General features: G+C 40.2%; 4 protein-coding genes across 10 annotated transcripts; 1 reads left to right on the top strand and 3 right to left on the bottom strand.

Annotated features, from left to right (window-relative positions):
* The first annotated feature begins 13,281 nt into the window (after positions 1–13,281).
* Positions 13,282–38,925, top strand: hs3st4 (heparan sulfate (glucosamine) 3-O-sulfotransferase 4). Its single transcript, XM_012826458.3, has 2 exons — positions 13,282–14,790; positions 36,820–38,925. The coding sequence occupies exons 1-2, from the start codon at positions 14,183–14,185 to the stop codon at positions 37,472–37,474; spliced, it is 1,263 nt and encodes a 420-aa protein (XP_012681912.1). The 5' UTR covers positions 13,282–14,182; the 3' UTR covers positions 37,475–38,925.
* Positions 38,926–49,855: 10,930 nt separating this feature from the next.
* gpr146 (G protein-coupled receptor 146) lies at positions 49,856–57,014 on the bottom strand. 3 transcript variants are annotated; one of them, XM_012826455.3, is made up of 3 exons: positions 56,658–57,014; positions 52,367–52,478; positions 49,856–51,953 (listed from the first exon to the last, which is right to left on the bottom strand). In XM_012826455.3, the coding sequence occupies exon 3, from the start codon at positions 51,906–51,908 to the stop codon at positions 50,910–50,912; it is 999 nt and encodes a 332-aa protein (XP_012681909.1). In that variant the 5' UTR covers positions 51,909–51,953; positions 52,367–52,478; positions 56,658–57,014; the 3' UTR covers positions 49,856–50,909. The 3 variants fall into 3 exon arrangements, with proteins under 3 accessions (XP_012681909.1, XP_031429252.1, XP_012681910.1); XM_031573392.2 differs by having other exon boundaries at positions 49,856–51,950; positions 56,658–57,013; XM_012826456.3 differs by having other exon boundaries at positions 49,856–51,950; positions 52,367–52,474; positions 56,658–57,013.
* A 7,853-nt stretch (positions 57,015–64,867) lies between these two features.
* igfals (insulin-like growth factor binding protein, acid labile subunit) lies at positions 64,868–71,891 on the bottom strand. 4 transcript variants are annotated; one of them, XM_012826449.3, is made up of 2 exons: positions 71,052–71,891; positions 64,868–67,108 (listed from the first exon to the last, which is right to left on the bottom strand). In XM_012826449.3, exons 1-2 carry the CDS (start codon positions 71,101–71,103, stop codon positions 65,307–65,309), a joined length of 1,854 nt encoding a protein of 617 aa, XP_012681903.1. In that variant the 5' UTR covers positions 71,104–71,891; the 3' UTR covers positions 64,868–65,306. The 4 variants fall into 4 exon arrangements, with proteins under 4 accessions (XP_012681903.1, XP_042564338.1, XP_031429241.1 ...); XM_042708404.1 differs by having other exon boundaries at positions 70,977–71,888; XM_031573381.2 differs by lacking the exon at positions 71,052–71,891 and adding an exon at positions 70,541–70,789.
* A 9,643-nt stretch (positions 71,892–81,534) lies between these two features.
* usp31 (ubiquitin specific peptidase 31) lies at positions 81,535–135,938 on the bottom strand. 2 transcript variants are annotated; one of them, XM_031573362.2, is made up of 16 exons: positions 134,006–135,938; positions 123,582–123,716; positions 119,517–119,611; positions 117,592–117,684; positions 113,566–113,701; positions 112,570–112,717; positions 111,373–111,547; positions 109,931–110,042; positions 109,741–109,835; positions 107,641–107,718; positions 107,138–107,267; positions 100,730–100,849; positions 95,692–95,911; positions 92,665–92,823; positions 89,518–89,670; positions 81,535–89,344 (listed from the first exon to the last, which is right to left on the bottom strand). In XM_031573362.2, exons 1-16 carry the CDS (start codon positions 134,552–134,554, stop codon positions 88,002–88,004), a joined length of 3,741 nt encoding a protein of 1,246 aa, XP_031429222.1. In that variant the 5' UTR covers positions 134,555–135,938; the 3' UTR covers positions 81,535–88,001. The 2 variants fall into 2 exon arrangements, with proteins under 2 accessions (XP_031429222.1, XP_012681898.1); XM_012826444.3 differs by having other exon boundaries at positions 81,535–89,347; positions 134,006–135,825.
* Between the last annotated feature and the right edge of the window lie 8,241 nt (positions 135,939–144,179).

The raw sequence follows: 144,179 nt of genomic DNA, 5'->3' as shown, positions 1-144,179 counted from the left end.
CGGGAGAGGACGTTCATTTACATGCAGCTCCTTGAAGAGCCTTCGTTTGCGTTTGAACTTTGGACATTATTTGTCTGTGAGTAGATATTTCGTGTTAGTACATTTAATGCTGTTTAGAGAATTTGAAAATGACGTAGAATTTCTGTTTGTAAATGTTATAAGAGAATTCGGTATTTAGCAGTTAAGTTATGCTAGCTCTCGTGACAGCAATTTTTTGAAGCCTTCCGCCATACCCACTGCCATAACCAGAATGAACCTGGCAAATTACGCCCGATAAACCAAATAAGACGCCCCTTTACAGTCGGACTGATGCACACAGACATGGGAAACAACAATCAACAAGTTGCCGGTAACTTTTTATACTACAGAAAACATAACTTTGTGCTACATTTGTGCACCAACGCATGTGCAAAATAAATGTTTACACAGCAAAATAGTCTTGTCTTCTTTTATCTGTCAGTGTTTGTATGTATGTGTGTGTAACAGTTCGTAATGGGGGCAAATTTGTGCCGGCAGGGCACCGATCCTGTGCAGTCACACCCAGACCGGGAATACTTCAGGGGTTTGTTTACTTTAGGTTTATGCAACCGTCACTGATCTTGCTAATGTTGGTCTATTAACAAAGTGACAGGGGGCTTTCATTTCATTGACGGGCAACATGTCTGTAAAGCTACTTAAATTACTTGGCAAAATCATTTTGCTAATTTCATACCATGAGCAAGAACATATGAGTAAACATGGGTGGGTCAGCGCTTGGGTGTGACTCCGTCAAATTCCTCTCAACTGCATATATATTTTAAGGTGCAAGGGGTACTGAAACTTCTGTGTGCGTAATGAGAGGCTGTGTTGTTGCAGTGTGAATGTTAAAAAGAATGTTAATGTGTAATGTGCAACACAACTGATTAGCTGCAATTCAAACATGTACGAGCATCAACACACAAGTGGCCCAACCAAACGTGGACTGCAACAACAACGCACAAATGGGTCACACAGTAGTCATCACTACAAACAAAATGTTGCCAGTTTACACCTAAGCTGCAACCAAACAGTGACCCAACAAATGTGGAGTGCAGTATCCACAACTCAAAGGTCACGCAGCACAAGTCACTGCTCTCAATACTACTTCAAATGTACAGCTTCACAAGACAAAAATGACCAAACAACAAGTAGAAAGTCACTGAAAGATCAACCCGTTGCTGTGCAAAGTGCAAATGACTGGACTAGACCTGTAGAGGCACCCCAACCTGCCTAACAAGATGGCTAACTAGCCTAGATAGTCTTCAGTGGCGCCCCGGGAGGCTCCTTTAAACGTTGAGCTCTGTAAGCAGGCAGCAGGCCCAATACAAAGCCTACTACCACACTCAGAAAACGTACCCACATCCAGGTATACCACCAAAAATAACAAAGTGGCAAGACTCTATTGTCTGCCCGACGGCTATCTACCGTATTTTCCGGACTATAAGCCGCTACTTTTTTCCCATGCTTTGAACCTCGCGGCTTAAACAACGATGCGGCTAATTTATGGATTATGATACCTGTGACTGTATACGGTGGCTTTGTGTTTACGGTGGCTTTGTGGAGCTAGGATGCTAGCATGGATGCAGCCGCATGGATGCTTAGCTCCACGCGATTTCTCAGTATCTCTCAATAACTTAACTAATGTCAAAATAACCACAGTCTACCAGCGTAGACAGAACACAACTCAAAACACTTTAGAAAATAAAATAAAAGTTTACAACCATACAAATCCAGTCTTCAAGTTCTTTAGCTCACTGGTTTCAAACTAGCGTCTGTCTTCAATCTAACGTTCTAGCTTCTGATTGACTCTTGCGACTGTGCGCTCTTAAAGCAACAGTGCACTTATCTAACTGGCAAAACTAACTATTGTATTAGTTTTGATATTCATTTTAGCCTGTGTAAAGTTAATTTGTTTCAATGTTGCGGTAGGCACCTGCGGCTTATAGACATGTGCGGCTTATTTATGTTAAAAATAATTATTTTTAAAAAATTTAGTGCGTGAGGCTTATATTCAGGTGCGCTCAATAGTCCGGAAATTACGGTATTTAGGATGCTCTCAAAACTCCAGGTCACTCAGGTAACTACCAGTCACAAGCACTAAACAACATAAATGATCTAACAAAAAGATGACCACTACTCACCACAAAGGCCATTAGCTACTCCCAAAACTTTACAAACATTTACCTCATGGATGTTCAATCCCGGACGAGCCCCCAATTGTTACGCCCCAACTTTACTACAACAACTACAAGACAAACATAGCTGTACAACAAAATCCCAGGCTAAAAGGCCGCAAGACCTGGGGGGTATTCGTCGTAGCTCGCTAAACGGTTTAGCGAGCTAATTTTCAGGCTAAGATAAAAAACAGCCCTCTTTTTGGTTCGTGGAAGCAACTTTTGATAAATCACCATAGTTACATATCGATTAGCACTAACCTGCTCCAGGGCAGGCTAACTTAAGTGTAGCTGGATAAGCTTGCCACACCCCCGGAAAAAGGAGGGATCCCATTGACCAAGGACTGATATTAGAGTTAGATTAGCGGAGGGAGAGAGTTCTTTGCGATCGCCAAGATCCATTATTCTTGTATGAGCGCTACCGATTCAGCCGACAAGGAATCATTAATTTACAAGACCTTCTCTAGTCATTTATTGCAAACACCACATTGACTGTCTTGCACTTTTTTGCGAGTTGTACATTTTTGTAGTGTCGGTGATGCGGAGAACAAAGCACTCATAATTATATGAGTGTTATTAGTACACCATAGCATATCATTATTGTAGAAAATGATTACGGTGGACTCATGATAAGAATAGAGAGAAATACAGACAATTTATTTTCACTGCTTCAATTTATTGCATTTGTTATTAATATATTTAGTCATTTAACAGACGCTTTTATTCAAAGCAACTTCCAAGGAAATGTAAAACTACATTGAGGAAGGAGGTGAGGGGATTTGAACTAGCAACCATGCAGATTTAAACCGGTAGAGGAAACCTCTGTACCAGCTGACTCTTGCCGTCAGGTAGCCTATTTATACATAGATATCACCCTATAAACATCCCAACACACCTTGCTCTCACAGCGGTGGTGGTGTTGAATTTTGCCATGATTATGGTCTTGTATTCTTCATAAGCGTTCATGTTCATCTCCTACTCGCCAGCGGAGAAAAAAAGAGCCCTTTTCTTTGAGTTTAGAACCATAATACCGTTAGAAAATCATGGTTTTAGTGATCGACCTTTCCTGCCTTTTGAAGTAGGACGTGTACGCGCAAATGCCATGATAACTTTAGCCTGGTTGAAATTAACCACATGATTAGGATGCGGATCAGCCGTTAACGAACCGATATTTGCTGTTCTCAATCAGCTCGCTAATCTTAACGGGCTTAAAGGCCAATTGATTAACTTAGCTTCAATCCTACGACGAACGTACCCCAGCAGTCCCCAAGCTAGAAGCCTCTCCCCTGCAGCAGGAAACTGGAGTCTAAGTGCTGTTTGATCACCTGGCCAGGTGCATCTCATCTAGCAATCAGGGGTAGCAGAACCTGGGCGGAGCTACAGAAAAGGGAAGGAAAGTTATAAACAAAGAACACAAGACATGTGGCCGTAACATGTGTATACGTGTTTGAATTGAATTGATATGATTGATGGTGTCTTCATTTTGTGCCTAATGTTAGCGTGTGTAACTGTTCTCATGCGTGTGTTATGTTGTGTTAGCTAGCATATCCATGCACTATCAGTTGTGTTGCTATGTAAAAGACCTTTTGGGGACCGTCAGCCAGGAGGCTCTCCACTGAGGGGGACTGCTGCTGTGCCACCGAAAGCCCAGGGGTCTTCCATGCCATGACTACCCCCATTCCCTCGCCATCAGCCACCTAAGCCCTCTGTGGCACTCTCAACGTCATTGACAGCTTCCTCTTGCGGGACTAAATGCTTGAGTGGTTGGGGATAACTAACCCGCTAGATGGGGGCTGTGTAATATGCAAGGGGTAGTGAAGCTTCTGTGTGTGTAATGAGAGAATGTGTTCTTCCCAGAATGCAGTGCGAATGTAAAAGTGTAATTTGTGTATAACTGTTCGAATTTGGAATGTTTGATTGTGTCTAACTTTTGTGTCTAATGTTAGTGTGTGTAACTGTTTTCATTCTCGTCCGTGTTTGATGTTGCAAATACTAAAGCGCAAAAGATCTAAGCACAGAAGATAATCAGTCCCCCCAGGATTTCGCGGGCCTTTTTTGTGATAGTTGCGGCCTAAAATTACTGATTTCGCGGGGGCTTTTCCAAAAATTTGCGGTGAAAGTTGCAGTGTTTTTTGCGATGAAATTCCGGGAGCACGTGAAAGTTGCGAATTTCCCTCTGAGTTATTTGTTGAAAAATAAACAATTAATAAACAAACATTCTTTAAAGAAAAAAAACATTGAGAAATGGTCCTCTAAATAACCTTACCAACGTGCCAAACAAAAGATTACCAGGACTACAAAAATGTAGCATAATAGGCTGTTCTGCCCTCTGCTTATTTAGGTCAGAAAATGTATATTGCTTGAATTGTTGTTATGGAAACGAACACAGTATAGTAAAGGACTTTTACATCATTCAAATGTTTGTCTCGTGGGAATGGCAACAGCTGTTAGACAGTTATCTAGAAACATAGCTAGTTATGCTAAACACGTAGAGGGAACAGTACATAGAATTTACTTATTCACAAAGAAGTGCACCTGTTGGTATTACAAAAGGACCACAAGTAAGACTGAATAAACTGTTATGAATATCTCAGCCTTCACATAAAACGGGAAAAAAAACAGCCTGTGTCACTGTGATCCGTTTCGTCACCTGACGTCCTGCCTGCGTTTCTGCCGTTCTCATTCTATGCTTATCAATCTGTTTTGCTATCCTTGTTGATTTATTTTATCCGTACCGGTGTTTATGTTGTTCAATTTCCTATATTAATTTAAAGTCGTCCAATTTCAAGTAATCCATTCTTCTACACTAGCTGCTACCTTATTTCCGCCCTTGGTGTAGCGGAAGGGAGAAAGTTGTGGGAGACGACAATGATTTGTCAAATTTGTGGGAAAGTTGCGGTGATGTGTTAAAATTGCAACGTTGCGCTGAATTCGCGGGGAATTGTTGAATTTGCGTGAATTGGTGCGATCGCAACATCGCAACTTCCTGGAGGGTCTGGATAATGTCCAAAATGGGAAAAAGCACAGAAGTTGTATATTTAAACTAAGGGAATAAACAAAAGATCATGTGAGGCCGGAGTGCTGCACGGACGTATAAGGTACAGGGGCGCGAGAGAGAACAGAACAGAAAACAAGATAACAAAACGACCTGGGAGTCGCGGAACTGAGGCTTTGGGGGATGTGGAAGTCACCGGTCTGAAGGTGGAGGGGTGCGAGAGGGAACGAAGGAACAGAGCGACCTGGGAGTCGCGGAAGAGCGGCTTTGGGTGATGTGGAAATCACCGGTCCGAAGCTGGAGGGAATAGAGCGACCTGGGAGTCGCGGAATGGAGGTTGGTTGATGTGGTAATCATCCGGTCGGGAGCTCAGGGAAGTGAGGAGTATATGTAGTGTGGGTGGCAGGTGCAGGTGCAGGAGAATTTGTTATCAGGAGATTGGAACGGTGACAGGTGAGTGTGATTAGTATTCGGGTGAATGTGAAAGTGACTGAGGCAGGTGTTCGGGTGAATGTGAAAGTGACTGAGGCAGGTGCAGGTGATTGGGAAGGAGATTGAGACGTGTGCAGAGTCAGGAGGGGGCGTGGCAGGAGCTGGGTTCGGCGCTGATGTGACACCGTGTTAGTTAGCGTATCTGTGCATCATCAGTGTTGTTGCGATGTCAGAGTTAGACCTCCTTCCTGTTTCTCCCAGTCTGTCTGAGTGTTTCCTGCCTAATGTACTGCGCAATAAAAGGCTGTTCATATATATATATATATATGTATATATATATATATATATATATGTGTGTGTGTATATACTGTACATGTCATGTCTATATATATGTTTGTATATAATGGGTTATTGACAAAGTCCTGATTAACTGAAGCGCAGATATAAAAAAGAATATTCCTAGTAAGCATTGCTATTAAGCCCAATTGGTTTAGATGAATAACATCGCCATATAGCACATTGCAAATACTCTGTCCCACCTTAACAAATATATAAAAATGGATATGTAGAAAATATTTTATTTTATTTTTAAACTTTTTAATTTATAAAAATTTTTTCCATGTGGGGTATTAATTACATCCATGTCCACAGGTCATGTAATACATTTTTGCAAGGCACATGATGCGTAGGTATAGGGAGCAGGTGGCCCAGTTGCAGCGATCATTCATGGACCTCACCTAGCAGGCATGCCCGAGATATCTCCATCTACCCCCAGAGGCTGTTCATTATATCATCTAACTGGTACCAACTTGGAGAAAGGCCACAGTAGGGGTGGGCGATATGGCCAAAATCTTCTATCACGGTTACGGTATATATCACGGTTTATTATACGTAGGGTGACCAGATTTGAGTTTGTGAAAAAGAGGACACTTCAGCGGTGGCGAAATGTGTCCACAGACATAGGCTATACAGTATGATAATTTATTCATCGACCCTTAAGAACACTAAGGTGCAGAAACAATACTGCCTCAATAGGCTATTGGCCTAAGCAATACTGGCCAGTATATGCCTACTTTGTACTGAACGTTTCCATTGAAACTTTAAATAGTAAGATTAAAACAAAGTGCATGTAGTGGCATTTAGTCCAGTGCTTATGTGGCTTTCAGTGGTTCTTTAATGTACTTTCAGAAGGTAAATCAAGTTTTAATTTTCTTTTCAATGTTTGTTCATATGTTAACGCAATAATGATGAGAAAAACATTTTCTTATATGGCCACATATTAAAATAAGAAAATGAAGAAGTTGGCAATTACACATAGACGCCCCATTGACCGCTTCAGCCCGTTGCTGCAACGTGCGAACGTCGCCGCAATATTGGTGAGGTGAAGCCTGTAAACAAACGCAAGTAAATGATGGAGCTGCGGTTTTTCTGCATAAAAAGCACTTTACCGTTTACATTTCTCAACCGATTTCACTGAGTCGTTTTTATATTCAAGGGTTTATGATCTAGGTGGAGTACCAAAAAGTTTTGTCTCCATGTTACTTAGAATCTCGACGGTTATAATCGCCTTACTCTACGTTTCCATTCAGGCGAATTATCGGCAGGCGGTATTCCGTCTAGGGGGCATTGTCAGAAAAATCAAGTTTCTCTGTTAAGTAGCAAGTTCGGTTGCAGTGCAGCGCTAATATAGCAGATTAGCTTGTGAAGTCATGGCAATATGATAGATGTTGCGGCTGTCACTCATGCTCTGATTCATTTACTTATCCATTAAATGTATTCCTTTATTCATTTGTTTTCTCTGATTCATTTATATCAGCCAGTTAAATCACGATATCACACATACCAGAGGCAAAACGCACCGATGAGGCTACAGGTTACAAACCAGCTAGCTTCTACATTGATCTTCAATTAAAGTGTTAGCAGCAAGCTAACAATAATGGTCGCGAGCTTCAGATAAGACCTACAATATTCTGTTTGCCCTGACAGTGTTCGTGTAGTATATAAACAACAAACCGAGTCGATGTAGACATATAAAAGTTGTGTAAACACCTGTATTCACCTTTATTCACATAAAATATTTCCCAGTAACAGAATCCCGAGACTCCGCCATCTTGCTTTGATTTTTTTGATTACTCCCGCCCATTTGCACAACTTCAGCTGCCAATTCTCACACACGTCAAACTGATTGGTTACCGCCTGGTCTGCATTTGCATAGAGTTAAAGAATCGTCAACTTTGGAAGGGAGGCGGAGACGTTTCGTTGCTCGACAGACGGGATATCGTCTCCATTCATTCCCAATGAGAGCGGGACGATTAACGTCCTAATGGAAACGTAGCATTAGACGTACACAGTATACATACATGTATATGTCTATGATAATCGCTGCTAGACGCTCACTGTTCTTGTGCTCCCACAGCTCCTTCACTATGAAATACTGAACATAAATCCAAACTATCGAAATAGTGCATCTTTAACTACTAATATTTTACCATCATTGAGAAAAATGGAACAGAATCTGCAAATAAATGGCTACACTAGACACTTTTCAGTACATATTTTTCAGTAGATCTTTCAGTTGAATCTTTCCCAACAGTTGAGGATTATTCAACAAGTAGGCATGACAGTCCTTGCAGGTCATGTGCTTAAAAATTGTATTAGGTATCGTAGTATACGGCTCTTCAGAATGTTCAAAAAAGTTCAGTTGATTTGAATGGGCCACCCCAACGTTTGCAGGTCTGTACTTTCTTTATATTCACTGCAGCGAATAAGTAATGACCATCATTGGCAACGGGTTTTGTGCTTTAATTCACGTCTTTCATATCATATCATTCCGCAAGTAGTCCGGTCATTTAACGTAACTTGAAGACAGCAAGTAATGGGTTGCTACGCAACACCTGAAACTTGAAAGTTGTATTTGCCTGAAGAACTATTTTTTCTAAACGGAAATCACAAAACGGCAACAAAACCGTTAAAGAGGTATTTTGGAGGAATGTCTTCTATCGTTTTAGCGAGTAACTGTATAATAAGCGGGATGATGTATACTTTGGTGGTCATTATCTAAAAATAAATCGATTGGATTTCAAAATAAGAGTATACCGCGGTTGAAACGGTATAGCCAAATCTCTCCCGGTAGACACATTTCTACCGTTGCACGGTATATACCGTCATACCGCCCAGCCCTAGGCCACAGTGGTGTGAGTCCCCTTCCCTTGCTCTGAACATATCAGCAGTCCAGCACTCCCTGGCCTCCACAGACAGGGTAACCCAGTCAACTTTAGGCCCAGTGATACATGCAGTCACCTCCCCCTTGTTTGCAGAGCCCTTCAGTTTATTGATTTTTCCGCAAGCCTGATACCTACAATACACCTTGTATTTTATCTTCAATGAACAGAGGCAAGACCAATCAGAGAAGGTTTACAGGAAAATCAGTAGAAATATGTGTCTTATTGGCTGACAGGTGTACATTTTTCCATTGATTTGATTATATCAGGTCACAGGTCAAATCATCAGTCAGTCAGTCTAAGTCAGGCCTTATACGATCAATTAATATTGATTTTTTTTACAAGTAAAGAGGAAAACAGGGCTGAAGCACTGCCTAGAATGATCCTCTAATGCTCTATATGACTAAATGTCTAAATGAGTTTCAAGCTACATGAACATGATATGAGCAGAGCATATATGTAGCTATGCTAAATTTGCACTGTACAGCTAAAACGTTAGGTAACGTTAGCGTTGTGCCTCTCTTTTGTTAGGGACACCAAAGCCTAGTCTCATGTTAGCTAGCCAAAAAGCTAGCCAACTTCTTTTCTAATCATATCATACATTAACAGCTACAACAGCTTCCATAAAACAAAACTTTAGGCTAAGTTACTAGCTGAGCAGATGGTTAGTTTAGAAAGTTGGCTCACTCACGTGTTGTCAGATTAAATTAGGAAACATTGAATCTAAACACATTACTGTAAGTCAGTGTCAGGTGTCAGTGATAGTGGTGTGCAAGTCATCGGAAAGTATCGACAGTTAAATAAATAGTCAAATAGTAAGAAGGACGTTAGATTACTTCAACTGCCCATCAGAATCAAATAAAATGCTTTGAAGCTCAACAAGAAAATTTGCCGTTTTTGCAATGTGTAGAAATGCATAGAAAATAGTGGAAACAGTCTATTTAGAAGTATGTTTTTCAATGTCTTTTGATGGAGAAGAATCTGGGCTCCAACCCTGATGATTAACAGAGCACAGAGAGGATCAGCTGGAGGGCAATGAAGACCGTAGAAAAACACAACATTTGGAAGGAGTTTGATTGAAGTAGTATGATCATGGATTGTTGATCATGCAGGCCTGTGTTGACCTGCTGTGTTGTTCGTCCATGGCATCATAAGAAGTCAGTATCCCATCACGACTTCGAGAGTGTTAAACCACTTCCCAAATTATGCTAAATCCCTCATCATAGTTGTATAAGCTTCAAAGTTGAGACGGTTTGCTCACAGTTTGGTCACTGGTGCTGTTTTGGTTTCAGTGCACTCGAATCACGTAGTTTTTCTTTGTGCAGATTTTGAGACTAATTAAACGCCACACAAACGTCAATAAAAGGCACAGGACAGGGTTGGACTGAGAGTTATCTTTGTATTGAGGGATATAGACTCATACTGTTAGGTCCACATGGCTCGATGTGGACATAACATGAAATGGGGAGACCACACAGAGTTAAGTTTAAAGAAAAAGATAATTTATTAACGGATCAAATGAAAATACTTACAAAAAATCAGTAAATGGGCGGCAAGAGAAAGTAAAGCTCAATGTAGTGCAGATCAGCATAGTGTATGTGTAGTGGTAAAATAACAAAAGAGGGAGCTGAGGAACAAAGGTCTTGCAGCCCTGTGCAAGCAGAGAAAAACCGAAAAGAGCCGACCTCTAGCTCACATCAGGAACTCCTTTTATATTGTCCCGCCAATCATCTGCCATCTAGCCACCTTTGCCAGACAAGACAGCTCCCCTGTAGGCCGGAGAGAGAGGGACAGCCCAAAGTCATAGTATAACCGGGTTTTTAGTGAGGCAGACCCAGCACGGCCAAGCCAGGCATGACAATACTAACATAAATATCACAAACTCACTCATTATACAACTGTTTTCAATGTTATATGACTGTTTGTAGCCAGCTAAACCTTATATCATGATGTCACCTTTACATAAGTTACACCTTAATTCACCCACATATGAATGTCCATACAATCATATTTTCCACAAGTAAGGTCGGATAGTTAGCTATTCTACACTAAAGATGTATAGATGGAGTCTTACAGTGAAGCTCTGTAAAGCTCCTTGAGACCATTGTATTGTTTTATGCTATATAAATAAAATCGAATTGTGCACAAATCTTTAAACACAACACATTTATTAAAAAAGTTATACTCATGATCTCAGAATTGCATGATGAGGCAAAACATTCTAATAGTAGTTGAATATATTACACAATTGAATTAGGCAGTTGTTCAAACTTGCTTTGTCAAATGCCTTATTGTGAAATGACATACATGTTAAAATCAAGTGGTGTGCTTATACATATGCCATAACTGTCAATTTCATAAATCCCTGCTAGAAATAGGTTATCTTGTATATTTATATATTTGACACTAGGCATTCAGAGCCACCTCATAAGCTCCCAGTGAAGCCATCCATTTGGGTGTGTCTCAAAATGACGAGTTCAAAGACTGTTCACCAATACAACATTGATCTTTCCTGCATTTAAATGAAGTGTACTTCGAGCTGCCATAGGGTCCCTTTGACACCTGCTGTCAGCGGTGTCCTATATGGGCTGTGCTTCCACTGCATATAATGATCAATTAAATAACAATGTTCTGCTGTTCCAAAGCAGATTAAGTTAAACCAACAAACAGTATGGCAGTCCTGACAGATATTGAACTCTATTCTAGGGGGCAAGGGGAAGCGGTCACGCCCATGCAGTCTTAAAGCAATCGCCACTGGAACACAGCCTTAATTTACACTGTTAATTCAATATATTTTGTTGCTAACACAGGCTACCGATGCTAACATACTGTATATGTTTTTTTCTGTCTGTGAGAGTTCACACATTTTGTTTGAATTGTAGCACCAAGTCATTGTAACAGTGATAGAGTCATGCAAGAATCACCTTCATCATACATACATAATGCATTCAGTGTTTACCTGATGTTAAATATCGCTCAGATTATGGGTGCTGTATTTCCTGTATCTCATAGACAAATCTATCTTATACACTGAAAAAAGGGAATTACACGTATAGTCTTTTTTCTCTTTCAAACATCATGGTATTACATTGAACTAAATAATTCATAGCATTTAGCATTTATCCAACTGAATAAAATGAGATACACATGATGCAGTAAAGTAAGATATCCGCCAGGAAGGAAAATGATGGGGTCTTTCCCAGAGCTTCTCAGAGCACTACTTAATTTGTAAGCTGTACCTTAAAATGTACCTTACTTCCACCTTAACTTAACCTGAACCTGTTTCATGGACTTCTTTGCTATGTTTTAAGTCACTCCATTTAAAGAACTGTTGTTGTGGGATCAATACTTTCTCTTGTTTTTCTGTTTGAGTTTTTCTGGGACTGTTTTGCCATTAAAACAAAGGGTATTTCATTATTTTTGCAAGAAAATACTTGACCTGAATATTTTTGCACAGAGAATGCACATTCTTTTTTCCACTGCATAAACAGTAACGGGAAAGCTGCCCATTACTACTAACCTCTTAAACTTACCTTTCCGATGTTCTACATATGAAATTCCCTAATATCTTGTGTAGCTTGCTCTCATGCATGTGTATCAGGACTCTATGTGTTAAATGGTGTAAAGGCCAAGGCAAGGATTATACTTTGGTGGCTTGAACTTTACTGGGCTATTCGACACGAATATATTTGATTATTTTACAGTGACAATTTAACGGTTGAAATATTTTCATAAAATGCATATTATCCCTGTTGAACTTGAGACTAGGAATGACAAATGCACATACAGTATCAGAATTTCCCTTAGTATGATTGACTCAGAAGACACAAATTCAACGACACACACATAAATGACTATTAATAACTGTCTCACAAAGGCTTTCCACTTTCTTTCATTTTCTTTAGTGTCCTATACGTGCATCAATGCAAATAACAATTCTACTCAACCCCTCTGCTGCCCTATTTGCATATGATCATGACGGCAAGAGCTCACTGCCCTTTTAAATTAGCATCCAAGATTTACAATGAAACATGTTTGTGTAGAACCCAGAAATAAAATTATTAGGAATCTGGAATAAAATTTGGTTTTGTTATTGTTATGCAAATATAGCTCAAGTAAGACATCATTGAAGTTTATTCTGTGAAACTATAACAAATTTGTTACCCCATAACATTTTAGTTTGTTCAGTAGATTATGACCAAAGATTAAGCCTACAAACCTTCAAAGGTATGGAGTAATTGGTCCTCCCAGTCAGCATATTCACAGGCCTTTGTGATGAAATTACTCTGATGTGCTGTGACTATTTTTAAGATGTCAGAGGCATATGAAGGCCTGTGTCATCACCTCTTGCCTACTCCACATATAACTATTTTCATTTGTAACATTGTCTTTATTATTAATTATTTGTGTACACCAAATGAACCTACAAGCACATGCATCTCCATGTCCAAAACAGGGCATATTGACTCTTAAAGGCGCATATCATGTTAAAGACATATAAGACAAAATACTATTAATAGAAATTCGACTGTAATATCTTACCAAGCCCTCTATCAGGTAGGACCCAACATTAGTAGAGAAAGGTGGGTGTATTCTTCAAACATTTGCGTTTCACTTAAGTAGTCGGCCTAAGCTACTCTGCGGTGTCGATGAGCTCATGTGCTGATGCGCACGAGTCCACCAATCAAGAAAAAGCGTTGAGACTGCATGGAACATTTTCAGCTGCCAAGGAGTTAACGACTTGAAATAGGCCTATACATTTTTTTCGTTCTTCAGGACAGAGATTAGTGTATAGGGAGAATAATGGCAGTTTAATGTAAAATAACACGATCTAACACGGATTACGTTACATTGTCACATTATTAATTGTAATTTTCGTCAGCAGCAGCGTGAAGGACAGCGAAGTCAGCTAGCCTACTGCTGCATTCAAACAGCTCACTGATGTAACAGTGGATGAAGACGTGCCTCCCAGACTACTTCAAAGGCTGTACCGTTGCTTTTTTCATAAATTGGCAAGACGGCGTCCATCACACCCTTCCTTTATTTGACAGAGCTTCTCATTTGGAATCACGCCAGACCGCAGCCTGCAAAATCAGGGAACTGATTGTGCTAAAGGATTTAAATAGGGTATTGAAATACGGAATCCATATTGAAGAAAGCAACGCGGTATTCCTTTAGAATTTTAACGACCCGTTAAAATGCGTATTGGCTATTGCTTTGAATGGAGTAGCTCCACGAAGCTGTAGCTGTGTTGGTTGTGAACGTTATTGTCGAGGGTCCATGCAAGACTTGCTGTGGAAACATGTGTGGCTACTTCTCTAAACGGATCACTGCTATCAGAGATGGCATTTTGGTCCAGTACAACGATTTTTACCTCTAAAGTGCCCCGGAAGATCTTATTCATGTTTACCCTATCCCTATCTGTCACCTACCTTTTCTACAGTTTGGTGAGCTGTTATACCTCGCTACAATTCTCTGCGCAAGAAAACTATGTATATCAAGGAAGGCCGGTGACAGAGGAAACGACTTTTATGACATTAAGGGGGAAACTTTATTCCACATCACTCCAGGGCGAATTTATAGAACGTACAGGCACCGAGCAACCTACTGTTTTTTCGACGAATCCAGAAAATGTTAAAATCGAAGGGAGGACAGCAGAATGGGTTAGAACAGATACGGCTCCCACTAACACCATCGCGATGGTTCATACGGCAGTTATGGACCAGCAGCACCAAGGATTCAGCACTACGGACAGCGTTTTCAGAACCACGATGAACAGCACCCCGGAGTATGGGGAGAAAAAGCTGCCACAAGCCATTATAATCGGGGTGAAGAAAGGAGGTACCCGAGCTTTACTTGAGGCTCTAAGGGTTCATCCCGACGTTCGAGCTGTGGGCAACGAGCCCCATTTCTTTGATCGGAATTACGAGAAAGGGCTGGACTGGTACAGGTATGTGTCTTTTATATGTCTGGCACTGTCAGGTCTCTGAAACCTTGTTTAAACCAAAATAGTTCCCTGCTAGAGTGTGCATAATGACAGTAAATGAATGTAAAGGCGAAACTGCAGAGCATACCCTAGAGTCTTCAGTGCATGACATGTCTACTGTTGTAAACACATATCTAACTGATTTACCTCATTTTGAGGGAAAGGAATAAATATCTCAATATTAAACTATTTCTCATATGATTCACAAAAATATGACAATAAACTATATAGCTATGCACAAATTCATGTCTGCATGACACGGTACAACACTTCAGTGTTTAATTCAAAGAGATGCTCTGCCTTAAGCATGAAAACAATGACCATTTGGGGAAAAAAAGATGACATGACTTAGTGTATAACACCCTCTCAAGTTTTCAGTGGTCTACTATACCTCATGATAACCACACTCACTCCAGGTGGTTTGCCATCGCTCTGACAGGCATCACTAAAAGCAGCACATTTTTTTGTTTATTCTCAATGCTTATCCAGTTACGAATGATGCCCAACTATAAGGTTTAGCCAACTGCACTGTACGATATACAAGCTGGGGAGAGTGAAGACTGGGAGAGTGAGACTCCATTTCAAATTGTTGTGTGGATTTTGGAGCCTCGTAACTGGAGCTGTTCTTTTGCTCACGAGGGCTGTGAGTGCAGAACCAGGGGAGCAATAATATCTGCTGGTTCTGACTGGAGTCATATTAGTTGGACTGGAGTCAATGTGAACTGTTTCATTGCTCTTGCAGTGTCATTAGGCAGGTAGAGACTCACAGACACATTATATAATTATGTTGATCCAAAAAGGTGTGAATACAAATCAACAATTGAAACCAGAAAACACATTTCTATTCCTTTTTGTCATGTAGCTCCATGCCCATGAGGCAGGTTTGATTATTGTCTAATATAACAGTCTGACCCCTGGCAGTGGTTCCAAAAGTGTGGGTCGGGACCCGCAAGAGGGGTGCGGGCTAGGGGTGAAAAGACAGAACAAGAAACCTGTACAACTAATTACAGGTCAAATTTTGTATGGAAGTGCTCTTTATATGGCAGCATAGTAACTTATAACTAGCCTGTTTGCTGATGGGTTTATAACCTACTTTGTACTCATTTGATATACTAACATTGTATGGATTGATCACCCATTGAGAGTTTCTGTAACTCTAGAAATGTTAAAATGCTTAAACACAAGAGCTCTGGTCAGGTAAAATGCATATATAAAAAAAATATTTAAATTTAATTGATAAAATGAAATTGAAAATGTTCAAATGCAGAAGCAATTTTTAAGAAAAGCTATGCAACAGCTAATGGACATCTGTTTTTATTTGAATTAGAAGTGAAATTGCAGGTAATATGTGAGTGTCTCAAGGGTGGTGCACTTTTCAGACCAATGACGGAACTGTAATAACAGTACAGAACAGTCTGTAATTACAGTACAGAACAGTCTGTAATCGCAGTATTGCTGTCTGTAATGCAATACTAGATATTGTCTTGATTAGGATACTTCACATATCCAGGATTTTGTTGGCACTTGTAGGTCAAGTCACCAAATAAAAAGACTTTGATTATGACATTAGACCTGATTGTCAAAGGTCTTACATTTCTGCTTCATTGAACGCCATCTTGTGTAACCTCCTTTACATCAAATCACAGTTTTTGTGCTGATATATTTTCCCATATGATGCACATACATTCCATCCTCATGTGGAGCATCTTCAGCACGGAGCAGAAATCAGGATCTCAAGAAAATAATATTAAGTTGGTGTTGAGTGCATGAATAGGTCTTAGTTAACTTCTCTCACAAAATACAAAGTTGGTTATTACATTTTACATATTACATCTAAGGTTATTACATTTTGAGCTAGCCCTCAGAAAAATTAATGAGGAAAACATCAATGACTTCTCCTTTTTGTTGAACAGTAAACCTGGTTTCAACTGTGCTCAGCTGGGAAGCTCATGCAGTGCTCACATCTTGGTCAAGGACACATAATGGAATATTCTTGTCATAGTATCTGGTGTAGTACTAAGAAACTCCCATGAGGTTCTTAAGCTAGCTATTTTGTTAAACTAAATTGACATAATTTAAGGAATGTCCTTGCTCCCTGGTCATATCTGTCCCTCTAGGCCTTTTGGGAGTTTGTGTTTACCACCAGAGAACCTTTGGCCGCATTGTAAATGGTAAATGGACTGCATTTATATAGCGCTTTTCAACTCAAAACGCTTTACACATTAATGCCCATCTACCTATTCATACACTGAGGCTACTATCTAAGTTGCCAACCCACGCATCAGGAGTGGTTGGGGGTTCGGTGTCTTGCTCAAGGACACATGACTACTCTGAAGGAGTTACAAGCTTCAGCAGCTGAGATGGGAGAGACTCTGCATACAACAACTGTTGCCCGGGTTCTTCACCAATCAAAGTTTTATGGAAGAGAAAAAAAGCTCCACTTTGGTCTCATCAGACCACAGAACCTTCTTCCACTTGACCATGGAGTCTCCCACATGCCTTTTGGCGAACTCTAGTCGATATTTGATATGAGTTTTTTTCAACAGTGGCTCTTTTCTTCTAAAGCTTTGATTGGTGATGAACCCGAGCAACAGTTGTTGTATGCAGAGTCCCTCCCATCTCAGCTGCTGAAGCTTGTAACTCCTTCAGAGTAGTCATAGGTGTCTTGGTGGCCTCTATCACGAGTCTCCTTCTTGCACGGTCACTCAATTTGTACTATAGTCAATACTTCTTCATTAGTTTTCACCAACCCCTAACATTTTTATAGATGTTACCATCTTTGTTACCGCTTTGGCTTATATTTCAAATAATTGATCTAGAACTAGTGAACATAAAAGATGAAGATATTTTGAGCCAGAAATGTACTATTGCTTGGGCTCTGTAAAGACCTTGAGACAATGTAAATTGTTAATGGTAATATGTAAGGAACCCAACTGATCTGAATTGAATTGAACCGATCTGAATTGAACTGGCTTGCATTCACCTTCAAATCCTTTAAAAATCAATTTTTTGGGGATGCAAAAATGTCAGTCAGACCTCTCAGGTTTCCAGTGCCCCCCTTGACACTAATATGCCTTTATTTCTGAGTGATGTGGTTTCACAACACATTCACAAAATGCCAAGACATATGAACCCATAGTAGGCATCATGGATAACTTTACCTAAGGAAGGTTTCAAAATCATGGGAAATCTTATTTTGATACCAATTTCAACAGAAAAAACTCACAAACTGTGTTTCTATAAATGCTAGTTGTGTACCCTCTGGAAAATGACATCCTTATGCTTTGTCCTAAGAAAATCTTAAATCTGTAGAATTTACAGTCCAATTACACTAAAGACTGCGGAAGGATAATTACATTTAATCTAAGTATGACCACAGTGAAAGGCCTCAAGGGAATACTTTGCCATTCTGCAATAAGTCTTGACATGCTTCTCATATGACTGATGCCATAAGAATATGACAGGCCCATTCAATGATAGGGATGAACTCAGAGCTGTGAGCCAAGTCCTCTGTTTACACCCCTGTGTCACTGTCACACACACAGAAAAACACATTCATCAGCCTCCTGAAGCTTGTTTGCTGATTGTTCAATTGGCTTTGAAGTTTCTTTATATTGCTTATTTATTCATGGACTCAAAACACCATGAGGTATTCTCCTGGAATAATTTTAGCACAGTGTGAAAAGATGTAGGAGTGGAGCATCCAATGTGTTAACTGAGAAAGGAGGAGACTGAAGATGCAAAAAACATGTGCTTTTAGCTCTATATAATGAGTTAAATCCGTGGACCACAGATGTGACACCAGAAGTAATGTCATTTCTTTAATGTAAAGATTGCCGTTTTCCATTTAAAGGAGGAGTCTGCATTTCTATCAATACATTTTTCTGGTCAAATTCAGGCTCCTCATGGTTCTCTGTCTGTCTGTCTGTTCTGTGTGTGCGGTAAAACAACAGCAGTGTTCAAGCACAGTCCTGACTCTGAAATTAGAAACCAAGTCTCTCAGAGAGGGGGTTAGATTCATAGATGTTTGTTTTGTTGTCAGCCGTACAGTCATACATGCCTTCTGTCCTGGACACTTGGGAGTAGAGACCAGTCTCCCACAAAAATATTTCGGTCCGCATCTTTCACGTTTTGTTTTGCTCCCACCCGCAAAATCCTGTGGGTGGATGTTTACGCAGGAAGGATTTTTCAGTCCCACTCCTGCCCACTCCCAAGAAAATGTGCCATTCATAAAAACAACCAACCTTTCACCTGTTTATGTAAGACATGGATTATTTCTTGTTGGTCTTGAGCAAACACGAATAACATTCCACATTTTACGAACATAAAGTACCATCCCGAACATAATAGCTTGTTTGTAGAGGTCCTGCACATACATCAGTTTTTTCCTACCCGCACCCACACTCCACAATCAACATTAGTCTCGCACCGCACTCTTTTGCACTGGGTCCCGTGGTACTGCCAGTACTCTTAGAAAGTGTATAGTGTAGACTATTTAATTCCCTTAATGGTAGAGGCGCTTATGTATCAACTGAGCAAATATTTCTTAGTTGATGTTAAATCCCATCTATAGTGAATACCCTTTATAGTTCAGGCTATTTACAATAAAGGTGGTAAATTGAAAGTCGGAAAAAAAAAGGTCAATATTGTTATATATTGTAGCCTATACTGTATTGTGTGGTGACAAGGCTGTTATGAGGAGTGAGTAAGCTGTGAGCTTTAACGGACAGAGGGAGAGATAGAGCACAAGTGTGTCTGTCAGGGTAGTGATTGAAACAAATTGTAATGACAGTAGCTAATCATTTTTGACTCCAGAAACAAAGGCCTAAATTTATGTGCAAAACTAAATGAAATGCTCACTGTCATGTAGCCTTCACGCTTTCCTCCTGTTTATTTGAACAATTTTACCCCCAAATGATCACATCTTACACACTTTCTTATATCAAGAGTTATCCCAACTGATTTTTTTTTTTTAATATTGTTTGTTGTTATATTTTTGGATAATTTATGCCAATATTCTGCTGTTTTTGGTCAATGATTGGGCTAGAATATTTTTTTTTTTTTTAAAGTTGGCTTATCACCTGATGGTTGCAATTTCTTAGACTTCACAGAGATTTTCCCGACACCTATTGCTTTTTGTGGGATGTCTGAGAAGGTCCCAATAGGAACACCGTATCTGGCCTGTTTTTTGGCCTGTATCTGGCCTTTATTTGAAGCATGAGTGCATAGCACATTCATAAACCTTACATAAATCCTTCATAATACATTTTGAAATGCTTCATAAAGCATGAATCATCATTCATACACTAAGGGCCTCATTTACTAACATTGCGACCGCAGCTTAATCTGCGCCTTTGCCAACTCACATATAGCGCACGGTATTTTGCATCGTATTTATCAAACAAGAACCTCATCTGAATGTGTCGACGCCTTACTACGCGTAATCAGCGCCTAACCCCACCCATTAGTGTTATTTAGCGCGCAGCTAAAATAGGGAAGAAAGAGCCTGCGTGTTCCTTCCACCATGGATGATGAGTTAAAATTAGAATTAGAGCTTTTGGTATACGAGGTTACAGCAAACTAACCCGGGTAAATATAGAAACTCATAAATATTTCTCCATTTAGCCCTTCCATCCACACTAAAAGTTGTGATCACTTTGAATTCAAGACTGTCTTTTATTGGTGAGCTGATTTTGGGAAATTAAACTTTTCAGCGAACATTGAGTTTCTGGGTTACTATGGTTACCCCTCAGGGTGCCTGTGCAGCTTCATATTAACGAGTTTATGTTCACGAGTTCATATTCACACATATTAACATGAGTTAATCACACACAGGCAACTGCAAACTGTTAAGATGGTTCCCTAAGCTAGAGATAGCTAGGATAGTTAATAGCCAGGTTAACTGCCCCATAGCATCCTGTTAAATAGTCTGGTAGGAATACACGACACCCCTTACTTTAAAACGGCGTATTCCAACACTGAAAACCATGCTTTTCAAAAACATGGTTCATGTATCCTAGGCGGATACATTTGAAAACTGGAGTTGTAGCGTGGACAGGGGAAACTGACATTTTCAGTCGTTCGGTTGCCATGGCATTAGGGGTAGCTTGCGCTTGAGAGGCTATAACGTCAAAATAAACATGGAAGGTGAAATGAATATGCTGCTCTGTCTCTACAATTTACTTACCGGTAGTTTAGTTAGTGTACTTCGAGTACAAGTACTTTTCTTGAATAGATACGCGTTACTCCTACGCAGAAGGTGTGCACTGTACTCGGTGTGCTTGAACTATGAGTGAAAATACGGTTTAAACTATACAATGAGCTGCGATTCTGTGTAAGACGTGGCCAAACTTTTCCCGAACAGCTAGCTGGTGGGACAGTTTGTAATTATATTTGTTTGTATGCCTATTAAATGATATATCAAATATAAACATAAAAAAACACAACATTTCTGATGTTCGTATTTTTCAAATTTCTCGCAGGCACATAGTTTTCATTTAGCAGCTGATATGTCATGCTAAAACACCTCTTGTTTCGTTACTAATACATAATTAGGCGCACTTTACGCATCTCCTCCCATCTCTTTGCGACTAACACCCACCTTTCCCACACCCACTTCCCAGCAGCGGTAATCTGCGCTTTTACTCAGGTGCGCCTCCTTTGGAAATACGGTTTTATGTCTTTACCCGCTATTTTACGCCTGAAATGGGCGCAATCCTGTTAGTAAATGAGGCCCTAAGTTACATAACTATGGAATACAAAATTAGGATTTCTCCCCCTTCCACAGTCCAAGTCCCCTTGTGTTTCCCACACAACTGAAAATATTAGCTTTGTAAAAATGGCTCGGCTCCTTCATTGTAATGTAAGCCTCTGTTGTCCGGGTCATCAGCTATGTCAAAGTCAATATATTATCAAAATAATCAAGATGAAGAAGGTACCTTTCAATCCAATATTTCAAACAAAATCACTGCCCGTATAGTAAATTGACATGCAAAGCAGCATTCATAAGAAAGGTTGAGATTTTTCATTGTCATGGTATACCAAGTTTGGGAACCACTGGGTTATGTGGACCTGACCATGTCAACATTATTAACTAAATGGAACCTTAGGAACACATGGATGTTGGATGTCAATGGCGTTTGTGGACACACTGCACAGGCAGGCGGCCAAATACTTTCTTACTTTGTGGGCACGTTCAAGTAAGTTGTGTGCATGCATTCTATCATCAGCTAGATGAAGTTAAATGTGCCAATGACTTATTAAATAAGGGCACGGAAATCTTAAATCGTCTAGGCTACACAACATTGACTTGTCTTATCTTCTGACAACAGAATTATAGTGAGCAATTATGCTACAGCATTTCAGTTAAGCTAGCAGACAACCTCAGTTTCACTACCTATTTTTTTTTTCATGTTAGTCTTTGTTTTTTCTTTGAAATCTATTTTCCATTTTACAGCATTTGAAGTAAAGGGTAGATAATGAAAATGCCCTCTGAGTTCAGAATGATCAAAAGTATAATTTAGGTAATTTTGTTGGAAATGTTGCAATGAAGGGCACTGCTCCTTGAGTCAATCTTGATCTCGCTCAACTATTTCTCTTTGGTATATAAATAGCTGATTACACAGATAACAGAAGTCATTAAAGAGGATGGGCCATGCCTAGTCGTTTTGACAGAGACAATATTTATAGTTGTCTTGAAAATATGATTGCAAACGGGGACTTTTATTTTGAAAAACATTATCTATCAGTATTCATAGTAATGTATAGAAGGTTGTTGATTCATGCATTCCTGAATGTATTATGAAGCATTTATGTAAGGTTTTATGAATGTACGATGCACTCACCCTTCAAATAAAGGGTTACCAATTTAAACACATTTCACTTGCTTCTAAGTGGTTTAACGTGTAACCCCCCCACCCCACCCATCAATTAGTTAACCTTTATAATATTTTAGCAGTCTGACTATTTTTATTTAATTTAATCAGAGCTCCTGATCAAAACATTCACTGGGTGATCAAGTACGTTCCATCGTTTATCTTTTCCACATGTATGACATGAATTGTGGTGCTGAGATGAACCAATAAAAAGCATCAGATGAAGAAGTCTCTATTACACACCTGAGTGTCATACCATAATGATGCGATGAACGAGACTGGAGGGTAGACATGAGATCATTTGTCAGACACATATTTTATTTTTGTTGGTTCGTGACAAATTTGCCAATTTCAGCAAGCCAGCAGTAAGAATTACAGTTAAAATATTTGGAATTAAAAGAATGCAATTGCATAATAGAGGCCAATCATCTGCATTTACCCTACTTCATATTTTTCTCATTATTATTATTAGTATTATTGTTATTATTATTATTATTATTATTATTATTATTATTGTGCATTGGTCTTGCTTGTGCAAGACTCCTAATGTGATCCATATGCAAAGTGTGTAAGGCCCTATAGAGGCGTGAAGAGCAGACAGGGGTGAATGTTAATCTATCCACACAGCAAGTCTGACCTTTATGTTTGCAGAGTCAGCTTCTGATGGCAAGAGATGTCCAATCCTCCATCACTGTCAGCTTGGCTTAATGAATGCCCTAGAGCAGATTGGAGAATGAATAAAGCTGATTTGCCTACTGATAAGTCATGACTTAAAGACCCCACCATGCAGAACTGAACTGTGAAGAGTTTTCTAGCTTCTCCATACTCTCAAAGGAGTATAATTTATACTTCTGTATGCTATTCATTTATAATTATGTTTTTTTTTCCTTTCATGTGCACATGAGACAAGTGTGATAGCTGCTGAACTTACGGTCTGATTGTAGGACATTTGTCTAGTTCAAGTGGAGTACTTGAGTACAGCTTCTCACGTGATCTTAAACACATGTAATTTTCATTACGTTCTACTTCTAAAGAGAATTAGTATTTATTCAATATCTAAATTATTATATTGGCCAAGGATGACAATTCTCCATCTCCAGTTTGCGTTCTCACAAGACACTGAAAAAGAAACAGATTCTAAGGATGTTACTACAATTATGAAGTAGAACCCTTGCACATATGTTTACACTGGGTAATTTTGCTTGGATATAAATAAACTCAACAAAAAAGTACTTGTACTAATAAGAAAAAGCTTCATTGTTTTTAGGGCCATTCATTTCTCTTTCCATTATATAATTATGTGCCATTAATAATTATCCCTATAACACTATACTCCCTATAACAGGGAAATATGCATGTGGACACAAACATGCAATAATGTTTTCAAATTATATGTCAGTTTTATCTGCATTAGATTCTATGTTTAATCTATGGCTACTTTTCAAAATGCTGTTTTGTCAAGCCAGTACAAATTGTCCAGTGAGTGAACCCATTAGGTTCTGTTTGTGATACAAAACAAAGAAATGTTCCTGTGCCTTTTAATAATAAAAGGGTGATGTGCATAGCAAATGTAAAGGAATCTACACAACACATACATGCTCTGGGCTTGAACGTCCTTATACCCAATGATGGCAACCTAAAGTGAACTTATTTGCCTTTTAAAAATGGGACCCTTGAGAACCCCTCACATGTCCCAGCGTCCTGGGATGCTTCCAGACTACATCCCAGTGAACACTTACATAAATCATAGACATGGCCAGATAGGTTGTGTCAAATATTATAGACATATTTTATAATATTAAAGACATATTTTCTGAGTAGACAGACTGCAGCGTCGCTGCTTCAGGGAGGTTTCTGCTCCGCCTAAATGTGTTTCCACGGTTACCCTCCTAAATGTGTTTCCACAGTCACCCTCCTAAAGGCAATCCCTGTGGTCCATCGCCCACTGTGGTCAAATATTATTGTTATTACTAGGTTTGCTAACATCATGGTTTTATTATTTGTATTAAATACTATAGCATGGCTATGATGGTTTAGTTCCCCTTCTTTGGTAACGTTTCTGTGGAGGTGCTGCAGTTTGTTGCAGTCATGTTTGTGTCACTACCACACCAGTAGGTAGATTTATTTTCATAAAAAACCTGCAGAAAAAATGAATGAGGCCACACAACCTGTATCAAAGGAAGTGTTACTGTATTCTTATTTTATCATTGATGTGGCTGCTGTCGAAATGAAATGATTTTCCATTTCATGGCTTAGTTTTTTCCCTCCTAAAGACAAAAGGATAACAGTTTCAAAGTGGTTTTATCATGTCGATGATGGATGAGAGAAACAAATAACCCCAGTTTTTGAAAGTTCTGGAAAGATTGTTTTAGTTCCATGAAATTGTATCAAGCTTTAACACGTCAAATAAGCAGTTTCTTATGAGTGAAAAAGACTGAGAGAAAAATTATTGTGTGCAGGCAAATTGGCTGCTAACAGAGAGAACATACGAGGAGTGACGCCTGTAAGAAGCATGTAAGAGGAGCAATAGTCAGTCATGGGCTTATGCTGTGGTCCACTCAGAGTCCAATAGTCAGTCATGGGCTTATGCTGTGGTCCACTCAGAGTCCAATAGTCAGTCATGGGCTTATGCTGTGGTCCACTTAGAGTCCAATAGTCAGTCATGGGCTTATGCTGTGGTCCACTTTAAGTCCAGGAATAGGTGAGGTCTTGGTTCTGTTTCCTGGAATTCATGAGTGAAGTCATTCATCACTGTTTGCAGTGACACAGTGATTATTATTATTATAAGTATTGTGCATATTATGAGTCACCATTACACGCAGATTAATTTTGTATCTAACAAATCTGTATCAGAGTATCTAACAGCATCTAAATGCATACTTGTTGTGAAAAAAGGGATTGAATTCAGACCCTCCAGATCGAGCATTTCAAAGAACAGGGTTGGGATTAGGAACTTTGTATACGTCTTCATGCAGTGGATATGCTCAGTTCCCTGTGTCACTTTTGCACATAGAATACGTAATGATGGTTTCAATCTACACATTTAATGAGATTCAGCTGCATATAGATTTCCAATCTCATAGAGTGGGAGTGATTTGTCATGGCCCAAAGTCATATAATGAAATGTGACATAGTCTACATCCTATGTTATGTACACAGCTATGGCCCGACGCACCAAGATGTCATTTCATTTCACCAAGATTGTCATATATGAGTCATTTCAGGTGCCTATATCAAATATTTTACTTCCAAAAGTATAGGACTAGGTCAGATAGACCAATGATCTAAAAGCCAGCTTTGAGAGCATTTGCAACTTTATAATATCAGAACAAAAAATGAAAAAATGCCTTTGATACTGACATTTAATGGAGGCTGTCCCCAAACAAGATCACTGACACAAAGCACAACTTGTATGTAATCACTGAAACATTTCAGCAGGAGGTACATACATTCTCCATGTTTCTCTTTTAATTGTTGTTTCATCACAATTCACTTGCATATTTCAACAAGTTCAGCTTTCTAGCAGTGCTTGAAGATATGCTTAAGAGGCAAGCTATCTCGAACAAGATGAAAACAAGATGGCTTTAGCGAGAGTTTACGAACAGGACAAGTAAATATTGCATAAAAGTGCAGACATAACATGAACCTAGACAAAACCAGAACATATTTGAACATTCCCTACTGTCTTTGTAGAGATATAAAATACAAAGTCTCAGTCTGAGACAGTCTGATCACTGATTCTCTGACACTGGCCTCTTTGGGAAGAACACCTCCAGCTGCCACTACAATCCATCAGTTTGGGCTACAAGCAGGAAAAGACCAGGCTGCTTCTTGAATTAAGAGAGTCCATCGGTCAGTCAGTGAGAAACGCAGGCGTCAAGGTCCGTACTGGCAGGAAGTGGGATGCCCAAACTGAAGTCGACCGAGCAGTTGGCAGGCTGCAACACCAAGAAATCGTGGGCAGGGTCCAGGCAGGAAGGGCAGGACTAGGCTGGGGAGAGGCACCACGTTTTTGGTCTAAGGCCAACCGGAAAGAGAGAAAGGAGATGGTGGTGTCAGAGGTGATAAGGACGGAGGAAGTGCGCTATGAGATCAAGGCTGTGTCCCAGAGCCGACAAGGAAGCTGGACAACCTGGGAGGGGGTTGTCGACCGGAAGATCAGTTGGTCAGACTTGTGGAAGATCCCTCAAGCGAGGCTCGGCTTCCTCATCAGGTCAACGTATGACACGCTTCCCTGTCCTCGGAACCTTCACCAGTGGTTCGGAAACGAGGAAGTCTGCCCACTCTGTAACACTCCCAACGCAAGCCTCCGGCACATCCTGTCAGGCTGTAAGATCGCGCTTTCGCAGGGACGCTACAGATGGCGCCATGACCAGGTCCTGACAAAGCTAGCAGAGGTGCTGGAAGGGCGCAGATGGGAAAGCAGGGAATGTCTCCCACCAACGGAACATGACATCAACTTTGTCAGGGAGGGCGGAGGAAGAAGAAGCACCAGGCCAAAATCAACACCAAAGCTCTTTTCATCCGACTAGGAGTAGAACATGCGAGTAGATCTTGGCAGGCAGTTCCAGTTCCCCAGCGAATTCACCACCACGTCTCTCCGACCTGACATAGTGGTGTGGTCCACCAAGGCAAAAACTGCACTCCTCATCGAGCTCACAGTACCATGGGAGGAGGGAATCGAGGCCGCTTTCAGACGAAAGAAGACCAAGTACTCGGAACTGGCTGCGGAGTGCAGGGAGGCTGGCTAGAAGACCACCATCTACCCAGTGGAGGTTGGATGCCGAGGCTTTGTGAGGCAGTCAACCACACACATACTAAGGGACGCAGGCGTGACAGGAGGAAAGCTTAAGAAAGCAACAAAAGAACTGGCGGAAGAGGCGGAGAAGGGCAGCTTTTGGCTGTGGCTAAGGAGGAGGGGAAAGGGCTGGGGAAAGAACACCCAACCCAGATACCAGCTGCAGGGGGTGACAGGGAGACGTCCCCGTCACTGCTCCTCCACCAGGAGACGTTCCAGGATTAAAGGAGCGAAACGTCTGTGAATGGTGGTTCCTGGCTGACGACCCTGCAGCTGATCCACGGGCACCGGAGTAGGTGCGTCAGGCAGCAATGCCCAGCAGGAAATTCAAGCTACCTGTTCAATTACTACAAAGTCTCAGCCTGAGACAGCCTGATCACTCAATTAAACTCTCACTCAAAAAAAGTAAAATAACACAAAAGTAAGTTTAGTTGTTTCAGCCATCAGGCCACAATACTTTAAAGTTAACAATCCTTATTAAAATTAAAATATAAAGACTTTCAAGTCACAATTAATGTCAATTTACAAAAGTCTGTGTTCTACCAGGAACTCCCTCTTTTTGCAACTCAACACATGGCACCATTTTTCCACAACCAACGTTCATCAAAAGAACAAAGTGGTCGGGGGAATAAATCTAAATTATAGAATTTGTATTCAGAGGTGCCGATCCAGTGTGGCATGGGCCTGCACAAGGAGTTGGGTCTCATCTTCTGAATATTATAGAGGGTGAACTGACAAGACCTTAAGATGGAAAACATGCTCAGAGTAACTAAGTTGGTCTTCAATCATAACGCCTTGCAGCTTTAGTGTGGGTCAATGATGATGAGCCAAGTTGAATGTTAATATTTTGTGGGATTGTCAGATTGGCCAAAAATACCAGGAGTTCAGTCTTCGAATGATTGAGCTGAATGTGACAGTTCCTCATCCAGTCTGAGATATCACTGAGGAATGCTGAAAAGCCAAAGTTGTGAAGTCATCTAAGGGAGAAGGACAGGCAGAGTGTCATTCAGCTGACTTTTTCTCCACATAACAGTGGTAGGAGAATCCATGAGAGTGGGCCATCTGACCTAATGAAGATAGAGAATAAGGGAGGTCCAAGTACCCACCCCTGAGGTCCCCTAGTGGAGAGGTGGTGAGATTTAGACACTTACTTGTCCTTGCCAAGACACATTGAATGAACATCCAGTGAGATACAATTCAAAGCAACTGTATGGTTTGCCTGAAATTCCCAGATTGGACAGTGTAGTGATGGGGATTTCATGGTTCACTATGACAAAGTTTGCTGACGTCTAGAAAGATCAGAACTGATGACTGAGCAGAAGCACAGAGGCACTTAATGCAGTCACAGACAAAAAAAAGCAATATCAGTAGAACTCTTAAATCCAGATTAAGATTCACAAAATTATTCTGACACAGGAAATCAGAAACTCGCTTAAAGACAACCTTTTCAAATATCTGGGATAAAAAGGGGAGAAGAGACAGGCATGTAATTCCTCACATCAGACAGGTTAAATGACACATTCATAAACAGTGGAGTAACCCAAGCCTGTTTGAATGCTTTAAGAAGGTTACAGAGTGAAGTATTTACTATGTGCATGATGGTAGGTACAATTTTAGGGGAGATAGATTGGAGGAGGGTGGTGGGAATAGGGTCCAGAGGACATGTCGTAGGATGCCTACTTTGAAGAAGCATTGATACCTCTTCCTCATTGAGAGGGGAGAATGAGTGAAACGATGCTCCAAGGTCCAGATGAGGCAAAATATGTGTAGGGAGATCTGAGAGTTGAGCACTCATGGCTGCCGTCATTAGCAGAGAAGGAGGTGACTGATGGGGAAAGTGGAGGGTTGACAAGACAGTTTTTTTTGGCAGCTGTGACTGTAGAAGAAAAGGCAGATAGCAGAGACTGGTAGTTACCAATATCATTGGCATACGCCATTTCCTCTCAGCAGCTCTAAGTTCCTTTCAAATCCCATAAATATTTTTACTAAACCAAGGGTGATGGATATCAGATAGAGGAGGTCAGGTGGCATAGAGGAGGGCATAAAGTTTCCTGACAAGAGCAGTGTGGAGTCTGTAGCATCAGTAACCTCTAGTGACAAAAATGCACTGGAAATAGGTAGCGTAGATGCAACCAAGGTGGAGAATTAATTGATTGACTTATTTATTGATTGATTGATTGATTGATTGATTGAAAGACTTTTCAGGTTGCACTTAAATTAAGCCACAGAAGGAGGAACAATAGGATGTTCCAGGAGACTACACCCAGAAAATCTAATGAAGTTATGATCAGATAGTGCAGTCGCATAAAAGACCGACATCCAGCTTCATGAATAGGAGGGCTGCAAACTCTTTTAAGATAAACAAGTTAAGTAGGGGAAAGAAGTTTGCTGAATTAGAATTGTCCACATGAATATTCATGTTACCAACATCAGTAATAGCCAATCAATCATCCATTGGAAGTGCATTGGACAGCAGAATGTCCAGCTCATCATTTCCAATCATTACAGACAAGAAAGCCTGTTCTACCTCCTCTACCAGATAAACGTGAGGTGTGAAAAAAAGCACAATTACAGTTAAATTAATCTAAAATACCCAGAGCAAACAACCGTGTTACAAGAGAATGATTAGCCTAACTGATAAAAAACCTAAATCTAACAACATAGATGCAACCCACAAAACTTAAAATTGCATTGCTGATGAGTCATGACCTAACCACTAACACAAGTGTAACAAGTTGGCTACTTCACTGGATTAAGGGTTTTTTGTGTAACAATAAAAACATCAATCCCTCGTAACATTCCTACAAAAAGGCCAGGCTGTGTGAAATTAAACAAGTGAAATGCTGATTGTCGTCTATGTTGGCTCTGATAAAAGTGTGCTAGAATGCTATCTGGTGTCTTTTTGTAGCATGCTAACTGGTGTCTTTTGGCAATACTTCACAATGTGCTGTGAAAGCTTTTCTTATATTTCCACTGGGAGTTCTGTCCGGGAATACAGAATTACAGTAATGACTACTGTGGCCAGTGGGAATGATGGTTTATTGGTCTTTTACATTGCCATATATTATTAAAGCAATTTGAAAATGATATCATAACAAGTTGCTATTACAAAAAAAAAAACTCAAAAGTGGTACATTTATGCATCATGTTCCTTCAATGAACTTTGATATTCTCATTCATACTGGCACATAGAAGCTATGTACCCAAATGAAATGAAGCGGCCATAAAATGGCGCTACAACTGGTGGAGAGAATGTGATGCTCTGGGAAAGGTTCTGTTGGACAACAAATTCCGACGTCACAATCTGACACTAAATGTTGCAGACCACCTGTACACCCCTTCCTGGGAATGGTATTGCCCAAAGGCAGTGGCCTCTTTCAGTAGTAAAATGTACCCTGCCACATTGCACACATTATTCAGGAATGGTTGGAGGAACATGATGAAGATTTGCTAGAATATCTTGAGGAACATGACTAAGGTGCTTTATAAAACAATTGGGTTCTATTGAATTATTTAGCTGTTTCTGATTGGACGAGAGACGTTCCATGAGTTGAAATATCCCAGGACATCCCAACTCGGACTTTTCACAGCTAATAATAAATCACTCCGCGATGAAACATTCTATAGCACGTTGATACAATTAAGCGATAACCGTTAATTCAAAGTTCTTATAATTCCAAAAGACGTTGACAATGGAACAATTTTTTTTTTGCGGAGAAACAATGGCGAAATAAACATTTTTTAATCAATAACTTCGTGTTTAAATGTTAATTGGTTTACTATAAAATTGTTTTATAAAAGCAATATAGTACGAGTGCGAGTGGGGTAGGTAAGGGATATTCCCATGGGTGTTGTTGCCTGCGCCACTCGGCCTCCGGCCTCGTGGCTACGGCCGAACACCACCCGTGGGAATATCCCTTACCTACCCCACTCGCACTCGTACTATATTGCTTAAATGACCAAGTAGCACAGAGTGGATGTTTGCCATGCCAGTACAAACAGTATAAAACAATGGCTGTAAAAATCATGTACACAATGGCATCATGCCCTTCCATTACACAGAAATGAAGCAAAAATTAAAGCCAAAATTCAAATTGGAGCCAGGGGACAGGGAAGTTACAACTAAGTACAACAAATGCAAGCTAAAGCAAAATTAGCTAACTACCTACAAAGTAGACAGTTTGCCAGCAAAGTTTAACAGTGTTCAGCAATTCATAGCGGTGGGATTGGTTATTGACCTGTCAATCGCTCTATAATGACTGCATTTATCGACTTATGGTCAATAGTCCATGTGCCAAGTCATGTGACTTCATAAGGCAAATTTGCATCCTTTAACTTTTTCAAATTGTTCCCTTTATTATTGTTATATTTCTTTTTTATAGTTTGATGTACATGTGAAGCAACCTTTTTTGAGGATATTTTTGGGGCTTTTTGGCTTTTCTTAGATTAGAAGTGAAGAGAGACAGGAAAGGCATGGGAGAGAGATCGGGAGTAGGTTCAGCACAGTTGCATTTAAACACCAGTCCCTGTGGGTATTTGGACCCATACTGATTTGAACACCAGTCCCTGTGGGTATTTGGACCCATACTGATTTGAACACCAGTCCCTGTGGGTATTTGGAACCATACTGATTTGAACACCAGTCCCTGTGGGATTTGGACCCATATGGATTTGAACACCAGTCCCTGTGGGTATTTGGACCCATACGTGGTTGGATGCTATTGCTTGCATCACAGCCCCCCATCTGAATCACCTTGGGTGTCATGAAAGGCACTTTTTAATTAAATGTACTACTATTATTATTATGCCATCAAAAATAATTGAGTGATTTTATAAACCGCATATGCCACAGTGGTACTGATGATGTGGTACTCATGTACATAAAGAATGACTTGAACAAAATTTGAAATGTTTTCCCCTCACAATTTAAACATTATCCCACGGTGCTCATTATAAAGGATTTAAAACATCACACTGGATCTGCGCACATTCATTTACACCCAAGGGTGTCGCAGCTTAGCTTGTGGTACATGCCAAGGCTAAGATCAGGGTTATTTTGCACTGCATACTAATTAATAATTAATTGTGGGACTTACACTTACATGTCTTGCAAAACAAGCACTTTGATTAATATTACTGCTGTTATCGGCTTCATGCATGACAGTAGTGCCATCTAAACTCAGGAGTGCATGTAGGTCGTGTCATCGGTTGTTTTTCTGACAGGCTATGAATATGAATGAATGTATTGAATACAAATCTGTTATTGTATTGGTGTAAGCAGACAGTCTACATAAACCAGATACAGGCAAAAAATCGGAACTGTCCATGAAGGCATGCAGCGTAAACATAGCCATAAAGTCCATGCCTTGGTGGGTCGGCTGTTTTGTCAGCACATAGAGGAGCATTTTGGATCACTGGTGTATTGTATATACAAACACATTTATTTTTTCATCAAAATGGATGTAGAGTTGGGGATTCATGGACAATTTCAGTGGTTACCACTTATTATTATATATGGACTATGTTCTAATAAATCTGACTGTGCCTTCTCTAAGGACATACAATAATGATGGTCATTACCTGTACACAAAACTGCTGGTCTCATTTAAATAAACAGCATCGTATCTAAATGCAATTTTACAAGAAGTGGATTGTGTTTAAGTAATTAATTAATCAACTACTAAGTTAATATTATCTTAATATAAATTAGAGACAACCAGTCTCAATGTTCAACACTGTAGTGTACAAAAAATGCATTTGAATGAAACTTAGATTTTGGAGAGTGATTTGTGAGTACTTTTGGGTAGCACTGGCTAGGAGAAGACCTAATAGAAAAGAGCAATCTTTCAGATTATAGCTATAAGAGAGACAACCCTCTGGAGATAAAGATATCTGGGATTTATTTCCTCTATGAATGTTGACATGTTTTTTTTTAAGCCTTCCCGTTGGTAGTGAGGATTACAAGAGTTAATCTTTAGATCTGTAAAACATTATCCTACATTGGCAATGTGTGTTTGTGTCAGATTCTCTCACAGTGTCAATCTAGCTCTGTTTAGGAGATTAAAGTTGTGCACAGAGGTTTGCAGGATGTGCTTAAACAAGCTGTTCATTTGCTCGCAGCCTCTGAGAGCTGTGCTGAGATTCTAGGATTATATCTACCTCGACACCTTGGTACGCAGCATATCTCAACACAATTTGTTTTGAGCAGAGACCTGACACGGGCATACAGTTTATGCTATCCATCAGCCTACAACAGGCACAGATCAAGCCAAGGAAGTGTGGTCAAGAAAATCTCTTTAGGATGTTCTGCCACTCCCTTCTGCAGGAACTTTAAACATTTGGAAAAACTACTAATTAAATGACCAACAATCTCAATTGAAAGCTACTTAAAACTCCAATGTATGTAATTCTTTACCACTAAACTCCATCTGACCTGCTCTGGTTGGTCTGTCAGTCTCCCTATACTTTCTATCTCTTTCTTTTTTTGTAGTTAAATTCATGTACGTTTAAAATAGACAGTGCAAAGTAACCATATCTTACCACAGATCTCTATTTAGATAGGCTTTTTGACTGTAAGAACTTACTAGTTAAGCTCATATGGTAATACTGATGTTTTGTGATGACATAGACAAATTGCAGTTTGGTGACGCCATCAAATAGCAGAGACTAAATAACTAGACACTAAATTATAGAAGATAGAGTCCTGACTCTTGTGTGTGGCACAGGAAACACAGGTCCCAACAGCAACAGTAGCCTTCCCATTGGTCCTAGTGCCTTTCCTGTATTATTTGAAACACAATGGTACCTCTTTTTTGGGTGGGGGAGAAAGGTTGAACTATAAGATGGCACCACCTCTAATGTTCTTGTCTTATTTCACTATTGAGAATCTGATATAGTATCATTGTCAGTGAAGTGTAATCAAAGTATCTCTGCTGCTATACACAGCTATGGCAGAGAGAGAGAGAGAGAGAGAGAGAGAGGGAGAGAAAGAGAGTTGATCTGAGTAATCTGTGTCAGTCAAGTAAAAGCACCATTTGGATTAGTAAAGGTTGCAATGATGGATAGGCTTAGCCCTTAATGGAGGAGATTAGACTCTCTAAACATGACATAGCATTCTTAGCTGCCTTTTTACGCCAGATGTTCACCAATAAACATCATGGAGTAATTATGATCCAAACCACCCGACCCCTACCTGTTTAGCTTGCTTTTACCCAAGGCAACTAAACTAGTGTTGATGGACGGACTGAAAACCGGTTCATTGAACTTGGTTAGTTCACTGAGCCGGTCGAATCGGGTGACAAGAGCAAATTTATTTGTCTTTGTCAAGTTTATATTGTTTTTCTTTCATCGTTTATCTCAGTATGGCATAAATACTTAGCCTGAGCTGTTTCCATAGCTAGCAAAGTCTTGGCAGGACTTGCCATTTGTTATATGGTGTTTTGGCAGGACTTGCCCTTTGTTCTATGGTGTTTTGGTGTCTCCTGCACCACTGCCCTAGTGGTATTGCTCTGCATACCGTGAGTAATGAAGGAAAAGTGTGCCACTTACAGGAAACTTGTCAGTGAACTTCTAATAATCATATGTGTATAAGGTGGGAGACAATGGGGTCTAAACTTAGCTGGCATTTGACCCTGTTGCACAACCCTCTCAGCCACTCTCATGGCCTGCTCCAAGCCTACCCTCCCTGGCATGCTGGGCATGCTATCACCTAACAACCCTTTTTAGCCTCCTGTATCTAAAAAAGTTTATAGAGGTCCCAAACCCACTATTCCAAAGTTAATTTATCCAGACTCCAGTTTGTGAGGCTTCACATAGCTTTAGAGAACCTGCTTCCATTTAATGCTACGAGTATCACATACTTGTGAAGGTTAGATGAAGCTAAGCTTATAGCTGATGTCTACCACTATGGCGGACCTCCACGATGAGAAACCCGGGAGGTCACTCAGGAGACGACCCTTAAATGCTTGTACATCCCCCATCATCCCATCAGCCCCAACAGGAAGAATTGCCTAGTCTTTATCTGCGCTCACCAATACTGAGCAGACTGTGAACTAATTCATGCTACCTGGCCCTACCCTTGGCGCCTCTTCACTGGGAATCTTGAGATTTTGTGAACATATTCCTGGAATTGGGAAACAGACTCCTTGGGGAACAAAAAATAAAGACTTATGGCCTATCAGGCACCAATCCTTAGGAATATTTATAGAGTCTTGGCTACTCAATATGATCCCTTGGGGTACCGAGCGAAGCTCATCATCCAGCAGCTGTGGGATAAGCAGCATGGTTGGGATGACCCCCTCTTACCCTCCAAACTCCTGCAAGCCTGGTCCAGCTGTGAGGCTAAGCTTGAGTCACCATTTGCGGTGATCAGCGCAGGCTTGTTCCAGCCTCTTGCCTGGGTACAGAACTGCAGGGTGTAGTCGGTGATGAAGGACTGGCCCTGGTTGATGGAGCCTCTCTTGGATGGAGGAATCCCCAACCGGCATCTCAAACACCTCTCAGAGATGGGTGGTAAAGGCATCGAGGCAAATCTTCATACCAAAACTTGACTATGGAATCAATTAGAAATGACTCGTCAGAAATTAGGGGAGAGAGGACTCAAATGCATAACACAGGAGGCAGGAGTAAAGCAAAAGCGTGATTTACTTACCTAAGGAACATTAACAGAAACAAAAACCAGGCAGGCAGAATACAGCGCAGACCAAAACAGAATCCAAAACAGGGGCATGGAACTAAAACACGAAAAGAAACAAAAACAAGCGAGCAGTAAGGCACAAAGGTCAAGGTCAAAGGTCAATCAGGAAAACAGATACGATTATGAAGAAAAAACACAGATTAAAAGTACAGACCAATTATGCACAACGAGAAACACAATGGGAAACAGGTGAGCACAAGAAATTAAGGGAAACTAAACAATGACAGGAAGTCACATGTGACAGGTGAGGGGCGGAGACAACACATGGAACAATAGAAGCAAAATATGTCAAAATGTTAACAGAAGCACCCAGCAGAACAGTTAACACAGAGCACAAAATAACAAAATGGCCACCAAGGTGGCCAACACAGAATCCCGGACTAAAACCCTGACATTACCATGCCTACATGTTCCATTTCGTATTGTGTCTTTTATCTGCCACAGGTTATGTTTAAGCTATGTTTCTTTGCAGGGTAATCTCAAACTATCGTGGTTATTACCCCTGATCATTTCAATAGTAATGTATTGTGTATATTGTAACATTGTTGCTAATATGTCATACTTGAGTTTTTAAATGATTTAAGCTACTATAGGTGTTTTCACCATCATTTACTTGTGTTTTACAGAGACTTAATGCCCTCTACGTTGGACGGCCAGCTTACAATGGAAAAGACACCAAGCTACTTTGTAACAAGTCATGCACCTAAGAGGATATACTCAATGGCTAAAGACATCAAACTAATCATTGTTGTACGTAATCCGGTTACCAGAGCCATTTCAGATTACACCCAGACCCTCTCCAAAAAACCAGAGATCCCAACATTTGAAGTTCTGGCGTTCAAGAACCGGACACTAGGACTTGTTGATGCCTCGTGGAGTGCCCTGCGGATTGGTATCTATGCATTACACCTAGAGAGTTGGATGCAGTATTTCCCCCTCTCTCAGATGCACTTTGTCAGTGGAGAGAGTCTTATTTTGGATCCAGCTGGTGAGATGGCAAAAGTGCAAGACTTCCTGGGATTGAAGCGCATTGTTACTGACAAACACTTCTATTTCAATAAAACCAAGGGATTTCCTTGCTTGAAGAAGCCAGAAGACAGCAGTGCCCCACGTTGTCTTGGAAAGTCAAAAGGCAGAATTCACCCCAGAATAGACCCTGATGTTATTCACAGACTGCACAAATTCTACAAGCCCTTTAACATGATGTTCTACCAGATGACAGGGCAGAACTTCCAGTGGGAATCAGAGGAGATTAATGACTCTCAGAGCTCCCAGGACTAGTTAAGTGCAGAGGTTCATAGCAATACCACCAGCCTTTCCATACCAGAGCCCCATCTTGTGTTATCCCTCAAATGATTGCTTGCACACATTAATCAGTCACAGCTGTCTTCTCAATGTGTCTGTATTCATATGAAAAGTGTACAATGTGATGCGCTAATTCACACCCCCTCTGTTCATATTGTTACTGATGGCAGAGCATCACTGTTTATCTCATGTATACAAAAGATACATGCACATACAAACACACACACACACACACACACATATACATATATATATATATATATATATATACATATATTTTTTTTATACGTTAAATTAAGATGACTATTGTTTGTTCACATTAAGTCATGTTCACTCTGATGCATGCGATGAGTAAAGTGTCCTTACGTCCATCTCCTCGACAGATTTTTGCCTGTTCCCTGCCCCCCTCGCTGATTCTTACATTTACTGTATTATGTACTCATGATGTCATGATGACATTTTTCTGTGTTATGTAGTGCTACAACTTTCATACCAACTCTACATGACATCATGGCCAATTTTAGATTCATAGTTAAATCGCAACCTCAGTGAATTAAAAAAAGCCAGGATGGTAAAAGGAAAATCATAAAGATACATTACATAACATTACTTTACATTGGCAGATATGGTACCCTTTAAACCACAAAATAAAACTGGGGATCACATACACTACCACGTAAATGTTTGGAATCACCCAGAAAATAACACGTTTTCCAGGAAAACCATATTTTTATCCACCAAAGAAGGTGCAAAAATGAATAGAAAGTATAGTCAAGGCATTACCATGGTTTGAAATAATGTTTTTCTGCTTGAAATAATATTTTTATGTTTGTATATTTTCATTAAAGTCTCCTCCATTTGCAGCAACTACAAACTTTGCAGCATTACAGCTCAAATGGTGCTTCGCTACCTAGGTCTGACATCATTTGGAGCGGTGGGTCTTTGCCCTGTGGTTGGACGAAACCTGCTCCAATCAAGCGTCGTCCACAGGGTGTGGCATAGTAATGTAAAATAGAGTGCCAGCCTTTTTTAAGACTCCTTTTTTTCTGTGCAAATTTCCCACTTTACCAGCACTGAAGCCCCCCCAGACAATCATATGTTCACCACCGTGCTTGAGGGACAGCACCAAGCACTCCTCTGGCATCAGTTCATTTGTTCTGGACCTCATAAAGTGATACAAGCCAGGCCAAGTAAACCAAGTTAGATTTGTCTGTCCATAACAGGAAGGTTTTTTTATCTGGTATTTTATCAAGGCAATTTAGTTTTCTCCCCCTTTTGATGCCTCACATTTAGACTGAATGTTCTGACTCCTCACTCATGCTCCTCCTCCTGACAGCATCTGGTAAATACAGCGCCAGTGTATTCTCCACTCCTGAAAATCATCACCATTTTCTCAATAATAAAAGATACTTACAAATGTTTTCTCATATTTTCTCAGTGTTTTTATTGCAAGCATTTATGTTCTAGTATATTTCCAAAGGCCAAATGACTTATTTGTCTGTTAACATTAAATTAAATTAATTCAAAAACTTAAATATACTACATGCATAAATATTTAACCCCCTGTGTATTTGACTTTGAGATGGGAAGTTAATCATAGATGATACAGAGGTGTCACGTATTTGACCATAATTGATTATAATTATTTACACCTACTCATGACATACTACTGTGGTTGAAGTAGAGTTGTTTTCTGGATATAAACATCACCAAGGGTCATTAACCAGGTTGTGGAAATGTAAGGTTGAGAAAATGAAGACTAAAGAGACAAGATGATTCAAATACTTAAGTGAAGGAACAGACTCAAAGAAAATATCCAAGTGTTTAGATGCCCAATTGTGTAGCATTAGATCTACAAAAGTGGAAGTTGCATCACATCAACCAGACGCTTTATAAAATAGGCTGTCCACCTATGTGCCAGCCTGCTTCAAATTCTCCACCATTATCTCTGTCCCCAAAAAGTTTAGGTGCACAGGACTTAATAACTATAGACCTGTCGCGCTGACTTCTGTGGTAATTAAGTAATTTGAGCCATCATTGACCCACCCCTGAACCCCCTGCTGTTTGCCTACAGAGCCAAGAGATCTGTTGACGATCCTCTAGTAGTATATGGACTCTGCAGGCAACTACACCAGGATCCTGTTTGTAGACTTCAGCTCTGCCTTCAACACTATCATCCTGGTCCTGCTACAGCTGAGTGTGCCTGGCGCCATCTACAGATGGATCAAACAGCTACACCTCCAGTCATCAGTCCGTCAAGTTCCTAACATTCCCAGACAACACTACCCTCATTAGACTCATCTCTGGTGGGAATTAGTCTGCCTACAGACGAGAGATTGACCATCTGGTGACCTGGTGCCAACAAAACAACTTGGATCTCAATGCTCTAAAAACAGTAGAGATGCTTGTGGACTTCAGGAAGAGCCATGCCGCACCTGCCCCCATCACCCTCTCTGGCTCCCCAGTTAGCACTGTGGAGTCTTTCTTTTTCATAAGCACCATAATCTCCCAGGATCTAAAAATGAATGACCCCCAGGACCTCACAAAGAAGGCTTAGCAGATGCATTTCCTGAGGCAGCCGAAGATATTTAACCTGCCAAAGGACATGATGGTGCACTTCTTCACTGCCGTCATTGAGTCCATCCTCACCTGCTCCATCACCATCTGGTACACTGCCTCCAGACCAGTAGACTGCAGTGTATCATTCGTTCTGCTGAGGGGATGATTAGATGCAGTTTGCCATCGCTTCAGGACCTGTGTGACTCTAGGACCTTGAAACAAGCAGGGAAGATTATGGCTCACACCATGGACAGAAACTTTTTTTAAAACTCCCCTTTGGCAAGAGGCTGCCGTCCATCAGAACCAAAACCTCACGCCAAGACAGCAGTCGGTCTCCTCAACAATGGCCACTTACTCCAGTGGCACCCCCACAGACTGCTATTCAGTGTGTCATATTGACACATCCTTTTAGATTTATATCCATCTTCAGCATAGTCAATGTACATTTGTAAGTTGGTATTCAGATTTCTTTTGTCTCTATATATTTGTTTGTTTTATGGAAAATGTCTTTGTCTTGTCCTCTTAGATGAGACCATAGTATATAACATATTTGTGCCACTCAACCCACTGAAGAAGCCACTGTTTAAGAAGATCCATATTGGAGCATGTGTGGATGTTGCTGAATGTGTGGGGAAAGATGGTCAGATGAGACCATAGTAGAGCTTTATGGCCAAAGCATTATATGGGGATTATATTATATTATATCTTACACTCAATGCCTCAATGCGCACTCAAGAAAATTCACCTAAAGAATGTGAGTGTCTGCATGTTTCTATCAGCTTTGTTATGCGAATTAAGGAGGAGTTGTGAATAGCTCTGGGTTCAAAGCTTGAGTCTGTCTAGGGCACTTTAATGGACACACGTAGTAAAATCACAACAAACTTCATGCCTCAACCTCAGTCATTTTAGCCTATCCGAATCAGGAGTTAATCCACCCCCTTCTAATGAATACATCGGCTTAGAGCCGGCCAGGTAGAGAGGTAGAGATACAAATATGTATATATATATATACAGTATATAGAATCAGAAACATGACAGATGAATTCATACACGTATCAGGATAAGCATGCTAGCATATATGTGGCAATACAAACATAAGATGGTATATGCAAACAAACTTTCCGCACCTTCAGTAATAATAAACATTGGTTTACGGCAAAGCTCAGACAGCTTCGAAAGGCCAAAGAGGAGGCCTACAAGAGTGGGGACAGGATCCTATACAACCAGGCCAGGAGCACACTGACAAAGGAGATCAGAGTAGCAAAGAGGAGCTACTCTGAAAAGCTTAAAAACAGGTTCTCATCCAACGATCCTGCGTCAGTGTGGAGAGGCCTTCAGGACATCACCAACTACAGGAAACCGTCCCCTCACACTGCAGAGAACCCTCAACTAGCCGACAATCTGAATGAGTTTTACTGCAGGTTTGATCACCCCACATCCACACCCCGCTCCAACTCAGACTTCACCCAACAAACTGCACCCCCTGCTATCACCTCTCCCCTCCCTCCTAACTCCCCCCCGGCACTGACGGTCTGTGAGGAAGATGTGTGTCAGCTCTTTCAGACAGAAGATCAGGAAGGCTCCAGGCCCAGACGGTGTGTCACCCTCCTGTCTGAAAGTCTGTGCTGACCAGCTGGCCCCCATCTTCACACGGATCTTCAACAGATCTGTGGAGCTGTGTGAAGTCCCGTCCTGCTTCAAACGCTCCACCATCATCCCGGTTCCCAAGAAACCCTCCATCACTGGACTGAATGACTACAGGCCCATCGCCCTGACGTCTGTGGTCATGAAGGCCTTCGAGAGACTGGTGTTGTCCCACCTGAAGGTCATCACAGGCCCCCTGCTCGACCCTCTGCAGTTTGTCTACCGGGCTAATAGGTCAGTGGATGATGCAGTAAACATGGGATTGCACTACATCCTGCAACACCTCGACTCCCCAGGGACGTATGCAAGGATGCTTTTTGTGGACTTCAGCCCTGCGTTCAACACCATCATCCCAGAAGTCCTCCTCACCAAACTCACCCAGCTCACTGTGCCTGCCTCCACCTGTCAGTGGATTACAAACTTCCTGACAGACAGGAAGCAGCAGGTGAGGCTGGGAGAAATTACATCCAGCACCCGGACAGTCAGCACTGGTGCCCCCCAGGGATGTGTGCTCTCCCCACTGCTCTTCTCTCTGTACACAAACGACTGCACCTCAGGAGACCCGTCTGTTCAGCTCCTGAAATTTGCAGACAACACAACAATCATCGGCCTCATCCAAGATGGAGATGAGTCTGCATACAGGAGGGAAGTTGAACAGCTGGCCCTGTGGTGCAGTCGCTACAACCTGGAGTTGAACTCGCTCAAAACTGTGGAGATGATAGTGGAAACAGAAAATGTAGATAGTGGCAATTATTTACATTAGGGGTAAACAGGCTAGCACAGAGTATGTAGATGTATCATGAGTGGAGTAGAATTAATGGATGACAGTGTGGTGGGGATTGGTAGGTGTAGGCACAGGGTTTCTGCAAGTAGATCAGGTGGACTACAGCAGCATCCCACAGAGCAGACAGTCTAGACAAGAAGGGGACGAAAAGAGACAAAGTGAGTGGGCAGAACTCGGCTGCCTAACATGTGTATAAGTACTTAATGGTTATGGTGATAAGGAAGAATGTTTTCACAGCCATTATTGGCATTGGTGGGCAAAGGGCAAAGAAAGAAAAATAATTTGGTTAGTAAACATCAATTTGATAAGCAGTTAAAGAGATACATTTAAGTAAACAATTAACAGTAATTTAGTAATATGGACAGAGGCTGCCCGGCATGGCGTGTGTGAATTTTTTAATGATTAGTTTTGTTGAGTAATGTTGAGTTATGGTTGGCTGACATGGTGCATGAGAGTTTTAGTTATACAAGGATAGCAAGGGTGGCAGGATACAACAACAATACACAACTGACTTGTGATCCATAAAAGCCCTCCTACACAGTACATCATGTGCTGTCTGTAGCCCACTGCTGCTAAACACAATAACATGGCATGACAAGAAGTATCTTGCGCCAGGTGCTTGGTTTTCAATTCAATTCAATTCAATTCAATTCAATCCAATTCAATTCAATTTTATTTATATAGCGCCAAAACAATCAAATTGTCTCAAGACGCTTTACAGAGCCCAGTGCCTGGACCCCTTTAGAGCAAGGACAATGGACAAGGTTAATTAGGAAGAAACCTTAAGCAGAACTGCGGCACATAAGGGGGGGCCCATCTGCTTGAAGCCGGTCGGGGAATGGGAATTTTGTTTATGTTTAGTTTTAATGAGTTATGTTTAGTTATAGTTGGCTGGCATAGTGCATGTGGATTTATGTTAGGAGAGCAAGGATGGCAGGATGCACAACAGTGCCCAATTGGCTGGCGACAGCTGCAACACGTGTTGCATGCTGTACCCGGGATGCGTAAAGGCCCTCCTTCACAGTACAACATGCGCTGTCTGTAGCCCAGTTTTATTGGTATTGGAAATATGTGTTTAGTTGTGATGAGTTATGTTTAGTTATGTTGGCTGGCTTGGTGCATAGGGATTTTTAGTTATACAAGCATAGTAAGGGTGGCAGGATACAATAGCAGTGCAAAACTGTCTGGCAACAGCCGCAACATGCGCCATATGCTGTACCCGGTATCCATAAAGGCACGCCTTCAAGGTACAACATACAACATGTACGTTGCCCAGTTTTATTGATTGACAGTTTTATCTGAGGAGCAGGAAGTGGTTAGTCATCCATGCTTTTATGTCTTTCAGGCAAGCTCCTATCTAATGGTAGTTGGACAATTTCATCAGGCTTTATGGATAGGTAAAGTTGGGTGTCATGAGCATAGCAATGGAAATGAATGCCATGCTTACTTATAACAGCACCGGGTAGAATGTACAAAGAGAAGAGCAAAGGGCCAAGCACAGAGCCTTGGGCAACTCCATGACTCTGGTGTGATTGGATGGCTCATTGTGGACATGAACAAACTGAAAACAGTCAGAAAGGTAAGACCTAAACCATGATAGGGCACAGTCTTTGATACCAACACGATGTTCAAATCTCTGTAGCAAAACTATGATGATATATAGAGTTGAAAGCAGCATTAAGGTCTAGAAGAAACAGTACTGAAATGCACCCATGATCAGATGAGATGTCATTCAGAACTTTGACAGAGGCCGTTTCAGTGGCCTTCTTTCTAGTTTTCGAGTAGTTTAAGTGTACGAGTCTGGTCAGTGTACCATGGGGCGATTATTTTTAGTTTTCTTATTCTCTTTCACAGGTGCAACAGTGTCAAGGGTTGAGCAAAGCACCCTTGTGACACCATCTGTTAGTAGGTTGATATGAGGTGGGAATGCAATCAACCTTCAGTGCCTGGAGTTCTAATTACATGTTGAATGTAATTGGGTGATGATCTGAAAGGGCAGTATTTTGAAGTAGAACTATAGGATGGTGAATTTCTAAGCCATATGTTCATAAAAGGTCACAGATGCAGAAAACAGGCTTAGGTTAAGAATAGCAAAAATATCAACAGGTTGACTAAACAGACATGCTTGGCAATGAAAGGCGAGACAATCAGACAAGGTGAGATGGTCCTGTCATGGCTTAAAAGCTGAGGCTGATGAAGTGAGTGGGAGCAGGTGTGCAGGGACAGGCGCTGGTGATTAGTCATTATGGGCTATTTTGTGTTTTGTATTTTGTGTTTGTGTTTGTGTTGTGTATTTTTAGACAAAAGAATATTTCTGTAACGTAATAAAACGTGGAGAAGGTGAAAGGGGTGTGCAGACTTTCCGGCTTGATTGTATGTCTTGTTTATCTGAATAGCACCCCAACCAGAAGGGGGTGCTAGTTGTAGCCAACTCTGCCAGGCCCTAACAGAAAACCCATATTTGAATTGTTCAGCAGGTCTGTCAAGTTTGCTGCTAATACTAAATCAAGGTTATTTATAGTATTAAATAGTTGATCAGCCAGGATCATAATTAGTTTAAAAAGCAGGAGCACTAAATGTATCCAAATATCAAAGCTCAGACAAGACAACAACCACAGAACCTGGCTAATTAAAATAATCCATCAATAGCTCCATCAGAATACAGAGAGCACCAGCAGTTCATTACAATTCAATTCTGGAAATCAGTAAAGAAAAGTAGTTTAAAGAGAAATAGATAGCAATAGTGCCCTATAAGACCATGGGGATATAGTGCCCTATAAGACCATGGGGATATAGCCCACTCATGAGATAGATGGGCAAATGATGGCGATTGGACAGGACCTAATCGATTCGGAAATGACAGAACTAAGAGGTTTCTGCTCCAAAGAGGATTAAACGAGCTGGAAATGCTATTGAAGTAAGTTTATTTCTGTGGTCTGATGTGTTTTGCATTACTGCCACACATTCCAGTGTGTTTGCATTTATTTACCTGCTCTATGCTTTATCGTGGTTAAATTTAGCCCTCAACGGATACTTTTTACAGGATGCCTTGCGTAGACTTATGCATAACACTGAAACAACACAAATAAATATGATCCACTGACAAGGTATGCTTGTAATGTGTTTTATAGGCATATCATCAACTTGAATTCTTAATCTAAATTAACTTCTAATAACTATTCCTTTAACACTGGGCTACTGAATGGCGTGTTGATGGCTTACACGCATGAGGATGCTGAAGTCATAAAAGGTGAGTTTCAGGTCTATCCTTGTTGGTGAATATGTCTAATGTCCTAAACTTAAACCATACATTTGTTCAATGTACTGTTCCAGGTTGCATAATAAATCAAATGTTTTTTCTCCCTGTCTCAAGACCTACTATGAAAGCATTTTGATATCTTCCCCAGTTATTCTTAGGCTTTTTCCAGATTGGATGTTTTCAGTGGTCTAATTTCTCTTTGCCCCATACTTTGCATATGCATAGGACCATAGCTTGAGTTCTACAATCAAAGGAAGAGGCTACCCTATGAAGGACCACAATAGCAGATCTGATGTTAAATGAGTACTCCATCTTGGATTGAAGGCCAATGTGGGTCGCCTGGCCTCCAGCCCATAGTAGAGAATCGTCTACACTCTACACTGTGTGGGGAGCTACAGAAAATACTGGATGCAGACCAGAAGCACCTTGTGAATCACCATGCATGTGTTTATGTGGATAGATTTGCAATGGATACCACAGCGTAAGGAGCTGGGTCCTTCTTGAGAATGCTCAAAAGTGATTCCTTTACGCTCACTAAAAGCCTTTTAGGCTTACCTGACCCAAAGGTGTGAAATGTTCCCTTGAAAGCACCCCCAGGAGATTATTCACCATGGCAACTAATGGCTCCAGGCAAGCCCCCAAATCTGCTACATATCTGGGAAGATCTGGGGTTGTGTGACAGGACAGCAAACTCCCCGACACACCCAGTTGTCTGTGGAGTATCTGGGTGTACACCCAGGAGTGAAGGAGTCCCGGATACACCTCTTTTCACAAACTTTTTGTGTGTCACAAACTTCACACAAATAATTTTCACCAGGGGGAGCTCCAGGGTATGGCTACTTATAGGCAGTCCCTCTGGCACCTTGCACTAGGCGCAGATTAGGACCCGTCACAACCACCATGAATGTATGAGTAATAATGAACATTTCAGCAGGAGGACCTTTTGAAACTTGTCATTAACCAGATAACGGCACGCTGGCATTTTCATAGAACAACTATTTAAAAGCACAGATATTACATACATCACAGAACAGACTCTGGGCCTCAATGTCGGTGGCACTGACCGGTCTACGCAGGCCATGCTGTAGGCATTGACCAGTCATGGAACTTCATGATGCTTGGGTCGGAGCCTAAAGCCTGGAAACACTGCTTTAATCTGTGATCTGTCTGTGATCACTTGTTTTAGTCTGCACGGATTCCTTTCTGAAAGACGGAGACAACACCAGCTGCACAATTTAGCAATATGGCCCGTGCTTCATCTCCCCCAGGGACTTTTTTTCCTACCATAAGTGGTAATAACCTCAGCGCAGTGGGATTTTCTTGACGATTCCCACCAGTGCTTAGTTTAGCCGCAAAATTCTTTTGAATCAGAGTGCTAATATGGAAATGTGTGATTTTTTTGTGTTTAGACATACGAGTGAAATACTACTGTTGAATCATTTCATGGATGCACAAGACCAACTCAACAGGCTCAATATCCTCAAACAGATTGTGCAGTACTCCAGGTAGGAAACCAGAAATGGGATGAAAGATCACTCTATCAGTGACATTAGTGGAAACTATAATGTATTTATCCGCATCCGTATTTATAATGTCTTTGTCCATGCTACTGTGGAAGGTGTGGAGCTGTCCACTGCTAAGGAAAACATTTGTGAGAAATAACTACCCTCTGGTAATGCCGATGAAATGAACTGTACATTCCAGTGGACACAGAGCAGTGTATGTTCCAATACTATAAATGCTTCAAAAATGTTTAAAAATACTGATCTTCTTGATAAAATTGAAGAAGCCATATGGCCTTCTGGAATGTACATGTCTCATGAAGATGGAACATATTTCACAGAAAATCAGTTATTGTCAGCAGCAGGATAGCTGAAATGATCACTCATTTTGGATGTGGATGGCACGATTAAGCAATGATTGAAAAGTGTTTGCAAAAACACTAGGAAAAATATCTGTGAAACATTTGACATTAATCAGTCACCTACCTTTACAGGCATTATGTGAAATACATGGTGCTGTCTCTAACCCCACTATAAACCCACCCTAAACTAATTTGTTGGAGTAGAGGAGTCTTATAAATGTATCAATATTTATTTCTTTATACTGTATGATTTGCCTTTTAAAATGTTAAAAGATGAGGAGCAACACATAAATGTCTTAACTGAATAACACAATCTTTGCGGGTTGGACTTGACAAACTATTTAAAACAGACTATTTTTTTTACCTCTGTGTCGGAATAAACGTATTAGCGTCATAAACCTGCCATTTCGAGGTCATAAAAATTTAAGTTACCCAAAACCTTTTTAATGCATGCACAACTGACCTTTGAACATTCACATTTAGTACATTAACTGCAAACACATACATCTTATGCAGAAACTAATGTAAAACAATATCCCAAATGGCTAATATCTAGGTCAGGCTTTAGGCCAAATGTAATACCGTATGCTGGCATGTGGCAACCCCTAATTATTACTGTTACTAGACCTGTTTTAACAGACAGACAAGAATGCCAACTTTCTGAAATATCTCTGGTCGTCACTCACTTGAACCAATCTAGTTCTGTTAACCAATCTATTTTTACAATGGGAATTGTGAGCAATGTTTACTGTCTAGGGGACTTAAAGACAAGTGCCTCTTAACTATTTATTTGGTGTGCAAAGCTGTAAACCTCCCTATTCAGTAAGTGCAGTCTCATCTACAGTGGTGAGCAGGCCCATGCTAATGATCTCAGCAAGTGGAAGCAATTTATTGCAGCGTTGCAACACATTAATCTTCTCAGCAATCCAACTGATGAATGACCCTGGCCAGCCGCCCTGGCAAATCCTGTACTCCCTTAGGTATGCTGAGATTGTCCCTGTTCATCTAAGAGATGCACACTAATTTCCTGCAACATTGAGGTGTCTGTCTGAAGGAAGGTCACATCTCCACCTTTAACATTTAGTAGATTCTGAAATTTGAGAAATTCATCTTGGAGAATTATGATTTCAGTAAAGATTTCAAATTGTACTTCCTGGGTAAATGCCTTAATGGTTATGAGCTAAAAGATGCAAGCTGTGGCTATTTGGGATGTTGTTTCCCAGAGACCCTTTTTTGTTCTTCCATCACTGACAACATGAAAACTGGTACACATCTTTATGGCGTCATCAGCATGGAGAATACGAGCAAACAGCCAGAATGTACATTCTAAAATCCAATAATGCATTCTTACTATACATTCCAACTTTCACATACTGGATTGCATACCTTTCCAGAATGTCTTCAACTTCAACCTTATCCTGAACTGTTTTTCTAACTCTTTGAAATTCAGTGTGAACCCCTTACATGTTGATCAGAAGTTGTACATGAAAAGTAGATGTGTCAAAGGGGCAATAATATGGGCAAGAGTGGAACCCACTCTGACTAATTAAAGTTATTCTGTGAGTGGGTGGATGACACAATGATCAGGATTTTATCTAAGTAACAACCTTAAACCTGATTTCCACATTGTCCATTGCAACCACACATTGCCACAGCCACTCTTCTACCTTGCTAACGTGCTAACATTAGATAGCTGCCTCAGACGGCTCACAAATCCACTCAGATTTATTCTTCAGTTACAATAATTGGGGTTTTACATTATACAGTGTCTAACTTTTAAAAAATCTAAGCAAAAAAAACTCGAACAAACTAATTTTAGGTACAAATACAACCATCTACGGAGTTTGGTCCGCCATCTTTTTTTTCAGCGTTGCACTCTTTGGATATTAGCATAAATGGGATTTGATTGGCTAACACCTGCACTTGCGTATTAGCATTAATGTAATTTGATTGGCTGACTCATGCGTTGCCTCTCGAACAGTTGAACTTTTCTCAACTTTCGGTGCAAGCAACGTTACCAAAAGTCAAGAAGTCAAGAAACGGCAACAAAATATTTTGCAGGAATGTCTTCTATCGTTTTGACAAGTAACCATATAATAAGCAGGATAATGTTTAGTCCGCCGGTCAGTATCGGAACATAATTCACTACGAATCTCAATGTCTGACCTCAAATGTTTGACCGATTTTTGATGTTTGATAGATTTTAAAATCTATATTAACTGAAAAGACCACAACAAAATAATACTCTAGTGTGTATCATAGTTTATTTTGAAGTATATCTTATTCATCATGGGGACAATAAAGTAGAGACATTAAAACAAAAGCAAGTATGTTTATGCAAAATTAATACTGTCATTCTGAAACTGCTTATTTTCCAGTAAACCTCTTCACATACACTATACACATACAATGCAATATACTGGCATATGCACATCAATATCATTGGATCTCATGTTGAACCCTCTTACTCTCTAGTCCCCCCCCACACACATTCATTCATTGAAGAATGACAGCTAGATCCAAACATACAGTGGAGTGAAGGCTACCTTTTCAACCTCTTCATCAGGGGAACAACTCACGCAATTGATTATATTAAGGTATTCATTCATAACAATAGACAAAATCCCATCCATATTCACAAAAAGCTATGTAAAAATCTATGAATTCAGTACATTTTTTGGTACTAGACAGCTCCTGTTAAACAGCTCCTGCTTAAAAACAGTATCCAGAGGCTTTTTGATTTTGTGAATTTCCATTTCTACTTTTTAAACTGATAGCTTATGGATTGACACACATAAATATACAGAAATGGAATAATAAGAAACAATGTCTAATTTCATGTGATTTCAGCATTTGATTAATCCTCCTAAAAAGTCACAAACTCCCCAAGTGTCTCAAACAGAGGCAGGGAAAGAGAGCTGAGCAGCACAGTCCTTGCCAACACGCACAGGTGCGACTCTCCTGTCTCCAGACTAGGCGCTTCTTCGTTTTAAGGATATTGAACTGTAATGCCCTTCTAGTTTAGGAATGAGGTATATCTATTGTCTTTTCAAGACCAACAGGTAGACATGGTACAAATGTAAATGATTCTAAGTGCCTCTGAAATGTTACAAAGTTGGATGTGACTTCCTAAAGTGAATTAGTTAACAGCTTTGTTTAGATGGGAGGATTGGATATCATCTACCTAAAGGGACCAGTACTAAAAATATCCAATGTCAATATATTTTCTGAAAGTCAAAATGGTACAAAGATGTGGTGGCTTCCCGTATCAAAGTTCTGCTGTCCCTGAAAGGTCAACGGCTCATGTGATGGCCTGCTGTGCCAGTGACTGTTCATGTGGGCAGGCCTGCTCTCTACAAATCAGTTGCTTTAGCAACTCCTTTAGTTTTTGGGAGAAATTCTTGTTCATCCGCTTATATAGCAGAGGAATAACGAAGCTGCTGGAGAAGGCCAACAGCATTGACATACACCTTAGAAAGGAATGTGTGCTGCTGTTCTGTCTGCTGAACTCCCTCCCTGGGTTCAGCATTGTGTGGACAAGCAAGATCATATAGTACGGAGTCCAGAGCAGGATTTGGATGCAAACCGAAGCCAGTAAAAGACTATGAGTCGAGGGGTCCAAACGGGCTGAGTCCAGGTCCAGTGGAGTAGACTCCTTTCTGATGCGGAGAATGAGTACCAAAGCATACAGAACAGCCATGACTGGCACCACATAACCAATAAACAACATGATGGTGTCAGCTGCCTCCTTATTTTGCATCTTTGAACACTCGATAATTTTGGTGGACACATGGTTGCACACGTAGAAGAGCAGCGAGGAGAAGCTGGTGAGTACAGCGCCACCCCAGACGAACCCACACACATGCTTAGTGTTGTATACACTAGACATGTATGTCCGTGGGAGCGCCCTCTCTATGTAGTAGTCCAAGCTCAGCAGTGTGGTAGAGTACATGATCACAAGGGAGGATATGTTGAAGAGGATGAGGAGAGTGATATAGATCTCATTGTTATGCTCCCACAAGGGCCACTGGGTAAAGCTAGGCCCCAGAAGTTCCACTGGAGCAACAAGGTTTAGCATCAGGCCAGCTATGGCAATATTCACAAAGTACACATCTGGCATAGTCATGGTCATCTTATTAGAGAGGTTGACCACCACCAGTAAGGTGCTGTAGCACAGCCCCACCGGAAAGCAGACGATGAGGTAGATGAGGGAGAAGACGGAGATGACGAAGCCCAAGTCTTGACAAAGACGATAGTCCACACTGTCTAGTGTTTCATTGTGGGCCATGCAGCTCCACATGGTGGGGACTCAGAGATGAGGATTAGCTTCAGTTGGAGGGGTCTGCTGGTAAGAAAAAGGACAGAATGAATTGGAAGCCAGTGATTTTTTGTCTCCATGCTGCCTTTTTGTGCCTATCCTAAAGACCTGACACTTCACAGGTAAAGCCTGTATTGAAACCCTCCTGGACTGTGTCCTATCCATGAATCCTAGCTAGCTAAAAGGGATATTTTGGTGATACATTTGGCAACACTATGTTGTCAACGTTGTTGTTACATTTTTCAAGCACAATGATATTTCAATGATGCTCTAATATATTGTTTCTCCTGTGTGGGTTTGTCTATTTTGAGGAACTTCATGATGCTTGAATGAAGAAAACAATATTATCGGTTATCAATAACTACCTCAACATTAGTACAAGCCCTTATAACAGGAGTAATGCTTAAGTGTCAAAATTCAAATTGAACAGTGAAGGGTACCTGAGAGTGAGCTATCGTCCCCTCCATCACAGGCTCCAGGAAGCCAACTGGACTCAAGAGTCCTCAGCCTCTTGACAATTTACATCTTTGGAGCTTATGTTCCTCAACCTGCCTTCGAAGAGGGAAACAAAAGTAACAGGTTGTCCTGGAGATCAATATGCAGTCTTCATATGAATCTATAGTTGGGTTTCCAGACAACTGCAATGCATTTTTTATGCACGTTCATAAACATTTGGCTAAAGGAAATGTGCTACCAGTATCATAAAAATACAGAAAATGTGAGGTTTAATGTGCGGTTAATTAAATGGTTGCCACTTGTCTCAATTAGGGCAACCTGGTGCTCATCCTACTGCAAGACTGCAAGTTTAAGCTTCTTGGCAGAGGCAGCCAGATTGTGATTTTAAATCCCCTGGTACTTCCTGGAATCCATAATGCCTGTATGTGTATGCGAACAATACTGCCAGGGCCTTTGGAGGAGAAACAGCCCCACAGCATCACAGATCCTCCCCAATATTTAACACTTGGTATTAGGTGTTTTATTTATTGCTACGGCACACTCATCTTGAGCACTTAGAGTCCTCCGATATACACTGCACTGTAATAAAGACATCAGCTACGAATTTCTTCATCCACGGACACTTTTCTCTTCAAAACATCGGAAACACCCTTCCCCCAAGGACCGGTAACTTCCAGTGGAACTGGGCATTTAGCGATCCTATCATACTCACTACCTGGCTAGGCATACGACTGTTATACCTTTGCCATTTGTACATGTATTTGATTTGTTCAAACTTTTGAACTGTGGTAAATGTTCATGGTTATTTGGTAGTTAGCTCCACCACACCATCCAAGGGTTATTGTTAGTATTGCTTCACAGACACATAAGGTCTTACATACCTTATTAACCATTTCCCTTTTCTAACTTGGCACCGTAATCATACAGATTACACATACATTGGACTTCACATAGCTACACAAGCGAAGGGAACACTCAAACTTCGCGCTTCACAAAGACTCATCCTTTATTCATATCACACACACACATTCTTTCTGGCGCGCATCTGACAGCACACACTCGAGCACACAAGCTCACACAGACACACACACACACAAACACACACACACACACTCCCTTCAATTAATTAGTTAGTAACATTTAGTTTGATTATATATTGTGTGATTTTACCTCTGATCTTTGTGTAAATACATACTTTGATAATATACGCTGGTCTATTTAATGTTACACAAGTATGAATGCTGCCAAACTCTTCTATTCAGAACTCCAAAGACCTTCAACCTTGCTATTAATAAGGTAACTTTGGTTATAGTTATTCATTTAATTATTAATCAGAGTTCCAAATTGATAGTTTAAATATATTTTATGAGACTGATTTGTGGCTGATCTTTATTTTGACCACTGTGGAGGACACTACACTTTGTGTGGCTCCCCCTGTGTTCAACTTCACTGATCTGCTGTTGTGTTGAATGGCTGATGCAGGTCCTTTGCCTGTTGTCAGAAGAGTACCAGTGTTGTCTTGGTGGCCCTCGTGAAAATAGTATTACTATTTATGCACAATTGCCCCCACATTTATTCGCCGCCTGCTCACAAGGTAAGGTACCTACATTATTCTGGTGCCCGTGTGAGGATGGTTCCCATTGTACCTACAACAGTTATGTTATAGCTTTTATCCAAATGTGATGAGAAATTTTCAAATGTTATAGTTGTTGACTTGACAGCACCAGTGGTAAGAGAAGTGTTAATTATTGAGGTTATCAGAGGGGCAATAAAAGGACAGGTACGCATTCATTAAGATTGTTATTATTAAGCTGGAGTTTCCTTATTCTGCACTGATGATTTCTGCATAACATGAAATATAAAATGCCGGAGAGGTTTTTTTTTATTGAAGGATGTGATCAGAATGCATCTCTTTATGCACAGTAAGACCTGTATTTTTTGACAACCGCTCCAGACAACAACCCATGGACCCATAGTGGACAAATTAAACAGTCCCACGTCGTCAGGGGAACAAAACTGTTGACAAATGAAACAGCCCCACGTTGTCTGGGGAACAAGACTGTTGACAAGGCTGAAGACAAACAGTACTTGTAATGGCCCACTAGATCCACTAAGCATTAGGAGCAGGTCAAGAATTGGAGTTAATTAAAGTAGTGAGTTCCTCTGGCTTGACCGATATGACATGGCACGCTGAACTTTTGATTTCATGACAGGCAGGTAGGTGTCAAATAGCACAACTTTGTGGTCTGAGATGGGTAGTTCAGTGGCACTGACACTGTAAGGTGTAACACCAGTGCAGCAGACCAAATCTAAAATATGGCCTTTAGTGTGGGTTAAAAGGACACATATTGGGGGACGCCAAAGCAGTCAAACAAGGCCATGAAGTCTTTAGTAGATCGGCTGGAGGAATTATCCAAATGTAGGTTAACATCTTCTTTTCAGGATGACATTAGAAAACATAGCACTCAGTAGTATAGTTGGTCTGTACAGTACCACAACAACACTGGGTGAAGCCTCGCAGAGTTTGACAGCCAGCACTTCAAAGGAGGATTGATCAGGCATAAGGACTGGAGACAGTTTAACATTCTTAAGATACAGCAGTGCAAGACCGCCTCCCCCTCTCCCAGAAGGACTGGATTTACAGATTATAACAAATCCCAGCGGGGCTGCTTGATTAGGATGTAGAGACCCTAATGTTGCACTAATTTGACAAATTTACATTCACGGTAGCTGATGTAAGGCTAAATAAGAGAGAATATAACACAAAAGTAGTGCTCAGGTTGTACTTAGCCAACGTCATGAGCTTGTGTGGTGAATGACATTAATTTGCATGCATTTTTGTCACCAGGATATAAATAAAAATATATGAAGTGGGCTCTTATTGAATGAAGAGGGGATCCACTGTCTTTCAAAATCGTAAAACCAAAATCCTCGGCAAATCAGTTGGTGTCTGTGATGAACGAGGGTTTGTATCGGTGGCAGTAACTGAGGGGAAGATATTTTTTTGTATCCCTAATGACCATTTTCTTGAAGATGCACGCACATGAAGTACATAACCACCCACAATGAAAGATTGTCAATTGTCTTTTAATTACCTTATCGGTGTGGTTAAACAAGGATCATTTGCTGGGGTTGGGGAGCTGTTTGCCCACGTCTCTTTTTTGTTTACAGCAAGGCTGCTTGATTGTCTGGGCAGAACCGAACAGCAAAGTGTGCGGTGGCTTATTACGGCCTGAGTGTTTATTGCCCCACTCCCCTCCACTTTGTTGAATTATAGGTTTTCTGAAATTGTGTGAAATACACTGCATTACATTAATGCAATTGTACACAATATATATATATATATATATATATATATATATATATATATATATATTTATATTTAAACCTTCACTTCTTGCCTTGAATAAACCTTTGCTTCTGTCACTTATGATTTATGGATACCTATTCTGAAAACATGAAAATCTATCTCTGTCATATCAATATCCACACTTAACATGGCAAGCCACCTTGTACACCTAAGTATATATATACATTTTTTTTTTAAGTTATTGGATTGGTAAATATTGTTATTATGAATGTGTCAGGCAGCCGGAGAAGAACCTGGAGCACTTCCAGAATACGAAGATGATGAAGACAGTGACTGAGCTCTCAGTCTCTCTCTCTTTAATTCACCTACCCTTCCAATACTCAATAAAATAATTTATAAGAACTGAAATACTGAGAATCTTGAGAGTGCTGTGTCTTGCATTAGACATGAATGTATAAACATGTTTTGGTATTTTAAGATACAAATTGAAAAACATAATTCTAGGTTGGTCCCCTAAAGGTTCCTGTAACGTAACCAAAACGTTATGGGAACGTAGCGCAGAGATCTAGAGGGAACGTACAATTTCTAGCTGGGTTAAATGTAGCTTAGTACATAACTGCTTTACCAGTTTTGTTTACTATTCGATGTAATGTCAATAATAAGTAGCCTATGTATCTCAATGAATGTAGCCTTTTTCTCCCAAACACCATCACACGCGCCCATCCCCTCCGCGCACCTGACGGCTGACAAGTTTGCTAGTTTTATGCAGTTTTAGGGAGCCAGGCCAACTGATAACTTGTTAGCTAACATAACGTTCAAAGCCCTGAGTCAGAGGTTGCTCAATGATACAAACTACCTAACCGAATACTTTATTCAGCACAGTGAAATTCAGCACATGTTTACTTGTAACATATGTGCTTAAAGCCAGGCTAACTATGGAAACAACAAAGTTATCATAAACTCACCAGGCATGTATTTCTTGGCAGCCGCACAGATCATTTCGAGCGTTGAAAAGTTACAAACATTTCCCCCTATATTTCGGATGAAAATAAATAACTTTTCGTTATGCACAGGGCAAGGGAGAAAAGTTTTGAGAAAAAAATCTTTCACAGCGTACGCGACAGTAAATCCTTCAAATAATGTTTGAATTTGAACTTCCGAGAAGAGGGCGACGACACAGCTATCTACCTACTATGCGAATCTTATAGAACAACAGTACACACGTGACCCTCCCCCACCATTGCCGTCATGAGTTCGGTGGGGCTTGACTAGACCTCCGGGCAACCATTGGACCAAACAAAAAGACAGGAAGTCTGCCATCCAGCGACACGCCTGCTCACACAGGAAAAAACACACACTATTAGAGGCCCCTGCAAGGGAGTCGCTCACAGTGCCGCAGTTTGCGACGTACATGACCGTACAGTGATACTTTAACTTAAACGTTAGCGCTTCAGTAGGTATGCAGAAAGTAACCATATCAGTTAATAACTGGTCGCTGTAGCCTATCTGAAATTCAATCCCAAAAGCAACCCGTAAATGGGTGGATTTTAAAAAGTGAAAATGATCTCTTAAAGAGCGATTAAATCTGCTGTTACGCTACTTACACTTAATAGAGAACATACTTTCCTACTCAATTTTTGTTACATAATATCAATATTTTCACACGACTTTTTAAAGAATATTTCCAAACAAAACTGTGGAGCCCAGTAGCCACTAACTGCCTATGTAAAAGCAAGATATCACAAAGACAGTGATAAAATCCTGAAATAATTGTAATGTGAATAATTCATAGCCTATACCACTAATTTAATAAACGTAAGGTATTATGTTATGGAGCTCTATTTTTATAACCTAGGCCTAACCTAGGAGAGATAGAGCTACAACTTTTGAATGACTATGAATATTACTGAAGAGCTAATTGCTTTTTTATTTTGGCTGTGAAGTAGCCTAATCTCCTACCAGGGTTGCCTGAAAGGGGATGCTGCAATACTAAAAGCAGAGTTCTATAAAAGTCTGTAATTACCTCTTACGGGTAAGCCTAATGCACCACAATACTGTTGAATGAACTTTTTGCATTAATATTTATGCCCCCAATCTGAACATACCCCCACCCACTTTCTAGCCAAGGCAATATGGATGTGCACAGCTTCAGCAGTTCTGCAGATATTGTGACAACAGGACAACTGAACAACAATAACGAAAATGGCAGACCATGGGCAGAAATGTACTGTTCCAGGCTGTGAAGGGGATGTCACCACTTTTCATTCCCATTCCAAAGGACTGAGCTGTCAACGGGCATGTTTATCTTTAACAGAATCTCAAACAACATTCATTCAAAATTGTTAGTGTGCTCTGCACATTTCACTCTGGACAGTTTCCCTACACCTGGAACAATATTGAGCAGGCTTTGCTCAGTGTTTGATAATGACTTTGTCATCACAACCCCAACTGCAACTTGTAAGTAAAATGTAATCCACTTTTTGACGATTACATCTTAACTTGAAAGTTCCATAGTGAGCTAGTTAACAACTTTGCCTTACCTTGTGTTTTTGTGAGGCAAGTAGACTAGCTAGTATAGGTAACGTTAGCAATTAGCAAACTCAAAGTAACGAGCATAGCTAACTAAACAGTATGACAACCTAGTTTATTTACACAGAGATCCAGATTAAATTGAGTTTTAGCATCCGTTCTATGTTGGCAGGCTTATGCTTTGAAGGGATCATTTTGGAGGGTTACAGACATTCATTTCAGATACTGAGTCAACATGTATGGACCTGAAGTGCCTTCACGTTGCAGTGAGATGGTTTTGATGGAGGTGTTTGTCAGTAGCTTGAGAAATTATTTCAAGCTACATTAGCAGGGAGGAGAGGGTCAGTCGCCACAGACAAGTGGCTTGGCAGGTCCAGTCCCTGCATTACCACCACGTTGACCTGCCTCTTCCCCTCTTTGTTGTGACTCACGTCCACCGGCTTTTTTTTAAGCCTTTATTGTCATTGTATTTGCATACAACGACATTTTGAGCGGTGCTCCTGTTGGTGCCACGAGGGACAACATATCACACCACAAAAATACAATAACTAACAAATACAGTGGTATGGAGTACAAGTACATGTCTGAGTTTAATGCTCTGATAGTTGATGGCTGTAGGGAAACTGTGTGTCCTCCGCAGTGAACCGTTACTCTTCAGGAGGCAGGCCAGGGGCCTGATCCAGTCTGGCCTGTTCTGGTCTCTGGTGTCCTTCGCAGTCCTCTATTTTCCTTCACACTCTGTTGTCCTTCGTGGTGAACCGTTATTCCTCGGGAGGCAGGCCAGGGGTCTGATCTGGTCTGGTGTAGTCTGGTGTGGTCTGATCCAATCCGATCCGGTCTAGTCTGAAATGGTCTGGTGTGGTGTGGTCGAATTTTAGTGCATGTTTGAGTTTAATGTTCTGATGGTCGTTGGGAGAAAACTGTCCTTTAGACGCATGGTCCTTGCTCTGGAGGACTTGTACCATCTGCCAGAGGGCAGGAGAGTAAACAGGTGGTGGCCTGGGTGTGATGTGTCTTTCATGATGTTTTTGGCCCTTCTGAGGTAGCGGGAGTGGGCAATGTTTTCCAGGGAGTGAGCAGCCAGTGATTTTTTGGGCTGTGTTGATGACCCTTTGGAGGGCGCTCTTGTCTCCCGCACTGCAACCCGAGTAGCACACCGAAATGCGTACATTAGTACACTTTCGATGGGGGGGCGCTAAAAGGCCACCATCATTTTGCACTCCAGGTTGTTGTTCCTCTCAGGAAGTGTAACCGCTGCTGTGCCTTCTTGACTATTGCTGAGGTGTTGGCAGACCCTGAGAGGTCATCTGATATGTGGGCTCCCAGGAACTTGAAGGTATGGACCTTCTCCACACAGTCACCATTGATGTGGAGTGGGGCAAGTATGAGTACAGTCATATGTGTACAAGGAGTAGAGGTGGAGGAGAGTTGGGGGCCGAGTTTCACAGTTTGTGGGCGGTTTATAAGCCTCCTTGGCTTGTATATTATTTATACATAAATAATGTATAAGCAGGGGCCTTGCTAGGGGTTGAAAACATTCAAGGCTAAGCCCAGACCTGAAGGGGGTTCTGGGGGACTTTTTTTATTCTGGGAGCTAAATGCACCATTTTCACGCAGTCTGAGACAAAAACAGTAAGACTAAGCACAGTGGATGGCATGCAGGTCCTGTCGTCTGTCTGACTCGGAGGAACATTATACCACACTGCTTGCCTACATGAAAAACGTTTATGCACCCTGACACGATACACTTGCGTTGATAATGGAGAAATAATTTACAAGGTTTTTATTGACAGAAATAACACCTCATGTGAATACTGCGTGAAAAGAGATGTATCCGGGACTCCTGTACTCCCAAATACTCCACAGATAATCGGAGGTATCTGGGAGTTTGTTGTCCAGTTACACAGTCCTGAATCCTCCTGGATGTATATCAGGTTTGGGGGCCTGCCTGGGGCCATTAGTTGCCATGGTGAATAATCGCTTGGGGGTGCTTTGCGAAGGAACATTGGCATTTCACACCTTGGGCCACCAGGTATTCTTCAGTTGGTGGCGTAATATCTTGCCCCTCCTCTAAAGCCCCTACCCATTGGTCCTGTTCTCAGACATGATTAGCTATTTGTTGTTATTATTATTGCTGTTGTGTTTTAGGTAGGTTATATTGATTGTCTGACAAAGAGAAATTCATTTCACAAATGCTTTCATTAGAAATTAATAAAATACCGTTAAATAAACTTGGCAAAAAAAAGTTTGGAAATCTGTGTTTGGTCGATTATTTCTCTGATGTTACAATGCTAATTGACATTGTATTTTATATCGTTGGCATGCCTGTTTATTTACCTTTACAATGATGTCCAACTTGTAAGGCAGTGGTTCTCAACCGGGGGTACGCGTACCCCTTGGGGTACGTGAAGGCAGTCCAGGGGGTACGCGAGATTTAAAAAATATATATATTTTAAATTAGCATCCATTAAAAAATCCTTTAAAAATAGTTAATATACGGCTCTTCAGAATGTTTAAAAACAGTTCCGTTGATTTGAATGGGCCATCCCAACGTTCGCAGGTCTGTAATGTCTTGATTTTCACCGCTGCGAAAACTGAATGACGGCTGTCATTGGCAACGGGTTTTGGGCTTGTAATTCACTTCTTTCATATTGTTACGTGCCGGCATAGTCGCCCCATAATGCCGTGCGGCGGGCACATACTTTTCTCTATGTGATGCACTAGCGCCCAACGATGTTCATTAACAATGTTCCTTACTGTTCTAATTGCATGTCGTTGTTCTGTGTTGGGACGGAGTTTATACAGGCAAGGCAAGGCAATTTTATTTATATAGCACAATTCATACACCATACACCACATTCATTCATACGCAAACAGGTGTGTGACGGTAGCACAGTCTGTTCGTGATAACGTGTACCAGGGCATAAAGCCCGTGCCATTTTGACCTTGTGTTGTGTGTGTAATAAAAAGCCATAACAAATATTCCACACTTACGAGATTTGTTACAATATCATTCCGCAAGTAGTCCGCTCATTTAACGCAACGGAAAGTCATTGTAACTTGAAGTCAGCAAGTAATGGGTTGCTACGCAACACTTGAACCTTTAAAGTTGTATTAGCCTGAAGCGGAAATCACGAAACGGCAACAAAATCATTAAATAGAGGTATTCTGGAGGAATGTCTTCTATCGTTTTGTTAAGTAACTGTATAATAAGCGGGAATTTTTTTTGCGAAAACATGGGAGCTGAACACACACAACTGCTGCTGCACACAGAAGTGCGTTGGCTCTCTCGAGGGAGAATACTCAACCGGCTGTTGGAATTACGATCTGAAGTAGCCTATACCTTTCTGACTGAGCACAGATCTCCCCATGCCACCTTGTTCCAGGACACAGACTGGCTTGCAAAGATGTGCAAAAAGAACGAACTGAATATGTCTCTGCAGGGAAAGGACACCAGCATTTTAAACCTGTATGACAAGGTGGGTGGCTTCCTGAAGAAAGCAGAGCTGTGGAGAAGAGCCTCTGCACAGGGGGATTTCACCTGCTTTCCTCAGGTGGATGATTTTCTCTCTTGTGAGGATGTGGACAGAGCTCCAGTCAAGTTGGTCGTCGTGGGACATTTGACCAACTAGATTAAAAATTTTCGTTTTCAATTTCCTACTTTCCTGACATGGAGGAGAAATTTACACAGCTGGATTGGGTGAGAAACCCATTTCTCTTGTCCGAAGCATACGGAAGCAAGCTACCTGTCACAAATCAGGAAACACTCCTGCAAGTGTCATCTGACCAAGGCCTCCAGATGAAGTTTGCCACATCCACACTCACACAGTTTTGGGGGTGTGTGAAGCAGGAGCACCCTGACCTGGGAGAGAAAGCTTTGGAGCAGCTACTACCCTTTGCCTCCACATTTATGAGGCCTCCTTCGCTGCAATGAGTGTGATCAAAACAAAGCAGAGAAACAGACTGTGCCTGGAGAAGAGCTTGATCACAGCAGTTGCCTCCCTGCCACCAAGACTGACAAAGATTCTCAGTAAAGCACAAGCACAAGTTTCTCACTAAAATGTAATTGCAAAAGCACTCAGTTCAATGCAACAATGTTCAATGTTCAATCTTCAGTGTTGACAGTTTAATAAATCAGACAATGATGGCATAGCGCTGTGTATTACATATTTTTTTCAATCAAAAATGCTTTGCGCTGGTTAGGGGGTACTTGGCTGAAAAAATATTTCACAGGGGGTACATCACTGAAAAAAGGTTGAGAACCACTGTTGTAAGGATCATGCATTTGTGGCATCTGCAGCGCAGCTGATTATGTGGGTGGCGCCCAAATAAAATTTGCCAAGATAATGTTGGTACTATCCTGCAACAGCACCAATAACATGTTGGTGATCTCACCCAATTGGACAGGCATCAACCATTCAACACAACAGCAGATCAATTTGGACACATGTGGTGTCGACCATAGTGGTCAAAATAAAGATCAGTCACAAATCAATCTCACATATCAGTATCAGTTAATAATTAAATGAATAACTACAATCAAAATGACCTTATCACTAGCTAGTAAAGGTTGAAGGTCTGAATAGAAGGGGTTGGCAGCAATCACTCTTGTGCAACATTAAACAGACCAGCATATACAATCAAAAGAATGTATTCACAAAATGATCAGAAGTAAAACACACAATATGTTATCTAACTAGATGTGCCTAGCTAACAAACTAAAGGGGAGTGTGTGTGTGTGTGTGAGAGAGGGAGAGTGTGTGTGTCTGTGAGAGAGAGAGAGGGAGAGTATGTGTGTGTGAGAGACGGAGAGAGTGAGTGTGTGTGTGTGTGTGAGAGAGAGGGAGAGTGTGTGTGCGTTTGTTCAATCACTGTAGTTCCATGTGCACGTGTGTGAGATGGACAAATAACGAGCCTATGCAAAGTATGAGTCTTCTCATCGCGTGTGTGGCCATGTTAAGGCCAACGTATGTGTAATCTGTGTGATTATGGTGCGAAGTTAGAAAAGATAATTGGTTAGTGATGCATGTAAGACCCTATGTCCATGGGAAGCATAACTAACATTAGTTTTGTATGGTGTGGCGAAGCAAGCTACCTAATAACTTTACCATAAAATGATATCCCAATTTTTTGCCGTTTCAGGGAAGCCTCTCTTACCCTAAATCTCGCTAATGCAAATTTGGCAATGCCACCCTTACTTACTATTGGGTAAGCAGGTGGGACAGAGGCCGGTGATTCCAGTGGCGACTAAAGTACAGGCAGTTATTGATTTTCCAGTCCCACAGACAAAAAGGGCATTATGCCACTTCCTGGGGATGTGTGGTGATTATCAAGGTTTCTGTAGTAGTTTTTCTGATGTGGTAGCTTTTAAGTTTGGTTAGTCTACTAAAGCCTTTTGTTTGGTCCACCGCTTGGCAGGTTGCCTTTGAATCACCTAAGGCTTTGTTGTGTAGTGTGCCAGTAGTCACTGTGCCCGGTTTTAGGCGTCCCTTTAAGGTTAAGGTTGATGCCAGTACTCACTGTGCCTGACTTTAGCCGTCCCTTTAAGATTAAGGTTGATGCCAGTACATGTGGTGCAGGTGTTGTTTTTCTGCATGAAGAAGGGCAGGGCATCGATTTTGTCGGCTGTGGTCGTATTGTGTTTGTTTTCATTCTCTGTATGAGTATGTACAAGGTGCTTCAGGTGTAAATGCGTGTGTGTGTGTCAATTGGAGTGTGCAGGTACGAGGCAGTGCTTCAATGATTGGATCTCGGTCGATGACAATCCATGTCACAAGGAGCACAGATGGCACAGGGGAATCACGTATTGTAGTTTATTGCTTTTGATAAGGTTACCGGGGTTGTGTTGTATTTTTCTTGGCAGACCTGTTTGTTTGTTATTTTGGCCTTTGCCCCCTCTTAAGTTAACCTATTCTCCTTGGAGTTGTGAATAAACCTAATAAATACAGAACTGGTTAAATCTCGTTCAGTGAATGCTTGAGATCTGGGGAAGATGAGTCAATTTCATGTTGTGTATTGGCCATGCGACAGGGCATAACATGAAAATCACATCAGGACATAACATTTCTGGCGTTCTATAGACGCATTTTAACATAATCCACAGGGAAATAGGTGATAGCATGGGGGAGGGGGTGATCAAACAATAGCTTAAATTTATAAGTTCATAGTTTTGAACAACAGTTCAAAGAAGAAGTACTACGGTCCATTCCTTACAGTGGCACTCCTGGTGAGCATTGTCCAGAACCCATGGCAACACTGTCATCTTCTTCCATTGTGATCTCATCTGATGCACTCACTTTAAAGGGATTACTATTGATAGGCTTTAACCAAACCTATCACTAATTAACCTCGGCTTGGCCCTGCCCACTTAGTACCTTTGACCACACATTTAACTATTTCTCTGAAGTGTTGTTTTTTTTTGCAACAGTGTGCCTACGTCTTTCGTTTCTGCCAGTCAATTTCACTCTCAAACTACAGGCCAAGATAGATATAAATAGATTTTAGTTTTGCCTGTAAGACTCTAACATAGCTACTCAATGCAACTTTTCATAGTATGCTATGACTATCAGCATGAGCATGAGCTGAGCTACTTTTTTTATATCCCGTTAAATATATATTCAGAACTGTTGTATAAGGATTCTCATGATTGCATTTAGTATCCACTCTTTAATCACAATTCATTTTACATAGTCTTGTGAAAAGGCTGAATATTTGAAAAATAAACAAGGAAACAATCATTGATTCCATGAAAAAAACCTGAAATCAGTGTAGAAGACACATAATCAGTTAAGCTCTGACCAGTTGGACAACAACTAACACATTTTCCATTGTTTAACATGTATTAATAACATCAGTCAACAAAAACAACACATTATAAAAGAATATACAATCCATAGATAATGTGAAAGATATGGTGTATTTAAAATGCATTGTAAGAATGCAGAGAACATATGATGTTATCATATAATCATATTATGTTTTGACAATGGTAAATATAATTGAGCTCATCAGAAAAGGCTTATTAAAAACTTGATGTCCAGAGATATCCACTTCATACTTGACTTCTATATGAAATATCGGTCAAATCAACAGTTTTTGAAATGCTCATTGCTTATGTTCCTCAGATCCAGGCCAGAAAGGTTATCAGGACTACTGCATGTGATGTTATTGTAATTAGTGACAACAGCATGGGGCTCCTCACCCTCAGCGAGGGTTTCCACTTGCTGGGGACAGGCATGGGGTCTCTTGACACAATAATCCCTCAGAGGGAGAGCATGGCAGTCACATTTCCAGAGGTTTCCTGAAAGCCAGAGTTGGTCTAGGCTATCAGGAATGGCAGGTGGAAGATTGGTCAGTGCGTTATTGTTTAAGTTGAGATAACGCAACTTGGACAGCATCTGCATGGTTCCGTTCATTAAATGATCAAGCTGGTTTGCAGAGAGGTCCAACCAGGAGAGACGCTGCAGAGGCAGCAGAACCTCTGGATGAAGCTGGCGAAGCTGGTTATTTGACAGCAGTAAGTAGTCAAGATTCTTTAGTCCATAGAACGTCTGGGAGGAAAGGTATTTGATCGTGTTGAATCTTAGGTCAAGCTGTTGTAGGCCCTGAAGCTCCAAAAAGCTCTGGTGCTCCACGACAGAAATGTTATTGTGCTGAAGGAAAAGTCGGCGCAGACCTGTGAGGCCGATGAATGCTTGAGAAGTTATTTTTGACAGGCATCCTTTATCAAGATGGAGACTGTGTAGCTTTGACAACCCCTTGAAGATTTGGTCTGGTAAACTCTGAAAACAGCTGCCAGACAGGTTGATCACAGCCACATGAGAGAGACCCAAAAAAGTACCCATACGTGCTGTTTGGATATGATTATGTTCCAGCTCCAACATTTCTAGGTGACCAAGTCCCTCAAAGATCCTTTCTCCTAAGACAACTATTCGGTTATGGCTGAGACGAAGTTCCTCAAGGTATTGCAAGTCACGAAATGTCCCAGGCCTGAGGCTGCTGACGGAATTGTTGGAGAGGCGAAGTACATGTAGACTATGAAGACCTGAAAAGGTTTCCTCATGGATTACTCCCAGTCGGTTGTTAGTTATGTCTAACCATCGTAATGATTTCATTCCAAAAAATGCTCTCGGTGCAATTGTAGTAATTTGATTCTGTGCCAGGTAAAGCTTCTGCAGCTTCGAAAGCTTAAGGAAAACATTGGCCTTGATAACTTTCAGATGATTTCCTGTGATATCTAACTCCTTGAGCTCTGTAAGATGATGGAACAACTGTGGCTGCAGGTAAACTAGTCGATTACCTGCAAGGACCAGCTCTCGCAGGCCTTGCAGATCCTGAAAAATATTCTCGGGCAATACAGCAAGTGAGTTCCATCCTAGATTTAGCAGCCACATATTGGATAGACCAGCAAACAGTTTGTCTTCTATTCTTGACAGCTGGTTATTGTGGAGACTCAATGAGGCAAGATTGGGTGTGTTTTGAAAAACAATACTTGGTAATGTTCGAATGTGGTTGCGCTCCAGATGTAGATGAGCCAATGAACGTAATCCTCTGAATACTTGCGCATCCAGCGTGTAAAGCTGACCATTCTGTAAGTTTAAGAAATCTAAGTTATTGAGATCCTTGAAGGATGCACCTGGCAGTGACGTAAATAGATTTCCATCCAGCCATAAGGAATGTGTAGACTTAGGAACGTCAGGAGGAGCAAGGGTAAGATTGCGTGAGCTGCAGTAGACACTGAGATCTGAGCTGTAGTCATCCATGAGACACGTGCAGCCTTTGGAACACGGCATTTCTGTGGGCTTCTCTGTAGTGGAAGCTGAGTCTGCCCACCCGACTGATGCTCCTAATATCCACAGCATTAGCAGCACAGAAGAATGCATCTCAACTGATGGGAAAAGTGAACATAAATAAGTTATACATTTCAGATAATCTTCTATGCATCATATATAAATATAACATATCATAGCATAACAGCTCTAGCAGACAGGAGGGAAAAACACTGTCTTTTATTTGTTTATAAAGCCTTAGTGGGAAAACTGCCTAATTATCTCATGTCACTTTTAAAATTAAAATCCATCTGTCATAATACACGGTCACAGAGCCTCATCTCCCTTGAAATCCCCCTTACAAAAACTAATATAGGTAAAATAGCTTTTAAGTTCTTTGCTTCCCATAAATGGAACAAGTGGAGTTGAAATTAACCAAGTATTTGTCTGTCAACCAATTTAAGAGCCTTTTAGATAATAAGGATGTGCCTCAATGCTGTTGTTTTAAATGATTCTCTGATTTAATTTTTTTACTTTATGTTATTTTATTTATTTATTTTTTATACTTAATTTCTGAGTTGTTTAATGTGTTTTTTAATTTATTTTGTCTGTTTTGTTTTGTTATGGTTTGTTTATTTATTGTTCTTCTGTACTATGTAGCCTCAATCAGGGCATTGCTGCAAAAGAGCCCTGTGCTCAGTCAATTTCTCCCTGAATAAACAATGATGATGATGATGATGATTAAACACTCCATTGAGACACATAAAGCTGCAGCATGGAGGATCCTGTCTTAGTGGTGGACATAAGATAGATAAGATACAGCTTTATTGTCTTTGTGCAGAATACAAGTACAAAGACAACTGTAAGTCAAATGGGTTCATGGGCCGTGCATAGTTCCAAACAAGTGATATTCATAAATGTATCTAACTATCTACAGTAGGCAAGTCTGTCTGTAACCATTTACATGTATTTGCTTCCTTTGCTGCTGCTGTGAATATTTTCAAAAGGTATCAATCATTTCTTCTATCAATGCATATCGCCCAAATAAAATGGTAGTCATGATCTTTTTTTCTTCAAAATGTGTTGTGTAGTTTCCCAAACATTCTCCCAAAACTTTTCAATCTTTGGGCAGGCACAATACATCGAAGTCATGTTAGACCCCTTTAACAATTAAATGTGCCACAAACGCTACAATCTTGTTAGTTGTACAGTAACTGTAACATTAGCTAGCTATTAGCTATGAGTACTGTTCACCCTCTGTATTTTTCCCTAAACCCTCTTAACCATTTCATCATTTTAGCTTGCTAGCCCAGAATAAAGCAATTATCTAGATGTCGATAGATTTTTATATATATCGAAAGGCAAAATAAATCAACTTTGTCAGAAATTGCATGTTGAATACAATCAACTAAAAACAGTTACTTAAGATTGTGAAACGTGAACTAGCAATCACGATTGAACAATTTAGGTTAAATGATAACTAACTTCTGAAAGCTAGCTAGTTAACTTGACTGGTTGCAGCTGACAATTAATTCAATTAAAGTGTACTAAAGCAGCATAGCAAACACGACAAAACAATCCAAAATCACCAATCATAGAAAGACCTTGTTAGCAGGATTGCACATATCTTAAGCCTACATGGTGCATTGCACGGTGCAGAGCACTTCCCTGTACAAATCATGCAGGCTGGTGCATGTTATTTACAGAGGGGGTGGACACCAAATCTCAGGTCAATTTAGAATGAGGAATTGTCAGTCAATACATTCAGACAGGGGGGCTGAACTGCCTATGCTCCTGAAGCTCAAGACAGATGACTTTGAAGCTGTGGGAAGTTGTACTCTGAATCATTAAGATGCTCAGGTATTTAGAGGTTGTTGACAAAGCCACATGCTTGCATTTAGATTTTTTCTCATTTTTCTTTCTTTTTGATTTGCATCCTGATATTTGCTCTTTGGCATCAATACTAATACTAATACAATACTAAACTCTTCTCATACAGTGGTGAAAGAGGTACATTTTACTTCATAAATCTATCAATATATATGTATAAGCATATTAGGATACTGGCTTGTAACTGTGCTTTATCCTGATAGTAGTATAAGCAGACACCAGTAGGTACATTAGTCAGATGCTTTCTTGGTAAGCAGAGCCTAGTAGGCCTAACCTCACGCACATGTACATACACACAAAGTTCTGCATCCTGGAATTACACGCCTTTAAAGCCCCATTACGGGAGAACTGGTATTTTTTGCTACTGTGCTTCCCCTAAAGTTGCGGGGTGTTGCTCACTTTTACACCACTGTCCAAAATACAAATCGCACTTCGAGACCCCCTAATGGACAGTGTACACGTGTATTTGTTGACAAGCTGAAGGATATGGAACAGGCAAAGACAATGACAGAAGCCATCGAATTCTTTCATAAATAATATTTTTTTTTATGATGAAAAACTAGCGAGTCGACAACTTTCCTAACACAGCCAATTATCAAGCAAGAGCAACACAAGACATAGCAAGACAGCTAATAAGTCATTACTGACTAGTCCAGCAGAAAGAAGCGCAGCTCAGCATCTGACTTGCATCTTTCTGCAACTTTTAGCTCTCGCCAACATGTAAAAGCCAGTCTGAGACAGACTCTTTTTCGGTCTCTTGCTCGGTTTCTCTCTCTTTCTCTTCCTATCCTCCTACAACGTCTTCCTCAGTTTCTTCGTCTCCTCTGCCATGATGTTCATACAGAGAATTCTGTGCTAGCTTCCACTTATAGCTAGCGCATGGGTCTAGCGAGAGGTCTCGCACCCGTGAGTACCTGTAACACTATATGGCCTTCAGAAAACAGGCCTTTCCAAACTATTTTCACAAAAAAGTAACACAGATTTGAATGTTTGAATCACCTGAGCATTCAATCTCTGAGGTAATTAATGGAACTGTATTGGGTGTGAACATGTAAACAACACACTATAAAATATGTAAAGACAGAAAGGGCTTGTGGTTTCTGATTGTAGGTAGTACTGTTCCATATGTGTCTACATTTGTTTGTTTTAATTTTTTCAAACCAGAGACTACTGGGAGTCTATTCAGTCAATACAACTGAATAGAGGCAAACACTGCAATTCCCGCTAAAAGCGCAACTACTTTATACATTTAAAACAAGGGTGTCCGTTTCAACCATATTCAAAGCTAATTTATAAGTTCACTTCACAGCTCTATATTGCTCTTCCCTGTGTTTCCAGCTGGACGGTATTTTTCTTCCATAAGATGTGACCACCAATCTACAATGACAAACAGTGAAGAATGAACAGCTGCAACTAAACTCTACCCCGCCACTCTGGCTTTATAATCCTGATTTAGGTAAAGCTCAAGGACACTTTTTTAAACTGTTTTCCCATCTGAGCCACGCATTTTCAACAAAAAGTACTACATACTGCAGCTTTAAGTAGTTTTACAGTTTTACACACGTTTCATAAATTATATATTATAGTTGTATATATTAAAGTTAGCAAAATATCTTTATGATGTAACTGCTACAAAACTTTGTGATTATCTGGGGACCTACCTTTTGCTTCAGCAATTTATGTGAAGATGAAGAAGCACTCACCAAAAGAGTGGATTGTGTGTGAAAAGATTAACCTACCTTTGCCTTCAAAGTCACTGTCCACTGTCTCTACTCAGTGACAAAATTAACCTCTTCTTATCCTCCCAGTGGTGTTTATTTCCAATTTGTTCTGCAACGCAACAAACTTCAAGGATATCTGATTTAAAGGTCTTAAGGGTATTTGTTCATCTGTTTGTGTTTGACTCTTTTCTTGACAGCTATTATTATTATTACTATTATTATTATTATTATTATTATTATTATTATTATTATTATTATTATTACTGCTTCTACTACTACTACGACTACTATTATTGGTATTATTATTGTTGTTGTTGACATGAAGTCTGACATGACATTTCACTGTTTGTCAAAGCAGTGTTCTATTTTTACTTACCTGTACAGTTAGATAAATGGAGGGATATTCATCTTGGACAACATTAATTTAGAAATGTCAGTAGGAGCTAAATACCTTTTTCAGATGGCATTAAAACATTTTTTATATACCAAGTCCCCAAAGTCATGTCCTTAACTGACACTCATAAAACATTAGAATTTAGAATGAGGTTGGACTTCATGTCACTTCATTTCTCTTCTGTGTAGCTTTATCTTGGGAACTATGACTAGCTGGATGGTTTCCAAGATATTTCCCAGAGTGCAACTGCCACCAGATTCTTTGGAGAGATGATATTTGACAGGCCAACTTGAACTTTGGATTTGTAGGTTTTGCCACTTAGTATCACGTTTGTATGACCAGTTGGTTAGAGATTTTTTATGAGATGGTGACTGTTTTAGGTTGTTTTAGGTAGTTATGGGCGTCAGATTATTTTTGAACTGAATTATTACTTCAGTTTCAATAGCCCTATATATTGTTCTTTCTCTGTTTATTGTCTGTTGCCACATAATTTCTTTTTTCAATGGTAAAAGTAGAGGAAGGTGATCATGGTCATTCTGCTCATTCCCAACATTCTAAACATGCAGGGGTGGTTTCTTTGACAGCTTAAGTCACAAAGCTTCATGAAGGCCTAAAAGTGTCAAAGGTTTAAAGTTCTGCACTTAGACTTGCAGGTTAGTGAGCTTAAAGCCCAAAGCGCATTCATTTAGAGTTGTCATACAGTTCAATGAATACAATCTATCAGAAAGTGTTACTAATCTTCAAACGGTAATGGTCAAAGTTGTCAATAACATCTGTGGATCCTAAATACTTTACAGACAAAATGTTTCATTTTAGAGATTGATATGCACTTTAGGTTTCAGGGTTGATTTCCCCCCTTGTTATTCATTGAAGGTAATTAATGATTCATCAGAGGTCAACTCAAGAAAAAGAGAGCTAGATGTTATGGCATAAACATTGACACAGGGCCGTAAGCACCATAGACACTGACACAGGGCCGTAAGCATTAAAGAGATTACATTGTTCCCGGCATAAATGTGCCCAAATTCTATAGTATACTGGGAAGGATATGATTAGTGTATTAAAATAAGCTCTCAACCAGTCTGAACAAAATGGATAGCGCAATATTGATCCCCCCTTGTTACGCAGGCTTGGCTCAGATCATGGCAACATAAAGGGGAGGCCACATGTACTTACAAATAATTAAGTACATGTATTAAAGTATTAATAAAGAGTATAGAGAATGTCAGTGTAAGGTTGAAATAAAAGTTTAGAGCAACTCTATATATACTGCAAAACAGAAATCCAAACCCAAAAGCCAAAAGAGAGGAGGAAACCAGCCTGTAAGCCTGTTCTTCCACTGCACATTAGGGAGGACCCACCCACACCTGTGCGTCTGTTCCAGCTACTGCAGAGAGAGGGAGAGAGCAGAGGTAGATAAGAGTGGGCAGGTTTATACAAGTTTTATATAATGTATACAAGTAGTAGTTTAGTGCATTTAGCTAATGTTTCACAGACAAAAAGGTGGAGATAAAATAAATTCCCCACAATTTAACGTATCACATCAACACGTGACAACAATGACAATGACAAGCCCTATAAAACCAACTTTGTCATATTGGCTAAAACTGTCACCAGTGTTGTAGTTGAGTCACTAAACCTTAAGTCTGAGTCCAGCCTGAGTCCAAGTCACCAAAGAAGAGTCCGAGCTGAGTCAAGTCGAGTCCCCATTACTTGTGTCCGAGTCATCAATAAACTATGAAATGAATTAATCAGGAATAAAGAAAATGTGCTCTTTATTAAATAAAGTTGTTCTAATCTGTTGTTTGCCATTAATGTGTGGTGAACATCACACTGCCAAGGCTTGTTTATTTTGTCAATTCACGTCAATGGCAAATCGGACAGATTTTGTAATGCTTTTCACGACAAATTCATATATGCGATTAATTTAGATTAATTAATAACAAATTATTTATAATTCATAATTTATTCATATTTTTTTTATGTTTGACAGCCCTAGTATTAATATAGCTATCAATATCTTATGCCAAATTAGTAAGACCTATTATAAAAAAGTAAAACATAACAAAAAAAGTCACAGCCCTCATTTTAGGGCTGGGCGATATGGACCAAAATCCCAGTATTTTTATGCTGAGTGACTGATACATGATATACAGTATATGCCATATGGGTATTTTCTACTGGGCTAAATGTTCAGTTGTCACTGTAGTGACAATGTTTTGTAGAACGTGATTGAGCTGCATGACTAATGCATATAGGTTATTTTCTGTTTAAAATAATGGACCTGTTTTAAGCATTTGTGTTATATGCATAATATGATGCCAATCTGTTTCTGGGAAATATACATGTATTTATTTGCTTAAGTGTCAGGAGCATGCCAAGGCTGTAAACGCGCTCACGAGAGGGCAAAGACAATCTTTTGACAGTTCCACCTGTTTGACAGGTTATGAGTTAACTTGCTCTGTTATTGTCACGTCCGCACTGAACCCAGCTCCTGCCACGCCCCCCATCGACTTTAAGGCAGCATTCAGACGTGCACGTTGGAATGCGTTGATCCGTCAGGGTTGACGGATCCCCATTCACTTTGAATGGGGTGACGTCATCCTTTGCCGAACTGAATTGTGGCTCCGTTGGGTTCCCGTGCGTTGCGTTTCATGCTTTGCTTGCGGGAAGAGTTGAAGAATGTTCAACTTCTCGAGAGGCAATGCATGCGTCAGCCAATCAAATTGCCTTTCATGCATAACTGACAGCACAGGCACTAGCCAATCAGATCCCGTATATATGCTTACGTCTAAAAAGCGGCAAGCTAAAAAAAAAAAGATGGCGACCAAACTCCGTAGATGGTCGTATTTGTACCTAAAAGTTGTTTGTTTGACTTTTTTTTGCTTAGATTTTTTTGAAGTTACCGAGAAATAGACACTGTACATTGTACAATGTAAAAACCCCTTTATTGTAACTGAAAAATACGTCTGATAGGATTTGCGAGGTGTGTGAGCACCCTACCTAATGTTAGCATGCTACTGCTTACAAGGTAAGCAGCTTGCTAGTGGCGTGATTGGTTCGTTGACCTGTCAATCTCACTATAACGTCTCTGGTATCAACAGAACCCCACGCGCCAGACTCCTCCTCCGCCATCCGTTGGCGCAACGCATTCCAACGTGCACGTCTGAATGCTCTGTAACTAACGCACCTGCGCTACATTCATAATCACCCGAATACTGATCACATTCACCTGTCACATTCCCAATTTCTGATTGCACGATCACCTGCACCTGTCACTCACATCATATAAACTTTTGTACAAACTCCAGTCTAGTGGTGAAATTAGTTTAAAATATACTGCTGAGCGTGGGCGCCGTTTGTTTGTTGGTTTTTCCTGTTTGTTTCCCCTTTCCCTGCCTGTGTTAGAATACAAAAAATTCTGTTAAACATTCCATCTCTGCGTCCTGAAGTCCCGTGACAGTTATAATGTTAAAAATGTGTCCTGCTGTGACTGATGTTAGCTGACAAATCATGTTAGCTTTACTATCCAACAGTTTGCTAATTTGACCTGTTGGTGGTGCCTACGTTGATAACTTTTTTAGCTTTATTTTACCACAAAGTTAATGTTACTCACTTTAGTGTCCATTCCATCTGACATGGAATTTCCAATAGTGATTGAGTCCGTTTTTGACTGGACAACTGTGGCTGCTTCCATTGGTGATAGTTGACATATTGCTGTGGGCAATACATAGAGGAAAACTGTATCAAAAGCTAAAAATGATAAGCGAATGGGTTCACAGACGTGGCTCAAATTCATTATACTGTTAGCTGGCTAGCTAAACATGATAACTCCAAACCTCCATTTTCTCATATTGGTGACTAGCAGAGGTAACACATAAAAACGTGTAAAAAAAAAATTCAGAGTTGTGGAGTTTGTGGAGAGATGTATGGATGGCCGTGACCCAGGTCTACTATGAGGTCCTATGTGGTGTAGAAGAAGATGGCCTACTTGATATCTCCAATATATTTCACATGTTTTGCATTCACTATGTCTTCCTACCTCAGCTGAAGGATGGCTTTGGCAGAGACAACCTGCTCTTAATTTCAAAATTGTGTTTCTCACTTAGTACTGGCTTGTGTGCCTGGCCTGTCAACCACTGCAAGACTGTTGGGACTGTGAGAGGTTTGGTGGAGGCATCCATTTTTGTTCTGGAACTGGACTGTCCAAACCTAATAAAGTAAAATTCTACATTTCATGTACACTTACAAAAAAATAACTTAAGCAACTCAAATGTCCCACACTTTAAGCCTCTTACTGTTATCCTCTAGCTCAGTGGTTCCCAAACTTTTTACAGTCCCGTACCCCTTCAGACATTTAATCTCCAGCTGCGTACCCCCCCCCCCTTCGTTGGGAAAAAAAAAGTTTTCCTTTTCACCTTTTACTTTAATTCTAGCTCCTGAAGAAAATCTTGAATGTAGTTCAGCACATTTTGAATGTAGTTCAGCACAGTTTGCAGCTTGCCATAATGAAGTTTGCATCAGACTTATAAATACAAAAGTAATGGATGATTATCAGGTGTAATTATGTTTGCTCTGCATAAGTGAATGACACAATTTCAATGTATGCCTAGTTGCGTTTTTATCCTGAAGTGGCACAAAAAAGGGCTGCCAGAGGTCTATATTTAGTTCCCTTACATCTGGAAAGCTGTAGAGATGCAAGCCTTTTTGCAATTGCTCAAGCATGGGTAATGGTAAATAGACTGCCCTTTCATAGTGCTTTTCTACTCAGAGAGCACTCAAAGCGCTTCACACATTAATGCCTCAGACATCTACCCATTCATACACTGATGGCAGAGGCTACTATCCAAGTTGCCAACCTGCGCATCGGGAGTGGTTAGGAGTTTGGTGTCTTGCTCAATGACACTTCATCACTTGGTGAGGAGAAGTCGGGATTGAACTAGCAATGTTCCGATTCCTCTACCTCGTGAACTACTGAACCCCCTCAGAAGTCAGGCCACGTACTTCAGAACAATGGTACTGAAGGATAAAATCGACAGGTTTTCACAGCATAAAGTGTTGTTCTATCAATACATACATACAAACATAAGGAATATGAAGCATAATATATATTTAACAGCTTTACCAGTTGGTGTACTCATTGAGGTTACTGAAAAACCTTACCATTGGGTCTGTTTTTGAGAGACCGGATATCCAAATGCAAGTAGATGGACACCTACTGTATGTGAATACACAAACACATTTTATGCTCTTAAAACATTTGTCAAACATACTGCACAAACTCTTCAGAGAGCACCTCCTTTCCTAACTTGTTATTCCTCTCCCTTCCTCTTCCTTTCTCTACCTCTCCTTATCCTTCATCTAATGCTATCTCCTCTAACTAGTACTTAACTCGCACTTACAGTAGTTACATTCCTGCATTTTTTTTATTTCTTATGTAAAGTAGTATTTATTGTTACACTAGGTCTCTATTGCTCGTAGCTTGATTGTTCTCTGCTTTGTACGTCGCTTTGGATAAAAGCGTCTCCTAAATTACTAAATTAAATGAGAAGTGTGAGAGCATATACCAGGTATTTCCATTGTGTTGAGGTAAACAGACAGGCAAGAAAAACACAGCTAAATACAGTGGCTAGGTTGCATTTAGAACACTTCTATACAATACTTTACAATGCAATTCCTATACCTTTCCAATCAATTCAATGGTTTCTGCATCTACATCTTCAGGGTTTACCACCAAACTGTCCAAATCTCCAGTAGCAGGATAGGTGTATTCAGGCACCGGACGTCCTTGAGCCAAGCTCACAGCCATGATCTCCCCAAAGCTCCTAAGGATATGCACAGACAAATACAACACATATACACACACACACACACACACACACTACATATACATAAAGCAAACATATGAGTTAAAGTGTAGCTATTATTTTAAAGCAAAGGTTTGTTAGAAACTGAAGTAGTTCTCATCCAGGGCACTTATTGAGTATATAGGATTCTTTCCTTTGTAGTCAGAACCAGGTTCAAAGTAGCGCAATTCAATGCCAGACATCAGGCCTGCCAAAATCAATAAGTGCACTAAAGTTAAACAACACAACCGGAGAATATCAACAAAATTGATTATTAACAGCATTTTGTAATACTACAAGACTGAGATTGACAGTTACCAGAGTAAGGAACTCCTTTTTTATTTCCCCTGTGTCTACACCTGCCTCTCCCACAAAACAAACACTAAGGGAGCATTTTGGGCGGGGGTTTCTTCGGTCTGTTCCATTGTTTAAAAGCACGGTGAAAGAAGTTTGACCTAATGACAGACTGAGAATTTCTGAGAGTTGTCCACCTGTTGAGCTAGATTTTGCATTTTCAACATCCAAAGTGTTTTTGTTTCCTGCAGGTCTAAGAAAAATATACAAAAGAATAGATAAGTAAATGTCAAAAAGGTTAAACATCTGTATCTTCAGTAAAGACCGTAATGATAGAATACCTTGTTTTTAAGCCTAGGCAGAATTTGGATGTCTAAATGACACACTTCCTCACAAAAAGTACATTACATGTAATCAATATTTTACTCTGCAATCACCTGACATGTTTCAATAGTTTAGAGTTCAACCACTTCTACCTTTCTGTACTTCTAGAACATCAAGGGGATTGGCAATTTGGACAAGGAGCATACTCAGTCTGGAAATATATGAGGAAACAATAGTAGGGTCTATGATGAATTCTATCAATTCAAATTCAATTTAATATCAAAGAATAAAGTACTCCATAATGACAATGACCTGTTTGGATGGTTCTGCATTCTCCACGCCAGGGTCACAGTCTTCCATATTCCACTAATTTAAAATGTATTACATTACAAAAACAGTTTTGCCACCACTGCTTGCTGTTTGTACTGGTGGTCCAATATAGCCCTCTGATTCTGAAGCAATCACAGTTAAGGGCCTCTGTCCACTTCCACCTGTGAATATATCAATACTGAAAAACAGCAATGCAGGAACAAGAGTACAAATAAATGTTTTAAACCACAAAACCATACAATACCCATTGCTTAATACAGCAGCCAGATCATTCTGGGGAGGTCAAGACACAGCATGTCAGATAACTGTACGTACACAGAATATGTTTACAATATGAGTGCACATCATGAACCTATACTGCTGCTAGCACATACTTCAGCATGACTGATGTCATTGACTATTAAGCTTCTTTTCCCATGTCCTGCTTGAATCAATTTCAATTCCTCACAGCCTTTAGGTGTTTTTGTAGACATGTGAGGCAGAAGGTAAAAAGACACCACAACTGACTTTGGCGCTTTGCGTTTCATGTGGACTTAGATTTTAGATTTTTTTTTTAATTACAGAGAAATAGACACTTACTGACACTAACGTCAGCACATCAGCAAGCAACCTACTCACAAAGTATACAGCTTGTTGGCGAAGTTAAAGAGGACATGAAAAAGCCTAATTTTGACAAGTTTTGTACAGAATCAAGTGTATTGGTATTGATTTGGAGATAATTTTAGATATAAAATGATTACATGTTTCATCATAATACATTTATGTACTAACTTATGCTTTCACTCTGGAACACCGCTATATTGCCGTTGCTTCACTGCCTATATCATGAGGTTGGTCGGATAAGTTAAGTGAAGGCAGAACTATGTCATGGAAAATGTAATTATGTGAATAGGCTACCAAATATGAGATCTGGCTCAGCTCGGATGAGATGCCATACTTTTAGGGAAACCTTGTTGTAGGCAATTCTGTTGCCAAATAGCCAAATGGATTTTTTAATGTAACCACTGTGGGGCAGAAAACACTCTGAAAATGATGAAATCTACACAATCTTCTTGCGTTTGAGAGTGAGGTCCTTTGGATGAAGAGTCTCTATATCAGGCAGTGCCAAGATGAAGTCACTGAAGGGGCAATTGAAAAGGGGGCAAATCTTTTTTTAGATAGTAAAACAGTAGGCTATCATCCTGCTATGCTTATTTGAGCATTTCCCAATATAAACAAAATTGTGTGTGAAAACATCACTCCTCATCACTATAACCATTAAGTACTTATACACATATTAGGCAGCGAACCTTGGCCCCTCACTTCTCTTTTCTTCCCCTCCTAGTCTAGATTGTTACAACTGTGGGATGTTGCTGTAGTCTCTCCACCTGATCTTCTTGCAGAAACCCTCTGCCTACACCTACCCATCACCACCACACTGTCATGCATTAATTCTACCCTGCTCATGGTACATCTACACACTCTGTGCTAGCCTATTTACCCGTAATGTAAATAATTACCACCATCGACATAGTTTTCTGTATCATTGCTCTACTCACCCAATAGTAACCTTACGAGTACACTCCATACCCAATAAGCTGTTCTACAATACCTGAATGCTCTCTATCCTCATATTATCCACTGTCAATTTTGTATCCCATGTATGTTTGTATGAATCGTGTACATGTATCATGTATGTACCATCTTTTGTTTGTATGAACACGCTGTTGCCCTGCCTCATCAGTTCTTTCCTATATTTCAGGATTTTTATCTGTTAGCTCAGTGCCGCCGCTGTAGTACAGAAATGACTGCATAAAGACATGTACTACTGTATTGCCCTTAGACCTAAAGGCCAATAGTCTGCTCTGTAGATGTTGAATGTATTCGAACACATTCAAGCACACAAGGGTCTGCCTGCAGCAGACATTCTCGAGCTCTGTAGGCATTTTTTTCACAATTGGCACAAATACACCTGTATCAGGAAAGACATTTAAAAAGTGCCAACATTGCAGTTGTACTTTATTTGAATGTTGTGTTACTATTAAAGACATAGGTCACCAAATGCATGAGAACAACATGTGTAAACACTAAGAAATAGAGGTAAACCTACATCACAATGAGTTACGTCGTACACCCCTTGCTTGGCCCATTACTGTAGTCAGATAATATTGCTGGCTGCGACCTAACTTAAACTTTACAGCTTGAGTCTTACTGGTAGAATAGGCATCACGTAATCATGCCTGTGTTACTTGCATTTACTTAAATACCAGAAACCAAGCTTTTCACAACCAGTAACTTACATAAACACACTGTATTTGTTACGTACTCATACATGAACACACTGTATTTACATACTCAAGTCACTATCATTGGGTTGTCCTTTACACAGCCAGCAAGACCGTATGACCTCAGCCAATGTACAAACATACAAAAATAATTGTCAAGGTGACAAAGTTAACTAATCATTCAGAAACGTCCCATTGAAGCCTAAATTCTCTAACTTGTTCAGGGTATGATTCTGGTTCAAAACAGTATGAGTGCATCGCTGTGTCCAAGTCTCCAGCAGTCATGTTTCTCCCAAGGTACACACTCAACAGTTTCCATGGTAGCATCAGAGCTTGTCTCTGGTATCACAAAACCTTACTTAGGTGAGCGTGGAGGAGGGGAGTGGGGTGAGCTGGCTCATTAACATTTAAAGGAACATTACATTTAGTAATTTAGCAGACGGTTTATCCAAAGCAACGTACAAAGGAGAGAACAATCAAGCTACAAGCAATAGAGACCTAGTGTAACAATAAATACTACTTTACATAAGAAATAAAAAAGTACAGGAATGTAACTACTGTAAGTGCAAGTTAAGTACTAGTTAGAGGAGATAGCATTAGAGGAAAGATAAGGAGAGGTAGAGGAAGGGAGAGGAACAGGCACTCAAAACAGGTCACTTTGAACATGTCTGTTTTAGACAGGGTGAGAAGCATGCTATTTTGCTTGATCCTTGTGGTATTTTGACCAAAGTATGTTCCAGACATTTCATTAAGATCCCAATGAACCATGTCAACTTGTAGAAAAATGGGCATACGATGACTCCTTTAAGTAGAGCCCTGATTCCGCGTGCTGACCAGCTCCAACGATACTGTGTGTTTTACTATCTTTTAAGTTTATTTGGTAGCGTGTAGGTTTTATAGTGATTAGTTAACTTATTATTATTATCTAATTATCTTATTAAACCTCTCCTGGCCTTGGCAGGCACTCGCTTGCCCGGATTTGGCCTGGTAATAGAAACACGGCTAATGGGTAACTACGCAGCTTTGCCGTTTGGCCTCCAATTATTATGCTTTATACTCTAAAGTATTTCAATGCTGTAGAGATATAGGCTATGGCGTTTACTTGTTCTACATGTAGTAATGCTTATTAATATGAAAATGATTTGTGCATTGGTGCATAATGATGTACAAATGTATCAACACACTGTTAATACCTAATTCAACGATGTCCAATCCCACAGAAAACAAACAGAACAGAGAGAGAAAACACAGATCAGTCAACAAGTCAAATGCCTTGAAACAGAATTCTATAGATCTATTTCAAAGCCATGATTCTTATGTAATGACAGACAATGGGTTTCAAAGTAAGCTTGTTTATAGGGTTGTATTTGCATTAGCAGATATAATTTGGGTAAAATTACCCCCACCACCCCCCTCAAACCCTGGTTTGGAGGTAGAGGATACGAAACATGAAACAAATACATAAATGAGTCATCAAGAGAGTTTAAAGTTGATTGCACTTTAATATGAAACAAATACATAAATGAAAGTCATCAAGAGAGTTCAAAGTTGATTGCACTTTAATTGTTTTATTAATATCTTCTTTAATTTTGAACATATCATAGCATATATATTTAAATCCTTTAAATGTTGAGAAAAACATGATAAGTGCATTCACATAAATGAACAGAGTAAATAAATAAGTGCTATCTCATGCTTGTTGCAAAATGTATTTACAGGATTTACCACTGTAGAACAATGTTTATTTAACTACAAAATCTGAGCAGAAATTACACATTATAAGCTCAATTGAGTCCAGTGTATTGACCAACAGAGCAGCCTGATGTATTATTTCAGCTCATAACTGAATATAATATTTTTTTAAAAGCAACCATAAGATTGGTTGAAACCACTTGCACTGTTTGGTCGCATGTTATCTAAAGTACAATTCATAGTCGACAAGTGTCTCTCGACAAAATCATTTCTGGGCTGAGGAAGAGAAAAAGCAGAAGGTGGTGTGAGATCGCTAAATATGTTAAGGGCAGATATTGGGGAATACCTTCTTGTTCAACAGAGATGGAAGAGGAGCTGGGCTTCGGCTGCACCATGGCAACACTCAAGAATGTAGAACTTTGAGTTGCTATCCAATCAGAGTGTGCAAGCTCTGCGACACCCCAGCAGACACAGATTTGGTCTCATTTTGTCGAGCTGCACTTGTTGCTGGGACTATGAATTGCGCTATATGACTATATTATAAAAATGTAATAATCTCATTTGATTTGTATATGATTACATATGTTGGGCATCCTATTTAGAGTTTATACACTATACTACAGTTACACAGTCACCAGCAAGCCAAAGTGATGTGAAAACAATTGGGTTATTGAAATGGGAATCTGTATCACCATCACTGATGTGAGTGGAATCTGGAAAAAGCACTGGAGTAAAAACATTGATTGATTTCTGCAGCATAGTACCTTAGCATAAGGAACCTACTCTAAAATGCATTTTATCAAACTGTGGGTTAAACCCACTGGGAAATTGTATTGCCTAATACTCCATTTAGTCATTCTCCAGAACTCAATAGCCAGACATTTGCAGATACACTCTATAATTTACTTGGTTGATGATGCAGTGTATTATTTATGTAACCAAGAGTCAAGATAACATTTTCGGTCAACTGACAATTTGGTCCTCTTAAAATGGGTAAGGTGAAAACAGATAAGATGTCATGGAATGAACAGATGGCAAGATAGTGTTTCCCTGAAATGTATAGGGCCTACAACAATAACCTCAGGGTTATTTGAATACAGGAGCAAAACGTTAGTCATACAAACTTTAACCAAGCCTTGCCTTAAAGACAAATCATATCGAAGAGACCTGGTGAAGCCCCCATTCCGCTTATGCCGTACTGAATTTAATTTCAATATTACTGCTATACTGTGTCTGGTGTATTGCAACTTAATATTATTATTTAGTCATTGATTTGAGTAAAAACGGTAGCACTTTCAGAGCGGTAATAAGGGGGTAGCATCATGGTACAACTAGGCCTACTTAATAGTTTTCAAGTTGTTTTTAAATACAAATCTGGACTGCATTTATATACTTACATAGCGCTTTTCTACTCAGCCCTCAGAGTGCTTACATGTTAATGCTTCAGACATCCACCCACTCACACTCCAAACTATTACCATTTTGTTACAGACTTATTACCACTGCAATAATCACCACAGTGGATTATTCTTTAGTAATTTGTATTGTTTAAATAATGTGCAGGTTGTTATGAGTTGTTAGCATGATTTTATCATGATACTACCCATTTATTACCAATCTGTAAAGTGCTACCAAAATAACTCTTGACTAAATCTAAAGAAAACTATTTCTGATCTGTGTAGCTACCTTTCATAACCATATCCATTTCATCCTGACCTTAGCTGGCCCATTCCACATTCATTATGCTGAAGGTACAAGTATACACTATGAGACCATTGTTCTGAAGGATTCGCCTGTTGAATTGCTACAAAGATGCGAAATACAAACGTATACAAAAAATATAAATCCTAAACATGGTAATTATCTTAGCTACAAATAAAGAAAAAATTAGGCCAGTTTTCAGCAAATTAACAAACTCAAGCTAATAAATTGCCAAGGTGGAAAGCACAAAAAAAAAATGCAGATTTCTTGAAACAAACTATACCATAACCAAAATAACCTGCTACTTGGAAAAAAATATCAAATATAATAAATAATGTGTGTAATTCATTGTGGACCTGCAAACACTGAAATTAAGGTAAACATCTGAGAGTTGTGTCTGGCCAATTTTATTATTTTGAGCACTAGAGTACACAGTGCTATTGGAATACTGTGCCCTAAATTGCCCCGGAATTTTCACTCATTCAATCTAATATGGTTTAAGACAAAAAGGAGCCTTCTTACAATTTATATAATATATTTGTCTTCACAAACAAGACCGTAACTTGTCATAATGGCTTCATGTACAGAATCAGAACATGTTTATACACACAAAAAGTGCTGAGTCATAGCACTTCTATTCACTAAGTACAATAAGCCAATAAAGATATTCACAAACACCGTCCGTCTTACACTGTAATAATACCACCAGTGTTACACACTAATTAGAAATGTGTAAAGGACAGTGATACTCTCTACACACATAGCCCTAATTATGTCCTTGAACATTGATTGACACAGAAAAGTGCAATGGTGATTGTTGGGGATTGGTTTTCAAAGGAAAGCCTATGAGGATGTGCCAGTAGCCTGTAGGCATAGTCACGTCAAGTTGACTTTGGATGCCTACCCTCATAAGGATGTGACCAAGTCTCTATATTTAAGTCAGGTTTTTCCCCCCATACTCAGAAATGTGTTAGTTCCTTGTAAATTAAGTCATGCTAGAAAAAGCAGGCCATTTCCATGAAACTTGCTATTTAAATACATAGCAAACAGGTCTCTTCTCTTAACCCCTATATTTATATTCAATTTGATGGTACCCCCAGGAAGTGTCATCAAAGTGCGTTGTGGAAATCTGCATGAAACAGTCACACATAATCTTTTTTTCAATTTTATTTTATTGCATCACACTCTGTGACTGTGCTAACAGTGGAGACCGTATGTAGTAGCCAAATGAGAGAGAAAATGTGAGCTGCCATATGTCAACCTATCCAGCACATTATTGGGACCTCTGGGATCACATTTTAGGTTCTGGCCTAATGTGACATTTCAGTAGACTGGCTGTACTGCTCCCAGCTCTGTTTTCCCACCGGGATAATAGTTGCGATTTGGCAGCCACTATGGCAAGCATCCACTTATGCAGCGACCAGTAAGGTGTGACTTCAGTGGACTCAAGCGATGGCCAGCATTGGCACGTTTTTGATTGGTCTCATTGCCACTAAGGTAATAACCCGTTTCATATCAAACCAATGAAGACCAAAGATGTTTCCTATGTTCTAAATTGACAATATGACAGGTGCATGTCTCTTTAGATCGGTATGTTACATTAATGAGTTGACAGTAGGTGTTTTTTCACTGCAGGAACAAGCAGGTCTTTTTAGGGTGGCCCGAACCTTTGTGCACAGATCGACAGAGACACAGGAACACCTGTGGGACCTTTACCAGGTCAGTTTTTGAGGTAGAAATGAGTACCCACCCTGGGGTAGGAACCTCTGTGTGGTCCTGAAACTGCTAGGTTGGGCTAGCGGTAATGATTAATGCTCATCGGTAAAACGGGATGTGGAAGACAACAGATGGCCATTTTTTTAAAAAGCAAGTATATTTTTTACCAGATTAGTCAACAGCTTTAATTAATCAACAGTGGTGCTGGCAACTTAATGTATTTAATAATTACCAGCTGCCATGAAGTCATTTAATTGATTATTAGCAACTTTAGAGCAAAAATGGTCTAATGTTAGTGCTGCTGGACAAATGAGGAGCAAAATTATCACGACTTGTAGGCCTGGTGGTTCCTGCACCGCTGTGGAAAAACAAAACACAAAAAGGACCAAGCAGTGGGCTGTTCCTGTAAGCGTTTGAGCCACCTCAGTATCCTACGAGTTCCTGCAGTCAAAACATGCCTAGTACTGTCTGCTATGAAGACCCCATCAGACGGTACCATTCTTCTTCATAAAGTTTGCAAGCTAGCAGAATTACAAGTTTGCAGCAGCGTAACATAATGCGGACTCCATGGGTAAAATATGATCTGTCTGCGAGTCTTGTGTCAGTTGCTTACAAGAGATCCCATACCTAACTAGCTACCTGCAAAATGTAGCCGTCAGAAATGATGCGGTTTTCATTTTCAAATATTTGTGTATTATATGCATAATAGTTCTGTTCATAGTTTGCATGTTTATTTCATTTATTTAACCTTTCAGGACCAGATAAATGTACACAAATGAAATAAAAGTCTTAAAACTGCGCAGGAAAATGCACATAAATCTATATTTTTGGACTTGCCTTCAAAATAACACTGTTTAAAGCCTAAAAGCATTAAAAATGTTTTAAAAAGCCTTGATATTGCACCTTAAAAAGACTAATGTAAGACTAATATTCCTCCTACCCACAGGAAAATATTGAATGAAGGGTGATTACGATGTCTCAGTAAGCATTGAAGTGTGGTATGAAATGATGCTGAAGGATGGTAGCTAGCCTTCCCAGAAATGTTCATCTGCACGATCCAGACCAAGACCGATTCTATTACAGTTATACTCCAATTGGTCAAAGGCTAATCCAATCACTTAAAATGTAGTCCAGGTCAATGCCCACTTGTATGCCAAGAATGGAAAATAATTCTAAATGGAGTGTGGCCTCACCACTTTTCACAAAGTAACTATGTCAAGTCACACCAACTTGCACATCTATCCAACATATCATCTCTTCTTTCACTATCCATACCCCATTTTGCTACAATTTCAGTAATGTATGCCGTGACCTCATTGGGTTTCTATAATTATATACATAGTGTAAGATTAAGTGAGTTATTTTTCTGTGCATAGCAGATATATTATTGGCTGAATGTCTATACTTGATTGACTATTACACGTACCTGTATGTTGTCTGGTAATAAACTTGAAGAATGAAACATTTCTGAGGATTACTTTTCCTGTTCGTTTTGTTTTCATAAAGTATGTTTTGATGATCAAAACAGATCTGGACAATCTGGGCTGCAAATAACAGATTATTTGGGACACAACATTACTTCTAACAGAAAGTTCCTTTAGCAGTCTGTCTGGTGTGTGAGCTAAAAAGAAAATGTTCAGGTGTTTGTACACAGTCCTGGCACTATGAATGGGAAACACTGGAGCTCGGACCAAGCAATACACAATTCGAAGCCAATCAACAACAAAGAGCACTAAAGGGAGGGGAGCATTTGACTGGCTGTTGAGTTCAAATATCAATCTTTCGCCAGCATCAAGGACTACACCTTTAACCTATCCCATATTAACATAGGGGTAATCTTGTGTTTTAATGGGTTAAAAAACAAAAACCTGGTACTCAGATCTTGCACTTCAGCTGGAAATGAGCATGACCTCATGTGCTTACACACTAAAATCGTGCTGAGCACTTTTCTACACGGTAGAACAGTATTTATGAAAAGATACTGGCAAGGAAAATATGCGTATCTCTGCATATGGTGTCGAGGTGGCATACATATAACATTTCTACTTTGCAGATTGGTGACAGCAAGAGGAACTAACGGTGACGCAAACTGGCTAGGAATTATCGTGCATGTATTGTGTAGCAATTTCAGGTTTTCCCAATGTAATCTGTGTAATTGACTGTACTCATATTGAAATACAGGCACAAACGGGTTGATCAGTTTGATAAAAACATCTATTAATCCAACACCCAAATTATTTGAGATTCCACCAAGACACTTTACAACAAATGTTGTAGCATAACGGACTGGATTATTAATTCTTTCTTTGAGAAAGCACTGTTTGGCGCAAATTGCAAAATGGAGAACTTCGTGATCTCTATAATAACTCAACTTTGAACATAATAAATAATAACCATGGCAGGATGCGCAGCAAAGTAATTTCACTGTGTTTGATATCTGTGACAAAAAAACTCCATAACCAAATCGTGGGAATGTGCGTACACTTGTTCCTATGGCAAAAAGATTGATACATTTGGCCCCTTGGGTAATTAAAGTAGGGCCTGAACGTAGAACTGTAACACAGGCTGGCGAATATAGAATGTAGTTCAAATTCATCCCATAATATTTTTTCATAGGCAATGATCTGGTTCAGTGGTAGGAAAGGCGCTTTTTTTTTACTAGATAATCTCACAAACACACACACTTCTATGTATATGAACACACATTTGTATATTTCTCAGGCACATCAAAAGTAGCTGCATCAGAAATAACTGGCATTAAAATATCACTGAGGTGTCTGGTGTGTATGGTCGACAGAGGATTGCATGCTGGAACAAGGCTTTCTAGAGGATGACTTATTTCAAGAGGCTTTTTTTCCACTAACAGTCTGATCAGTGGTCTCTGTGGTGGAAGACATTGACTTGCTAACTGGCAAGAGAGAGTGTTTGACTGGGGCTGTGACTTTGGAGCACACTTTCTTTTTAGTAGCAGTTTTACTCGTTTTGCTCTCTGGAGAGGTCAGCAAAGAAGGACCTGAAGATACTTTATCATCATCCATACCACCTCCCTTAGTTTGGTTACTAGACTTGGCTGTCCTTTCAGATGTCTTCTTTGTTAGCAAGGTAGTTTTGCCCAAATCAGCAGATCTTCGAGTCTCTCTTTGGCGAAGTGCACTTTTCAGGAATGACAGACCCTTGTCCTCTGATTTGCTACTGTGGTTCAGGTCTCTGAGTGAGATACTGGGAGAGCGCAGGCTTGTGACGGAGGAGCTGTTGCTGATACTCCTCGCTGGTTTCCGCTCCGCCCGTTCCTTCTCAGCCCCCCGAGGCTGGGAGCTGCGCTGAACCCCACTACCTTTAGGCTTATCTACTTCAGATTTAGGGTGGGCCACATCTTTGCTAGAAGTCCTTTCAGCAAGCTTCTTCTTGCTGGTGACAGATATCTTCTCAGGCTTCAAAGAGCCTTTCTTGACAGTTGCAGTCTGAGACACAGAGGGCTGTGATGTGGCGGAAGGCTGCTCATTACTTTGGGCATCTTGGACAGCTGTCTTTTGGGCACAAGAAGACCGCTTCACAGTCTTGCCAGACTCTTTGTTGGTGCTGGTCCCTTTAGCACTCTTAAGTAGAGAGCTGGAAGACCCTTGAGAGGGGGACTTTGTGGTTAAAGATGAACTGTGGTGCTTTTTAGAGGTCTTCTCCAAATCATTCTTAGAAGAACTCTTTTTGGTTCCACTACTCTCCCCCTTTTGCTTTTCAGCAGAGCTTCCCTTACGTTTCTGTTCTTTAACAGGGGCTGCATTTTTGCTCTGATCGTGAACTGTGACTTGACTATTGTTATCAACATGCTCGTCCTTGGAAATCCTACAGTAGGCATCATCCAGAACTGTCTTGCCATTTCCTCCATCACTACCATAGCCCTCCACAGTAGCAAGAGGTGCCTTGCTGCTGGCATGTCGATCCTGACGGCCAAAGCAAGAAGTAGACACTTTGTCATCACAAGCTTCTCCAATTCTCTCCAATGGAGGGGAGGAGCGGGAGTCGAGGGAGAAGCTTGACGGAGAGTTAGACCTCATTCGTAGTTTGGCTGAAAGGGACCAGGAAGGCTTCATGCCATTCTCACTGAAGGCAAGAGGGCTACTCATTGAGGATCTAGAAGATAAGCTCTGCCGTTGAATGCTCCTCACAAAAGGTCGAGTTGAAAAGCCTCCTTAAGAAAAACACAGTATTTAAACTACTGCATTGACCATAAATTACATAAGCAGGCATACTGATCTGAAATAAGATTAACAATATATGTGTTCATTTTTGTAGTGAGGAAAGTAGTGAGGAGGATGCATAGGCAGGTGTTAAACTTTAAAATGAAAACAAGCTGCTAACCGTCATCCTCACTGCGATCTCCAGGGAAGTCCATTGACTCTGCAAGTGAAGCCAGGGAGGTGCGTCGAGAAGAAGCCCCTGAGGCCACACTAGGAGGCTTACTGCCTGGAAGTCTGTTTACCCAGTGGTCACATAGTGATGAGCTTGTGGAACCTAAAGTAACATAAATATAGGTTATAAATACAAATTTCCTGTACATTTTCAGTACATTACCGGCAAATTTCCATGGTCATTTTGAAATTGTAGCTGGGAATTTATGGCTTGTGCGCATGTCAGAGGCTGTACCAGAGAAAGAGAAAGGGTGGTGGTGTTATATATGTATATATATGGAGATCCTATATACAGTATATCCTATATATGGATTGATATTTTAAGTTAATAGATTACCCCTTGAATCACATCCTCTCTTCTTTTGCATATTCTATGACAATGCATATACAGGACATTTCTCCTTACTTTCCTTAGAATTACCATAAATGTCCCCAAATACGAATAAATGCTTCAAAATGACCATAGAAAGTTTGCAACCCTAGGTAACTAAATTCATATTGTTCCAAGCAATTCTATTCAATATGAGTGCTTCAAATGCAGGAACAAACCAACCAACAGTTAGCCATCATTACACTTAGCTCAGATCACGGACATAAACAGATTTCACCACCATTTCCAAATTCATTTTTTCCTACATCCTCAATGAATACCGTAATTTCCGGACTATTGAGCGCACCTGAATATAAGCCTCACCCACTGAATTAAATTTTTTTTTTTTATTTTGAACATAAATAAGCCGCACATGTCTATAAGCCGCAGGTGCCTACCGGTACATTGACACAAATTAACTTTACACAGGCTAAAATGAATATCAAAAGTAATACAATAGTGATGCATATTATTAGTTTTGCCAGTTACGATAAGTGCACTGTTGCTTTAAGAGAGCACAGTTGCAAGAGTCAATCAGAAGCAGGAAGGTTAGATTGAAGACAGCGAGATAGAAGAAAGACGCTAGTTTGAAACCAGTGAGCTAAAGAACTTGAAAAGACTGGATTTGTATTGTTGTAAACTTTTTTTTAAATTTTCTAAAGTGTTTTGAGTTGTGTTCTGTCTTCTGCCGGGAGACTGTGGTTATTTTGACTTTAGTTAAGTTATTGAGAGATACTGAGAAATCGCGTGGAGCTAAGCATCCATGCGCCTGCATCCATGCTAGCATCCTAGCTCCACAAAGCCACCGTATACAGTCACAGGTATCATAATCCATAAATTAGCAGCGTCATTGTTTAAGCCGCGAGGTTCAAAGCGTGGGTTGAATTACCAAAACTCGACATGGATAGTATTATTTTTGTTAAAATTCATGCTCTAAAAAGCTCCTTCAATTCCCACAATACACCACACCACATAAACTGTTCTAAGCCAATTAGTGTCTTCGTCTTCTAATCATCTTCGTCTTCTTCCTGGCAACTACTTAAAAATGTAATATGAATATGAATATGAATATGAATATGAATATTGAAATATAGCTACAAGCAGCGATGAGGGGGCCAGTGCATTGTCGCCATGGCAACTTGATGTCATTTTTTCTAAATCAGTTACACGGTTCAAAGGTTATGTCCCACAATTTAGAGTATGAGTTTTTTGGCTGTCATCAGTCTATATGATCTGAGCTATGCTTAGGCTCTGGATTAACATAGGTATCTGGGTATCTGACAAATTTCTGAAAATGTCTGTCCAGATGTGTAGCAGGCTAGCACAGAGGGCAAAGCTGTGAAGCAATGTGGCTTTGTATGTTTTGCACAAATCAAAAATGGTGGATATGTCTGGGAAAAAAACTGTGCAGCCTTGTCTTGGAATAGTGCAACCAGTGTAGCACCTTATATTGGATTAGACAGTGCCTGGCGTTAGCAGAGCAAACTTGTAAATATTCCTGCTGGTAAACCAATGTAACAACGTTAGGTTTCAGATGTAGAGTTTGATATGTTTCTGAAAGGCAGTGTGTTTCTGTCACTAGAAACATTCAAAAACATAAAAAAAAACTGTGTTTGACAATAGTTTTGTAGGGCTATGTGATTTTTTGTAAGTTTGCAATCTAACACTTAGCTGGTTGTGTGTCATGAGTCAACACATCAATACACATAAAAATCTGCTGAAAACCTCACCGATAACTGCAGAAAACACAAAAGCATTCAACGGGTGATAGACTATGGTTAGGATGCATTATCCTATTGCAAAAGGTGTGCGGCGATTATACTATGACAGAAAGCAAAAGGCAGGTTATGTGCTTCACAACCAACTCGTAGAGGTGAAATTGTAAACTTGTGCAATCGAATCAATTTTAAGATGAATCCAAACATAAAATGTGGAACACTTAAAAGGGTCTGAAAACTTTCCGTATGTATCCGTACGTGTGAATAGAACTACTGAAGGGGTGGGTCCTGCAGTCCTCCCGGTGCTGTGACTGAGAAATGTGCATACCTCTACATTTAACTTAATTTAGGGACTTTTAAAGTAATATTTTTAATGGCTTCAAGTGGCATCATGAAGTAAACAGTTATAACCACTTCAGCAAAACCTTGAAACTAGATTTCAAACTCTTTTGCTCTGTTTCCTGCATTGATCTAGAGGTAAACATAATTTTACAGACTTCTCAATGTAGTCTATTGGCATTAGCCCAAACCACCAATTCCAGATTTAGTTGCAGACCAAAAGCAATCATACATGTATCATAAATGCTAATGCAAATGATATAAATGGCATATTTAGCCATCATGGAAATAGTAAAACGATGACCATTTTAATTAAAGTTGAAGTCTAAAGTTTTTTTTGGCCTTGTTCAGGCTGCCCAGTGACCATAAATCAATGTAATTTTCCTGCTAAGGTTCAGGGGACTGGATATGCTTTTAAATTCCAGTTTTACAAAGACAAAAGTAATGGAAGACACTCTTAAAATATTGCGGTCCAATCACATGTTACAAAATGTCAACAGCAATACCATCAACTCACAATCTTCAGAATCAATGAAATGCAAGAGCAAAAGTGGCAGGAACGGTCCTGCAATAATTATTTGATAAGTTGTGATTAAAGGTATACCTTAAAATACTAAACTATTACTATTTGCACCATGCCATTTGAGAAAGTGTAACAGACAAAGTGTACCTGCAACAGAACTGTTGGCTGACCATGATGGAATGACGGTCCTTCTTTGGTAAAACAAAATGTAGGCTGTTTGTTGACAGACGTCCTCATCAGGAATTGGTTGTACCTCAGTGTCATCAAAGCAGTACCACTGACCATCAATAGAGTTCTTACAGTATGCTGGTGGTTTTGGGAATGGGGTTGTAAACAGAAAAAAAGCATGAATTAGACATTTCAACCTGATGGATTTCTTGCCTATTATTGTCTTGTTTACCAGTTGATGTCTCAAACAAGAGACATTACAAATATACAGAGCCAAAGGCCTAAACCTTGGGTGCGATTACTTAAGAGATGATAGAAAGGGAAAATCCAAATTGAACAGGAAAAAGCCTCCAACAGAACTCAGTGTTGAAGCATGAGTGACTAAAGCAGGCAAGCATGAGTGACTAAAGCAGGAGAAAAAACACTGCCAGTGGGTAGGCAATGGGGTGATATTTGTATAAAAATGTACAGCTGTGCGCCCAGTTGAGTGAGATAAGTGCTACAGCTTCTTACAACTGAATCAAAGCTGCAAAATATGAAAGAGAAAACATGGTGATTGAAATGAATAATAAAATAACAATATTACAGTATCAGGGTCTAAAGTCGCCCCTATGGGTGTGCACCAGGGCCATTATCTGTATCTGTTTGACATCAAAAGGATCTGTATCTGTGTACTCTTTGCTCCCTCTGAACCAAATGACACACATGACACACTTGACTACAGTCAAGGGAAAGCAAATGCAAACATTTGATCAGATAGGGAATGATAAGGGCATGTTCAGTAGCCCTCACAGAAACTTATTCTGTGAATTAGTGAGACTACCGTAATTTCCGGACTATTGAGCGCACCTGAATATAAGCCTCACGCACTAAATTTTTTAAAAATAATTATTTTTAACATAAATAAGCCGCACATGTCTATAAGCCGCAGGTGACTACCGCAACATTGAAACAAATTAACTTTACACAGGCTAAAATGAATATCAAAACTAATACAATAGTTAGTTTTGCCAGTTAGATAAGTGCACTGTTGCTTTAAGAGCGCACAGTCGCAAGAGTCAATCAGAAGCTAGAACGTTAGATTGAAGACAGAAGCTAGTTTGAAACCAGTGAGCTAAAGAACTTGAAGACTGGATTTGTATTGTTGTAAACGTTTATTTTATTTTCTAAAGTGTTTTGAGTTGTGTTCTGTCTACGCTGGTAGACTGTGGTTATTTTGACATTAGTTAAGTTATTGAGAGATACTGAGAAATCGCGTGGAGCTAAGCATCCATTGCGGCTGCATCCATGCTAGCATCCTAGCTCCACAAAGCCACCGTAAACACAAAGCCACCGTATACAGTCACAGGTATCATAATCCATAAATTAGCCGCATCGTTGTTTAAGCCGCGAGGTTCAAAGCGTGGGAAAAAAGTAGCGGCTTATAGTCCGGAAAATACGGTACATAAATGTGAGGAAAACACTGCATCTGGAACTTAAAACGTTAAAAAAGGTGCAATGCTGAAAGTAGGTTTAAAAGTACCTTTTATCAAACTAATTTATCCTAAGGTTGCATGGGTTAGGAGTGTTAATGAGGACACACACACACAGCCTATGCCTTGCATGGGTTAGGATAGCCTATGCCATCCTACATTAGAGCTTGAGTTGTCAGTAAACAAACAAAGAAATGCAATAATGATCTTGGCATTTCTATTACCATATTGTAGTCTAATCAGCCTATGGCAGAAAAAGAAATGGCGCACAACATCAGTGCATTTTCCGCAAAAGATGATATGCATTCAGAAAGATTCGGATTTTGCATGCCTGGGAGTATGGTTTATACCGTATAGTATGGTTATCTCTTTGATATGTGTTTTGCACACTAAGGAATACGGTATTTGTGTTTCAGGGTCTGTCGTGTGATATGTGTATTAATTGATTTGTGTGTATACCGCTTTTGTCAGGTATGAGCATGTGAGTGGACCCTGAGGTTGCTGAATTTTGTCCTCTGTTTAATTTAGCTTTGCAGGTTCTTTTCTGGAGATTCTGAATTTGGATTTTTTTTTTTTATACCTTTTTTTTAATTGTATTTTGAATTTGGGTTTCCTAGTCTGCATTTTTATTTTGGACTTATGATTTGCTTGATCCTTTTAAAACTTTAATAAACCCGTATGACTTTTGAAGCCTCACTCTGATTCTGAGCTTTTGGCCACACCCACCTATAGACGGTAACCTGGTGCTCGATCCGTCACACAAACCCACACAGACCCTCTTTGAACCTTGACTGACAGCTATAGGTCCTGGAAGCCATGAGCTCATGCAGATTAGAAAGATAGCCAGTAACATCTCCGATAAGTAGCTAGATTACTAACTGGTTGCATGTTCTAGCGTTTAGTTATTTTTTCAATAGGCACAATACTGAGATGCAAACTGAAATATCTATCAAACGTAGCTATCTGTTTTCACATGTCAACATAGCTACCTAAGTAAAATAAAGTTGTTGGCTGTTACACTATTTTGCTGAATTCGATGTTAGTCTGCAATCCGATGCATTAAACCAGTCACTAAGAAGGGTCATTTGATTTGTGATGAAATAATGTTAGGATTGACTAACAGTAGCTGGCTAGCTAGCCTCTTCCCTTTGAGGCATTTGTTAAAGTAGGCTTGTTTACAGAACTACAGACGAATCTGAGTAGTAGCTAGCTAGCTTTCTAGCTAATGTTTACATATATTACTTTAAATAGACCCGTTTCATATAATATCATCTTATATGACTTCAATCAGATGAGATCATCAACCTTTTATTGGTCCCATTTGTCAGGAAAGTACCAACACTATTTTGCTGGCCCTCGTGAGGAAGATATCAACCTTTAAGCACAATGGCATGACATATTTTGGTGCCATTCATGTGAGGATGGTACCAATATTTATTTGGCGCCCCTCCAAGTGACAATTGTACATAGCTAATCATGCTAATGAGCGTGAATAAAGAGGTTTGCTCTAATCTTTCTGATCAGAGCAGCATACCTGTGTAGTGGCCACCATGCATGTTGCCATGGTGGTTGCACACAGCATAAAGGTCATACAAGTAGTCATTGGGGTTGTGGCCATATGGCCGTCTCCATGGTGACCAATGGGAAGGTAGACTCCAGCTGCTCTGACTCCTCTTGACCATATGGGGTGCCATGTCCATGCCAAGAAGGGGGAACCTCACCATATTCTGCATTTTCACTCTGCGGTCTGCTTCCTGGAGGGTAAAAATCCAATGTAACAATTCAACAAATATAAGCCAAACATTCAATCCCACAACATAAGTATCCAGGGTCAGTATATTTACGGTAACTGAAATGTACATTTCGTGGGAGAACTGTGTCTACAACTTTAAAATTCTATGGAACTGTTTTCAAGAGATCTCCATGAGATACAAATTGACAGGAACAATCAATGTGTCTATCATATGTATTACATAAGTACATGTATTTTTGAACAGATACATATAAGTGGTCATTGGAAAGTGGAAGATAAAATTTTGAATTTGTATAGATATCAAGTGATACCAGAGACATGACGGGTGACAGACACCCAGGACTAAGTCTGGACTATTGTGTATTTAACTAAAACAGTCATTCAGTCCCAAGGGGCGCTCACTAGTGTTAAACCGCCCCAGAGACATGTAGGGACATGGCCTTGGACCATTCTTGCAAGCATTGGATACGCTCACATAAGCTAGCTAGCCTCATGAAGCGAACTCGGTACACTGACTACTTCGTGGACGCTGGACTTGTGACGAGATTGTGCTTAAAAGAGGGACCAGTACCAACTGTCCGTCGCAGAACTGCAGGTAATAACTTAGAATAGATAAATGATAACGTTAATTTTCTGGAAAATTGTTTGGCTAACATTGGCTAACACATTTTGTTAGTTGAAGGTCTGCCAGTTATCAACACTGAGACAGTGAAATGAGAGACTGGGTGTAGGGGTTAGCAACGTTTGCGTTTTGAAGTGGGGGCACGTTAGCATCAAATCAAATCAAATCAAACTTTATTTGTACGGCGCATTTCATACAAGGAAGTAACACAATGCGCCTCACAGTAGGAAAGAAAAGGGGGGGGGGGTTACAAACACTTGTAAAGAGACACAGATAAGTAAATAAATAAATAAATGTTACATTAATGTTAAATAAATACATTTTACAAGTTACAGAACACTTATAAAAAGACACAGATTTTGCCAGAGATAAATGAACAGGAAATTACGTACTAACCGCACTGGCACCATAAAGGACTGCTCAGCACAGTTATCATCAAACTAAGAGATAGCTGCTGGGGGGGGGGGTACAAATACTTGAAAAGAGACAGAAATAAGTAAATAAATAAATGTTCCATAAATGTTAAATACATTTTACAGTGAGTGATAAGCGAGATCAAAGAGGTATGTCTTAAGTGCATGTTTAAAGGTTTCAACCGTTTCGGCCATTCTTAGGTATTCTGGCAGAGTGTTCCAAAGGTTGGGGGCATAGAAACTAAAAGCTGCTTCCCCATGTCTCTTTGTCCTGGCTTTTGGAACTGTTAGAAGTTCAGTGCCGGAGGACCTCAGGGATCTACTGGGTGTGTACCTTGAGAGCATGTCTGTTATATATTCAGGTGCATGACTATGGAGTGATTTATAGACTAGTAGGAGAACCTTGAAATCTATTCTAAAACTAACAGGTAGCCAGTGCAGTGATTTTAATACTGGTGTGATGTGCGCTCTCCGTCTTGTTTTAGTGAGGAATCGCGCTGCTGCATTCTGTATTGTTTGTAGTTGACTAATGGCTTTTTTTGGTAGACCAGACAAAAGCGAGTTACAGTAGTCTAGCCTGCTCGTGATAAACGCGTGCATCAGTCTTTCGGTGTCAGCCTGAGCGAGAAACGGTTGCACCTTAGCAATGTTTCTTAAGTGATAAAAAGATGTTTTAATTATATTTTTGATATGGGTTTCAAAATTGAGATCTGAGTCAAGTATGACGCCTAGGTTTCTGGCTTGGTGCTTGGTGTTAAGTGCTAGTGTTTTTAAGTGTGCAGTTAGTTTCTCTCTCTCGTTTTTTTCACCAATGACTAATACCTCTGTTTTATCTTGGTTTAGCTGGAGAAAGTTTTGTGACATCCATACATTTATATCAGAAATGCAATTTACCAAACAATCAATAGAGCTGTAGTTGTTGGGTGTTACAGAAATATAGAGCTGGGTGTCATCTGCATAGCTATGATAGTCGATGTTGTGCCTCCTAATTACACTACCAAGGGGTAGCATGTATAGACTGAAAAGTAAGGGCCCTAAAATGGATCCTTGAGGGACCCCACAGGTCATACAAATGTTTTTTGAGCTGTGGTCTCCGAGGGCGACAAAGTATTCCCGGCCAGTTAGATAGGTCCTAAACCAGTTTAGGACCGGACCAGTGAGGCCAACCCAATTTTCAAGTCTATCAATAAGGATATTGTGATCAACAGTATCAAAGGCTGCGCTCAGATCCAGAAGGGCCAAGACAGATAGTTTTTTGGAGTCAGCATTAATCCTGAGATCATTTACAACCTTGACTAATGCCGTTTCTGTGCTATGATTGGAGCGAAAACCAGATTGGAAGGTGTCAAATGCACAGTTAGCATCTAGGAAATTATTTAACTGTTTAAAGACAATTTTTTCCAGGATTTTGCTTAGAAAGGGAAGGTTAGAGATGGGTCTAAAATTGTTTAGAACTGAAGAGTCTAAATTGCTTTTCTTCAGGAGGGGTCTCACCAGGGCAGTTTTAAGTTCTGATGGGAAAATACCTGTAAGCAGGGAACAGTTTTTAATGGCTAGAATGTCCTTAGACACAGAGTCAAAGATGGTCTTAAAAAATTTGGTGGGAAGGGGATCAAGAGGGCATGTAGACGGCTTCAGTTGTGACACTATTTTGCTCAGCATTTCTATATCAGCCAGTGCAAAAAAGCTCATACTGTTACAGCATGGTGGAAGGGGATCAGAAAACAAGACATTTGGAATTTCTTGAGCAATATTTTTCCTAATGTTCGTTATCTTATCTCTGAAGAATGCTGCAAATTCCTCACATTTGGAGGTGGAAAAGAGACTATCATCTACTTTAGGTGCAGGATTTATAAGGCTGTCTATTGTTGAAAAGAGGACCCTGGAATTGTAAGAATTTGTAGATATCAAATTAGAGAAATGATCCTTCCTAGCATTTCTTATTGCTTTATTAAAGACTGAAAGTTTATCCTTAAAGATATCAAGGTGGACCTGTAGCTTGGTCTTTCTCCATGTACGCTCAGACCTTCTGCAGGATCTCTTAAGTTTAATAATTTCCTCATTTCTCCATGGAGCTTTTTGTTTGGCTAAAACCTTTTTTTGTTTCAATGGTGCTACAGAGTCAAGTGCTGTCCTTAATTTTGTATTTAGAGTAGTTACTAGATCATTAACACATGATGGCCCCGTATCTGGGTTTTTTGCACTAGTTATGTTCATCATTACTTTGAAATTCTCAGCTGCTGCAGAGTTAAGATAGCGTTTCTTAATAAAACATTCAGCACTATTTCTAACTTTAGGTACCAGTGCTGTAAAGAAAATACAAAAGTGGTCAGAAAGAGCAAGGTCACAGATAGACGATATAACAGTTGTAAGACCCTTTGTAATAACTAGATCAAGGGTGTGGCCACGGTTGTGAGTGGGTTCAGTGATGTGTTGTGTAAAGTCCATGGAATTCAAGAGATTCATAAAATCCCGGGCCTTTGAGTCGTTCCCATTATCAACATGTATGTTAAAATCACCAGTGATAATAATCTTATCGTAGTTTGTGTGTATAATGGAGAGTAGTTCTGAAAAGTCTGTTAGAAAAGTGGGACATTGCTTGGGTGGCCTATACACAGTTACTGTCAGAACAGGAGGCTGGCACTTTAGAACTATGGCATGATATTCAAATGAGAAAAAATGTAGTGGTTGCGGTGTCTGGGTATGTATGAGACCTGGCCTAGAATCCAACTGGTGTATAGCTGCAGCAATTAAATTATGTATGAAATAATGATGAGGTCAGTGTTGAGAACAATATAGTGGCTACCACAAACAGCATGAAGATTTCTGTAAAATAGTTATCCAAAAAACATTACTTTGTGTTTGTGTTAGGATGGTGAGAGGTGTTAACAGCCACTCTGCATACCGTAAATCCTCAAATAGTGGCCGGGGCTTTTATTTACTTAGGCTGCACAGCGCACCGGCCTGTAGGCTTGTATTAGGGGCAGGTCTTTATTTCTTACGGCTCTTCAGAATGTTCAAAAAAGTTCCGTTGATTTAAATGGGGCACCCCAACGTTAGCAGGTCTGTAATTTCTTGATATTCACCACCTCGAAAAGTTAATGACCGCTGTCATTGGCAACAGGTTTTGTGCTTCTTTCATATCATTCCGCAAGAAGTCCGTCATTTAACGTAGCGGAAAGTCATTGTAACTTGAAGTCAGCAAGTAATGGGTTGCTACGCAACACCTGGGACGTTAAAGTTCTATTAGCCTGAAGAAAAAAATGTTCTTAGCGGAAATCACGAAACGGCAACAAAATCATTAAAAAGAGGTATTTTGGAGGAATGTCTTCTATCGTTTAGGCAAGTAACTGTATAATAACAAATTCGCCTTGTAGGCTGAAACATTTCTTTTTGTATTGCAAACAGCCATGAAATTAGCCAACAACATTAAACATGAGGAGAACATGTATTTATGAAATGCATTCAATTAAATTGTGATGTCTGCTTTGTGCTGATGGACTGATGCTGGTAGGCTACCGGTACCTTTTTTTACCCCCGGCTTGTATAAGGGGCCCGGCCTTTATTTGTCCGTATCGACCACGACCACGCCCCCGGCTACTATTTGAAGCCAGCCTCTAATTGAATCCCGGTCTTTATTTGAGGATTTACGGTATATGGTTCAAGGCCATTAGCTCTCCCATTGATACCTTTTGACACTACAATTTAATTCTGCAATAAATCAGCAATAAAAGAAATTCATGGAAAACCTTCACTGCTCTGATTCTGAGTTGGCAGAACTTACCTGTCTGAATCTCTTGAGGTGTAGGATAAGGACATCAGGTAGTGTCCACAAACTCAGCTTGATCCGGCCTTGCTGCAGCTGTTTGCAGTGGGGGCAACGCCAGGCATCATCTGGGGCCAGCTGAAAATACACATGAAAGACTGACATTAAAAAGAAATTCCAACATTAGCAATACAGAGGTGATTAAAAAAGAGAACATGAGCACTTTATTTTAGAGATGGAAAACTGTTTCTTTGCTGTTTTTAAAATAGTACGTTCAATGTGACATACAGACGTACTGAGCCTTTCAAAGTGGACTGTTACTTTCACAGTCATTTTATTATTTTATTTATAACAAAACACACCTACATATTTGTTTTCCATTGCCATCAAGTAGGGAAAGCAAAAGAGATTTTGTGGTTTTAGGCTGACTAGAGAGAGGACCCCGAATGGTGATTTAAGATACTCTATTGGGTTTATATATTTGTAAATCTGACTCTGAAGGAGTCAGTGCCTCACCAGCCACAAACCTCACCGCACGTCACTGGTATTGGTTGAGTGTTGCACAAACTTAAACCAGGGTTCCCACTATTTTCTGGAGATCATTTTCCTTGACTTTTCAGGACGTTTTAGGGTGATGATTTAGCTGGTATGACAGACAAGGATCGCACCATTGCTCTCTGTGGAAGTCTGAATTAAAACAAATCTCTGGCTATAACTTATTTGTGAAATCATCTGACTATTTTATCATACAATAATGCAAACACATTAGTATATTATTAACTCATAATCTGAATCCTTTCTTAATAATTATATTAACCATTGCTGCCTGAACAACAATAACTGAATAGCATGAACAACAATGACACAAATAGTAGCCTACAATTTTGCAGACAAATCTAGACTTTACTAGTAATATTAAGTAGAGTCTTTAACGAGGCTTACCACACCCACTTTGAGCTACCAAACAATTCATGTCATGCTATGGTCCATTTAAATGCAGCATTGTGTTTGAAGAGACAATGCTAGCAATGTAAATAAAGTATCGTTAGCCAGTATTTAGCTAGTGTTTTAATACAGTTGGGCTCCCATTCATTGATTTGACCCTGGCTTTCCATTCATTATTATTCAGCTCTCTCAAGCCCAGAACACATTTGAAACAATTGCTCCTAGCCAGAGTTGAATCACAAACCTTAAACCTTTGCAGGCAAAACAAGGTAGCAAGCATGTCGACTTTAGCAACAGAACCAAAAATGTGAACCAATTTAACAGTGTTCAACAGTTTAAAAAGAGTTGGGATGGAAGCAACATTCATCTGAAACCTAATAAAAACTACCACAGTTCCCAGACAGCAGAGACTAATATTTAAATTTGAAGAGTTTTGGCCACTTAAGTTCCAATGTCATCCAACCTTGACAAGACTTGGGGGTGTGATTTAAGCATTGCCACAACATAACTGAGAGTAGCCTATCCAAAAAAACTCTCATCCATAAAGTCATCATTTGAAAGTTAATATGATCCTGAACATAACTTAGCTCTTTCAGATGGCAGTGTTATCCATTTTGGGGACCTCTGATAGACAGCCTAATACAGTGTTTCTCAAAGTGTGGGGCGCAGAGACGTGACAGGTTGGGCGCGAATTTGACATTATGAACGGGAGAAAACAATGACTACGTTTTTCGCTGTCTCACACTGTGATAAATATGTGAAATGACCTACGTTTAATTTATATGAACTGTGTTAGTTCGTTGAAAGGTAAAATGTAATTATTAGTCATTTACATTATGTTCTAATATGTCCTAGTTCAACAGTCAGCCAAACTCGATTTCACGAGCCAGGTAGCGAGCGCCTTGCACCTTTACTGATGTCAGGTGAAAACTTATGAGTTGTAATGTAATACACAGTAATGTAATACACAGGAAACGGAAAATACTTAGAAGGTATCTTAACTAAACACAGCAAGTTACTATTAGATTCATTACACCAAAAATCAGAGCAACAACATATTACAGCACAGCTGGCTAAAAAGTGCTAAGCCACCAACGGAGTTGTGAATGAATGGTGTGCTAACGGTCACATAATAGAACGTAGCGTAAACGACTAATAATTACATTTTTACCTTTCAACGAACTTACACTGTTCATAGAAATTAAACGTAGGTCATTAAACATATTTATCACAGTGTGAGACAGCGAAAAAACTCTCAGCGGAAAAGCATCTAGAGGTTACTAGATATGTGGGTAACTATATTAGTAACTGTCACAGTTGTTCCCTATCCCACGACACGAGCATTTGTATGATGTCAAAGTAAAAGTCCGTCAACAGAAACCAATACAATACTGTGTGCGTGCAGGGATGGATTACCGAACGGCCAAGGGGCCCATGTGTTAGACTTTGTTTTTGTTAATATTAGAGGTGGCTCAAATGTTTTATATTACTTGAGGTTATTTCAATAATTTTGACAATTTTAAGCTTGGACTACCATTTTATGGGAGCGAAGAGGGACAGGTGGGGCTTGAGAAGGCCCCCTTGTTCTAAGTGGGGAATGACAGAAAAAGTTTGAGAACCACTGGCCTAATAGTTCTCAGCTTAAGGAAAATGGACGTTGAAGTCATTTTCCAGGATAACACAAGATTCTCCTCTCATTTTCTATGTGTTTTCCATGACTGGGAAACTTTATGAGACAGAGATCTGACTTGAAGGTGTAGTCCTTGATTCTGGCAAAGGGTTGTTGATATTTGAACTCAACTGTCAATGAAATGACACCCCTCCGTTCCGTTCCCTTCCTGAAACAACAGGTTGATCGGCTGGGATATTTTATGGATTGGTCTGAGCCACTTAGCTTCTCAATAACAAAGCCAGGGATGTGCACAAACACAGACTTTTTCAGCGCACACACAGGATGGACAGTAAGAGTAATTTTACAGGAATTTGAAGAAAGAAAAAGGATTATAAAAAAGTGTGCATTCCATTCAAGAAGCCACGGGTCTATGGCATGGAAGGATGTAACCTTTGTGCCAAGTTTAAATAGAATTGTTAGTATGCATGAATGTAATTGTTGTAATGTATGTCAGAACTACCTAATAGCATTACCATGGATGAGTTAGCTTGGTTGTGTCCAGTGCTAATCTTTGTGTTGCTCTCCCCTTTCTGGTGCAACTACCAATGTTGCACCTTAGCTAACGAAGAATCTTGGGTAGGCTCTCGTGTCACTACCATAAGAAAAGTGCAGGAGTGGTGCTGAGTGAATCTTTTTTGTTAACCAAGTCATGGACGTGTGCATCACATCATATCACAATAACAGTTATAAAGAAGTTAATGGGGTGGAGGCGTGTGACACGTGTTTATGTAAAGACTAGGGATGCACCGACACCACTTTTTTACAAACCGATACGAGTACGAGTATTTTTATTTGTGTACTTGCCGGTACCGATACCGATACTTCTTAGATTTGGTCTCCATGAAAGTGCAATTCATTTGGAGGCAGATTTTATTTTATCCTCTGCAGATTATGTCAAGCCTATAGTACAAAATTAACAGAAGGCTATCCCAAGCAGGGGCGGCGCCAGGGGGGGGCTAGGGGGTGCTATAGCCCCCCCTGGATTAGCCATAGCACCCCCAAGAAAATAATGGTTTATTTATTATTGTTATTTAATTTAATTCTGCGTTCTTAATTTAATGTATTGTGTGATAATAATATTTCAATCACAAAAGAAAATAATAACAGATTGAAATGAACAGATTGTTCACGTAGCACCACACAGACACGTCGCATGCGTGAACTTTGACGTTTCCTGACGATTGAAGGAGAAAGAGAGCTAGTGCACTGTCAAAGCCAAAGTCAAGCGGTAGTATCAACAAATTCACAATAATGGATCGGTTTTTGATACCCAAAATTCCACGAGTAGAATAATCATGTGACGTTGAAGAAGAAGAAGAAATGCAAGGGGTATCGGAATCTGATTTAGAAGAAGAGGAACGTCGTGGTCAAAGAGTTTAACCTTACACCTCTACTGAGGGTGCTAGCCATGCTACACCTGGTCTGCCCGGATTTTGGTTTTGCTTATGGCTTTTCCAGCATAGTTTTGTTTGCATTTTTGCCTGTTCTTTAAGAGTTTTTATTGTACAATGATACAATGATCTAGCTCTGATTATTGTGTTTTTGAGTGCTTACTGTTTTGTTTCATTCACTTTTAAAAGGGGCCTGCATCTTTACACCGTTTAAGATTTAAGGTGGAACGGTCTTGTTAGATGTGTAACATTAATTAATGCGGTCTCTTTTGGGGATTTTTCTGGATCCGCCTTAAAAAATCAGAGATTCTAGCCTAGGACGAGCAGTCTGTCTGTGCTAGCCAGGTATACATACGCTTCTATGTTTTTATTGATTGTGACCTGACATAATATATACTTTTTGAAAGCATTTCTGACTCTTTGACTGTTTTAGTTCATTCTATCTGCTATTCTAATTTGCCCTCTTTAGTTTAGAATGTATTGAACTATTTATGTTTAGTTTAATTTGTCAGACATGGTAGTGGTGACCTGGTGGCCATCTGGCGCCAACTTTAACCCCCACTGAAGTAAGTGAAGTATTTGGGATTGCGGAATTTTGTCAGTGACCGTCGCAGAGGAACACGGCTATGTGCGCGTCCGTCGGAAGCAGCCTAATCATAATAATAATACGATCGATTTGTATGGCGCTTTTCATGGCCCACAAAGACGCTTCAGAGAGCAAACATGTAAACAGATATGACGATATGGTGGGGAGGTGTTGTAGTAGAGAACCATGTGACACATATGCTATCACCCTAATTTCATAGCACCCTCGGTAAAACGCCGAGCACCCCCATAGCACCTGCAGAAAAAAATCTCTGGCACCGCCACTGATCCCAAGCCAAAAATAAACAGAGCTTTCTGGTTTTAACACACAAAAAAAGCCTTCAAACAGACAATACCATCACATTAGACAAAATGCAAATATTACCAGATAAAGGCAATTCAATTTGCTGCATAGTTAACAACACAGTCTGCTTAACAAAAAGTGAACAGAACTGTTACTGGATTAGCACAAGAGCACATTTCAGTTACAAAAGGATCAGAAGAATCTCCTGCTCAAGTACACAAACAATCACTTAACCTATGTGGCACAGTCTTTCTCTCTACCTCTCTCTCTCTGTGTGTGCGTGCGCGTTTTTTTCTTTTGCAAGACGTCAGTTAAGATTGGTTGCTTCGGTCTTGCGCCACTAGCATCAGTGAACTCTGTGTACTTAGCACTATGGTGTGTCTTCAGATGTTTAATCAAATTGCTTGTGTTAAACAAAGTACTTTCCTTTCCGCCCCTCGACACCGTAGCAGTGCAGATCTTACACTGTGCCTTACTCCTGTCGTCGTCATTTATCTTAAAATGAGCCCAAATCGCCGTTAAGGCAGCACAACGGAATTGCTAATCGCTAACAAGATGCTAGCAGCTAAATTTAGCGAAACCTGTATACTGAAATACTTTGACACTATGACAAACTTTCCTAACACAGTCAAACATCAAGCAAATGCAACATAAGACGGCAAATAAGCTACTTACTAGTCTGGCAGAGAGTGGTAGGACAGGTAGGACAATAAATCACATTTTGTGTCAGCATAGCCCGGCCAGTTTGATGCAGTGAAATACTGATGAGTGGTATCGGTGCTTGGTATCGGCAATTCAAAAACGAGTACGAGTACGAGTATTTTAACGAAGTATCGGCACCGATACCGATACTGGTATCGATATCGGTGCATCCCTAGTAAAGACCAATACGTTTCACAGTGAGAAACATATTTGATGGCATAGAATAAACAAATTCATCTGTGCAATTCCGAGTATACTAGGGCTGAACGATTAATTGCATTTGCGATTTAATCGCGATATGATAGAACGCGATTTTCTAACCGCAACGTTCGCGATTAAAAAACGTGGTCTAAAAAAAAAAAAAAAAGAGATTAAAGATAGTACACTTTGCACACAGTGTTTAAAAAATGCATGCCTAGTGTTTATACTTAAAATGACTTTTTTTAAATTACTTAAATGCACAGTGGCAAAGCCACCGATTTCTTGTTCTTGTTTCTGTAATGAGCAGTTAAATGAAAATGTAAAATATGGGAAAGAATATTTTACACTAAATGTATCTAACATTGTGTTGGTCATATTTAAATAATTCATTACATTTTGTTGGGAAAAAAAGAGGATAAAAAAAAAATCGCATATTAAATCGCAATCGCAATATTTTGGTAAAAAAAAAATCGCAATTAGATTATTTTCCCAAATCGTTCAGCCCTAGAGTATACCTACATCATGTAACCTTAAGGAGAAATAATGAAACTACCTTGGACAAAAAATTTAATCTGGCCTTGAATGTGCAGTACATGCATTTCTATAGTGTCTTTAGGCTATGTTACCTCCTCCTCTCTGGTGTATAGCTGCAAACACTGAGCGAGGGTGCAGGCCTGAGGATTGTGATGTTGCTCTCTGTGGTGATAGACACTCTCAGCATCAGGAATATACTCTTCCTCCGTGTGTCCAAACAAACTGTGAATTGAAACACATACTTGATCAAACACAAAGCACAGCTTCCCAGCTTCCCTACTTTTCCACAATATCAGCTGAAGACACAAATATAGATCTTTGCATGGATAAATCTTGCATAGGGGTGAGGCATCCTGATTTGACCCTCTATAACACTCTGATGAAGGTTACATGAAAACTTGCAAAAATTAAACTTTAAGGATCTACATTTGTAAATGTCTCATCACTCTCTCACTTTGTTTACCTTTCTCCATCCAAGCACCCTGTCTGGGTGAAACATTATCTTCATATGATGCTACAAATGTAGCCAAATGTTGCCAGGTTATTAGCGTTGCTACACAAAGGAGCAGTGTAGCTTAGCAGTTGTTCAACTTACAAGTCTTTTGTTTCTTTGTCCCACTCTACCACAATCTTGACATGGGGAGGTCCACCCTGACCACATGACTTGTATGCTCTGTAAGTAACAGATAAGGAAGAAAAGCTAATGATGAAAAACTGCAATAGAAACACCTGGAACAAAAAAAAAAGTATTTTTTACCCTTCTCTGTCTTAATAATGGAAAGAATATCTAAAACGTGTATTTAATCCTACTATTAGGTCTAGTAACTCTAGATTAATTGCAGCTACTGGTGTGTAGCTGTAGAGTATATAAAATGTAAACTCAAATGTAAAATATCTGTGGGGGCTTGTTTAACGGGTGTCTAATGCAGCTGTTCACTGAGAGAGAACATTCACTTATAAGAGTAATCTGCTCAAAGAGTTCAGTGACCTGTAGATTTTGTGTAAGATTTTGGCTGCATAATTGATGCGCTTTGACATGAACACAGATAACAGGTTGTGATCAGTGATTTCCAGTCTAGATGCTAGTAAGGAAGAAGAAGCTGCAATGTGTTATATTTCAATTATCTTGCCAAACATTAGGAGAGGTCAGCTGGGGACAATTCTAACACGGGTTACAACTGTCCCCGATACCATCGGTTGGCACTAGATGATGTGTTACAACTGTCCCCGATACCATTGGTTGGCACTAGATGATGCGTTACAACTGTCCCCGATACAATCGGTTGGCACTAGATGATGTGTTTTGCAACCAGCAACTGTGCAAGCGGTGATTTGGCATGAAAATGGAGCTGGTCAAGTATAACAAGTACAGTAGGATTAAGCATAAACTGTTAACCCTATTTTACGTACAAATACTTCTTACAGAAATACATGTACTGGATAAAGAAATTGAGGGAGATGTAGAGTAGGCTACTGGCAGCAGGGTGAGAGCTGTGGCGAAAATGTGACCACATTGGTTTGTAAGCACTATCTCACTGGCATTGGCTATTTGGGTTTGAATCATGCATTGCTGTAAAATTGTATTTTACCCCTTTAAACCCTTTTACCCCTTCCACTGTTACAGCGGTCCCCAACATGGGAGACAACAATGCTACTGCCAATATATTCTCCTTTTACAAATTCTGTTCTGAAGCAGAACGTCTGTGTTTTGGCCTGTGTGTTCCAGTGTTAATTTCGTTGACGAAAACTATGACGAAAAATATTCGTTAACGACCTTTTTCCCGTGACTAAGACGAGACTAAGACGTGACGAAAACGGATCTTTATAAATAAAAACTATGACTAAATCTATTTTAACTTACGTTGACGAGACGAGACGAGACGAAATGTTGGTGGTTGACTAAGTCACAATTGTTTTTTTTTCTAAACTTGTATGCACATCATTGGTTGAATGTTGCCCGGTCCTGTATCTATCCCTCCTCAACTCTCTGAGATGGCCAGACATGCAAGTGACGCCCTATGGCTGAACGTTATGATGGCTGAAGTTCAAGCACTCGGTACTGGAAGACAAATAAGAATAGATATCTGGACAGTCTTTAATTATAACTTGACAGAAAAGAAAGCACAATGCACCGCAATAACCGGAGAGAAACCTTGTGGCTTCAAAATAGGTGGGAAGAACACAACAAGAGGCACCTGAAAGCGCACAAGACAACCCTGCCATTTATGCCAAGGTAAGCATAGCTAAGTTATACTAGCTATCGATAACTAGCTATTTGACACCCTGGGCTGCCAGATAATAACGCAAACACAGTGTGCGGCCACCTTTGAAGTAAGCAAACCATATGGACCAACAGAAATAAAGAAAATGTTTGATTCTACCCAACCTTCTAAAAAGCTACATGTCCAGAGACGTAGTAAAATGCGGGTACATTTTGGAGATGCATCTGAAAGATGGACACAGCCCAGAAGTATGATATAGAAATAAGTAAGACGAATGCCGAGTTGGCTAAGTTTCCCCTGAGCAGGTGTGACACAGAGCTGTACAGTTTGACACACTGAAAGCTGCCTCACCATTTTGTATTATTATTACTACTACTACTACTACTACTACTACTACTACTACTAATAATAATAATAATGGATGTATTATGAAAATAACAATAACGTAAAACTATTAATAATGCTCAACAGACCTCTCTACAGTAGGGTGGCACAGAGGCTGCTCCTCTTGTGGTAACAAATAGGTGATGCCAACCACACCTACAACTCGCAAGCTGAAGGGTCCAACCTGAAGAACACAAAAAGATTGTTACTCCTTACCTCAAAGAACACACAAAAAAAAAGCTGTCACTATTATCTGGGGTGATATGATATCTATGGTACCTGGATGTATACTCCTGGCCTGAGGAGGTGCCGCATCTTCTCCAAGATTTCCCTCTGTAAGACATCCCAGGTCACATTGCGTTCCATGTATAACACAAAAGGAAGACCAAACCTGTAAAAAAAAAAAAAAGTTTTAAAAAGAAGAAATACACCACCACCCTAAAGCCCACATCTACTTAGATGAACACTTATTTATGAAAGTCTAATCAGCCAAACCGTGACGCATATTTAATTTCCAGGATTCAAATCTGTACTTCCATGATGGCTTCACATTTTGCAATGATGTTGTCTCATAGTCAATCTGAACCAAGGCACTGTCAATTAATATCAAAATAGATTTCAACACTTTCCTAGCAATATAGATAAAAAGTAGATTCTCACATTCTCATTACGCACTATAATAGAGCTCAGCACCCTTTCTAAAAATGTTTACATACCTCATGGTCTCGTGGTGGCATACACATAATATTTGCAAATTGAAAATTGGCAACACCAAGAGGAACTCACGGTGGTGTAAGTTGGCTAAACAGTCAAGGATTCTTGCGCATGTATTGCTAACGGTGTATGCCTATTACTACCATAAAACTGTCAGCATAGTTACCGTGCCAATTGTATGGGAAGGGATCACCCGGTTGACTTCAAGGTATATACAGTACGGAGCCCAGTTTTCCCACTGTATTTATCCGTCACTCTTCCAATAAAGGCAACATTGTATTTGTTTGCCAGATAGATTAAACATAATTGGGCAGTATCCCTGATGCTTTATTTCTGTTGCTAGGTGACCATACCTGGAGGGAAACTGAGGCTGTCTGATCCATGGCCCTGGCCAAGCCCCAGAGATAGAAAAATGTATTTACCCATAGATGGGAAAACATGACGTCTGAGGCATTCCCCCTATTTTTAACCAACAACTTTTGTTTTTCAAAACATATTTCAGTGCAAACCACAGGCTCTACACAAATAAAAACTTGATGTTTTTATGGACACAAATTCTAATACTGAAAAAAGGTTTATAACATTAAGTGAGTACATTTTCGAAAGCCTGATCATTAGACTATTTTCATAATTTGATCTGCACATATTCACCCGTCAACAATAGCAATGTTGCATATGTGATTTCAACTTGAAGATCATCAATCAAGTAATTTGGTTGAGGTTAAATTGTTCTGGGCTTCTCCTATGATATATCCCTAATTTGTTTTCTTTTGTTGTATTTATTGGTAATTCCTGTACATATCATGTAGTACCTTGGACTCAGTCAGAGAGATATATACAATTATTATTATTAATAAAAGGAATTTTAGCCCAGGAAGAAACACACTTGTCAAAATGTCTTCCAATGCTTTTTAGGAGAAGACAGACAACAAGAACAACAACATGGACATTGAGCAGTGTGAGGACTACTAAAATCTGGATTTATAAATGGACAGTAACCACTGTACCGTCTTCCTTGGTGGCCTGTGCAGGCTCTATTGCAGATGAGCAGGATCATCTTGTCAGTAGCTGCGTTCTTGTTCGGCGAGGCTGGATTCGCCACTCCTTGCATAAAGGATGGACTCCTGACGTTCTCTGGGCCATTCTTCAGATTGTTCTGATTCAAATTTGCCAAAAGACTACCTAAAGAATGACGCAGGGTGACATGAAACTTAATGAAAACATAATACTGACAAAATACTCATTACTAAATCAAAAGTGTACAAAATGTGTCAAGAGAATAAGCTGGGCCATTCTGCAAACTGGTAACATATGGTAATAGTAGGAGCCCTGTGTGTTTTAAGTCCCTTAAAGTCATTGTATGAAATTGACAAACTGTTACAACATGAAATTGTATTCAAAAACATGCTTTATTTCTGGTTTTTGCGATGACCATTACTTCCTGAATAATAGTTGTTAATAAGAAAAATGGCAAACTGTTATCATGCAGTCTGAAAATCTTAATTACAGTGATTGCAAAGCAATTTATAGAAGTCACCCATAATTCTTCTTTTCATGAATTTGTTGATTACATCTGTATCTCCAAGTTTTGATTAATTGTTGTGGAACACTCTGCTTGTTGGTGTGATTCTCGTTCTTAGGTTTTATTATAATAATAATTATTATATGGCAACGATAGTACGAGCGTTCTGATTGGCTAATGCGTAGTCATGGCTAATGCGTAGTCATAACTAATGCGTAGTCATGCCTCCCGCGTATCGCCTGCTCAGGGGCTTCAGCGGGCAATACGGAATTGCGTATTGCCCTCCGACGAAAGCCCAATCGAATCACACCAAGGGGGAAAACGAACCAGAGTCCGATTTAACCAAACTAAAAAGCTCAGGTGTGTAAACACCCTAAATTCCATCTGCGAACACACACACTTGTGCAAGTTATTTTTAGTATTAGTTCTACACAGTAATAGTTAAGGATATTTTCAAGTTTTTGACATTCTTAGCCTCTCAAATATGGTCATATGTATCACACAAATATAAATGTATTGCTATGTGACATAATCCCAATTTTGTAGGACAAAATGGAGGGATGGTTGGTAGCTAGGTAAAAGTAGACAGAGTATATCCGTATACCATTTTTGTTGATTCTCAGATACATTAAATTCATTTATATTTTCAAATGAAAAGTGTATTAACAAAAGGTTAGTTTACCTCTTTTAGAGCGAATGTTTTCTAATCGAAATGCCTCAGGGGTCTCAAAAGCAAAGACTGAGTCACTTTCTTGAATGATGTCAAGATCATCTTCATCATCACAAAAGGAGCGGTGGAAACCGTCGTAATACATTTCAGTCAAAACAAACTGCACAAAGACAAGAAAAACAACACAGTCAATTTTTTTCACATTTTTTGTTATTGGTAAATCCATGTTACATAATATTATGCGGCTTCAATGAGAAAACAGTGCTGAACAATAATGACACCCACAAAGATGTTGTGATCACAGCAACTAAACCTGGATTGGATCTGGCACTGGGTCTGCCGTACATGTGTATATGTGCATGCTTTATAATATGTTTGCACTTATAGTTTATGGCTTTTGTATCCCTCTGGACCCCCCCCCCCCCATTTCCTTCACATTGTGTTACCTCTTGGTATGAAATGCGCCATATAAATAAAGTTCGATTTGATTTGAAATACAAAAGTCTGAAGTTCATACTGTCTGAAGTCTGATTATGTAAGAGTGCCCACTGTGTTGTAGTACCACTACTATTAAACAGTTTAGAAGTGCACTACAAAAATATAGAACCTTCTTCAGGACATACAATAATGATATAACTCATAAGGCATGATATTTTACAGTCCATCTCACTGTACTCCCCACACACACTTGTGTTACACTTGTTTTACACCAAGACACACTTAATGCACCTTTAAGTACAATTACAAGAGATGAAACAAATCTGGAATATCTCTGACTACACTCTGCTATGTAGATAGGACACAGACAAAAAAATCTGCCAATAGGCTATTCAGTTTGTAGACATACCGGTAGTAGTAGTATTGTAAATTGAACGATTTCTGTTAAAAAATTGAATTAAGCAGTGGACTGTAAGCTACAGACAGACAGGTTCATGTTATCATGTGCAGTCAGGTTTATGCTGAGGTTTATTTTCAGCTTTTCTTTTCTTAGTGGCTGTTGACACACACCTGGTCAGGTGGAATCTTGGTTTCCTGTGACACTGCCTGTCTCAGTCTGGAGACGGTGCTGTGGAGCGGGACAGCAACACCAATCCTCATGCAGTGAGAGTACTTTCCCTGGTACACGACGGTCACATAGAGGGGCCTAGTCAGAAAAACAAAAGTGAAAAAAAAACTATGAGTTAGTGTTTAGAGGTAATCCACAAATAACAATCTATACGTTAAATCTATGTCCTTTTACAGTGTTGCTTTTAACCTTAAGTGTAGGTGACAACAGCATGAGAAAAGCTTTGATGAACCTTTAATGATGCCTTCCCAAACAGGTTCTTTCCTCCCAGCTGAAGGAGACTTACGAGACAGCTCAAGGACAAAACTTAAAATGTCCTCAACATCTCTATGGGCAACAGGGGGACATTGTCCCAATGAGCATTGAAACAGCAGCACTGCGAGGAATTGTTACGACCTACCAAGAACATTTTATGAGACTGCAGAAATAAGAGGAACAGTTTTTGCAACTCTCATAGGATTGTTTACGAATTCAGGCAGACTTCAAAACTGTCTACAAAGAATGTATGCTTTGGCATCGTACTGTTGTAATAACTGAGGCTGCACAATTAATCGAATTTTTATCGCGATCACGATTTTGGCTGCCACAATTAAATGGGCATGATCGTCAGCGATATTGACGTCTAAAATGCGTGCTCTCCTACATATCAAATCAAGCGCTTCAGTTGAGTTCCTCAACTAACAGTCAGCCAACCACCAGGGGAAGAACGAGATGGGAGGTGTCATGTGCGCCTTTTTAACCTCAACCAGAAGGAACTGAAGCCAGACTGGCTTGAGCTACCTAGGAGTGGGAACCAGACGCCTGTTAAGCCAGTCTCAGGGTAAGAGGCCTTTGGCCACCCTATTCTTTTTCCGCAGAGGAATAATAATTTATTTCTCTCTCTCCCGCCTCAGAAAGAGCCAGACGGAGCTCCTGACGCCAACAACCAATCCAGTGAAGTTTTTCGGGTTACCTTTTTGCGCCCCCTACCTTCTCCCCCTCAGTTTATAAATTAAACTCCTGACTTGTTTTTTTGTTTTCACCGCAACTCCTGCACTTTGAAGTTGGAGAAAAAGCTCTATTTTGGTCTCATCTGACCATAAAAACCTTATTTTAAGCAACCTTCATACATCCAATGTAGATGTTCTTTAAAATGACCCTAAATAAGCTATAATGAATACATTTTTTGCCATGTCAAAAACATAGCCAAACCTAGAGGCCTTCTGTGAAAACATGATTTACAAAAACTCATTCATGCTTTTATTTCCATCAGGGTCGAGGCTAGAGTACCTATGAAAACTAAAAGAACTGACCACATTACTCCAATATTTAAGTCTTTACACTGGCTTCCAGTACGTCACAGAATTGGATTTCCAAGCATTTGTAAGAAATTACAGTATATCCTGTGAGTGAACTTGAGATTCATGATCAAGCAGCTGCTATCCAAAATGGTAATATTATCATGGCAACAAAGGAAAGTTCCCCACACTGGATTTGCTCAGACACATGGGTTCAGGAAGCAAACTGAGGTGTCAGTGACTGCAATGAATCATATCATGGGAATGGAGTAGGCCATTAGAGAACCATCTCAGGCAGCAGGTCAGAGAAACCTGATTATCATACAGAACAGCAAAAGGTTGCCAGACCTGTTTGCATAAGAAGCCTAGCTCATTTACATTAAAAGCCTAGGAGGTGTCTTAAACAGTATATATGGCTAGAGTTGGAGATGCTTGTTGTTCAGATCAACACAGCTGAATCCGGAGTATGTTCTACGTGCTTTGATACGGCACTTTACTGGAATAAAGACAGATTGCTGCATCAAACCCAAAAGAAAACTCCTTTTTTTCTTACACACTGCTGCTTGTTTCTAAATCCCTAAATGGAGTAGGATCAAACTACTGCTCAGATATGGTTCAGCAGTACACACCTTCTAGACCACTCAGGTCACTGGAGAGAAATCTGCTGGTAATACCTACCATCAGAACTACACATGGTGAAGCAGCGTTTGTTATAGAACCAACTTCTTTATGGCATCAAGGGTGCTCCAACTGTAAACAAATATAGACCTAAAACTCAACTGTTCTGAGATGCTTGTTGGTTAACTATATTTTAAAGCATTCCATCTTTTTAAAGTGTTTATTTTTCTGTTCCTTCATCTGATCTAATGTATTTTTCTTTTTTAATATTTTCTTTTTCTCTCAACTTCAACTGTTTAAATGCACTTTACCTTTTTACCTTACCTTTTTTACCTGCTCATTTGTAAAGCACTTTCAATTACCAATGTGTACACATTGTGCTCTAAAAATAAACTCATCTCGCTTTGCCTCATATGTAGTACCTCATTATGATCGTTTAAGGTAAATTTAGAACATAAATATTTACAATGAACACTGATGGGGAAAATATGAGTAAATAATTGGGAAAATGGCAATGACCTTCAGATGGCTTTAATACATTTACAAGGTATTGTGTGTTTTAATCCTCTCCTTTTGCAGAAGTAAACAAAACATTTGGCCAGGATGGCGGAGGCTACTGGCTACATTTAGCATGAAAACATTTACATGATAAAAATATATCAGATATATAGGAGAGCAATCGGAAGGTTGCTAGTTCGGTCCCGACTCCTCCTCACCAAGAGTCACAGTGTCCTTGAGCAAGACACTTAACCCCCAACCGCTCCCGATGCGCAGGTTGGCAACTTAGATAGTAGCCTCTGCTTTGGTGTATGAATGGGTAGATGTCTGAGGCAGATAAAGCGCTTTGAGTAGAAAAGCACTATATAAATGCAGTCCATTTACCATAGAACAGGCATAATTTGTACTGTCTGAGCATCAAATACTATGTTGTATTCATTCAATTAAGAATTAATACTAGAACATAGGCAAATGCATATATGGTGTATTACAATATAATGTAAAAATAAATTATTTTAATTATGTATTCAAATAGCATTCCATAGTGCGCCTCTAAGTGGATCTGTGCAGGTTCCTGCTACCTCCTCCATCCTTCACAAAATGTACTGATAGAGATATTAGCAGTTTATTCTCATTATTTCATAAAAGGGAAAAATCTATTTAACAAATTAAAACTTTATTAATTTACATTTGAAATGAACCGATGAACCAATTAATCTAAGCACTTAAGATACATTTAGTGTTGACTTTTCTTAACATTTGTGCATTGTTTTCCTATTTAAACCTAGGAAATAGTCAAGGCTCGCAAACAACAACAACAACTGAACAGTTACCACTGGTAGAAGTTAGATAAGAAAAGAAAAAAGAAGATGTGTTCAGCAATATATATACTGTCAATACTGTGCTGTCAAAGATGTTCTTTAATTTTAAGAGGGTTTCTGAGATGGAGTAAGACGATATATAGTGAATAGCCTGGGTGGGAACAAGAGATGTGTTTATCTCATTCACATGACAGTATACTATCACAATCAATTAGGGGTAAAAAAAAATAAAAACGAGTTACCTACTAAATATACCTTTGCACATGCAGTGCAGTGTACATGCAGCATCACAAGTAAGTTTGAAATGTTTGCGCAGTGTCTCAACAGCTCAAATCCTGCCAAGTTGTACATTCTATTTTCTATTATCACCATAAATATCTGTTATCTCCAATCACACCCTTCCAGTGATGCCATCAAAATCTCTGCATGGTTTGAAAATGAAAACAAAGCTTGTAACACAGTTTGGGTCTATTTTCATGCATGTCAAAGATGGGTCAAAGATGTTGGGCATACAAATTTTGATAAAACAGTATATAGCAGTATAGATACACCATGAAAGTGAATTGCATTATACTAATTTCACAATAGTTGGCCACTTTTTCTTTGCATTTTACCTGCATTCTAATGAATAACTTGTGTTTATCCTTCTTCAAGAGACAAGCTATTAAACATTTCTATGCATTTACATGATAAATTCAATTGATGCAAAAAAACAGCCAGAGGCCTCTCATTGCTGAACTATGGGAACACCTACCTTGTGTGTGGTAGAGGAATGGGCAATGAGATGCACAAAAAAGGATCAAAGGTATTACTCTGCTTCTGACAGTGAGGGCAGGTGAGTGAGGACCTAGAAGAGAGAAAAGGTTCATTACAAATGGATTGGCCAACTGAATGAAATGTAGAGAGCATCCTTACCTTTAGATGAAAACATTGAAAACTCCTGACCTACATTGTGCTAAGACAAAAAAAAGTTCTAGACTGAAAAAAATGTCTTTGCTTGAAGTGAATGAGCCTACAAATTTTGTTTTATAAAAAATAATCCAATTTTGACCTGATGGTGGTGCTAAAACACTTGAGGCAGAGACAGGAAACATAGTCAAAAGAATCAGGGTACTGTCCCCAGTTATGAGCTCCATTATGTGCCGCGTAAAACAACGCTCTGTACAAATGACCCCAACGCTGCTTTTTACACGACAATAACATTAAAACAAAATGTCACGTAAAGTGCACAAAATCCAGTGTAAAATACAAGCGAAACACAAACCGCTCTCTAGGCCTTTGGATCGGCGTATTTTACACTGCCTTGTGACACCTACCTAAAATGCAGTGTTTTCTTAAATTATAGTGATCTCCGCCCTGTGGTTTTTACAGCGACTAAATTTGAACTGTTATCACCCAATCAGTAAAGAAGAAAGACAGAACAATTGCACCAAACGTACTTATTCCATAGCAACAACGTTTGTCACGCTATTTTGGTTTGCCTAAACAAAAGCCCAAGTATGCACCAAGCATGTTATTGAATGTAACACACACATCAGATGTGAGTGCATTGTTTGATGACAGAATGTCATTGTGTGCGGATGGAAGGAGAGGGCCCATCAATGCCGCTTGCAGCTGTATTTAAATCTATATTAAACAAACTCATCTCAGGCTCTTCACCCTACTGCCACTACAGTCATGAGTGAGAAAGAGCAGCCCCTTCTGTCAGTCATTCCACACTGTGGCAACAGAGCTTGAACAGCGGTATATGGACATGCGGGAATCAGATTGGCAACCTGTTTTATGTGGTAGATACGGAGCATAGACTGACTGCAGATTAGACGACTTTATCCAGTAAAGGCATTGAGTGGGCAGAGCCTGGGCAAAGTGAATTAGTGGAAGGTTTGGTCGAGCAACCCCCTTTGAACTGAAAGCTTCTGACGAGATTACAATATTTGAAGATGGCAATAGCGGCGCAGGTTCTGGACAGTGTTTTCCAAGAGCGCTTTTAAAATGAATAGTTGTGCTTATTATGTATACATGTATGTATGTATTTTCATACTGCATGACCAACTTGCATATTAAATTGCCAATTGCAAACTGCATTGCCATTTGAATAGAGGCCAAATAAATATCATGAAGTTGATTTTAAAGGCAACAGTAACGGTAGGAGTAAAGTCTATTGTCCTAGGGTGTCATACGTAAGGGCTGTTTAATACTCTAAAAAAGCTACACAGCTGTAAGCACAAGGCTCACACAGGAAGGCCTACTTGGGCACGTTTGTTCACATTTTCTAAAGTGCCAATTGGCAGACTCAGGATTAAAATTGCAGCTGCAGCAGTCAATATTTGCCAGTGTAGTTGGTGGATCTTCATTAAGTCATAATGGCATATAAGAGCTATGTACTGAATTTGAAACAAGTTGTCCAGAAAGTGGCACTAAAACCAGCAACATTGGAATGTTTCAAATTTTGGCCCCTTCACACAAGCTGCTTGGACCTCGATGATCACCTTTTTGACTACATTTATTATTATTATTTGTATTATGTTGTTGTTGTGAATTGCAACGCCATAAAAATATATTATTGCAGTGTCAGCTGATAACACTATTAATCAGATTAAGCCTGAAACAAGGATTATGCATTTTAATTAAAACAAGCATCTAAACAACACAAAAACGAATAGCAGAGATTACACATACCTATATTGGGCCTGAAAAAGTTCCTGTACAAAAGAACCAGTTGAAAGAGATGGAGATGGTCCTTCCAAAGTGTCATCATGTTCTTCTACAGGAGGCTATAAAAAACGAACAAATATAGCACACATGTATATTAAACAATAACACAATAACACAAGAGGCACATGTCCATGGTGAAATATTGAGAGCGATCTGTTCTTGATGTAATACAGTGGGGTCCAAAAATCTGAGACCACATCAAAACTAATATTTTCATGTAAACTTGAGCATTTGAACATTTTAAACCAAAAAATTTATGACATGTAAAAATGAAGAAAATGAAGAAGTTTGTGGCATTTACCATGTAAACTCTTTCGTACAAAAGGTCGGATCTCCTTGAACTGTATCCGTTAAAACATCCCATGCTGAATGTTCAATGGGCCACAGCTGTCTGATAGTTGAATTACGCAATAGAATAGTGTGGAGGCAGATCATTCCAAAATCATAGGCTGTGTGTTATGTGGACGTATTGTAATTACAATTCATTTGTCTTGTCTTAGTTTACCATTGTGTCAATTGATGCAGCCCTGAGTGAATTGGTGTGTGTGCTGGACAGCTACTGTCATGAAGCGCACATAATTGTTTCACAGATTTGAAGTGAGCATACATAAAATCAATGCATCTGACCACTGACTGTTTTGAAAGGGGAAATTATTTGGAAATATGTACGAGGTATCTTTATCAGCTTGATGCCAAAGGAAATTTTAACTACAGATGTAAAAGGCTAGTGTGAAGCAGAAATATTGTGTGTACACCTTGAAATGTTCATAGGTAATGCAGTTATTAAGATCACAAGTTGTTTGTGCCCAGCACAAAGACTTTGAATGGTTTGTGAGATTTGTATAATATACAGTATGTATTTAAACAATCAGGTAATTTGCACTACAACAGAAAATATTAAATTCTTCAATCTCATGGGATGTTTTAAATAGGCATTTCTACCTTTATTATGGGCCCAGATAAGGCTGTTGATCATGTGCAGTCGCCACAAAAAGACAAAGTTGCCATTAGGGATGAAACGGTTACCGGTTTCAAGGTAAACCATGGTAAAATTCCTTATGGTTGGTATTACTGTTTCAAATTTGAATTGTCATTAAAAACATGGTTGATAACCACGCTTTGAAATACAAATTAAATACTGTCTAGTCACAGTCTCCCAGGCCTGGCATGCAACGCCGGTTTGTTTTGTGTCAGTGAAAACATTACGGAAGGAAGTGACAGGCTTTGGAGATTCTTTGGGAACTTTGGAATGGGGGAAGATGCCATGATTTGTCTGCCAAACTTGCTAATAGCTTGTCAATGATGTAAACGGAAACGTTCAGTGTTGCCTACTCTACACTACAGGTTGTCAGTAATGTAGTGGAGCTGCAGTAATTTTTGGCCTCAATCTCAGAGCTAGCTAGAATACATTCTGTGTATGTTTGTATTTGTATATTTCTTGAAACAGAACACTGTTTAGACCAGATTACTTCCTTCTCATGTATGGATTTTCCAGTGTAACTAGTATGTGACAGCATTATCGGTATTTGTCTGAAGTTCAGTAAGTAGCTGAACTCTTACAAAGTCTTGAGTCAATTAGCCTACTGAAAGAGTATGCTGTTCTTTGACGAATTCCATGATGAAAACTCCAAGCTCCTTTTCTTGGTTCAAGTTGCTTGTTCAAAGTTAGAGACTTGTGGAAGACGGCGTAGCGAAAGAATAAGTTTATTCCGACGCTAGGTCACAGTAACCTCGGCACCGTAGGTTGCATGCCACGAGGCTCAGCTTCTTTTAGGAGGAAGTCTTTTTCATCAGACATATAAGACAATGGCATAAAATGCAGGGGATGGGGTCAAAGTAAGGGGTGTGCTTGACCAAGGGCTATGGCCAGGTATGTCCATATAGATGCTAATATGTTTGGCTTCAGCCATCTTGTCGTGGCTGTAGACAAAAGCCAACAATTAGAGTCTAATAGTTCCAGCTTCAAGACACACAAAAGCCAGGAACCATGTCTGATGGCTCTCAACATAGACAAAAGCCCAGGAGCCAAGCCTCATGGCTCTGGCCTGGTGCTATTCAAACCAAGAATGGGGGCCTATTTGAGAAGTGGTCTGGTATGTGGAGTTATTGTCTGATATATGAAATCCACCTAAATCTAACAATCTACTTTGCTGTCATGGGGAACTGAACATTGGAAAACTCTGCTGTTTAATTTGCCCTCTTCACCATTATAATAATATTCTGAAATGACCTACAAATTACCAGTAACATACCAAGACTTTTAGAAAACAACATGCACAAGCAGACTCAACTCTTCACTTTGCATTTGATTTGTGATGACACATCCTTAGCGTCTTCCTTACAAGCTCTTTTAAGCAACTGGATTATACAATTATAATAATGGCCACATAGCCTGGATGCCAGACGAACATAGTCCCGGCCACAAAATTTGAGGTCAGGAAGTTCGGTCTGGCATTGCTCCGTTGGGGAGAAACTATCTCCTCACAAAAATCTGTGAGGACATAGATCGACCAATCAAATTGGCAAGGCGGGTTTTATACAATGATGGACCGATGATCAACAGTAACGTTATCCACCACGTCATAAAAGAGCGCTTGGTTTGAATTCGTTTTTGAGATGTTTTAATTCTGCTATCTAGTCTGTTTTAGAAGACATCGACAGCGGATTCATTTTGAAAGAGGAACAGAGAAACGCGATCAAGGCATTTGTAGATTGAAAAGATGTTTTTGCCGTCCTTCCTACGGGATTCGGAAAAAATGACTACGTTGCTTTGATTGGTTGTAGCTCTATCCAATTGAGCGAAGAGCCATTTTTCCAACGGTTCGGTTGAAACACGCCCCATAAATACAGCCCAGTGGAGCAGTATCAGACTCATATTCTGACTAGAATTATGAGTATGACATCATCAGGCTAATGGCCACATGGTGACACCTTTAATGTTAATGCACATTTGGTATGGTTTTTAAGTTTACATAAGTTATTAGCCATGTTATTATTTGAATGTTTATGCAAATAAAAAGTGCACGGTGCTCGTATTTTTTTGCGAAAATGCATCTCTAGTTATTAGTGTGATTGCCTCAGCATGACGCAATCGCAACTACTGTTCTTGTTCAAGCCCCATTCTTTTTTTTTGCTACTGAGCTCCCCCTAAGTTGTAGAGTGTAGTTCACTTTTACACCACTGTCGTAAATACAAATCGTGCTTTGAGACCCCCTAATGGACAGTGGTACACATTTATTTGTTAACAAGCTGAAGGATATGGAACCTGCGTATGACGCATGACAGCGGCAGATGCTAGCCTGAGATGGGACTGAGGTCGATGACTTTGGGCATCGGGAAGAACTACAAATCTATACGAGACAAGGATTGGATACACAACTGGATACACAACTTTCCTAACACAGCCAAACATCAAGCAAGTGCAACACAAGACACCATAACCGATTAGTCCAACTGAAAGAAGGCCAGCTCGGCATCTAACTTGCATCCTTTTGTCTCTTTTAGCTCTCACCAACGAGTAAAAACCTTGATCGGTTTCTTCCTCAGTTCCTCCGACAACATCTTCCTGTCTCTACGTCGCCTCTGCCATGACGTCCATAGAGCGCTAGCTTAATCTTATAGTTGTTATTGTGGGAGGTGGTGCCATAAAGCATCATGTAGTTCTTGTGAGGTGTCACACACTATCCACCAAAGTTACATAGAGCAATACCATGCGTGCTGTGGTAGTGGCACAGATGCCATTCTCCATATAAGTCAGTTTACCATCAAAATGATTTTGAAGCCATTATTTTAACGTGAAATTGTTACATAATGTTGCTTTAAGTTTTCTCTTCTTTATTATTATCATTATTATTATTATTGTTGTTATTTAGTTGAACTTTTAGTTAATTACCAGGTATTTAGGTATTAACTGTGCGGTGCATTAAACATGTTTAAGCACATGGGTGTTTTTGACATCATATCAGTTCTTCACATTCTATTGCTATTTCTAACTCATTTTTGAATGTTTCTTACAAGCACCGCTTTTACCTTAATTGAAGGTCCACTGTTTGATGGAGCGTTGTTGAGGTCTTCATGCACTCGGTCCAGCAGCCACAGAAGGAACTCCTGCGCGTCATGCTGAGCATTGCCCCTGTACTGCATGGCACTCTTTGAGACAGCATTCTGATGGGAGGGAAACACTTTGTTAGAATATGTACATAACTGAGACAAAACATATTTTACATTATCTTAAAACACTGCATTTTGGCCATTATTAATTCAGTCAGACATCTTTTTTCCAGTCTACCAGTCTATTCGATCATCAATCTTCTCTAATTTGTCGCGGCCATGACAAATATTTGTTTCCTTAAACGTACCTAAATAATTAAAGCCATATATCTCTTCTACAAAACCATGTTAGTTATTATTCACCGCAGTACATATTATTCCTCGTTCTAAGATTTTATGTCTAATGCCCACAAACCATTTCCCTCCTGTAACAGATGGCCACTTACGAAAACGGTTGTTCCGCCAATCCAGGCACTAGAAACTGATTGACACCTATTTTTTCCAATAGTGCTCATTCTCAGGTTTAAAATGAAATGCCCATTGGTTGTCTTGAATAATGTAGATTTGATTGGATATTGCGCAACCGTTTGGACCAAGATTTATGACCTGTGCGCCACCGGTGCCCAGCTATTGCGCATGGAACAGCTGTGAAGACAACCCAAGAATTATGGGCCGTGCGTAAGCCTTCACTCAAACCTGCTCTTTCATTGTGCTTGTAACAGCTCTGTCTTGTTTACCGATTACAATTTTTTTGGATGAGCGACTTGACCGTGTCCTTGTTATATAGGCATCCCAAAAATATATGCATTTATGGTTGCCAACTATATACTAATACTATGAGCATGCATGCTATGCTATGCGCCAGGAAGCCTGTTCTATGGCTGAGCTGCTAACGTAAATTTTTCTGCAGATATCAGGAGAAAAAAGCACTTGGACAAATTGTTACCCTCAGTAAGAAGTCTGTCAGCAGCAACAAGAAAGAAGCTCCAAGAAAAATGGAGAAAGTCAAAAAGGAGATGTAGGGCAAGGGACAACGACACTAAGGCTATACTTGAACTAACTCCACAGTCACCTCAGGACAAGGCTAGGGCCAACAATTTTCTGCGATAACGGAAAACGGACAGAAATCGCGGAATGTACCCTTTAAAACGGAATTGCAACTTTCAGACGGAAAGAATAAAACATCATTTTGTGCATCAAAAAAGCCCAAATTCCCCTGTATTTTGGCTTGTAAGGCTGTATTTCTTTCAAATAAACACAACAACAATCGCATTCTAAAATTGGGTCTCTTACCGAGCATTATATGGTGCGCCAAGCTCGTTTTGTTTCGCTGTGCGTCATTGGCTGGCTGGCTGGCGCTGGCAAATGAGAGCACTGCTTACTTTAGTGTGCAAACGTCATTGGTTCAAACAACATGGCGGGGCTACTAAAGGATAAACCTGTTTCTATCATCACCGATGAGACAACTGACATCCGTGATCACAGCAGACCTGCCAACCTTGAAGAAAGTTTTTGAGTACCAGGGGAGTTTCAGTTTGGCAGGGGCTTTGCATACGGTCAATTCCCCACTCACCGCCATATCATCCAGTTATTCAACATAATAAATCAGCGGTAGGGATGGGCATAATTAATCGACGATCGATTAATTGATCATTAAGAATTTCCTCGAAGACATTATTTTTTCATCGATAAAACTAATGCATGTTCTGTTCCGTAGTGTGCGTGTAATTTATTTATTTTAGGGCTGTCAAAATTAACGTGTTATTCTATGAGATTATTGTGGCCGAGATTAATGCAATAAAATATTTGAACGCAGTTAACGCAACTTTGTTTACTTCCGGTGTGCGTTGACCCATGGCACGAAACCGCCGAGTGTCTGCAGTCAGTTAGATAGGAGAGACCGAGACGGTAGTTGAAGCTGAAGAGAGCTGAGGGATTGTTGGGCGGAAAGTTTCTGTTTAAGAAGCAAAATGACAGAACAATCACCTTAGTTATCACCTTAATGCAGTGGTTCCCAAACGTTTTACAGTCCCGTACCCCTTCAGACATTCAATCTCCAGCTACGTTAATGCAAAGCACCCGACAGAAAGCAGTCCCAGGTTAGATGGTCACCAACCCACACTCCACGACTTCTCTAGGAAAATAACTAGACCAGTCCGTGAAAAGGTTACCAACGCTGTAGCAGTTTGGGTTGCCTGTGACTGTCGGCCCATCAACATAGTTGAAGACGGTGGGCTGACTGAGGTGATTCGAATTGCTTCAGGGGACAATTCTTACGATTTAAAGTCGAGGGGCAACATTGTGTCTCGCATACATTCCTTGTATGACGCGAGAGAGCACGAAAAAAATACAATTAAACAACAGTGTCTAAAATACACGCTGTCTGAAGTGATTACTCGTTAATTTATAAGATTTAGTCTTTAGAAGAAAAACAAACTTTTAATCGCGATGAATGTAGATTAATGAATTTCAAAATGTGAGATTAATTAGTAATTTTTTTAAATCTATTGACAGCACTAATTTATTTATAATCAGATTTTTCACGAGGGTCAGTTGTGTTTATGAGCACCGGCTTCTAGCTGTCGGCTCCGCTGCTTTAGAGTACAGCAGCGCATATTTGTAAGTGTAACCATTGAACGGATCCCATTTAACTGCCACATGAGTTGTCCATCTTGTAAGTTTAACTGCCACAAGAGTTGCTCATCTTGTAATAAAGATCTCAATGAGGAAACACGCTGTGTTTTTTCTATTTTCACTGCATTTTAATATAGCCTATAAATAGTGAATTTTAATATAAAAATATTAATGATTAATCGAAAATCGATCGTTAATTCTCCCGAAGATCGATTAAGACAATTTAATCGAATGCCCATCCCTAATCAGCGGCGAAATAAACAATACAATCATATTTTCTTGACAAGAATTCCATAAATGAAAAGAGATCTTTACATTGTGCATCATTTAGCACTTCTAAAGAATATATATATATATATATATATTTTTAAAGCTCCAATAAAGTATCCATCTATCTACTTCCAGTGGCACTTGCTCTTGACTGCTTTGCCTCATAGCTTGGCGACTTGGCCTTTTTGAGCAGAGCATCACTGAAGCCTTCCATGTGACAGACAGTCCCCTTTGCATTCATGCTCACCTTTCTTCTCACCAAAGCGCTTATCATGTCAGTGCTCAGGGTTGCTCTGTATTGGGTCTTGTTTTTGGTAACGAGACTGAAAATCGTCATCTGACGTCATGATTATTTTATACCTGCAAGGCTGGTCGGTTGACTGGCTGCAATAGTAGGAATTATTTGCTACGTTAGCAGTCTGTAGTCAAACACCTTTGCAATGGTCACTTTGCCCCAACAGAGCGATTAAAAGTTAGAACAGTCTCCGTGGCGTTTGAGTTAACGTTACTGCAGCTAAATTAGCCTACTCCATCAGTTTTTCACACCTTAGCCGTCTCGTAATCAGGCGAATCACATCGGATGCTAGCTACTACAGCTAACTTTTTATACAAATTTATCTGAGGGATATACCCCTTGAAATGCACCATCTCGTTAAGTTACCGAACACATGTTTTAACGTTTTATATGCTAACATTACGGTCACATAATGTTGTGCTTGATTATTACTCCCCCACTTCCCATTGTACCTCAGCAATGCATTACGCCTCGGTGGATAATAAAGTAGCACTAGTATCAGTGGATGTTGAGTGAGTGAGTACTATTGCGGGTCAGTGAGGGTAGTGCTACTTTATTATCCACCGAGGCGTAATGCATTGCTGAGGTACAATACAACTTACAGTAACTTACAGAACCACAGGCACAAGGTCGTAGCATCTTGTCCAATCTGAGGGATCTAGTTTAAATAAATGTACAGTATAGGTTTGTATTGATTGATTTTTTTTTTTGCGTAGTTTCAGCTGGCATTTCGTACCTGCGTATTTTGACTAGGAATTGCGTGGTTGGTACACAAAATGCGTGCAGGTTGGCAGGTCTGTCACAGTATCCTCAATGTTGTCGCTGGCATTCGAGGAAAGTACTATCTGATAGCAGTCATGAGGATGGATGGATGTCATCATGCCACCTTGAGCGTAGCAACCCATTACTTGCTGAATTCAAGTTACAATGACTTTCCATTACGTGAAATGACTGGACTACCTGCGGAATGATATGAAAGATGTGAATTAGAAGCACAAAACCCGTTGCCAATGACAGCGGTCATTAACCCCTCTAACACGGAGCGGCCCCGTGGGGCATCTGGTGGTATTGTGAGGAATTGTATTTAAAAGCTCCACGAGTTTTTGTCCTACAGACAGAAAAACACCCCCCGAAACCTTGAATCTTCTACTTTTCAAATATATGCCGTTCGAAACTAAGAAATAAATTAGCACTTTGTAAGGAGAATAGTACTAAAACATGGCACAATTCAGTCTCTGAATGTGGAAGCAGCTGCTAACGACCCACCCATTAGCAATCATATGATAAATGCATGGTAAATCTGCAATCGCTATTGGGTCGTGACGTGGCAGCAGCAACTGAGAAAACACCTGTTTCGTAATAAACTTTCTATAGCTTACTGTCAGTGTCACTGTTGTGTGACTTCAGCTGAGAAGAGCCAGGGCATGGCAGTCGAAAGGATCGTGGAACTATGTGGTCACAAGGAGATCTACCCAGAGATCCTGTTGCAGGTGAACTTCATCACGGAGAACTGTCCCAGACTCGTCACCAGTCTGACTTCATTAGGATCTGAGGGCCTACTTGGAAGCAGGCACCACTACAAACTCTTTTGGGCCAGAGTCAGACAGACTGTTGGGAAAGCTGAAGGGCCAGGAGAAGACCGAGGTAATGAAGTCCCTACGTGGTGTGTACAATAAGTCACTAGAGAAGCTGGTGAAGCTCTTTGATGACCCAGCCAAGGCTTTCTACAAGGCAGCAAGAGTGTTTGACCCCCGTCAACTGCCAGCCCTCTCACACAGCATCACTGACTTTGATGCCGTCCATGGACTCAAGAACCCCTCCCAGGATTTGAAAGATGAGTTTGTGATCTATGCCCAGTACAAGCAGGAAGACATCCCACACCCTCTTGACCTGTCTGCTTTCTGGGGTGGTCTGCAGCAGAGGTCTCCAGGTCTGGCTGCTGTGGCACAAGATGTCATTTGGATGCCTGTTGCCAGTGTGGACGTAGAGAGGTCCTTCTCCCAGTACAAGCACCTCCTGTATGACAGAAGAGGGGGGCCTCACTGAGGCGAACACACAGCAGCTGTACTACAGTGGCGACATTGAGGGTTGCCTCACCTGAGTCCCCAGATGTTTCTGATCATGATGCTGAGTACTCAATCAGACATTCTCAGATATCATCCATGATCTTGTGGGGTGTGTCACACTCACTGCTGTGACTGTTGCCGTAATTTTGTTTGTTCAAGTTTATATTTGTGAAGGACTTGCCTTGGAACACTTTCATGTTTGCAGCATTTCGAGTTAAACAGTCAGTATTATTCTGTATAACAATAATAATAATAATAATAATAATAATAATAATAAGGTTCAAGTAATAATAAATAATGTTTTTTTTAGACTTCTATTCTGTTGATGGCTTGCAAACAACAATCTTTGAATAATATGTGCCACAAGTGACCCAGATCTTCTCTCATTTTTAGCCATCAAACTACCTCAGGGTGAAAAAATGAGCCGAAACGGAATAAAACTGAATTCACCCACATGTGAAACGGAAAATTCATTGTTTTGAAACGGAAAATCATTGGCCCTACAAGGCCACTAAGGCTTTACTTAAACTAACTCCACAGTCACCCCAGGCTCATGATCAACCTTCTGATCATGAAGGTCAATGAAGGCCCAGTACCTGTTTTATGCAGCAAACCAACACATTCACCCAAAGAGAAACCCAAGGGAGTAAAAAAAAAAATCAGATGTTTAATTAACTTCTCCTGTTTTTTGACAAGTTAAAGCAGAAAAATGAAAAGCTGAGAAGTTTAGAAGACGGAACCAACACCTCATCCAAAGACGGAACATCTGTGAGAAAAATCCATCACGAACAGTCCAAATGAAGAGACATTGCTCAAAAAGAAAAAAAACAAGTGGAGTCCTTGATAAGAGATGAGAACAGCAGGCTTCTACTACTACTAGCCACATCTTTAGTTGACTTGCACAAAGAGTACAACCAGACTTGTGAAGCACAACTTGCAATGTCTTATAGACAGTTTGTACGCTATAAGCCATTCTTTGTCACAGAAGCCAAATAAAATGATCGCAATACATGCGCCTGCTACCAACATGAGAACATGCAACTCCTTATTGATGGCTTGCCACAGAGGGGTACACTATCTTCAAAAACACGATCATCTCTCCTCTCCAGCATAATCTGTAATACTGAAGACATAAAATGCTTGAACCGAACATGCACCCCAAGATCGAGCCAGATCGGAACACTACTCAAAGGAAGATGTGGTGGTTGGGGACAGAACATACAAAAACTGGGTGAATGAAAACAGAAACGGGTACAGTGGGAATTCCATAGAGAGCTGGAGGCCATTGCCATCCACCAAATTCAACTGGCTTCACCAGGCCAAGAAATGCATTAATCTGAAAGAGAACGAAATAGTTCTGCATGTTGACTTCTCTGAAAATTATGCCTGTAAATTGAACACAGAGATTCAGTCATTTCATTCTGGAGGAAACCGGCAACAGGCATCCACCCATACAGTAGTGGCTTACACATCAAACCTGTAGTACATTAAATGATGCAAAACTCTGCCCACAAGATTGACACGCTTCATGTGTTGAGTGTTGATCCAGTCACGCAGTATCGAAATAAGGCAAACTGTTACCTCCTAAGCAGTGTACCCTATACTTGGGGGCTCAAGCACATAACTTGGAATTACTCAGAGAGAGCCCATGGTAAGAGTGCACCCGTTGGAGTTGGGGGAGCAGTGAAATGGATGGCGGATAACCATGTCCATGGGGTCAAAGACCTACAGAGTCCAAAGGACTTGTATGAATTCCTGATCAATAGAGAATTGAGAACACCCGATTAAAATGGATACACGAAAGTGACATTAATGTCTTCAATGAAATGTTGCCACCATCAGTTCCAAAAGTCCCTGGGATTCTTCATACTCACCAGATACTTTCTTTCTCTCTAGCAGAGATTTACTACAGGGATCTCAGCTGCTTCTGCCGCTACCCAGAGATGTGCGAGTGCAACTGCATCCTAACAGAATCCAGGAGACCTACCCTGATAGTTCCAGTACTGATGAAGACAGTGAAGAGTACACTGTGGGAAAATTTGTCATAGTCAACTATGACAACAACCATTTGTTGGTCAGATCACCAAACTACATGCTGATAATATTGATGTCAACTGCATGGTTCAACAGAAAAATGTATTCAAGTGGCCTGATAAGCCTTATTCTACCAGAGACCAAATCGTCAGTGTCATCGCCGAGCCAGAGCCCCACCAGCATGCTGCACAGCTCACTAAATATGACTGGCTGCTATTCAATGAGGTCTGAAAGGATGTAGAAACATGATGCGAGTCCCAAGCACCACAATAAGTAAGCTGGTGCACTTTTCTGTACTACTAGAGTTGTACTACAGATGTGACTGACAACATTTTATTTTATTCTTTTATGTTTTATCATTGAATTTGATCAATTAATTGTTTAATGAATTTTACCAAAAAAGTAATGGTTCAAAGTTTCAATCTATCCATTGTTCTTCACAATACAATTATGTTTATATGTTCATGTTATGATGTGACATGTTGTTATGGTGGCCATTAGCCAAATCATTTGTGTTGGTTCTGAAGTTCAGAATGTGCTAACTGTGACCTCAGAGAGTACAGAAGAAATAAAAAAGGAGATTTTTTACAAAACTTGACTTATTTTTTTATGTTGTCCATTGGTGTGACAGAATGTCCTGTGGCGTGACAAACAGAAAAGTATTGGCAAAATGCATTTTCATGCACAAATTCCTGAAAAAGGTGCTGAATAGAAGAGTAATATCATCAATATGCACATGTATCAGTTTTAGTAGGGCCAATGATTTTCCGTTTCAAAAAAATTCATTTTCCGTTTCACATTTGGTGAATTCCGTTTTTTCCCCCCGTTTCAGCTCATTTTGTTCACCCTGAGGTAGATTGATGGCTTAAAATGAGTGAATAATATGTGCCCTTCTTAGATTGTTGTTTGCCAGCCATCAACAGAACAGAAGACTAAACATTTTTTGTTTTAAATGCGATTGGGAAGACGAGCGCGTGAATGTGACTGAATGTGGCTTCAGCGGAGATCTGTGGGTCAACCGTTGAAAAGGGGGGCGTGGCCGGAGCAGAGTTTAGCGCAGACGTGACATTTTCTCAGTGGTTTTGTTATTTAATTAATGTTTGTTCATCGTTGCAATCGTTGTTGTGTTTATTTGAAAGAAATATAGCCTTGCAGCCCAAAATACAGGGGAATTTGGGCGATTTATATGAACAAAATGATGTTTCCGTTTCAAAGGTGCAATTCCGTTTCAAAGTGTTCATTCCGCGAATTCCGTCCGTTTTCCGTTATCGCGGAAAATCATTGGCCCTATTTTAGTTCCATCAGGTTTGATACTAATTATAATGAATATAACCCAAAACTTATATGAAAAGTCCCTATGTGTATCATTTAGTAGGAGAATGACATGATTGTGAATGTAAATTGATTACTATTGTTTGGGGAAATATAATCAGGACAAATTGTTAATGGTTAAGCATACTTTTCTTTTTTTGTCTGACAATCTCTGAATTAAATATTATCATTACAAATTATGTCACACCAGAGGACAATTATTAGGACAAACACAAGAAAAAAGTTTATATAATGTGAAATAAATAAGGAAATGGATGAGGTCTCACTCAGTTTTGAGTTATTCACATATTAAGTAATACACCTATATGTAATTTGACATACATTTTAGACATTTTTTTTTCTACTTTGGATTTGAGTTCATGTCAACTACCCAAGTAGTGTAGTTGGCTATCCATACTGCTCATCATTAGTGCTTGTCACTTGGTCAAGATTAGGCTGTAACTATCGAATATTTTTGGAATCGAGTATTCTATCGATTATTCGAATAATCGTATAAAAAGTACTTTTGCGTTTTTAAAGAACAATATCAACAGCGCTTCACGCAACATGACAGGCCTGTTAAAATGACCAAGGAATTGGCTGTTATTCCTGACAAAATCAGGTTTTAATTCGAAATCCAACACTTTAATTGGATCAAAGCTCAACAGCTGTGGGTGTGTGCGGGAAGGAGAGAGAGATGATACTTAACATTTTTAAATGCGCCTAGAGACAATTGTATTGTTATGGCGCTATATAAATAAAATTGAATTGAATTGAATTAACATCATGACTAGTCATCACTATCGACTCATAACATAGGCTACAAATAATCAATCGTATATCAGCTAGCGTGAACTTTCACGTTACATTGTAGAGGCTCCGCATGGTGAACTGTTAAAGGTGCAGATGTTTTCTGGTTACTGGAAGCATTGATGAGGTGTTGTTATGGTATGCCAGGTCCGTTTTGCAGTATATACACCATGTTGTCCTCTATTCTTAATTTGAAATGATCCCAAACTTTGGACATTTTCTGCCTTTTACAGCCGGTCTCTTATAGTGTGGAGATTTCTGTAAAACAGTTATCTTATTCTCTTCTCCAGTTTGCTGTGTATGCTAATGTGAAGTATTGTGCTATTTACTGTATACTGCAAATAGTGTGGAGATTTCTGTAAAATAACAGATCTATATAAACAGTCTAATTCTCTTCTCCAAAAGACATTCCCTTGTGAAAAGGCTTTGTGTTAAGATGGAGAGGAGTACAGCACCCCCTCTGCAACATTTGATGGACTTTTGTATGGCACATCACTTTACTAACACAAACAAACTGTCATTATTTATAATGTCAGTATACCATTAATCAATGTACATCATTGTACAATATACTTTTCTTTTCTTTTTTAACTCATGATTTAGGGTTTGGCTAGCTGTCAGCTAATATACTAAATGATCATACTCTCCGCAGATTTAGGGCAGTGTATCACCATGCTTGTCCACCCCTACCTCCTCTCCCTTCACAGAAGTGAAGCATTTTTACCTTCTAAACAGACGGAATATAGGCCAAATTTTGCACATAATCAAAAAAAAGAAGGCGGCTCCAAAATACATTTAATCAGAGACATAGAAGGACGCTTTTACTTAATCGGATAGGTGCCTCTGCTATGCTTCTGTGCTCCTAAATCGTTTGATACACCAGATTCAGCTACAGGCCATCAAAAGCATGTTTACATTCTAAACAGACACCTTGCCACAGATACAGATTAACGTAAAGGGGTATACCACAATCATAAACTTACTTTGAATGCCCGGCTGTGCTGTGGGGTATATTCAAATGTCCACAAAGCTCGCACTAATCCAGAGAGTTGCTGCGTCACCTCACATCTGTCCGGAGGACTTTTCCTCTGCAAATGTACCCCATTAGTCTTTGGTTTGTCCTCATCTGTTTCCTCTCCTCGGTACTGTTCCAAAGCCAAGTACTCAGCAAAGAGTTCCGTGTTGCTTAGGCACTGGAGAATTGCATTCATGAAACAGGTGTTGCCGTGGTTCTTCAGCCCTGACACACCAGGAACCTTGTCCTGACTAAGATAACTCCCACAGTCGCTGTCGTCTAAACCAACTAACCCTTTCTCTTCGGTTGTATAGGAGGTAAACCCTCCATCATCTTTGTCACCTACTGTAGCGTGTAGCTCTGAGCCAAAATGAGATAGGGTTGTAAGTGTTTTCAAGACCCTGCTCATAAAACTACCAACCGTCCGAGCAGAGCCTCTTCGGAAAAGCTTCTTACTGAAGCCAGACTTCTTGTCTTTACTTGAGACTTTACTGAACATGATTCTGCTTAAGGTCATCAGGGCATCCCTGCATCCTTTAAGCAACACTACAAAATAATTAATGCTTTATGGGGCAAATACTTTCTCAGTATAACTGACATTAGTAACTGAATGACTACCTTAACTAATCAGCAAACGTTAGTTAAGAAACTGATATCTTCACACTATTTTCTGTAAAGTCAGCTAGCGTATCTGGTTAGGTTTAAACGTTAGCACGTTCGCAGTGTATATTCCTCACAAAGATTGAGCCGTTTTTTAACGTATACTAGGGTTATACGGAATACATGGGAGTTTAATTGGGCTTAAACATTTAAGTGAGTTTAGCTGGACAACCAGCTATACTAGTTAGCTAGGCCTCTAACATTTACGTTTTCCTTTTCTACCTACCTACAGCTACCAATTTCATCACACAAAAACAGTTCAGTAGTCTGCGCTTTAGCAGCATGAAAGTCAATATGCTAACGCACCGAATCACAAACATTTCACACGCTAACTTCTGGTAGATTTCACTGCTTTAACAACCTGGCTGGTAGCTAGCTAACATTAGCTTCACATATTATGGTGCCTGTATAAACGTTGCACGGCTTGCTGCAGCTCCACCCCTCAAACTGTATAACGCTACCTGACGACGAAGTTGAAAACAGCTCTCTACCCGCATAACAAGGCTTACTGCACAAAACCAATCAACGTAACCGTGTCGGTATTGAAGTAACTCTGGTGTCATCTTTGCTTGCTGACATCAGGCTAGCAAAGCCACTTGCCAACTAGCCTAGCTTGCTAGGATCTGTTTTGACTGCATCTATCATACAGTACTATAGGTAGAGGGTCAGTTATGTCTGCTCGGCTAGCTGGCGTTTTTACCTAAATGAGACCCGTGTTAGCATCGATATGAACGTGCAGGTTGAAATCTTTTCATTTAGCTTAAGGAATCACGCCTCATCTGGGAGTTGTCAATGTTCTTATTATTAGAATAAGCTCAGATAGACCTGGAAGTCCAATGTTTGTTTAATCCAAAACGTCCTTCCCTTCTCGTATTTCTTCCAAGTCAGTTTATATTGCGTATGAAGACCTTCGCAAACCGGATGGGAAGCGCTGCGTGTCGTCGCATCGCGGACAGGACAGCGCACTACACTCAGGCTCGGGAACAGACCGAGGGCAAAAACACACAGGATGCCTACGGTGACTTTATAGTCCAGGCGACGAGTGTCGCTCGACAAAAATGAATAGGGTTAGGTCTGGCCACAGCACAGCACCTGGGGGCTTTCATAGTCCGTCGTTGATGACAAACTGGCCCAGAACAAAGGTGTTATTACTTATTTCTAGGGCAAGTCCAGTATGGGGTGCCGTTTGTAAAATGTTGCACGTTCTATAATCCAGCTCAGTTTTGGTACAGTTAGCATTATCAAATGAAACAAAAGCACTACAATATTAAAATGTCACTTTTCCAAACATTTAGAGAGAAATTCATGTATATTCATGCAATAACGTTTCCAATAATAATGTTTGGCAGTAACACAAAAATCAAAAATAATAATAAATCTAAATACAAATATCAAATAATGTAATTAATGTAAATGTTAAATGTTCAGTCCACATGTCGACAACTGAACATTACAATGTTTACGGTAATTGGCTATGTTCCCATTGTGTAACACCCGCTTTTTTGCATGAAGCGCAGTCTCAGCTACATCACGCAGCAAGACAAGATGGCAAGTCCAGACGAATTAGCTCTAGTTATACAGGGAGATGTTGCAGCCGGCGTTAGGGCGGCTCTCCATAACCGTCCCACGCCTACATCAGGCACAAGTCTTTTTTAGCAACAACCACCACATCATCATTGCCCTCGGTAAGTTCATAAATAAGGTTTTTTTTTTTAATGGGAGGAGGTGGGGGGCTAGCTAGCATAGTTGGCTAGTGAAATTCTCCAATTAGCCAGGCTGCAGCTAAGGTGACCACCTGTCCCGCTTTAGGTTAAACTTTACAGCCATTTGAGCCTTTGTCCGGCGTCACGCATATTAGGATAATGTCCCACTTTTTCATCGGTCATTGAAAAACTGGAATGCGATCTACTTCATTTGCCTGGTACATAGTTTACACCAATGGCTATTAATATTAGCAGCTATGTGAGCCTGCATGCTTTCTTGTTATAATAATCACCATCATTATTATCACCATCATTGTATTATTATTATAATTAATGATTATCGACCAATTATTATTATATTATCAGAATTATAATAAGTGTTATTATTGCTATTATTAGGATACTGTTATTATTATGGGCCTCTTGTGATCTTTACAAAAAAAATCTAACAGGTCTGTCAATGTGAGACATGAGCCTGCTTTGCCTTGCAAAGGTCCTCAAATCTTGGGGCAATGTTTGACAAACATATCCTCAGGTCACCCTCGATCTGTGCGCGGTTGCGGTATTTTATTTTAAACGCAGTCAGTTTTGAAAAGCCTGCCTCGCACAAATATGTCGACGCGCAAAGGAGGAGCATTTTTAAGGCTATGTCAGATGCTTAAGTCTACTGTCACTCTTCAGCTCAATAAGCTGCTCTTGCATGTCTATTGACAGCTCGTCTGCTGAGCAGATAAATGGATCCCGAACCCAGGCGAATGAACGGTAGTCGTCTTTGAAATAGGACCCAAACTGATTCTTCAGCGCTGAAAGGTGATCAGCAGCTGATTTTTAATTTGCATGGCTTCATGCTTTCATTTGCCAGCACCTCGGCACACAAAACACACTGAGGACGTTGCTCAGTCGTGCCAGTGACGGTAAAACCAAACTGCAAATAGCTCTCGTCATATTTGCGAAGCTTTGGCTTCTTCGCAACTGGCGCATCGGTTGCCTGACTTTTACGAATCAGAAACTTGTCCATAGTTGTGTTTGTTTGCTGATACAGTGTGTGTGTGTGTGTGTGTGTGAAGTTAATACAGTTCTAATGTCAACGTCGTGGTCTTGTATGTGTGGCTGTGAACAACTTGCACACGAATAATGGATAAGGGTGTGCTAGGAAATGGTTCCTAACAAAACAAATTGTACCCAATGTAGACAGGGACAGCACAGAATAGTATTCAAGTGCTGGTGTTTTATTTGTTGCAACACGGTGGATGATCAAAAAATGTAAAGGTAGGTGTTAAGGAGAAAATGGCTAGCTGCAGTTGGAAGAAGTTAGCTAGCTAGAAGGCTAGCTCTCGGGGCTACGAGCTTTTTAAAAAGACTGTGGAGCAAATTACTCCTTAGAATAGGCTATAGACCTACTGCAAGTGCAGTTAGGTATTACTAAGGAGTGAGTCTTTAAAAAGACTCTTTATAAAGCAATGAATATCTCAATGATAAAGCAAACAAGAGAAATCGAACAAACTCTGCAGAGTGTCATCTCAGTGAGGGTGTCAGCTTACCATGCCTACAGTTATTTTTATACTCGGAAGCGTAGGCGCAACCTGCGTTCAAATGATAAGACTCCGTTTTGATTGGTGGATCAGGAACGAAACAGTATTTGATTTGTTTGTGTCAGTCCAGCCCCTTGCATTTAGCCACTGAGGGAGCTTTCACTAACCAGTGACAGGTCGGTGTTTTTTTTTTTTTTTTTTTCCTCTGTGACATCGCGCCCCCCCCTGGAGAGTGTTCGCGCCCCCCACTTTGAGAACCACTGATTTAGTCCAATAATGGAGAGAATCAGGACATCCGTCCGAAAGGCTGTGTCGTACGTCAATCAAACTAAAGGTGATGGGAACCTGCATTGTCACAAACGTCCTTGTCCCTGTGTCAGTAGAGAAATGCATAAGGGAATTGACATTTCCCATACTCGCAGGTGACAAGCACAAGCACCCACCATTTTTCTCAGTGGCCTCAGATGCCTCAAATCACGGCAGTGTCGAGCTTTTTCCATTGGCATTAAGATATTGGACACCAGAGCTGGGGTTGCAAACAAATGTGGTTGACTTTTATGAGGATAGCGATGAGGCATCCGAATCAATCCACAATCAAATAACAAACAAACTAAGAGAGAATGGGGACGGCCCAGTGTTCCGAAAGCCCTATATTCCGAAATCTCAATATTCCGAAAAATAGTCCCCCTGGCATAATTTAGAAATATTTTAAGTGGCACAAAACACACACAGTATTAAGTTTGCGGAGCGGAGACGCTCACCGCTATCACGCATATAACTTTTCCTAGGCAATATTTGTTAACTTAGTCTACTCTGGTTTTGAATATCGTGCAAAGGAAATCACCGGCAGATTGTCACAAGACATTACGCAGATCTTGTCAAGCACTGACAAAGCATGCATGCATTGGCTATATAAAGGTTTTTTTTTTTATCATCGCAATGCAAATGCCATGTGTGTGTATAATAATCTGAATTAAAGTTCATGCTTAAATGCATTTATATGTTTATGATTGTGTGATCAATTCATTGGGATGTGCATGTGGCCTATAGTGGTTCACGTTGCTATGCTCACAATTTCGGTACAGCGGGCTGTCGGAATAATGGGCTTTCGGAACATTGACATGGAACCGAGAGAATGGCCTACAAATCAGTATGAGCGTGTCTATTACCGAACACTTTACGAAGTACACTGCAATACATTGCACTGACATCTGTAGTGCACTCCGTCGCTGATAAGTGCTGTATCAAATGGAACACTTACGTTAACCACTTGGCGGAAGTGACGGACGCAAATCTGTTCACGGCACCCGCGAAATTAAGCCGGGAGTGACGTACGCAAATCTGCTTGCGATACCCGCGAAACTAAAACTGACAAAATGAATGCACTTCTTGCCCTCTTTTTGTCCCTTGTTTACCCCTTTCTCCTCCCCATGTGGAAACTGCGATACCTCCACACCCGTGGCAGGAACCTCCGCCTTCTGGCTGCACTCGAGATGGTATGTAAATTTAATTGTGATTTTGCCTTACCTTCATGTAGCAGTTGCAATTAAATTCTCCTAGCTAGGTATGCTACATTCTCAATTATCTTTGTCAGAAGTAGCCTTCTTCTTTGCAATCCACATACACACCATATGGAAATAAAACATGACAAATCTGTATATGTTTGTCCCTAGATTCCAATTAGTTTTAAGAATTATCCACTGAAATGATAGGCATCATCTGCTTGAATTCACACAGTAATAGGCCTACTTTGACTGACTGCACTTTTATACACATCTCTGTTGTAGTTAAGTTTACCCTGATACAGGAATCATTTAGCAATTGAACACACAGGCATATTAATTATTGTTACAAACATGCATCAATTCTAATATAAATCAGAAAACGCAATAAAATACTACAAAACCTCAATGACACAATATTTTATTGATAAAATGACTTACATATTAATATAATCTTCCCTTCCCGTCCCCACACACTCTACAGCAGCCACCCAGTCCCAGGGGGCGCTGCCGTATCAATGTTGCAATGCCACTGCTGGCATTGTATTTTGATGGCCACAGTGACATGAGGGTGGACTTCAGGCTCACCCGAGAGTCATTTAACGCCCTCATGGCTGTGCTGGGCACTGACTGTGACCACGGTTGGGGCCCAGAGATCTCCTGTCTAGTTTTTATTGTTTGGCTTGCCAGCGCCACCTCCTATCGGGTGGTGGCCAGGGCCTTCGACATGCCCCGGGCCACCGTTCACCGGCTGGTGCACAGGATGAGTGGGCAGATCGCTGCGCTCCTGTACACCGTTGTCCGCCACCCTACAGGAGAGGTACTCCCACGCCTAGGTGCCCGCTTCGCCCGTCTAGCTGGGTCAGCAGCCTTCAGCAGAGTGGTGGGGGCTATTGATGGCTGCCACATCCGAGTGAAGCCCCCAGAGGAGGATGCTGCCTGCTATTTCAACAGGAAGCTTTTTCACTCCATCCAGCTGCAGGCCATCTGTGATGATAAGTGCAAATTCATAGATGTGTGTGTGGGCTACCCAGGCTCAGTGCATGATGCCAGGGTCCTAAAAAACAGCCCCATCTTCTATGAGCAGTCATACCCTCCACCAGGATACTGTATCCTTGGGGATGGTGGCTACCCCTGCCTGTCCCAACCCATCTGCCTCATGACCCCCTTCAGGCAGCCTGTCCGCAACCACCTCCAAGCACGCTACAACTGCTGCCTGTCAAAGGCGAGGTGTGTTGTGGAGAGGTCCTTTGGGATACTGAAGACGCGATGGCGGTCCATCATCTTAAAGGCCCTGGAGGTGGATGTGAGGTTTGTGCCAGAGGTCATTGTCTGCTGCACTGTGCTCCACAACATCTGCCTCACCAACGGTGACCTGCTGGAGCCAGATGCAGATGTCGGGAGGGCAGCAGAGGACCAGCCAGCACCAGCACCTCCAGGAAACGTCTCTGGGGCAGAAAACAGAGAAAGGATAGCCATTCAGTGCTATGTCCCAGACCATGATTACATTTAAATTAATACATTAAATATTTATAGGGGGTTCTGAACACCAGAATTCCCCTATAATTGGCAAACAATTTATGAGTTTGTAATATTTCACCATTTCACTTATTAAGCAAATTATTTTGTCAATATGCCTCTAAAATTCCACAAGAGACTACTTTTCAAATGTATGCAGTTTAAAACTAAAATATAAATAAGCATTTTATAAGAAGAATATAATATAATATAAAATATATATTGCACATTTCAGTATGAGCTCCTAACAGCCCGCCCATTAGCAAATGACAGCTACTCATATGATAAGGGTATGGTAATTCAGTGATCACTATTGACTTCCTAGAAAAGTAAAACAGGCCTCAGGCCCCTACGGGTTAAGTGTTAGTAAACAGACATGTACATAAATCTGAAGTAACCAGGCTTTATTTCTGAGCTGAAATCTTTTCCAAAAGGGTGAGGAGGCGCTCCTCTCTGGCGGCTGCCTCGCTCATTCTGGCGGCTGTCTCCCTCTCTCGCCGCTCCTCTCTCGCTGCTGTCTCCCTCTCTCCTCTCCTCACTCTCTCTGAGAAAATGAAATCTTCTTTCCTCTAAGGCAACCGTCTCCCTGTGGCGACATTCTTCCCTCTCCAGGGCCTCCCTATGTCGCCGCTCCTCTCTCTCAGCAACCTCCCTTGCCTCGCTCACCCTGGCCTCCTCAGCTCTCCTTTGTTTCTCCTCCATCTCCGCCCATGCCTCGGAGATCCTCCTGTCACTTTCTTGAATGAGCTCGGCAACCTCCACATTGTCTACCCTCCGTCTTTTTGGGGTTGACACTGTGGAGGAAGCTCCACTTGCATTCCTGACCACAGGGAGGGGTGTGACCACAGCAGGTGGGGCGGGTCCCTGCCACTTCCCGGCTGGATGAGGCAAAGAGGACTGGAGGGGTCACAGATGGCCTGGCCCCCAGTGCCTCATCCATAAGGGCATACCACTTCCAAGAAGCAGCAGTGACCCCACCCCCCTCTGTGCTCACACCCGTCCGGGGTTTCTTGAGCTCCTGCGGATGAAAAGACAGCCAAACTGGAGTTGCACATCATTGCGCCTTCAACTGGTCTGGTAATTGGTTATTGAACTGAAGGCTGACCATACGATTACTTTACATTACTTTGAGCACAATACATAGATAAGAACAAGAGTAACAACAATCACCTTAATCATAATATATTGTATCCATGTACATGTACACTGCATGTAAATGCTCACTAGCCATGCCATCTCTACATTGTGCAAGTGTGTTACTCTACAGGGTCAAAGTTATGATCAAGAAAGATACTTTATTGGACTAGGCTTTGTTGGACACTAGGCTTAATCTGACCTTATATTTGTGAACAAGGTTTTCCCACCTCTTTTTCACGAGCTTGGGATCCAAGCTCCCAAGCCCTCTCTCCTTTATGAAGACCCTGGTGGAAATACAGTGGGTACGGAAAGTATTCAGACCCCTTTACATTTTTCACTCTTTGTTTCATTGCAGCAATTTGCTAAAATCGAACAAGTTCATTTTTTTCCCCGCAGTAATGTACACCCAGCAACCCATCTTGACAGAAAAAAACAGAAATGTAGAAATGTTTGCAAATTTATTGCTCAGCCTCCAATGTTGTGCGAAATGCACTTGACTGGATACATGACCGTGGCACATTTTTGGGCAGTCTGGAAAACTGAAAGACAAGTTTAAAGCCATTTTTGCAGCTGAAGGGAAAGGGCCAGCTGTGTCCATCAGGCCTTTATGTCCCACAAGGTGGACTGTGCGCTCACCTGCTATCCGTGCTGTTCTCAGCCAATATGGGATGGTGCTAAATGCGCTAGATGAGATGGCTGCAAGTCATTCTGAGTCTGCAAGCCGGGCAGAGGGTTTACGTGTTCGACTGCAAAAGGGTAATGTTGTACTGGGACTTCTGCTTGCTTTAGATGTGATCAGTGAACTAGAGGTTCTGAACGCATCTCTCCAGAAAAACACTCGGACAATGGAGGGCAGGCTGTCTGCAGACAGCTTGAAATCCAAAAGAAACACTGAACACTTTGAGGCGATCTTTAAGGAGGCAGAGGACAAGTGTGACAATCTGTCTCTAGGGCCAATTGTTCTACCAATATTTTCTGGGCAGGGTCCTGCATACACACCTGGATCTATGGAGTTAGATTTGTTTCATAATTCACAAACAAACGAAACGCGATTCAAACAAACGAAACGCGAGTCACAAACAAACGAAACGCGATTCACAAACAAACGAGATTCACAAATGTATTTCATGATTCACAAATGTATTTTGTGATTCACAAATAAATGACCCCATGACATTTGTTTGCAACCTGACGAACACGAGTTACAAATCCCTGCATTCGTCTGTGTGGATTTTTGGAATTTTCCTAACCCGTTTAGATTCACAAATGCATTTTTTCTAAAAGATATTCTCTGCAGCCTATCAGATCTCTTCCAATTTTAGCCAATCACATTATAGTGTCTATGTGGACTACAAACCACCCGTCATGGTTATGGACATTGTCCGAGATCACGAGCAATGGCATCTGTTAGCTGCCCACTAAATGTAAGTGAAATATAACTTGTTAATCTTATTTAACCGATTATCATACATGGTTGAATATTCTTGAGAATGGCAGGATCCATGTTTAGTCATTTTAAGTGTTTCCTAGGCTAACGTTTAGCAAGCTAGGCCTTGCTAACATGGATAGAGCTACGCTTGCTGCACATGTTTGCTCTTTCGCCACATCTTACATGGTTAAATTGTGTGGCATGTCAAAATAATAAAATTGTGTGGCAGTAGCTTGGTAGTTAAGCATTGGTAGCTAGAAATAGGTCATTTCATGCCCAGTGTAAATTATAGCAGACATCTGAATGCTGGGATGGTCCATTCATTCGAATTTAGGCTAATATTCCGTAGAATTCTGAAGCACCTTATGTGTGTCTGTGCACTGTGTATTTATTACCTTCCCATAGCCTGTCTCACCCTAGTATTGGCGGCATTAGGTATGGTAGGGGCCATAGTTACAGCCCTAACTATGCTTTCTGCTGCTCGGCTCTCTGGCATTGGGGAAATATTCCTAGCTAGGCCCTGTTTTGGAAAAAAAATCGTTTTACTGATCTGTTCACTAAAGTCCCATGTAAGATGTTACCTGGCTAGAAAGCAAACTAATTCAGCAAGCGTAGCTCTATCCATGTTAGCAAGGCCAATGTTATGTTAGACATTGACTAG

This window comes from Clupea harengus, chromosome 1 (genome assembly GCF_900700415.2).
Source record: "Clupea harengus chromosome 1, Ch_v2.0.2, whole genome shotgun sequence".
In the NCBI taxonomy this organism is placed as follows: Eukaryota; Metazoa; Chordata; class Actinopteri; order Clupeiformes; family Clupeidae; genus Clupea; species Clupea harengus.
The sequence above is the reverse complement of the archived record's forward strand: the minus strand, read 5'-3'. Positions and strand labels throughout refer to the sequence as shown.

What these genes read in the sequence shown, in the direction of transcription:
- gpr146 (XM_012826455.3), bottom strand. Translation starts at nt 51,908, where the DNA reads ATGTGGAGCTGCATGGCCCACAATGAAACACTAGACAGTGTGGACTAT.
- usp31 (XM_012826444.3), bottom strand. Translation starts at nt 134,554, where the DNA reads ATGACCTTAAGCAGAATCATGTTCAGTAAAGTCTCAAGTAAAGACAAG. An exon ending in CCAAGATTCCACCTGACCAG is followed by an intron (nt 112,718 to 113,565) that starts GTGTGTGTCAAC and finishes GTCTTTGTGCAG; the next exon opens with TTTGTTTTGACTGAAATGTA. An exon ending in TGCCACCCTACTGTAGAGAG is followed by an intron (nt 107,719 to 109,740) that starts GTCTGTTGAGCA and finishes TGTTACTTACAG; the next exon opens with AGCATACAAGTCATGTGGTC.
- hs3st4 (XM_012826458.3), top strand. Translation starts at nt 14,183, where the DNA reads ATGGCATTTTGGTCCAGTACAACGATTTTTACCTCTAAAGTGCCCCGG. An exon ending in AAAGGGCTGGACTGGTACAG is followed by an intron (nt 14,791 to 36,819) that starts GTATGTGTCTTT and finishes TGTGTTTTACAG; the next exon opens with AGACTTAATGCCCTCTACGT.
- igfals (XM_012826449.3), bottom strand. Translation starts at nt 71,103, where the DNA reads ATGACTTTGGGGACTTGGTATATAAAAAATGTTTTAATGCCATCTGAA. An exon ending in TTTAATGCCATCTGAAAAAG is followed by an intron (nt 67,109 to 71,051) that starts GTATTTAGCTCC and finishes TTTTCCCATCAG; the next exon opens with TTGAGATGCATTCTTCTGTG.